The following is a 144179-nucleotide window of genomic DNA, read 5'->3' on the forward strand; positions in this document are numbered from 1 at the left end:
TCATAAAAATTAATAAAAAGCGGATAAGATTGAAAATGCACATACGTTTGAACATGTACTAAAATCAGATAATTAAGCCGAATATAACAGTTGAGCGACCGTGCTAGAACCACGGAACTCGTGAATGCCTAACATCTTCTCCCGGGTTAACAGAATTCCTTACTCGGATTTCTGGTTCGCGGACTGTATTACAGAGTCATATTTTCCTCTATTCGGGATTCAACCGGTGACTTGGGACACCTTAAATCTCCCAAGTGGCGACTCTAAATCTTTTAAATAAATCCCGTTTCGATTGTCCTTTAATTGGAAAAACTCCTTTACACCCTTTACGGGGTTTAGATCAAAAGAAGGTGTGACACCCCAAAACCAAATTGAATCAAACTTTGAACTTCAAGTTCTCCAATTTACTTCCAATGCGCCGAAACATACTTATACCACTCGGAATGATACCAAATTTTGTGTGCAAGTCTTAAATGACATTACGTAACTATTCCTGATCTCAAAATTTAATTTGGGCCTCGATATCACCAAAATCCGCTCCAAACCAAATTTAAAGAACTTCAAAGTTATTCAAGAACCGACTTTCACTATTAGGAGCCAAAACGCTCCTGGATCATCCAAAATCCGATCCGAACATATGCCCAAATCTGAAATCATCATACGAACCTATTGGAACCGTCAAATCTCGATTCCGTGGTCATTTACTCAAAATGTTGACCGAAGTCAAACTTGACCTTTTAAGCTAACCTTAAGGAACGAAGTGGTCCGATTTCAACCCAAACTCTTCCAAATCTCGAACCAATCATCCCCGCAAGTCATAAATCAGTAAAAGCAAGTACAAAAAGTTTTATTTAGAAAGACGGGGTTCTAAAAAATAAAACAACCGGTCGGATCATTACAGGCCCCCTGCCCTAGGCCTAAGTATATAGGCTACCAGCCAAATAGGTGTCATCTGGTCCTCGATTCAATCGAGCAAAGTGGTTCTCTTGATTCTCGAAAATCTAATGATAATCAAGGGTCGTTATAGTATGCTCAAGATTCCTCAAATCAACAAGCAAAAAAAATAGTAACTTGGAGCCAGAAATGAAGATAGGGGTAGGATGCTTTCAACATGATGAAGAAACAACATACTTGGACTAAAGAAATGGTTATGTCTCTCACTTGATATTCCGTACCATCAGCGAATTCACCCTCATATACCCCATTAACTAGATTAATATTCTTTGGGCAGTCATCCTACAGAAAAAATACAAAATGAAAAGAAATAGAGTAGGCTATTAGAACTAAGGTTTTTTAGGCTCGTAAAGATATTGTCGGGCAGTCGGGCTAATAGAACTCAGGTTTTCCTGATTTGCAAAGAGGTTTCCTCTATCTCTCCATTGCTTCATACTTCAATGGAAAAAAAACTCCTATTTATATTTACGGCATAATCTGGATAAAAAAGGATTGGGTCCGATCCATCAAGTTTGGGCCTGTCTTAATCTGACTTCAAGGAGGCTGGTAGAGGGAGGGATGCTCGTGAAAATAGCATGGGCTGGCCAGTTTTCGGACTGGTAATTGAAAATAGCAAGCGTTTACAAAGTCATTGAAAAATAGCAACTATTTTGCTGTAATACGGAAAGTTCCAGCATACTAGGAAGGTGTTTGGATTGGCTTATAAAAAGTAGCTTTTAAGCCAAAAGCCATAAGTTGGTAATACCCAACTTTTAGTTTTTGGCTTATTTTTGTACTTTTTATGCCTAAAAGTAAGTGTTGTTAAACACTTTTTATCATTGTCAAACACCACACAAACTAAAAAATAAGCACTTAAAATAAGTCAATCCAAACACCCTCTAGATATTGGAGCACTATGTATGAACTTTCAGTACATTATGTTGGTCTAGTATATTATGCTGGAACTCCAGTATATTTTGCTGGAAGTTCACATGTAAAAAATTCGAACTCCAGTATATTATGCTGGAATATTTTTCGGATTTTGAACAGTGTTTTCGTTCAAATTTATCTTTACATGAAAAGTGGCTAAATTTTGTTCTATTGGGCTTTAACGTGCAATGGCCTCCAATGGAAGTTTTTTTAATTATTTTTGGCAAAGTGTCTTTGTTAGCTGTACTTATTTAAGATGCATCTCATTCTCATAGATAGCTATTTATGGAAGAAAGTCCTTAGTGTCCTCTGCACCCACTATATTTTTTCATGTATCACAATTATGAAAAGCAATTAACTATTCTCAAAGTGTTCATAATAGTATAAATCATTCACAAAATCCATCATGTATAACCTTCCATTACATTTAGGAAAAAGCTAGCATAAAGCTATTTGGGCCCACCAACCCAGCTTATTACCTATGACTATACTATCTAAAAATTGAAAATGCTCTTATACGTTTAATTGTTTTTCCGTTCCTTCGTTTGATAGGATGGAAAGATTATATTTTTTCAAACTCCAAGCGAGCCTACATAACATTGACCGGTTGGAGCCTCTAGATGGTCCAAATGACAAGACTGTTTCTTACTACTTTAAGGTATGACTTCATTCAATTTAGTTTAAGTATGCCAAACAACTTGGATGAACCCTTACATGGCACTAATTTTCATTTACACCGATAAGTGCTCAATAGGTTAGACATCAAGTTAAGATGTCTAACTGAAAATAAGTGCCAAGTTAAGTGTCGTTTATGTATTTGACGATTTAAGTATTCTTTTGAAAGTATGTACTTAATCATGATCTGTTTTGCAGGTACGCTACCAAAGTTGCAAAGAAGAGAGCAAGTTTGCTACGAAGCTAGGCTTAAAAGATCACAAGTTGCCCACAGGAGATTCCTGCAACATGGTGTACACAGTAAGTTTTCTGAAGCCCTGTTGCCTTAGTACATAAGAAATGAAGAGTTTTTAGCTTATTTTGATTTATATTTTTTACTTTTAATATTGTGCAAATTGTGTGGCATCAAGGGATGGGTGGATCTTGTTGGTCTTGGCAAGGTCCTTACCGCTGGTGACACTAATGTCACCCTGATGTGCATTCGCACATATGGTTTGACCTACTAGAGCCCTCTCTTAAAGGGGGGCTTCAGAATTTATAAGGTTAGTTCTTTTTTAAATTGGTGTGTTTCATATTTTCTTCACCCGCTAACTATAACTTCATTGCAAATCCACTATCTGTCATTTCCCTATCCAACCCGCTCAACATCCATGCAATGACCATATCATTGCTTCTAAACCAAAGCTCTAACAGAAATATTATGCAGGCTCGCTTGGAGTTTGAAAAAGTATAAGCATGCCAATGAAGAAATACTGAAACCATTAAACGTACCCCTCTCCAACTCCTTTACCACGTTCAATTTATGATGATAAATTAGCTTTCAATAAGCACGTGTTAAAGAAAGAAATATTTTTTAAAAAATACTATCGTCATAAAGTAATGTGTTTCCAAAATTTTATAAGTATTAGTATATTTGAAATATACTAAAATAAATATTTTCACATAGAATTGAAATAGTGGGAGTATATATTAAGTTAGCATTTCTTTTTTTTGTGTGAATGAGATGAGTTAAAATGTTTAAAAACCAATCATAAACATAAAAATTATGCAACAATAATTAGTTGGATTGAATATTTTATGAAGCCTAAAATTATTTTAAAGGTTTATCATTAGTAACATATCAAGAAGCGTAATTAATGGATATTTCTAATACTAATAAATTTATTATCAAAGTGCAGAGTGCGCACTAAAGACCTAAATTACGAAATAGCCTTTCTTGTGTTTCTAGTTATTTTCTTCTTCTGTATTTTCCCAATATGCTTACATTTATTTCCCGTGTCCTTCTTAGCTTGATTTAATTAAGTTAATGATTTTTTTATTCTATTTTTTATTCACTAAATCTACATTTGACCGGTTTTCTAGATGCTTCTTTTGCAAATTTACGTGCAGAAATCTGGTGGGGTGTGAGGTCTTTTTGACAAATACAATCATACCTCGTTATAACGGTATCCATATAGTAGCAATTTACTATAGAAGTCGAGTTTTTTTCGGAACCAATTATTATGTTAAGTTATAATATATGCAACACATTTACCGTTGAGACGAACATGGTGACACTGACACGCAATCTTATCTAGACCTCCCGTGAATTAGTTGAAATTAAAATTATTTTATGGCATTACCTTCCTTTACTTGCTTATTTGCATTTTCTGCAAAGATTATATGGTATTGAGTCATCATGATTAGTTTTTTTTTTTTTTTTTTTGCGAAATGAACCTCCTTAATTTCTGTGTTTAATTTAAGTTCCTTTCATTTAGCCAAAAAAATAGTAAAAATAGCACGTGCTAGCTAATTTTCGGACTGGTCATTCAAAAATAGTCAGCGTTTGCAAAGTCATTGAAAAATAGCCACTATTTTGCTGCAACACGGAAAGTTCCAGCATAATATACTGGAGATCGGTGTGCATGTGTATGAACTTCCAGCATATTATACTGGAACTCCAATACGCGGAAAGTTCCAGTATATTATACTGGAGTATTTTTCAGATTTTGAACAGTATTTTCGTTCAATTGGCTAAATTTGATTACTTTTGAAATTATGGCTAATTTTGAATGACCACTTATAAATCTGGCTATTTTTCAATTTCTCCCAAAAACCTAAAAAAAGGTTCCTATGCAGAAGCCCAACAATTGGGCCCAAAAGTCATCTAAGCTCCAATATCATGGAGGGATCTTTACACAAATAGCCGGCATATTAATTGTTTACTTTTTCTAGCCATGTATACAGATTATACATTGATTGTACACAATTATACACATGTAATATATAAACAATTATATTATACACATGTAATATATAAACTATATATATATATTCACCAACTATTTTTAGTTTAAAGGTAGGGTGGATGGCTATTTGAATTAATTTTTCTTTCCAACCAAAGAGGCCCACTTATCCAATAACCCAACAGGCCATGGTAAAGATGATAACTACTGCTTACCTTCCAGTATCTGATATTGACACACACGTTCAATCCTTAGAGTTGGGCAGAGGGGAGTTGGCCTACAAAATATAAGGAGTTTTTAAATAAATACCATTTAAAAAATATATATTTTATAAATACCTTTTAAGTTTTATAGCAAAATATTTAATTTTGGTTACTTTCTAGCCCTAAGTCACTAAATACACTAATCAGTATCCCTATTTTCTTTCTCTCTCTACTTTGATACATCTCATTCTCTTCCCCCATCCCATTAAAATTTCCGATCTGGCGACAAGGACTCTAAAGCAGGAACACAACCTGGAGAAGGGCAATACTTTGCCGATTTTTTCCAACGACAGAGGAGGCATATTACACCACAAAATACCAATTTTTAACCCTTATGTCCTTGTTCCTCATCGTCATCCTCGAAGCTAGAGCTAGGTAATGTCATTGAGTTTCTTTGTTTTTCTTATTCTTTATTTTCCTCTTTCTTATGGCTGATTTTTGGGCAGTTGAGGTTAGGGGACTTAGTTTATGCTTACGATTAGCTATTTATTGCAGTTGGAGAGGGTAATTTACTTTTTTATTTGCCTTCAGCTTTAGTTCTTAGGCATTGCCAAAAAGGCCCTAAAACTATTTTCTCCGACTTTGCAAGGATGCGCAAACAATTCTCAAGCGGGAGAGACAGAGGCACCTCTATACGACTCTGCCGAGTTCATGTGGACTGTAGGCCTTATTAATTTGGAATTTTCTCTCATCGCTGCTTATGGAATCATGATCGGAATCCGATGGGTCGTTGGAAAATTGTCGACTAAAATAGTTCGTCTGAAGTTTGGGGTTAAGCAATTTGAAGATTTTGTTACCTTTTTTAAAGAGCATTTCAATGTATCTCGCTATATTTCTATATATTTCATTGTATTCACTATCTTTTTCATTGTAATTCAATGTATCTCGTTGTATTTTATATATTTCATTATATCTAGTGTCTTTTTTCTCATTGTATTTCAATGTATCCCTCTGTATTCTATCTACTTCATTGTATTTTGCGGTTGAGAATCTTTTTTATAACTAAAAAATACAAAATTTGTGTGTTATAATTGAGTTTGTTGAGTCATATTAGGAGTGTATTATGTTAATTGATTCACTTTCCGTTTTAAAAACAGTGTAATCCCCTATTTCACGCTGTGAATACATTCGAATACAATAATCTGTTCAGCTGTAATCTCATATTTCACTCTATGAATACAGTGGAATACACTCGAATACAACAACTGATTAGCTGTACTTCCTTGATTCACGCCTATTTTTGCTACTGTATTCATGAATACAATAGCTTAAATACATCAAATACATCTTATAACCACAGAAAATGTATCTATATTCCGTAATATAGCAAATGGTATCTATAGACGACTAATTACTACTAAAAGATAGTGCTTTATGAAAATTTCTCTTTATATGAGCAAAATCAGAAATAGCCAGATTTACGATATTCTTAACTTTACAATATAATATACTGAAATTTTATACGCAAAAGTTTCATAATTCAGCATATTATGCTGAAACTTTTCGTGTTTCAGCTAGGGTACTTTTGTCCAAATTTTATTTTCGTCATAAATAATGACTACTTTTCAATAACTTCACAAGCCCTCGCTATTTTTCAGTAACCATTCATAAAAATGACTATCCCAAGTCTTTTTGACAATTTATATACATTTATATATACATAAAGCTTTAGAACTTCTATAGTTCCAGATAGGGGTGTTCAAACCGAACCGAAAAACCGCACCAAATCGAAAAACCAAACCAAATCGATTAAAAACCCCGACTAGGTTTGGTTTGACTTGATTTGGTATTGAGTTAAAAAATTTGAACCAAACCGACATATAAATATATAAATTTTATTTATATTTTTAAGACTTTATAGTGAATTTTCTTTAGAAAATGTAAAAATATTTGGGATCTTCTCATGTATTAACCTTGAAAGCGTAAATTAACGAAAAATTATTGTTAGACGACTAAAAAAATAACTATCATGTATTACTAAAATAATTCTCCAATTAGAATATTTTAATAGATCATATGTTTGTCAATTTTTTTCCATATTTACTAAACACATATTCACTTATCGAAGCTTTATCTATAATTTTAACAAAGTAAGATTGAAATAATATTCATGTAACAAAAGACCCGAAAACCCGACAAAACCGAACCAATCCAAATCGATATAATCGGTTTAACTTGGTTTTGATAAAAACCGAACCAACTCGATCTACGTACACCCCTAGTTCCGGACCGAAATTCACGTACAAGCTTAGTTACGATTTAGATTAAAGATTAATATATGAATGGTAAAGTTATAAGTGACGAAGTTTAGAATGCATTTTGTTTCGATTGGACCAAAAGAAGCAAATGAGAAATCATTGTTTTTTTTTAGGGACGAAATGAAGACTATTTGCATAATTTATGTTTGTTGAAACTTTAAGCATGAAAGGAACATTTCAACTAGAGCCGGTGCTTTTATTTATTCAAATTAAAGTTTAATGGCATGCACACGTGACCAACGTTGCGTCGTCTCTTTTCTCGTCTAATTGCTGAAATTGACACAATCAACCACACAAAAAAAATCTTCTATCACTTTTATTTTTATTACACTTATGTTCAATCTAGATATAGTGATTATTTTTCAATATACCCATGGTGTTTTTTTTTTTTTGAGTGTGTGGGCAGAGGCGGATCCAGAATTTAAAACTTATTGGTTCCTATAACGACCTTAAGTAAATATACAATAAGTAATTGGGTTCACAATCAAATATTTGTGAATATTTAATGAGTTTTTTAATACATATACATGATATATGCAAAAGCTACTGGGTTCACGAGAACCCACCTTCAATAGACTGGATCCGCCCATGTGGGGGTGGGGGTGGGGGTGGGGGGGGGGGTAGAAGGTGAATAAATGGTGGAGATAACATGTGAGATTTTGCAATCTACAGAGTTGCAGAAAATGTCTTGGCCTTTGATTATACCGAAATCAAAACATATTTGGGAATTTTATTTATTTATACTATATTAAAAATTTATTTACCTTTGGTTTTGTGTATTGTAGTTTTTAATAAGTATTTAGATTTTTCTTACAAATTGTATATATTTCTCTTTAAAAAAGACTCTCACCCCATTATTAGTGCCTTCAATTAAGAGATTCAATTACATTATTTTTTTCCTTTCCTTTTCTGTCTCTTTTTTTTTACATCAAAATCCCTTAATCTACGACAAGAATGTCCATCTTCTCTCTTCCCTCCATTCTTGACAACTTTATATTATTAAAAATCATCTATTATATCGTTCTTTTGCTGGAAGACTGGACAACGCTGAAAATGAAGAAATATTTAGGAATTGTATGATAAGTGTATCATAATTATATTTGAATTGTATCAAATACATCAATCTTAAAACAAAATTGTATCATACTTGTATCACAATTGTATCTAACTTGTATATGGTACAATAATACCCAAAATAATTTCTGATACAATTATCGTATATTTGTGATACAAACTATCAAATTCGTCACGAACTCACAACTGCTTGTAATAATATACAATGAATATACAATTATCATACATTTGTAATATAATTCCTACAACAATTATGATACATATACAAATACAATTGCAATACATTCCTGAAAAATTATGATATAATATAATTAAAATCTTCATCTTCTTCAAGTTTCAATCATAACTCTACAATACAATCTAATATAATCGTATTATTTGTATTAATATTGTATCGAGTATTGCTTTGGGTATTGATGTATCATATACAAATCACATACAATGAAGATTTTAGAAAGAAAGAAAACAATATTCAAAACTTACCCACGGCTTGATTCTAGAGCAATATTCCGAATTTCGTCTGTATTGTATCAATAAAAAATAGAGATTTTGGGTGATAAGTAAGAAAGAGAGAAAATCGGTTTGAAAATCTTTGGAAAGGGAAAATAATCGAAAATTTGGAGGGGAGGGGGTTTAAAAATAAAAGAGAGATTTTGGGTGATTATTAAGAAAGAGAGAAAAAAAATCTTAAACGTAGGGGAGGGTTATTGGAAATGGGCAGTGTGTGTCGTGTAACTGACACGCTAAAATTAAAGGATCTATAATTATTATTATTTTATGATTTTGTGCATAACTTGTAAATATAAATTTACAAAGTAATTTATAAGAAATCTAAATAAAAATTTCTATTACAGTACAGCTAGGTAAAAGATCTTCCACTACATAGTTACATTCATTTTCATTGATGGGAAAGATACTTAGAAATATATAATCTTTGTTTTGGTATAAGAAAAGCAGATATCGTAATTGCAGTGATTGGCGGAATGGGGTTGAGGTAATGAGCTAACGATCGATAACTTTTGTTGTCTATGGCTTTGACATGTAGAACTTATTTCCGATAATAAGTGTATTATTTAATTTATGAAAATAAGAAAGTGAAGATAATATGGGAGAAATTCAAAATTAACCAGATTTATAAGTGGTCATTCAAAAATAGTCACGTTTTCAAAAGTAATCGAAATTTAGCCACTTTTCATGTAAAGATAAATCTGAGCGGAAATATTGTTCAAAACCCGGAAAATACGCCAGTATATTATGCTGCAATTCCAGCATAAGTATATTTGAACTCCAGCATATTATACTGGAGTTCCAGGATAAGTATACTGGAACTCCAACATAATATAATGGAGTTCCAGCATAAGTACACTAGAACTCCAGCATAATATACTGGAGTTCCAGCAAAGTATATCGGTCCAGTATAATATACTAGAAGTTTATACACAAGTGCTCGAATCTCCAGTATATTATGCTGGAACTTTCCGTGTGTTGGAGCCAACATAATATGCTGGAAGTTCATACACAGGTGCACCAAACTCTAGTATTTTATGTTGGACCGGTCTTTGTTGCAGCAAAATATTGGCTATTTTTCAATAACTTGACAAACGCTGGCTATTTTTGAATGACCAATCCGAAAACTGACCACCCCGTGCTAATTTTATAAATAATTTGGATGTCTTTTAAATTCATTTGTTTGGGCTATCTATAATCTATTGTGAATCAATACTCAGGTTTCTTTTACTCAAATTCATATTTTAACTTTTCTTTAAATTTATAGCTTGATTCCGTTATATTTGTGGGCATGGGATTTTAACTTAGTTGAATCGAGCACCATTACAATTTTTTTTTTTGTACTAATGAGGTTGAATTTAGTAAAAATACACATGTTAAAGAATTTCAATTATACATATATAGTTTGAGTCAGAATGCAATGTATGATATGTCGATCAATTTCATCTACCTTCTATATTAACTTTTTTCTCCAATCATAAAAATATAATATTTTTTTAAGTGAAATGCATATCAAAACACAATTTCAAATTTCAAATATAATTTTTAAACTTAACTCCAAATACTATTTTTTTTAAATTATAATTTTTATATATCCAAACGTCTACTTAGATTTAAGGAAATTTTTTGCTAATGTGGTTTTCCACTGTGCCAACCATTGAAAAGCCAAAGTGTAGTTTGTTATGAAGTCAAAGGCTAGAAAAAGCTGGTGCGCATGTATAATTTAGTGGTTGTTTGCTTTTCTCCAAAAAGAAATCTACTCGTTAATTGATCATTTTTTTCGAAAAATTACACTATATGTATAGATAAAATGTGAGATTTTAGAGATACATAATATATACTACACCTTTTATCGGTGAATTTCTCATTTCTTTTAAGTTTGTAACCCTTGAGAAAATTTTTGGGTTCGCCATTGGACAGGACCATTTGGCTGATTGAGTTTCTGAACTTAGTCAATTTACATTATTCTTTTAATTTACAATGACAATTAAAGATCGATTTTTTAACGAAGTTGATAATACGTATTTATTAAATGTAAAACAGTACAGTAAATTACAACTAAAAGTATTTTTAAAAAAGGTTCTAAAAAAGCATACTATATTCTAGTATGATTCTTTCTCAGACTGAATGAATAGTTCTAGAACACGTATACAATCAGGCAGTTAAGCTCATCTTTTAGCTGTTAAAGAGTTAAGAAGAAGGCAAGCCTCGCGCTGTCGTCGTCGCTCGCTCGGCTCGGCTTCGACTTCGCCTTCGGTCAACGATTGATTGATTAATCTTTTTGGATAAAATTCTTTTCAAATATTTAATTAAATTAATTAACGAAAATTCAATCCGGAATAACCCATGACCCGCAACCCGGTCCGGTCAGGCCCGTTTTCTTTCCCGAATTATTTTAAATCCATTTTAAGTTTTCCGCAATATTTCAACAGCTATGGCTGTTCTGAAACATTGTCAAACCTGTTCCAACAGCTATGGTTGTTCTGAAAGGTTGCAAACCTTTCCAGAAACAGTACCAAATTAGCTATAAATATTCTTTCAAATCCCAGAATATTTACTCACGAGATTTTCTAATTATCTTCTTCTTCTTCTGCACAAAAATTCCCCTGTGTTTTACAGCCTTCGAGTGCTTCGCTGTTCATCTGCGTTTTGGTACCGATATGCTGGTGAGTTAAATCGTTTTATACTAGGAGGATATATTCCAAAATCTCGGGTACTTGATGGGAAAAATTTCCTTAAGGACACACTGTGTATTCAGTGGACTCGATTTGTTCCTATACTATTTTTCAGAAAACGTTTTGAAGATACTATACTGTTTTCAGAATTATTTCTACTAACTTTCTGTTTCTGTTTTTCCAGAAAGTTTATTGTTTTATTAATTTTACAGCAATACAGATGTCAATAACAATATTAAGGAAATTATTTTATTATATTCTGTATTCTGTTTGTGGAGATTAAAACCTTTGTGGTTTTCTACTCCGTCTGAATTTTACTATTCTGAATTGAAAATATAAAAACTTCATCAGAATATTGAAATTCAAAAAACGATTTGAAGAACATAAAAGCTTCATAGTTTTCTGTGTAATAGTATATAAAAACTTCAATTTTTACGTACTGCTTACTGATTATAGTATTGTTTACCATTCTTATTTTTGCCATTAATTGAACTCTTCTATTGTTGACAGTGAGAAATGATAATTGATAACGAAAATTCTTCTGCGATTGTTGCTGCAACAACGATAGCCTCGTCAAGTCGCACTGTTGTTCCTCCGGCCGAGAAACCGAGGAAATTTTCTGGAGTCAACTTCAAAGGATGACAGCAAAGGGTGTTCTTCTGGCTTACCACACTTGGTATGCAGAAATTAACTAGTGAAGAGCCTCCAGTACCTATTGCGAACATGCCAGACAATGAGAAGTTCATGATAGTTGAGGCATGGAAGCATGCAAATTTTCTTTGCAAAGGCTATATCTTAAGCGCTTTAGAGGATGACTTGTACAATGTGTACAGTGCGATGAATACTTCGAAAGAATTATGGGATGCACTTGAGAAAAGGTACAAGATGGAAGATGCATTCTTGAAGAAATTCGTGGTTGCCAAGGTTCTAGACTATAAAATGATAGACAACAAAACTGTGGGAACCCAAGTTCAGGAGCTTCAACTTATTTTTCACGACCTTATTGCTGAAGGTATGGTCGTGAATGAAGCATTTCAAGTAGCTGCAATGATTGAAAAATTGCCTCATTCGTGAAAAGATTTCAAGAACTATCTTAAGCACAAACGCAAAGAAATGAAGTTGGAAGATCTTGTGATACGTCTAAAGATTGAGGAAGACAACAAAACAGCCGAGAAAAAGTCTCGTAGAAATTCAACGATCATAGTAGCTAATATCGTTGAGGAGACTGCTCCAAAAAGTAAGAAGAGGAAGAGGTCTTCTGGATAGACTAAGGAGCAGAACAAAAAGAAATTCAAGGACAACTATTACAATTGTGGAAAAGTTGGTCACAAAAGCTTTGATTGTCGTCTCCCGAAAAGGGATAGAAAGAAGGGACAAGCCAACATATTGGAGAAGAATAATGACATTGATGATCTCTGTGCAATGCTTTCGGAATGCAACCTAGTTGGAAATCCGAAGGAGTGGTGGATTGACTCTGGAGCCACTCGACATGTTTGTACTGTCAAAGAAGCATTTGTGACTTACTCTACTGTTGGTCCCGAAGAAGAGATTTCCATGGGAAATAATGCAATAGCCAAGATTGAAGGTTATGGGAAGATATTCCTGAAGATGACTTCCGGCAAGGTGTTACCGCTCAACAACGTTCTTCATGTTCCTACTATTAGGAAGAATTTAGTTTCTACTTCTTTACCCGTAAATAATGGATTCAAATGTGTATGTGTTTTTGATAAAGTTGTTGTAAGAAAGAATGAAATGTATGTTGGAAAAGGCTACCCCATGGAGGGCTTTTTCAAACTCAATGTAATGGTTGTTGACAGTATAAATAAAATTTCAGCTTCTTCTTATTTATTGGAGTCAAATGATTTATGGTACATTCGTTTAGGACATGTCATTATAAAACCTTGCGAAAGTTAATTAATTTAGAAGTATTGCCTAAATTAGAGTGTAATAAATTGAAATGTCAAATATGTGTTGAATCTAAGTTTGTAAAACATCCTTATAAGTCTGTTGAAAGGAATTCAAATCCTTTAGACTTAATTCATACTAAAATTTGCAATATGAAGTCGACACCATCTCGAGGTGGGAAAAAGTATTTTATTACTTTTATTGATGATTGCACTCGATATTGTTATGTTTATTTGCTTAATAGTAAGGATGAAGCAATTGAACCATTTAATCAATACAAGAATGAAGTAGAGAATCAATTGAATAAAAAGATCAAAATGATTAGAAGTGGTAGATATGGAGAATATGAATCTCCATTTGTAGAAATATGTTCGGAATATGGAATTATTCATCAAACTACTGCACCTTACACACCTCAACCCAACGTAATTGAGGAAAGAAAAAATCGGACACTAAAAGAAATGATGAATTCTTTATTAATAAGTTCTTGATTACCGCAGAGTTTGTGGGGGGAAGCTATCCTTTCAGCTAACCGAATACTCAACAGAGTACCCCACAACAAAACACAATCTATTACATATAAAAAATGGAAAGGAAGAAAACCCAATTTGAAATATTTCAAAGAGTGAGGGTGTCTAGCAAAGGTACAAGTTTCTTTACCTAAAAGGGTTAAAATCGGACCAAAAACAGTAGATTGCGTTTTCATTGGATGTGCTATAAACAGTAAAGCATGTAGGTTTTTGGTTCATAAATCCGATAATCCCGAGATTCATGTTAATACGGTTATAGAATCAGATAATGCTGAATTCTTTGAAAGCATCTATCCGTATAAAACTGAATGTGAGTCGTTAAGTGAAAGACCTAAAAGACCTCGGGAAAAACCAAAGTAAAATACTCCAAGTATAGAAAATCCAAGGCGTAGTAAACATCAAAGAACATCTACTTCTTTTGGACGAGATTTTGTGACATTTTTGCTTGAAAATGAGCCTCAAACTTTTAAAGCAGCTATGTCGTCTTCTGATTCAGCGTTTTGGAAAGAGGCAGTCAATAGTGATCTTCAATCAATTTTGGATAACCATACATGAGAATTGGTTGATCTTCCTCCGGGAAATAAGCCTTTAGGTTCGAAATGAATCTTTAAACGAAAAATTAAAGTTGACGGCACTATTGACAAATATAATACAAGACTTGTTGTCCAAGATTATAGACAAAAGGAAGGTCTATATTACTTTGACACTTACTCGCTAGTAACAAGGATAACATCTATTAGGGTGTTAGTGGCATTAGTGGCCGTGTATGATCTTGAAATCCATCAAATAGATGTTAAAACAGCTTTCTTAAATGGAAAATTGGAAGAAGAGATTTACATGGAACAACCTGAGGGTTTTGTGGATCCTGTTAAAAAAAAGTGTGCAAACTTGTTAAGTCGCTTTATGGACTTAAACAAACACTCAAACAATGGCATGCAAAATTTGACCAAACAATGTTGGCATATGGATTTAAAATCAACGAGTGTGACAAATGTGTTTACATTAAAAACACTCCAGGTCGTGAAGTCATTGTTTGTTTATATGTTGATGACATGTTGATAATGAGCAAAAGTATGACAGATATAAATGCTACAAAACGCATGTTGGCTAGCAAATTCGACATGAAAGAATTAGGAGTTGCTGATGTGATCTTAGGAATCGGAATTCACAAGACTCCACAAGGTCTAGCATTATCACAGTCTCACTATATTGAAAAGGTACTTGAGAGGTTCAAGTATTTGTATTTCAAAATTGCCAAGACTCCAATTGACGTGAGTTATGTACTTCAAAAGAATGAAGGTGAAAGTGATTCACAACTGGATTATGCAAGAGTATTGGGAAGTTTGATGTATACCATGAATTGTACGCGACCAGATATAGCATGTGCTATTAGCAAACTGAGTCGGTTTACAAGTAATCCCAATCAAATACATTGGATGGCAATGAAACGAGTTTTGGGATATTTGAAACATACCCAAAATTATGTTTTGCATTATAACAAATATCCTTCCGTGATCGAGGGATATAGTAATGCAAATTGGATCATCGGATCATCTGAAGTTAAATCCACAAATGGATATATTTTCACAATTGGAGGTGGAGAAGTGTATTGGAAATCATCCAAACAAACGTGTATTGCCCGTTCTACAATGGACTCTGAATTCATAGCTTTAGATAAGGCCGATGAAGAAGTTGAATGGCTCCGAAATTTCTTGGAAGATATTCCATTTTGGCCCAAACCTTTGGCACCTATTTGTATACATTGTGATAGTCAAGCGGCAATAGGTAGGGCAGGGAGCGTTATGTATAACAGAAAATCTCATCATATTAGACGGAGACACAATACCATTAGGAAATTACTCTCTAGTGGTGTTATCACAATTGACTACGTAAAGTCAAGAGATAACGTGTCGGATCCACTTACAAAAGGCATATCTAGAGAGGCAGTTGAAAGATCATCAAAGGGAATGGGATTAAAGACCTAAGACAAGTCATCATAGCGATAACTCTACCTAGTAGACTGGAGATCCCAAGAGCTAGGTTCAAATAGATCAAACAAAGTTATGAATGACGGTTCAGCATTGTCAAATAACTCAACCCATTCTCGTGATGAAGACAATGTTCAAAAACGAGGTAAAGCATTAAGGATTTTTGATGAGTCAATAAAGCTTAAAGCTTTTTAATGATTTGCTAAGTTTGGCAAGATATGATCAGATAGGTGTGTCTTTAGGATTACACGTTTAGGAATCACCTATGTGAGTGTGAAGTGTAAGCCGCTTCAAGGGGAATGAAAGTAAAGGTCCATTCTCTAAGAATTCATGAAACCAGAGCAGTGTTCATGGCCGAAACGAACACAACCCTGAGAACCATAGATGGTTAAGGATTGATTGTGTGACTTATGTTGTCTAGGTTTACAACAAAGCTCGACGGTTCAAAGATATCAAATCTACCGATTGACCGAGTATATCCGATATAAGTTCACTACGGAAAGTTCAAAGGGAAACCTACTTGTCTAGATGCAATTAATTCTTGCATGTAAAACACACACACGTCTGTGCATTCCTTTAAGTTTATAGCCATTCCCCATTCATATGGGGGATTGTTAAATTTTGTTATTAATAACAAAAGAGGTGTGAATGAAAAATGATGGGAAAAGAAATGGAGGGAAGTGAAATTTTTGAATGAGTTCACTTTACTAACGCACTTTGTCCCTCATTGGTAGAAGGAAAGAAAATCTTTGTGTATATATAGAGAAGCTCATCTTTTAGCTCTTAAAGAGTTAAGAAGAAGGCAAGCCTCGTGCCGCCGCCGTCGTCGCTCGCTCGGCTTCGGCTTCGGATTTGGTCAAAGATTGATTAATCTTTTTGGACAATTTTTTTTTCAAATAATTAATTAATTAATTAACGTAAATTCAATCCGGAATAACCCACGACTCGCGGCCCGGTCCGGTTCGGCTCGTTTTCTTTCCCGGATTATTTTAAATTCCGTTTTAATTTTCCCGCAATATTTTCAATAGCTATGGCTGTTTTGAAACAGTGTCAAACCTGTTCCAACAGCTATGGCTGTTATGAAAGGTTGCAAACCTTTTCAGAAATAGTACCAAATTGGCTATAACTATTCCTTCAAATCCCAGAATATTTACTCACAAATTTTTCTGATTATCTTCTTCTTCTTCTTCTGCACAAAAATTCCAGTGTATTTTACAGCCTTTGAGTGGTTCGTTGTTCATCTGCATTTTTGGTACTGATACGCTGGTGAGTTAAATCGTTCTATCCTGGGAAGATATATTCCAGAACCTCGGGTACTTGAGGGGAATATTTCCTTAAGGACACACTGTGTATTCAGTGAGCTCGATTTGTTCCTATACTATTTTTCAAAAAACGTTTTGAAGATACCATACTGTTTTCAGAATTATTTCTACTAACTTTCAATTTCTGTTTTTCCAGAAAGTTTATTATTTTATTAATTTTACAGCAATACAGATGTCAATAACAAAATTGCATAACTGAACAATAAATTAAAATGGAAATATTGACAAAAAAACAATAAAATGTGATTATTATTTTGTGAATGGTGCCACATGGTCTCATCTTCGTTACCTGTATGTCAGTTGTTTATATGAATTTTATAGCTTTTCTTCGTTCAATTAAGTTGACTCATACTTGTTCGCATGGCTAATTAGAAGCATGCAGACGAAAAATTATAATACTAACATTTTGACCAACCACTTTGGACAATCTGTCAATCTGATTGACGCCTAGCTCTCAGAAGCTACATGAAAATATTTTTAATTCACATGATCCGACCAAATAACGGATACTATAATATTATTGTCATTGTTAATTTTATTAGGCAAAATACATAAATAACCTCTTTAAGTTGTCCTCAACGATCAACTGCATGCTATAAATAACCCCTTTAAGTTTCTTTATGGGTTTCTATGAAACAAAGAAAAGTAAAAAAAAAAAATGCCTTAACTGTATAATTCCGAAAATGGTTCGAGTGATAAGCCCGCCGACGGCGATACCTGGTGGCTTTATGGCATGAAAGGGGAAGGTGGAGAGAAAGGTCTGGTGCTCATCGAATGGTGGAGGAAAAAATTGGAGAAGAAGGAGGTGGGGTCTACATTAATTTTCGGGAAAAAAATGGATAAACATAATTTTAAAGAGTTTCACGCGCTCCAATCCGAGTGTAACACACAAATTTTGCCATATCAGCATAAGGGGTTTAAGAGACGTGTTTCTACTTGGCAAAAAGTGTCTCTTTGGTCATTAACATTTTTGAGGTGTTCAGTTGGTCGTTGAGAACAACTCAAAGGAGTTGTTTATGTATTTTGCCATATTATTATTATTATTATTATTATTATTATTATTATTATTATTATTATTATTATTATTATTGTTGTTGTTGTTGTTGTTGTTGTTGTTATTAATAATTCATTTTTCGTCTCAATCTTCAAGTGAACAAATCATTTCTTCCCCAGGAATTGCTGGGAAACATATAATATGTTGAAGAAAATAAATTCAGTATTATACAAGGTGAGTTGGTGGTAATATACTGTATATGTAAACTAATTCTGGAGAAAGAAAAATAATGTATAAACAGAAACATAGAAGAAACAGAATTTAATTTGAGTATATTGAATTCGAAGTGTTTCCTTAAGGAACGTAATCCCCTTTTATTACCCGAGTTTATGGATTATTTCCTTCCAGGATAGAACGGATTACACACTAGTGTAGTGGTACTTCAAATCTCAGTGTTTTAACGAACACAAATGGCGACAACAAATCACACTTACGTTGTTTGTTTTGTAAGAAAACAATGCAGAAAGAAAGAAGAGAATTCAGAGATTTCGTATGGAAAATCTAAGGGAATTGTCTGCTATTTATATCCAACATGTTGCAACTCTTCAGAAGGTCTCATGATTGTTCACATAAAACGGCTATTGCGTAAATGGCTATTTACGCAAAATAAAACGGAAATTCAAAAAGCGGAGGAAAATTAATTTTTCGTTACAAAAATGGCTAATTTGGATTAAATAATATTACGTTAATCTTAATATTAACAAATAAATTTGGTTCTAAAAATTAATCAATCAATTATTTGACCGAAGCTAAAGCCGAGCCGAGCGATGACAGCGAGAGACTTGCCTTCTTCTCAACTCTTTAAGAGCTAGAAAAAGGGCAATTGTATATATACCCATCAAAAAAAATTTATTCCTCTTATATGGGACAATATACTTTTGTCAAGAAGAGAAACTCAAATATTTTATTTTCCCTTCGTTTTTCATTCACCTCTTTTAAACTAAAATAAGCTTAAAAAGCCCAACAGTTGGTTCGGGGAAGGAGAGGAGGATGGGAGTTAACTGAGAATTTATGGTACTACGTACATAAATTTTGATCCCGTGTATGAATTTATAAATTTACTAAACAAATAAAAATATTTTTCAAACCCCATAAATCAAATAGATTAGTATAAAATTCCATCTCTAACACATAAAGTTCAATCTGCTACTACACGTTTGGCCGCGCGCGCACATAGAAATGGTCTCTCTCCCCACCCCACTTTTCATAATTAACATAATTATATAACAACTAATAGTATTTTTACGTTTATCTAATTCGAATTTTTTAAAGTTGTATAACGGTCGAAATTGGGCTCGTCTATTGCATGACAGATCGGATTGAAACGTGATGGGTTGAAGATCGACCCCGGATTTCACCGAACCAAGATACGAGATCAGAATGTCCGTCCTTGAGAATATCGAGTCCATGACCCCGGAATCGACCCTGGCCCCGAATGAGCTCGAGGGAAACATTGCCAGACCGAATAACGAAAGGCGCAATATCTATAACCGGTCGGGTATCACGGCAGGAATCGCGACATGTATCAATGAGAAACCGACTAATTAGCAAATCATGGGACTTTTACCTTTTATAGAATTGTGCCTAACAACTTGTTTGGATGACTGTTTCCCATTGTATTGTATCGTATTGTTATCCCAAAATAATGTTTGTTTTGATTGTTTAGTTAAAATTGGTTGTATTGTATTGTTAAATCTATTATCCCGGAACAATGAAAAGTTCCATTTTTAAAACAACCGATTTGATGTGGTGGGATTGTTTCCTATTTTTCTTTTCAATCATATCCTAACTTATTACTTTATAATTCTATTTTAGTATTTACTTTTTTGTTATTTTAATCCAAATCTCCTAACCTATAACCTACATCTTCATTCCGTTTTTCCTTCTGCCTCTTCCAACTCCAACATCAAGTATAGGTTTTGCCTTCTTTTTGTTTTGTTCTTTCTTCTGCTTTGATTTTTAACTCCAATTCTAATTACTTTATCTCCAATTAGCTATATAATATTGAGTTTTAATTCCAATTCTAATTGCTTTACGTGTAATTCTTGATAATATTTAAAACAATTGAGAGTATTTTAGTAAACTTATTTGTTACAGTACAGTACGATACAGTGAAATCAAACAACAAAATGTTATTTGACAACAGCAAACAATACAATCTATCCAAACGTTGTATTCATAAAATGATAAAATATAATACCATACAATACAGTACGATACATTATAAAACGATGGGTAACAATGATCCAAACATAGCGTAAAGTAGGACTCTCCTACTATATAATGGAGGTCTGATTATTTGTAAGAGACATCGTTACACGCATCCCAAATCAATATAATATTATGTTCTTTCTGTAAGCTATTGTTCTTCTGTGTCTGTCCGGTTCAAGTGAGACTCAATTTTCAAGGCTATAATTGTTCAAGTCGCACGGTTTGAATTTATTTTATCATTGTTTGCTTTAATTACAATTCAATTTATCGCTTTGTGTCAAATTAATCTACGTATCGTTATATAAAGTTTTGAACGACGTTGTTTAATGCATAATAAACTAAATTTGGTTGGGTTTGAATTCAAAGGAGTAATACTAGATTAATTAATTGTTGTGTTTGAATTCAAAGGGATAATGCTAGATTGTAGAAAAATAAATACTTTTACTTCGAGAATGAAAAAGTGACCGATTGCTACTTGCATCAAAACGTCAATTTAACTAATACATTAAAATTTATTACTATCTTTTAAAGGCTATTTTTCCAATTCAAGATAGCACAGTACAATTGACGATAGTTAGTTTAGCAGATTGAGAAAGAGATGAACGTTATAACTGGAAGGCTATTTAATTTAGTTTGTGATTAAGTACGACGGAAAAGGGCCAAATATACCTTTGTACTATCAAAAAAGGTTTAAATGTACATCTCGTTATACTTTGAGTCCAAATGTACTCCTATCGCTATACTATTAGTTCAAATATACCCCTTTTTTAAGTTTGTCCAAAGTGAAGATTCAATCATACGTGGCACGGACATTTGATAAGGTGGATGCTACATGACTTGTCACCTAAGTGTCCCTAACCCGTTTTACCCCTCCCTTCTATTTTTTTTTTCCACTACTAATATTTTCTTCCCCTCCACCAATATTGTCACTATTACTGCTACCATGAAAAATACTTCAAATTTTAGTTTTTTATATATGGATTAGGGGCACTAAGATAGGTGGCATGCTAGGTTGCATTCACCTCATCAAATATCAGTGTTACGTAGGATTGGATATCCACCTTAGACAAACTTAACAGAAGAGAGATATATATGAACCAATAGTATTACGGTAGGGGTATAATTGGACCGAAAGCATAACGAAAAGGTATATCTAAATCTTTTCTCGATTCTCATAGTACAGGGGTATATTTTGCTCTTTGCCGTTAGTACTATATTTGGAGGTTTCTAATTCCATAAATCATGTACTTCCCCACAATAAGCTGACATACAAATTTTTTTAGGGGAACCATTAACCTGAAAATGTGGGAATTAATTGAAAACACTGCCTATAGTTAAAGATGTGTATGTCCATTATATTGCCTATAAATAGTTAGTTGGCAATACCATAAGATTTTGAAAGTTAAATACATTAATCCGAAAACTGAAAAAAATAGTCCACATTTTCAGGTTTTCTGTTACAAATTAGTAAATGCTGCTATTATAAAATATTCATCAATTTGATACTATTACACCATTCAAAGTTCAAACATGTAATAAAACAGTAAAAGTAGAAGAAGAATATTGCAAAGAAAGAGATAGAATTCTTATTGAATTTTGAGATGATTTACAATGGGGTAAGACCCCTCTATTTATAGGGGGAAAATGACTTAGCCACAAAGTAAAACTCTCTACAAGATAGACATTCACTCTAAATAGAATTCTATTCATAACACTCTCCCTTGAATGTCTACTCGATAAGTAATGTGCCTCGTTAAAACCTTAACTAAAATAAAACCCAATGGGAAAAATAATTCTACAAAAGGAAAAAGAGTACACATGTTTAATAATACGCCTTCTGGTTGCTTCGTTAAAAACTTTGCAAGGAAAACCCAGTAGGACAAAACCTTGTAAGGGAAAAAGGGTGCAACGTGCATTAAACTCCCCTTGATGAGAGCATCATTTCACATCCTTGAGCCTTCGCATACCGATCTTGTACACTAGCTTCTTGAAGGTTGACGTCGGTAGAGATTTTGTGAACAAATAAGCCATATTATCACTTGAACGAATCTGTTGCACATTGATATCACCATTCTTTTGAAGATCATGTGTGAAAAATAACTTTGGTGAAATGTGTTTTGTCCTATCTCCTTTTATGAATCCTCCCTTCAATTGAGCTATGCATGTTGCATTATCTTCATACAAAATTGTGGGTAACTTGTCACATTTCAAACCACATTTGTCTCGAATAAGATGTATTATAGACCTCAACCACACACACTCTCGACTTGCTTCATGAATAACAATTATCTCAGCATGATTAGATGAAGTAGCAAAATTGATTGCTTAGTCGATCACCAAGATATGATAGTGCCTCAACATGTAAATACATAACCTGTTTGAGACCGAGCCTTGTGTGGGTCAGATAAATACTCAGCATCAGCATAACCAACCAGATCGGGACTGCAAATGTTGCCATAAAATAAGCCCATATCGGTAGTCCCTTTTAGATACCGCTATATGTGTTTGATTCCATTCCAATGTCTCTTTGTAGGAGCAGAGCTATATCTTGCTAAGACATTAACTGAAAAAGTTATGTCAGACCTTGTAGTATTAGCAAGATACATTAGTGCACCAATTACACTAAGATATGGTACTTCACGACCAAGTAGCTCTTCATTCTCTTCTTAGGGTCGGAATGGATCCTTATTCACATCAAGTGATTGAACAATCATCGGAGTATTTAATGGATGTGCTCCATCCATGTAAAACCGTTTCAATACATTTTCTATGCAGCCAGATTGATGAACAAAAATTCCGTTAGCCAAATGTTCAATTTGCAAACCAAGACATAATTTTGTCTTTTCGAGATCTTTCATCTCGAATTCCTTCTTTAAATAATCAAGATATAGCTCTGCTCCTACTAGGAGACATTGGAATGGAATCAAACACATATTGCGGTATCTAAAAGGAACTACCGATATGGGCTTATTTTATGACAATAATTGCAATTCCGATCTTGTTGGTTATGCTGATGCTGGGTATTTATCTGATCCACACAAGGCTCGATCTCAAACAGGCTATGCGTTTACATGTGGAGGCACTATCATATCTTGGCGATCGACTAAGCAATCAATTATAGCTACTTCATCTAATCATGCTGAGATAATTGCTATTCATGAAGCAAGTCGAGAGTGTGTATGGTTGAGGTCTATAATACATCTTATTCGAGACAAATGTGGTTTGAAATGTGACAAACTACCCACGATTTTGTATGAAGACAATGCAACATGCATAGCTCAATTGAAGGGAGGATTCATAAAAGGAGATAGGACAAAGCACATTTCACCAAAGTTATTTTTCACGCATGATCTTCAAAAGAATGGTGATATCAATGTGACACAGATTCGTTCAAGTAATAATATGACTGATTTGTTCACAAAATCTCTACCGACGTCAACCTTCAAGAAGCTAATACACAAGATTGGGATGCGAATGCTCAAGGATGTGAAATGATGCTCTCATTAGGGGGAGTTAATGCGCGTTGCACTCTTTTTCTCTTACAAGGTTTTGTTCCACTGAGTTTTCCTTGCAAGGTTTTTTTAACGAGGCAACCAAAAGGCGTATTGTTAGATATGTGTACTCTTTTTCCTTTTCTAGAATTATTTTTCCCATTGAGTTTTACTTTAGTTAAGGTTTTAATGAGGCACATTACTTATTGAGTAGACATTCAATGGGGAGTGTTATGAATTGAATTTTATTTAAAGTGAATGTCTATCTTGTTGAGAGTTTTACTTTGTGGCTAAGTTATTTTTTCCCTATAAATAAAGGGGTCTTACCCCATTATAAATCATCCAAAATTCAATAAGAATTCTCTTTCTCTTTCTCTACAATATTACTCTTGTTCTCTTTATAGTTTTATAACAATCTTTTATTTTTATTATACTTAGAATTTTTAGCCAAACCATGCACACGACAGGCCAATTACACAAACTACAGCGTATTTTTCTAGGAGAATTTCTATCATACGCTTTAACCTATACGTGAAGCACACTGTCCAATTACATGAGGCCATTTGTACAGAGACAGTTGTACTTGCGTTTTAAGCGATTGAGAAAGCCGCCCCGAGAACAAACATAAAGCTCCGGCCAATAAGGTCGGAACAGTTGAGAATCTTTGTACATCTGCTTGAAACACCGTGTTAAAATTCGCTTTTTCTAACTGAGCCAAACAAAAAAGAGTGTAAAAAAGAAAAAGAAAAAGAAAATAACAGAGTCAAACAGCTGTTAATGTGTAATTAATTTACGGGTGCGTTAGATATCACCGAAAATATTGTTAGAAAAATGCTTTTAAGAAACAAGGGAAAAATAATTTTCTTTCTAAATATCCAACACTATTTTCATATCACAACTCGAGTCAATATTTATATATTTTTATAATTTTTTAGACTTTTTTCTCAAAAATTTCGTTAAAACTCTATCTGATTTGCTAACATTATCATAACTCTGATAAAATTCTTTTAAGAAAAACTTTTCCCTTACAATTAAAAAAAATAACCTATTTTGTAAAAAATATATACTTGAAAATGACTTTGGTACTAAATACATATTTACTCATTATTTGCCAAATTTGCAAGCAGAGGTTACTTTCAGCCTGACAAAAAACTGTTCTATATATAAGTGTTATCATTTAATTATAACTAATCAATTACTCCTAATAAATATCTTTAAGTCAATTCATCAGAATAATAGTATAGTATATGATTTTCTATATATATATATATATCATCAGAATTCAGATCTATAATAAATTTGTTGCAGTGAAGAGCTTTAAGCCAAATATGGGGCCCATTTTCGTGGTACAGTTAAAAAATGGTCCCACTTTCACTTTCAAACTAATCCGTACTTCTGTTGTCTATAAACAGCTGCAAAAAGCACAAATTTTTGCTAAGTCCCAAGTCCTCATTTCATCACACACTCTCTGAACTTTTCTTCTCTTAACGCTGTCAAGAAAGGAAAAAGAAATTTTTTTTTGACTAATTAAACACAGCTGTTTTCGTTAGTTATAGAATAAAGTGTAGCAAGAAAAGAAGGGATAAGGTTGGGAATAAAGGTCATTTCTTGAAAAGGTACAAGCTTGAGATTTGGGACTGAGTTCTTGATTCAAATGAACATGATTTTAAGGTTAGTAATGTCGAATGTGTTGCTGATGCTGTTAACATTATTGGGTTCTTGGGTTTTTTCTGGATTAGCTTCTGTATCATATGACCGCAACTCTATCATTGTAAATGGCCAAAAGAGAATTCTTATTTCTGGATCTATTCACTACCCAAGAAGCACTCCTGAGGTATTACAATGCACTTTGTTTGTATTAGTCATGTCCCATTTTTTGTTCAAGATTTTCTTTTGGCAAGTAAAGTTGCTGCCTTATAATTAGTAGGTCACGGTTTGAGCTGCGGAAATAGCCTCTTACAGAAATGCCGGTTAAGGCAGTAAATAATAGACTCTTGTAGTCCGCCTTTACCGAAACCTCGTACGTAGCGGAAGCTTAGTGCACCGGAGTGACCTTTTATTTTCTTTTGGCAAAATGGTGTCTTTAAATTCCTTGTTTGGTATTGCACAGATGTGGCCGGATTTAATTCAGAAGGCGAAAAAAGGAGGCATAGATGTGATTCAGACCTATGTTTTCTGGAATGGGCATGAGCCTGAACAAGGCAAAGTGAGTAAAAGTTGAGACCTTTACTGTAATTTTCATGATTTACTTGTACTGATATGCAATTTTCTGTCCTTTTTCTTTCATTTTCCAGTATTATTTTGAAGAAAGATATGATCTTGTGAAGTTTATTAAGCTAGTACACCAAGCAGGACTTTATGTGCATCTCAGGGTTGGACCTTATGCTTGTGCTGAATGGAATTTTGGGTATATATGGCTCAAACTTCTTATACTATCTGCTAAAATTGTAATTACCCATTTTGGCATAAAGTTAAGTTCTTGATTTCCTTTATTTGTTTCAATTTTTTAGGGGTTTTCCTGTTTGGCTCAAGTATGTTCCAGGTATCAGTTTTAGAACAGATAATGGGCCTTTCAAGGTAATTAGATTTTAAAAAAATACTTATAAATTTGTAATTATTACTTTGATTGTCATTGGTTTCTAATTTTGACTCTATTTCTTTTCATGCCTAAATTACTACTATAAAAAGGCTGCAATGCAAAAGTTCACTACCAAGATTGTTAATATGATGAAAGCAGAAAGGCTATATGAATCTCAAGGTGGCCCTATAATACTATCACAGGTTGTTAAAAAAGTTCTTAATCCCTTTCTATTTTCCTTAATTCCAGTACAATTTGTTTCCTATAGCTAAAAGTGAGAGGTAAATTGATGAAAGTAATCTTCTTTCTTTGATTTAACTTAGAGCCCGTTTGGACATAAGAAAAATTTTCCTTTTTCCCGAATTTTTTTTACTTTTTTTCGAAATCAGCGTTTGTTCATACAATTTTCAATTTTCACTTGAAGATCCAATTTGTAATTTTTCGAAAATTTTGAAAAACTCCAAAAAGCATTTTTTCAAAATTTTCACTCAGATCACTCACAATACTTCAAAAACAACAACAACAACGACCCAGTATAATCCCACAAGTGGGGTCTGGGGAGGGTAATATGTACGCCGACCTTACCTCTACCCGAAGGGTAGAGAGGCTGTTTCCAGGAGACCCTCGGCTCAAAAAAGCAACATACTTCAAAAACAACCCGAAATTATATTCAATGTCTAAACACAAATCTAATTTTCAAATACTATTTTCACTTGAAAAAAAATTTCACTTTTTTTTTGGAATTTTACAATTCTTATGTCCAAACGCCCACTTAGGGTCCGTTTGGCCCCAAAAAGATCATTTTTTCCAGATTTTTTTAAATTTTTTTTGGAATCTGTGTTTGCCCATGCAAATTTTAAATTTTATTTGAAGTTGTAGTTTCGGAATTTTTTTGAATTTAAAATATCCAAAAAGCCGTTTCTTAAAATTTTCACTTCAAAGCACTCATAAAACTTCATGTCCAAGCACAACTCTAATTCTTGTGCCAAGAGTCTATCGGAAACAACCTCTCTATTCCCAGGATAGGGGTAAAGTTTACTTACACACTACCCCAAACCCCACTTGAATAATTTATACTTGGTTTTTGTTGTTGTATTTTCATTTGAAATTTTTTTAAAATTCTTTTTTTCCCCGGAATTTCACAATTCTTATTTACAAATGGCCATTTAATTGGCAGATTGAGAATGAATATGGACCAATGGAGTTAAGACTAGGTGAAGCAGGTAAATCTTACTCAGAATGGGCAGCAAAAATGGCGTTGGATCTTGGGACAGGTGTCCCATGGGTCATGTGCAAGCAAGATGATGCTCCAGATCCTGTCGTAAGTTTTGCCCCTATAATAACTCATTAATTTGCTCTTTCTTGTTTGTCGTTTTTATTATTTTTTTCTCATTGTTGATAATTTAATTCCTGCACATGGTGTGTCTTTTGTTTACAAAAAAATACCTGTCTGTTCTCCTGTCGTTTCATCACCGACTTGAGACCATGTTAGTTTGTAGTATCTGATTTCTACTTTATTTTGTGTAAATTTAAAAATATTTAGGGAATAAGTTCTATAATACTTCTTTGTTTTCTTTTTTTTTATTTGTTAATTTTTTTTTTTTATATTGGTGACATACCTTTTGTTCTGCATCTAATTAGTAAAAAATAAAATGAATAAACAAGTGTGAGTCAGAGGCGGATTTATGATTTCTAAAATATGGGTGCACTATAAAAGAAGTACTAAGTGAGAAACGATCCATGTTCCTTTGGATAAATAACTCAACGTTCAACCAAGTGCATCATTTATTTTTTTCTGAATCATGAGGGCCCGCGGTAGGGGTAAGGTCTGCGTACACACTACCAATACTGGGTATGTTGTTATTGTAGTTGTTGTTGAAGCATGAGGACCCGACCAACAGATAATAAAATATATAAATAAAATACCTAGTTTGGCACCGTAAAAACGGCCTAAATCTAATGCTTGTAAAAACTATCGGTTTACATGCACACGGCCTAAATCCTGTGAGGCAGGGCAAATGCATGTAATTTTTTGTGAGAGTTTGGACATCTAAATAGAAAATTTATATATAACTACTTTAAATTACAACCATTTAATTAAGAAATTAAAAATTCTTGAAAAAATCATGGTTAAAGAAATTTGTTTGATTTTCAAATGCTAATAATGTCATTTTTTTGGTTATGTTAGTACTGTTTCTAATATTTCTTCCTTAATTATCTTACTCAAAATGTATCTCTTTCCCATGTTTAGATTAATACTTGCAATGGTTTCTACTGTGATACCTTCTCACCAAACAAGGATTATAAACCCAAGATGTGGACAGAAGCCTGGACTGCCTGGTAAATTTGCAAATACATATTTCAGAAGCAATAAATGATCAGTTTCTTATTTTACATCTTAGCAACTGTCCATGTTGGAAATAATTTTATATTATTAATTTTTGTAGGTTCACTGAATTTGGAGGTCCAGTTCCTTATCGTCCTGTTGAGGATTTAGCATTTGGGGTTGCTAAATTTATACAAACTGGGGGCTCATTCATCAATTACTACATGGTATATTGAGTGCTCTTTTTATAATTAATTTTCAAAGAGTTAGAAGGGGAGCCTTGGCGTATAAAGTTGCCGCCATGTGACCAGAAGGTCATGGTTCAAGGCATGGAAGCAGCCTCTTGCAGAAATGCAGGGTAATGCTGCCTACAATAGACCCTTGTGGTCCGGTCCTTCCACGGACCCCGCGCATAGCGGTAACTTAATGCATCGGGCTGTCCTTTTAATTTTCAAGAGTTATTATTGCTTATGAATCAAAGAACACTGCTTTATGATGTTTATTTCTTTCTTGGTTTAGTATCATGGAGGAACAAACTTTGGCAGGACTGCTGGTGGCCCATTTATTGCTACTAGTTATGATTATGATGCCCCACTTGATGAATTTGGTATGCACTTCTCCTTTAAATTTGAGTCTGTGCTAAATATCTTCATTTAAAGAGGAGCTAAGATCAGAATTCTATCATTTCATAACCATGGAAAAGTGGACTCTTTGACCAAATTGTTTTGTTTGAATAGAGTAACAATTTAGGCTGAATGCTTTGAGGTTACCACCTGTTATTAATCTAATAGAAAAGCCAACCAATAGATATATGATGGTGTAGTAAGTCATGTTAGCCAGAGGAAGATCCAGGATTTAAGTTTTATGAGTTCAAACTTTAATGTTCTCGACATTGAACTTATTTTATTTTTAAAATTCTGGGTTCAGATCTATTATTTTATACAATTTTAGTGAATTATTTCATGCAAATTTATGTTCCACGTAGAAAATACATGAATCTGGTGGTCCTACGCTGCATCCGCCCCTGATGCTAGTTGCATTTGAAGCAAAAGCCGGTGACAAAAGTATCTATTTGCTTCTTTGAAAAGCCTCCTGATTTCCCAAGCTTGAATTTTCAGTAACTTTTGATGGCTTAGCTGATGTTGATTATATCATCTAATGTGATTGGTTTGATGAGTCCTGTTCTGCGACGAATATGATATCACACTTTCAAGTTTGGTTACTGCTGTGAAAAGATAACTTCTTGCTGATGAGGTTTCTTATGTTCATGGTTTACCACTTGAAATAAGAAGCGAAAGAGCAAAGAAAAAAGAAGCCGAAGAAGAACTAGATTGTTTAGCCAACTAAAGTTTTTTTCCCTTTTGATCGTTAGGATTATTACGACAACCTAAGTGGGGTCATCTGAAAGATCTGCATAGAGCAATAAAGCTTTGTGAACCAGCTTTAGTATCTGGTGATCCAACTGTGACATCCCTTGGACACTATCAAGAGGTAAGATTTGTTTCAATTCTTGAACAGTCGACGTATATATGACTAAATCTGAAGTCAAATTAACTGCAATTTTTTCTGCAGGCCCGTGTTTTTAGGTCGAAGTCTGGGGCATGTGCTGCATTCCTTGCAAATTACAACCAACATTCTTTTGCTACAGTGGCCTTTGCGAACAGGCATTATAACTTACCACCCTGGTCTATCAGCATTCTACCTGACTGCAGGAACACCGTATATAATACTGCAAGGGTGAGAACTGGACTCTCTCCATTAAGCATTTATGCTATTTGATGCATAACAATGAAATTGCATCTCAAAGTCTAAGTAAACATTAATGAGTTATACAAAAACAACATATCCAGCATATTCCCACATGTGGGGTCTGGGGAGAGTAGTGTGTACGCAGACCTTACCCCTACCTAGTGAACATATAGAGGCTATTTCCACATTAATGAGTTATGAAATAGAGAATTCCTTGCCTCACACTCCTTACTGCGACTGACGGCTCTCTTTATTCCATGTGAAGGTTGGTGCTCAAAGTGCTCTGATGAAGATGACTCCAGCAAATAGGGGATTTTCTTGGCAGTCATACAATGATGAGCCAGCATCTTATGAAGACAATACTTTCACGGTTGTTGGGTTGCTGGAGCAGATAAATACCACTAGAGATGTGTCGGATTATTTGTGGTATATGACCGAGTAAGTGCTTGTGTAACTTCTGATAAGTTTCTGATTGCTGCTTCGTATGTCAAAATTAGGAAAATTAACAACATTTTAATTACTTTAGCTTCTGCACAAGTTTAAGTTCATTTATGTCTATCTTCAGTGTCAAGATTGATCCAAGAGAAGGGTTTTTGAGTAGTGGAAAATGGCCTTGGCTTAGAGTCTCTTCAGCTGGTCCTGCTTTGCATGTTTTCGTGAATGATCAATTAGCAGGTGCGTCACATGATCGTTTGTTTTTCATGAGCTTTACACTTGCATCTTTAGTTCTGCACTGATCCTTCAAATTTTAAGGAAAAACGAAAAACTATGAAACAGTAATTAAAAAAAATCTTTTTGTAATGAAATTGTTCTTTAAACATTTGAAAGGTGAGAACCAGTGGCCCAACCAAGAATTTCAGTAAGGGGTTCAAAATATAAAGAAGCAAACATACGAATAAGTCAAGAGGAATCAATATCTACTATATATGTATAATAAATAAATTTGACCTAGTATATATAGTGTAATTTTCAGTGCACCCCTTTCCTGCCCCTGGCTCCGCCCATGGTGAGAACCTTTTTGGTGTCATCAGAAATCCCCAAGCGACTCGATAATTTATGTGATAATAAAAAATAAGCCATCTACACTTCCACTGTATAACCACAAGTTAGTTATATAACATCTTGGTTGGTTAAATCATTTTTTTTTTTGCAGGAACTGTATATGGAAGTCTAAAAAGCCAGAAACTCACTTTCAATAAAGCAGTAAATCTGAGAGCTGGTGTAAACAAGATTTCTCTGCTCAGCATTGCTGTTGGTCTTCCGGTTTGTCCTCTATCCATCTTTCCCCTCTTTATCCTCATAGGCAGTTGCATGGCTCTAAAGACTGCGCACACACACACAAAACTAATCTTCAGAGTCACACTTTGGTACTTCAAGTACACATGTTAACTTGGCTTGCTTTTGCTTGTGCTTGAGCTCAGAATATTGGCCCACATTTTGAGACATGGAACACTGGTGTTCTTGGGCCAGTTTCACTCAGTGGTCTTGACGAGGGCAAAAGAGATTTAACATGGCAGAAATGGTCCTACAAGGTTTGTCTTTTTGAAACATTCGACAGACAATTTAGTTGTTTTAACTGCCAGTTTATTTGACTTTTAACTTTCTTGACCAGGTTGGTCTAAAAGGAGAAGCCTTGAATCTTCATTCGCTCAGTGGCAGCTCGTCTGTTGAGTGGGTTGAAGGCTCTTTGGTGGCTCAGAGACAGCCTCTCACGTGGTTTAAGGTGCATAACTCATATCTATGCCTTCTTCATTAATGAACATTTGCGAGTAATCTGTTGTGGCGAAGTGCTTTATTTTATCATAACAATTTTCATATCAAGCTCTTCATATTTTCAGACCACCTTCAATGCTCCAGCTGGAAATGAGCCTTTGGCTTTAGATATGAATGCCATGGGCAAAGGTCAAGTGTGGATAAACGGACAAAGCATTGGACGATACTGGCCTGGATATAAAGCATCTGGTACTTGTGGTGCTTGTAACTATGCAGGCTACTTTAATGAGGATAAGTGCCAAAGTAACTGTGGAGAGGCCTCACAAAGATGGTAAGTAATGACAAACCTTTTGGTGCATTTTCCTCTGATGTAACAAGAAGCTCGCTATTAACTGAAAATCATGATATTCAGGTATCACGTGCCTCGTTCTTGGCTGCATCCTACTGGAAACTTGTTAGTTGTATTTGAGGAATGGGGAGGGGATCCCAATGCAATCTCTTTGATCAAGAGAGAATTAGCAAGTGTCTGCGCAGATATAAATGAATGGCAACCACAGTTAGTGAATTGGCAGATGCAAGCATCTGGGAAAGTTGATAAACCACTCAGGCCTAGAGCGCACCTCAGTTGTGCTCCTGGTCAAAAGATTACTTCAATCAAATTCGCAAGCTTTGGAACACCACAGGGGGTTTGTGGAAGTTTCAGGGAAGGAAGTTGTCATGCCCACCACTCATACGATGCTTTTGAGAAGGTATTAAATCTTGCTGTTGATTTTGCTGCTATGTTTCCAGTAGAACAACTTGGTGAAAATTCACAATTATAACTAGTTGTAGCTGTCAAAATTGAATTTTTATACTGTTTTTTCCTAGAAAAAAATATCCTACTGCATTGTTCCTTGGACCTAATCGCGCTAAGTTTTTCCTCTTATTTATGCAAGCAGTTGCAGGATGTTATTTTCTGACTGAGCTAATTGCATTTTCCCCCCTGTTTTTTGCAGTATTGCATCGGGCAAGAGTCGTGTACAGTACCTGTGACACCAGAAATTTTTGGTGGTGATCCATGTCCAGGTGTTATGAAAAAACTCTCAGTTGAAGCTATCTGCAGTTGATGATACTGAGGATAAACAAACAAGGTTTCAGCTAGTACTACTATACACAATAGCAATATTTAAGTATTCTTTTTCTAAATTATTTGAAGAAGCTACTTCACATCCAAGAATCGCCACAATCATTTTTTGGCTTCACTGAGGGTGAAGTTGTACAGATATGCAACACATCCAAAAGATCAAAGCTCAAATTTATTGGAAAAACGACGGGCAAAAAAGATTCTGTACATTGTATAAGTTACTGTCAGATTGGTGTACGTCTGCATCTGTAAAACAAGAGTTTGAGGAGTTGGTCTAAGTGCACATCTACATGATTCTTGATGAGGCAGTGTGCAGTATTTTTAGTGGTAGAATCTATAAGCCTTTTCAGTTGAAGGATTTTAACATTGTATTTATCTATGTAAGAAAGCAATTGTTCATTGCTTTGCACTAGTAGTAATGTTACTGTGACATTGCAATAATAACATCAAGCTCTCTTTTAAGATGTTTTCTCAATCTTGTACTTCAACTTGTGCTGCCTGCTTTATGTACCGGCATTGCATTCTTTGCATGCTGAATTCATTATTAAAAATTCCTTTTTTAAAGTTTAGCCATCTAATATCTGAAATTCATTGGCCCGACTAATCTGAATTTGTTGCCTCCACTTAAGATCCATTTAAATGGAAAGCGTTTCGTACCAGTTTGAGACCTTTGATTAAGGGAAAAGGAATTTCTTCTATCCAATCACATCTGTAATATTAAAAGCTTTAATGCATTAAGAATCGCTTCAGCACCTTTGCATTCATTAAACGAAGGGCTACTGGAAAGAAGGAAATGTATAAGTTATATGTCCAAAATGAAACAATGGGCTGGCAGTTAGACGGCAGCCGATGGTGTTTAACATAATTTGATCTGTCGCTGTAGTTTGCCAATGACAGAGGTAACAGACAACCTTTTTTTCCCTTTCTTATCCTAAAATAAATGTCAGGCTTATTTGACTTGCAAACAAAAGTAAATGGGTGATAAAGATTTGGTTGGGAGCATATCCTGCATTTGTCATGGTAACAAGGCATGAAGGAAAGACAAAATGGTAGGCAACTTTAATTAGTTGGTCTGTCAAATCCCATTTATTTTAATTTGTTAAATGGCAGAAATACATACAGAAACACTTATAGTTGTCACAATTTTTCATTTTGACACTTTAATTAGGCCTTGTTCCGATTGAATATTTGTAGTAGATCCAAATTTACCAGACACATTGGCTTCTTAAGCTCCTATCAGCAAGCGTTTCTTATGTAGAATAATTAGCCAATTAAATCAATTTGGAGTTTACCGTGAAAGGTGAACCTAAGAACAAGTATGGAAAGTTGTCCAAAAAAGATGTGAAAATGACATATTCCAAGCGTAATCAACGATTTAATTGGCTAATTATTCCAATTAAGGAGTGCTTACCAACATATGTTTGAGGTATTTCCAAGCCAATGCGAAATGTATCTTATTGATACACTTTGGGTCTACTATAGATGACCAATCAAAACAAGGCCTAGTTAACGTGTCTAAATGAAAAATTGTGACAACTTTACATATCATATGTATTAAGCCTTGTTAAATGATATACTGCTTAACCTTTTACCTCCATGTTAGGCCTTCACTCTTTGTTACTCCACTAACCATTATGAGTCAACTCACTGCACATACATTTGAAGATCTTTGGATTCCTATCCCAAATTTCTGGCAATTTAAGTCTGCTAACTTACCAATTTAAGAAAAAGACTGCTTGTCTACTACACATTTGGTCTAATTTTGGAAAAGCAGCCAACTTCTAGATACAAGGCTGCAGAAGTGGCTACCTGATGTAAATAACACAGGAAAGTCACCAAGTATTCCCATTACAAATTCATTTACAACAAGTAATGACTCCAGAGGCTTAAAGAACCTCAGATTTGTTTGGGTCGCAAGCACATAGCGCTAGATAGATCTCCAGTAAAACTTCTTGTTATATGTTCCACTGTTTTATATATAAAGAGACTTCACCAAAAAGGCTCCAATCTCAATTAGAGCCCCTATATTCCAAATTAAGACAAGCTCTCACTAATTCATATATCCAACATCATCATAAGATTTCCAGCCGAACAAAATTTTATCAAATTTCACCGAATCATAAAGCTAGATAGTACAATCAAGAATGCAGGGCATCCGTTTAAATGAAAAATATGATGACAAGATACAGACTAAACCTATGCTAGTACCAGAAAACTGAATTGTCATTAGCCTGGGAACTTCCTCTCTTTAGCCCTTGAGTCTTAGCACATAAGAACCTAGATCATTTCACTACAATAACAACATATTATGAGGCTCCCTTGTGATCAGTCGATCTTCACCGAGGAGTAGATCTTACGAACAAACCAGAAGCAAGCATAGAATCCAATTGTTCCTGTTAACACAAAGAAGGCATATGATGCAATCAACATATAGCCAAAATACAAGATTGCTGAAACCAACTTTGTGATTTCCAACTTGGTGAAGAAATAGAAGATGGAGTAGAGGAACAGGTATAAAGCAGAGGATCCAGCAGTCAGATAAGCTCTCCACCACCAATGATAGTCTTCACTGCACAACTGGAAGTAACAGAGCACGACGGCTATCTCCGCACATGTGATTATCAAGATCAGAAAAACGATGAAAAGGAAACCAAAGATGTAGTAGTACTGGTTCAGCCATATGGAGGTCAAGATGAAGAACAGCTCAATGAAAACAGCTCCAAATGGGAGAATACCCCCAATAAGTATAGAAAAAGCTGGTCTCATGTACCATGCTTGCTCTGGTATTTGCCTAGGGATTTTGTTCGTCTTAATAGGGTCTTCAATGGCTGGCTTTTTATATCCAAGGTAGCTTCCGACAAACACTAAGGGGACCGAGATTCCAAACCATAAGCACACAAGAGCAAACATGGTTCCAAATGGCACTGCTCCAGAAGATCGCTCTTCCCATATGAGAGCATTCAATACGAAGAAGATAGCAAAAAGTATACCAGGGAACATGAAAGCAGTTTTCAAGGTAATCCTTTTCCACTCAGTTCCCTTGAACATTTTGTATAGACGTGCAGAAGTATACCCAGCCAACAAGCCCATAAAAACCCATAACAGAACCGTGGCAGTCATTAGTCCACCACGGTTGGAAGGTGACAAGAAACCTAGCAGAGCAAAGATCATTGTGACCAGTGTCATTGCAAGTATTTGAACACCAGTCCCGACATAAACACACAGTAATCCAGAATTAATTGGAGGACGGAAAACATCGCCATGAACAAGCTTCCATCCTGTTTCTTCCTGAGCTTCATCTTGTGTTTCCAATTGATTATAGTTCGCAATATCTCTGTACAAAGTTCTCATCATGATCATGGCAACCATACCAGACAGGAAGAGGACAATCATAAGAGAATTTATGATGGAAAACCAGTGAATCTGATCATCATTCATGAGAAGGTATGTATCCCAACGAGAAGCCCACTTTACATCGCTTTCCTGGAGAAAGATAGATAATAGTGAATAAGATATCCAGAATCAACGAAGAATATCTTGAAACCTGAAGCAGGAAGGAGAAGGAATTACGGATTCAATAAGAGAATACCTTGAAAGAAACATCATATGTGAATACAACCTCCTTATCTGTATCTACTTCCTGGGGAATAGTGCTACCTTGTATCAATTTTTTTGTATTCTCGTTGCATGTTGACACTTGAGGGTTCTTGTCATTCCACTCCTTGTATTCGTGATTAATGCTGTTAATAAAATTATCAGAAGATAACAGATAGGCTAGATTTAAAAACCCCTGCCCCCTGGGGTCAGAAGAATTAAAATAGATTCAGAAGTCATAGGTGTTAAGCATTTAAACCTGTTTGGAGTGACTTCAAATCCAACAATACGAGCAGTATCAGTTTCAGGATCCTTGTGGTACATGACTTGAAAGCTTAAGTGGTTGTTTATAAAATATCTCTCCTCTTTGCTCTGACAGAAGCAAGTGGAATGCATAAACATTTATATTAATTTGAGAAGATTAAGCTATCATATCTGACAATTCAGAGACAGCACTAACCCCATCATAATTCCCCTTGAAACCAACGCGGAAACCATGCTCATAAGTAGTTGACTGAATTCCATCCCGCCTTTGTCTACGAACAGCAACAGGAAGGTTATCCAAAATCCTGCAACACCATGTGATTAATATTAACTTTTCATTTCACTCAAAAAACATGAACAGAAGTATCACACACGGCAGGAGCGAACAAAATATAAAGGGAACAATGCTGAAAAGTTTTTACTCTTACATATTGACTCTGTATTCATCATCAATTTTTTCCTTGAAGTTCTTTGCAGATTCAGCATCAAGTTTTTTCCGACACACCACTTGGCATGACTGTTCTTGTCTCATTTGGAACTGTGAACAGATGATTAAAATATAGATCCAGTTAGCGAGTGCACACATAAGTACATAAAACCATCATTAGACTATAAAAGCATATATCCTTACAGTATAAACTGAATTCTCTATACGGTCCCCTCGAAGAACCTCCCCCAAATTCTCCGCACTATTCAAAATTTTTGTAGGTTTGCAGTACTTCAAGTAGTAATAGTCATAGGGAAGTTGTGTCTTGGTAGATGACAGCTTGTTCACTTTAACAGAAAGTGGATCACCCTGTTAAAGAAGAAGAGGAACACAGAAAAGGAAGCTTTGTTAGAAACAATTACACTACAGAGGAAGCTCTAGGGAACACAATCTTTTTTAATAAAGGGGAACAATCAAAAGCAACAGATATAAAGATATATAGCAAAACGTGACACCCAAACACCGATTTATTCAACTGATTCTCTTTTCTAAAGGATTTTATCCAGCAACAAGTCCAAGACGTCAGGTTAGCCCAATAGACAAATATCTGGTGACTTCAAGTAAATCAAGTTCAGTTGGAAAAGCAACACTAAGCAACACTTCGAGTTATCTCTTAAACATGAAGACCTTTATGGTTTCTTTCTCTTTGAAATAAGTTTTTGGAGCTTTGACATATACTTCCTCTATCCCAATTTGTTTGGTACTACTATTATTTGGAAATCAACAAAAAAATTTGACCCTCCAACTCCAAATTGTGTCATTCTTTTAGCTAGGGTGGAGGTACCCTTGTCCAAGGAAAGTCAATTGACACCACTTCGACGGAAAAGTACACTATGTATATAGGTCAATTTTTTTTTATGTATATATATATATACACTATATGTAGAATCCACTTAGCTTCTTCCTGCATTTACTCCTTTATATTTTGAATTACATAAAAATCCTGGCTGCGTTAGGGACAGACAGAGTACTACATTTCTCTGGTGAGTCTACCTCAGTTGACTAAGTTAGACTTTGTCTATCAACAAAGAGCGAAAAGTGATCATATCCATTAAGCAAATCAAACATTTTTTATAGGTACTAAACAAAGCAAACATTTTTATTCCCCTAAAAATCAGATCAAACAGGTAACAGCAACCCATTTCACAAAACTTCAACACTCAGTCAAAGACCATAGATCCAATCATTTATCAGTCACATGAACTCAAAAATTACTTAATACCGAAAACTAAAATATGCTTAAATTATTTAAGAAACGGTCAATCATATAACTATTTGATCCAAAAGATCCTATCTTGATATAAATACCGTTGGAAAAAAAAAACTCAGGATAGAAGTAGTTTTGAGCGTACAGTTTGAAAATCGCGAGGAGCAACACCGGGGAGATAGAAGGAGTGTGTTGACGAGATGAAGAAGAGAATAGAGAGGCAGATGGCGGTGAGCCGGCAGGATACTCGGCGACCCATTTTCAACTTCGTACCTTTCTGCAGTCGGAGCCAAATGGTTGACGAGTCAGTAATTTGAGACAAAGTTCTGTATATAGCACAGGGATTTGCGGTTTGTTTGTAAGTCGCAAAGAGCAATGCGATTTATAATTAGAAGAATGGGATTTATAAATTAATAAAATGCATTAGAAGAATACGATTTATATAATGCATTTAAAGAATGCAATTTATAAAATGCATTGGAAATGGATTTGTGTGTAATTACACATTTTGTCATGTTTGTTTGGCCAAACCTCAAGGGGGAGGGGAGGGAGGGGAGGTGAGAATCGGTGGTAATTAGAACGTTGTTTTTTAGTTTCTTTCTTTTTTGTTTTTATTTTAACTTTATTTTCTTTATAACTTTTTATTTCTATTATTTTAATTTTTTAATTTTATTTTTACTTTTTAATTTCTTTTGAAATTTCAAAATATAATTTTCTTTGTACATTATTTATCTTTTATTTCTCTACTTTTATTTCTTGCGATTCCATGTAATTGCTTATATTTTATTTTTTATTCATTTATTATTCTACTTTTTGAAATTACACCTTCTAATATTAAAAATAATGAGTCATTAACAAACTTAACATATAATGAGTAATGCAATTAAAGTGAAATTTCGTTGTTGAATGTGGTTATAAACTTATTAGTAGTATTGTCTCACATTACATGTTGTTCATTGTTCAATTAGAATTGATAGATTAGTTTTGTCAAACATTTGAATAATGTTATGACATTATATTTATAAATATTAGTAATTTATTTTATCAAACAAGAAATCCATAACGTTCTTACAAAACGTATATTTTTAGTTTTTGTAAGTATCTAAACTAAATATTATCAATTTGAAATATATATATATATAAATTGTCTTTAGGCATAACTTTTAAGTTTTGATAATTACTTCATTTAAAATTTAATCTTATTGTATAATTACACTTGTGCAACCAAATAGTAAACTTGTAATTATACTATGACAAACAAACAAGTCGTTGTAATTATACAACTTGGTGGCTATCTATAAAAATCATTTATAAGGCCGTTTACAAGGCATAAGGAATTGTTAACTTATAAAATGCATTACAAAGAATGCGATTTATAAAAATCATTTATAAGGCAGTTTACAAGGCATAAGGAATTCTTAACTTATAAAATGCATTACAAAGAATGCGATTTATAAAAATCATTTGCAACAAGTTTAAGTCGCACTCGAGGAACGCGATTTATAATTAAAGAACGCTAGTTGCTATAAGTATCAATGCAATTTATGAGTCGCAGCTTTCGATAAATACAATTATGGCGTTACTTCACAATTTATAGCAAAAATTGCGAAAAAAGCTAAATGACATCTTCCACGCCGTGTGTTACCTCTGCTAATTTCTTTTATACAACAATTTTTTTTTAATGAATTAATAAATTTATAAGCAATTTAGAAGTATGTGATTTATAAGTCGTATTGAAAGAATGCGGATTATAAGTCGCATTAATACAGTGTGATTTACAAGTTTTTTTGTAAATCGTACTTAAAGCAAACTTATAATCGGTTTAGGAGTACGATTTATAAGTTGCATTGAAAGAATGCGAGTTATAAGTCATATCTTTTCGGTGCGGATTTATAAGTCGTTGCATTCAATAAATGCGATTATAGTGTTACTTCACAATTTATTTAAAAAATTGCGATTTAAGCTGATGACATCTTTCATACCATGTGTTACATTTGTTAACTTAGAAATTAGAATATATGTAATCGCATTTCACATATATGTTTTGTATATTTTTTGAAATTCTTACAATAATTATACATTTAGTAAAAAAATTCAGCCAACATGCACATTTGCATAAAAACAATTCGAATGTTAATGTTAGGGACATCTTACTTTACAAGTTATACAGTGACACTTGTGTGATTTTATTAATTACCCGTGTTGAGATGCAGCCATGGAAGTTTCTAGATTGAAAGAGAAGAAGAGAATGGAGAAGAAGCAGAGCAATTCTGTTATTTCCACTAATTGTTATGAGTTGTACAACTGTATTTATAGAACTATCCTCTACTAACTAACAATTAGCTACATAATTAATTGTAATTATCACTAACTAATTTCCTAACTAATCCACGTCATCATTCCTCTTAACATTTCCCCTCAAGCTGTATAGTGAGAAAAGATTGAACACTCCCAGCTTGGACAATAAGAAATCATGTTGTGATTTACCAAGTCCTTTTGTAAGAATATCAGCTAGATGCAGATTTGATGGAACATAAACTGTTTGAACAAGGCATTCCTGCACCTTTTCTCTGATGAAATGGCAATCAATCTCTATGTGTTTAGTGCGCTCATGATACATGGGATTTGCTGCAATTTGAATTGATGCCTTGCTGTCGCAGAATAGCTTCACTGGCACTTCAACATTAAAATTCAACTCCTTGAACAATCTTACTAACCAGACTATCTCTGCCAGTGCATTTGCCATACTTCTGTATTCTGCCTCTGCTGAACTCCTTGAAATGGTGTTCTGCTTCTCTAATTTCCAAGAGATCAAAGAATCTCCCAGCTTGACTACAAAACCACTGACTGACTTCCTTGTCATTGGACAAGTTGCCCAATCTGCATCACAATACACTGTGAGTTGTGATGAGAAGTCCGCTGATAACAATATTCCTAGCCCTGGTCCATTCTTCAGATACCTTACCACTCTTAGAGCTCCTTCCATGTGAGATTTCGTTGGCTTGTGCATGAATTGACTCAGATTCTGCACAACATAGGCTATGACGGGTCTGGTCATTATGAGATACAACAACTTTTCTACCAGCTGCTGATAACCGGTAGGATCAGGTAATAACTAATCCTGATATGTACTACAGGTTCCTCCTTCGTCAAACGCCACACTAGTAAACCTTTGATTCACCTCCAATGGTGTGCCTGCTGTCTTAGAACCAGCAAGACCAAGATTACTGATCAGGTCAAGAGCAAATTTCCTTTGACAGACTAGAATTCCCTGCTTACTTCTAGCAATTCCAAGACCAAGAAAGTACTTCATCTCTCTGAGGTCCTTGATCTTGAAATGTTGTTGTAGCATGCATTTAGTATCCTTTATCATGGTGGGATTGGATCCAGTGATCATAAGATCATCTACATATACTAGCACTAGGACCTGATCTTGACCATAATGCTTAGTAAAGAGGGAATAATCACGAAGGCTTCGAGCAAATCCAGATGCAGTTAATGCTTCACATAGTTTGAGATTCCACTGCCTAAAGGCCTGCTTGAGGCCATAGAGTGACTTTTGAAGCTTGCAAACTTGAGAGGACTCCCTCTGGCTAACAAGGCCAGGTGGTGGAATCATATAGACATCTTCCACCAAATCTCCTTGCAAGAAAGCGTTGAATATATCCATCTGATGGAGCTTCCGTCCATACATGGTAGCTAGAGATAAAACTGCTCGTACAGTCACCATCTTAGCCACAGGAGAGAAAGTTTCCTAATAATCTAGGCCTTCTTGTTGTGTGTACGCCTTGGACACTAGCCTTGCCTTATATCTTTCCACCTCTCCCTGTGCATCATACTTGACCCTAAAGACCCATTTGTAACATATTGCCCTTTTTCCTGCTAGATCTACCAAACACCAAGTGTTGTTGTCATTGAGGGCCTTCAATTCTTGGTCCGTAGCCTCAATCCACTTAAGATCATGCGTGGCCTCAGCATAAGAGGTTGACTCTTTAACAGCTGAGAAATTACACACTGACTTGAAATATGAATCTGACAAAGAAGCATAGGACATATAAGAGGAAATAGGATACATGAAGACTGAGCTTGCAGTAGAGGTTCCAGAAGACTTTCCTGGAGGCATTTGATGCACAAAACCATGAAGCCAACCTGGTGTTTTGGAAGGCTTGGATGATCTCCTGACCACAACAGGTGGTGCATTATTGTTTGTAGTACTTGTTATAGCTGGTGATTCTGTAGGATCTGTTGGCTCATTATGTATTGAAGGTGAGCAATCAACTGAACTTTCAACTGATTCAAACATGTTGGGAGGACTAGCACTATGAGCAACCTGTGCATTATCTATGACAGGAATGGACACAAAAAATTCTTCTGCATCTGATGTTTGAAGTGAAGTAACTGGTTCAAACGTGCCCCTCGTAGCAAGGGGAGCTAAAAGAAAATACATTCTCCCAGAACACTACATCCCTGCTAACAAACATGTTATGATTAGTTAGGCTATAAAGTTTGTAGCCCTTTTGAGTAGAAGAACACCCCAAGTGGACAACCTTTTATGCTCTGACATCAAATTTATCTGTACTATCACCTGTTCTAGTAGCATAACATAAGCATCCAAGAACTCTTAGGTGTTGAAGATTAGATTTATTGCCATAGAACACTTCAAACGGAGATTTTCCAGACAATGCAGTGGATGGAACTCTGTTAACAAGATATACAACACTCTGCACACATAGCCCCCCGAATATTAAGAGAATGCTACCTTGAAATCTAATTGACCTGGCAACTTCTAATATTTGCCTATGTTTTCCCTCCACCACTCCATTCTGCTGGGAAGTATGTACACAAGAACTTTGGTGAATAATCCATGCTGAACTAAAAATATCATGACAATGAGTATTAAAAAACTTTGTACCATTGTCACTCCTGAAGACCTTCACAATTTTACCAAACTGAGTTTTTATTAAGATCAGAAAATCCTTCATTACAATAGAAACATCACTTTTGAGCTTTAACAGAAAAATCCAAACCAATCTACTATGATCATCTACTAGAGTTAGAAAATATCTATTTCCATCATAAGTAGGGACTCTATAGGGTCCCCATACATCACCATGTACTAAATCAAAAGAACATGTTACTCTACTAGTACTTTGTGGAAATGGTAGCCTAGTCTGTTTGGCAAGAGGACAAATAGAGCATGGGCTGCTACCAGCTTTATTATACTGCTTCACTAGATCCATCTGCTTCAATATTTTGTGAGGTATATGTCCTAATCTTCTGCGCCATGTCTCCTCATCACTCCTTACTTATAACACTACTGAATGAGCCATCTTGTTACTATGTTTGTGATCCCAGTAATAAAGTTCATTAAGAAGTTTACCAGTCCTCTTCACCTTCCCAATGTGAAGGTCTTGCATGAGACAAAAATCAGGAAAAAATGCCATACAACAATTCAGTTCTTTAGTAAGATTAGAGACTGAAAGAAGGTTGTATTTAAAACCAGGCACACAAAGGACCCCTGAGATTTCCCCTTGGTTCAGTGTACATTACCAACAGCTATTGGGAGCTGAGATCCATTTGGCAAGTGTACTGTATTTGAGTGATTTTCAGGTGTATGCTTTTCAGACATTATCTTAGAGTTAGAACCATATGATCAGTGGCTCCTGTATCAACTATCCATTCGGGATTAACACAAGTAGCCATAAAAGACCTAATGAAACCTGCTATGTTAGTTGTTGGAGTTGAAGGATTATTATCTTTGGTTAGCATTATGAGCAACTGGTTGTATTGTTCTAGTGTAAAAGACATAGGTCCTGCTCCCTCTACCCCTGCATCTGGTCCAGCATGGTTTCCTTTAGAGTTATTGTTGAGTCCTCCTATTATCACACTATAAGCATCATTGTGGCCTTGAGGCTGTGTAGGGCAGGGTGCTGCAGAACCAACTGTATTATTAGCTCCACCAAAGCGATTTGTCTCCTTAAGTCCACCATAATTTGCAGCATTGGATCCACCATAACTCACAGCATTAGCTCCTTGCTTTCTTCTCCCCTTGAAGACAGGTGGATAGCCAATGAGCTGATAACAATTTTCCTTGTTGTGGCCCTTCATCTTACAATGCTCACACTGAACAGTGTTGTAGTTCCTGTCATTGTAACCTCTTTTGGGCTTCTGCTATGAAGTTTTAGCAGTCCATAAGGCAGTGATATCGTTTCCCTCTCCAGAACTGACGAGACTTTGGGGAGAACCTGATCTCTGAGTCTCTTCCTCCATGATCAAAGCATAAGCATGGTTCAGAGTAGGCTCAGTGGTCTTCATCAATATCTGTCTCCTAGCTTGAGCATAGGAATCATTTAATCCTCCTAGAAATTGAAGCAATCTCTGTTGGTGAAGATGTTCAACATAGTATTTAGATTTCTCACACTCACAACTAGGAATAGGAGCCATAACATCAAATTCATCCCAAAGTTCCTTCAATTTTGTGAAGTAAACTGAAACAGAATCGGTTTCATGCGAGATCGTTGCAATCGCACGATGCAACTGATAGATTCTCATACGATTGACCTTATCAAATTGCTCTTGTAAATCCTTCCAAACTAGATGTGCATTTGAAGCATAAACAACTCCACTCAACAGACATAGAGATATTGTGTTCATGATCTAAGAGAGAACATTTGCATTGCATGTCTCCCAATCCTCGTGCAATGCAACAGGAAATGACTCCTTAACACATGCACCAGTAACAAATCCTAGATTTCGCTTGGCTTGAAGCGCAATTCTCATCGATCTTCTCCACAACCCATAATTCTCGGATCCTTTGAGATGAACCAGAATTAAAACAAAGCTTGGAGTGTCCGATGGATGTACAAACAAAGGATGGGTATGATCTATCTTAATAGCCGCTATTGTTGTCGATGAAGAATCCCCCATTGTTCGAGCTAACTGAATGAGGATTAGAAATCGACCTAACAACTACAAAGAAATAGAGACAGTTGACTTACAGTCACGAGAATGTGATGTGCGCGATCAATTTGCTGCCATAGCTCTGATACCATGTTGAGATGCTGCCATGGAAGTTTCTAGATTGAAAGAGAAGAAGAGAATGGAGAAGAAGCAGAGCAGTTCTGTTATTTCCACTAACTGTTATGAGCTGTACAACTGTATTTATAGACACTATCCTCTACTAACTAACAATTAACACATAATTAACTGTAATTATCACTAACTAATTTCCTAACTAATCCACGTCATCATTCCTCTTAACAACCCGGATCTTTGGCATTGTCTAAGATAATTTACATAAGACTGTTTTCAATTTTTTTTTTGTTTTCGCAAAAAATAATTTTTCAAGGAACACATTTTCTTAAACTAAAATATGACCTTTTATTCTTCGCATAATTTTTTTTGCCGACCAAATGCAAGAAAGTTTATTTATTTTGGAAATAAGACTACTAAAAAGAATTTATCTTGACATTTGTTCTAAATCGAAATCAGTTTTGAACATAATAATAAACCCATTAGTCTGCCCCTAATCATCTCTAATGCCTCAAAATGCTACTTTCTTACCAATGCATCCCAACCAAAGTATACAAAAATTTCGCTGCATATTAAATGGCATCTACCGCACATAGAATTCTATAAACTTAATCTGGATGGATCTTACGCTCGCAACCAAAGTGGGGTAGGCGTAGTTTTTAGAAATCACTTGGGGCTTTGGAAATTGGGTTTCTCCAAACATATCCATGCTACTTCTTCCATCGACACTGAATTACATGCCTTACTGATAGAGCTACAATTAGCATATCAACACCAACTTCTACCTCTCCACATCGAGGTGGACGCATCATATGTAATTATCATCCTTACACATGACCACCTCAATTATATTAATATACTTGATGATTGCAGGCCAATGATCTCACAACTGGATGATCCAGTCATCAAACACGCATACATGGAGCAAAATTATGTAGCAGATAATCTAGCCAAATATGCATCAAGGCAACAAAATGGAAGCAACTTGGAGATTTTTTCAATACTACCGTCTTTTGTCGCCCACAACTATCAAGCTGACTGCATGGGAGTTGTCTCTAAAAGACTTGTAAATGCCTGTATTTTTGAAGCAACGACCTCTCACTCTGTAAATCCACCATAGGCAGTAGTATCTCATTATAGTATCACTACTACTTTTTGTCATGATATCCCCACTAGGGGCGTAGAAGCCAGTTATATATCTACTACTATTTATAACAACTCTTGTACCGGGAGACTATTGAGCCCCTTGCCCACTGTATGCTTCCTACTTAATGTAAAAGTTTCTCTTTTTCACAAAAAGAAAGAAAGAAAGAAAGAAAAACTTTTGCTAAAATTAGAAAAATCTATGCAAGACTTTTCTTCTATTATAAGAAGAAGACAAAAGAATATTGCAGAGAAAAATAGAGAGAAAATTCTTACTGATTTGAAATGAATTACAATATGATAAAAATTCCTCTATTTATATGAAAAGGTGACTTAGCCACAAAGTAACAAGATACCTAGAATACAATTCTATTTATAACATCTTCAAATTTGTTTAGTTAATTAAGCTTTATCATAAAAGGAAAAGAAAAGAAGATTAAAGAAGCTGAAATGATTGAAGGACAATTCTTGCTAAAAATTGAAAAACTCTTTTAAAAAATTTAACTTCAAATGTATATATTGAAAATATGCGCACAATATCAATTTCATTTGTCTAAATGTTTATTCACATAGTAAATACAAATGAAATTGATACTGTGCTCCTATTTTCAAAATAGAAAGAATTACAAGAAAATACACATGACTTTACACCATAACAAAAAATAGCTCATATTTTTAAGTTTTACCCGACTTAGCACATATTGTATATATTTTGAAAGCACTAGTAAATTCAAAACTTGTGTTCTTACGACCATTGCTTCTAAAAATTTTGGAGTTAAATATGTGTTCTCACAACCATTGCTTTCACTCTCTCTTATTCTCACGTCTTCTACATATGTTTCAAGGGGTCGTGTATTTTCTGCTTCTCCCCCAGTATCACTTGGTTGCAATGTAAGAATTGAAGAGTAGAAATCCACCATAGAAGGTCATTCAAAGCTTTGCTTTTGAAAACAAGATTTTTTGAGTTTGTTAATTGTTTGGATTTGGTGTTGTTCTAATTGATTGAAAATATCAAAAGGAGTTCAAAATTTAAATTAGAAGTAATTTGGAATAGATTTGAGTAATATTTGAGTTAAATTTTAAAAAAAACTCAAGGAAAAAGACGAAGTTAGTTTTTTGTATAATTATGTATAGAAGTGTATATGAGTGTATAAACACATCTTTTACACTATTATACACTTTTATACACCTTTATATAGGTGTCTATAGACAAACTTCTTCCACGATTTTCAGTTGCAATTCTTGTTCAAAACCAGTCCAAATCTCCATTAAATGACTTCAATTTTATATACAACCTCCTTATACTATTTCTAACAAGTCTAAATAACACCTACTCCAAATTTCTCACAAAATCAAATTTCGAATTTAAACTCACATATTTAAGCTTGTTAAAAATTTAATTTTCACCACCCAAATAGATTTGGTTTGTTGAACTAATATTTGAGTAACAGTTATTGATTCGAAAATTAATTTAAAAGTTTGAGCAATCTTTTTTAAAAATTAAATAGTAATTTCGAGAACAGAGTTGGACGTTGAATCTTAGATTATTATTTTTGGGTTAGTTGATTATAAATTGAAAATTTCCCTTAACTCTATTCTCTAGATTCTCTCCCCTCTCAAAAGGGAGACATATTTAATTAGATATTACAAATTTGTGTATTTCACCTTACAAGGTGTCCGGCGTGTTCATAAAATTTGCTTACCCGGTGCATTAACCTAATTATTATTGTAATTACTCTCACTAATTACTAGTAGTAGGAGTAGTATTCTTCCTTTTTGATTTTGATTGCGAGATTACAATTGTTGGGAGACTATTCGCATGTGATAATCGAATACGAGGCGCACTTTTTAAGACAGATGAAACCATATTTCTATTCAAAGATCGAACTTTGGTACTTCCTCCTCGAATTCACAAGCATTGATCGAGCTTTGAGCTTTGTCATATGGGTATGTCTTTTATCTTTCTGATGCTCCAATCCACTTCCATAGTTCCCAATTCATACTCTAAATGATCTGTTTTTAATTTCCCTCCTATTAATTTCGTGCTCCGTATTTATAAACCAAATGCAATGTAATAGGTCTTCAGTTTACCGTCTTTCTCACGGTTTAACTATATGGTTTTTTTTCTGGCTACTGGGTTTCAGTTGTTAAGTAGTACTAACTTATTTCAAATTACGTTGATTTCTTAGAGTGGATAGATTTCCTTTAGTTGTTTGTTTACCTGGCATAGTGTAAATGAGCTTAAATTGAATTCTCTTCGACAAATGGAAAAAATTGCTGAATGTTTTACAGTTAGAATAGATTTTCTATGCCATTTTCGAAAGCGCATGCATCTATGGTTGGTGCTTGTGGTTGAGGGGGTGGTTTTGAACTTATAAAGAAAAGGGCAGCCTGCTGCGCGAAACATCCTTGAACATGGTCCGGGAAGGGACCCTCCTTTTTATTGTATAGCAAAAAGTAATATTTTCCTTTTTTTTTGGGGTATTCATAAGTTGATTTACTTTTATCTAATCAAGCAACGACAGATAGACGTTATGTATTATGGGTGCTAAAGCACCCATCGCTTTTGAAACAAACACTATTATTTGGATAGAAAAACTAGTAATTTACACAAATATATTAACCGAGCGCCCAGTCTAAGTAGCAATTTCCAAATTAAAATCAGTTGAGCACCCATGGTTTAGAAATCCTGGATTAGCCACTATAATTAAGAGTGTAGCCCTTTGACTGTTAGCTTCAGATCATATGTGGGGTTTTCTGACTTTATATCTGTGTTCTTTCAGATAAAAGTGATGAATGTTGTTCAACTCACCTCATTGATAGGGATGGGGTATTCAATGTTGCTGGACTTGAAAACTTCTACAAGGAAGTTAAACTGGCAGAATGCAGTCTTTCATATGCTGTAGTATCCATTATGGGCCCACAAAGTAGTGGTATGAACAATTTCTTGGAAATGTGAACACTTATCGCTCATTTTGCTCTTTGGAATCCATTGACTTCAATTTCACTTGAAAACTTGAAACCCAAATGTCTTCAGAATCTATTTAGTTGGAGTAATCTATCCCCCGTAAATTGTAACGACCCGACTGGTCGTTTTGCTTTCTAGAACCCTGTTCCCCTAAATAAGACTTCCCGTACTTGCCTTAACTGATTTATGACTTGTGAGGATGGTTGATTCGAGATTTGGAAGAGTTTGGGTTGAAATCGGAACACTTGGTTCCTTAAGATTGGCTTAAAAGGTCAAGTTTGACTTCGATCAACATTTTGAGTAAACGACCTCGGAATAGGGATTTGACGGTTCCAATAGGTTTGTATGATGATTTCGGACTTGGGCGTATGTCCGGATCGGGTTTTGGACGACCCGGGAGCGTTTTAGCGCATAAAAGTGAAAGTTGGTTCTTGAAGATTTTTGAAGTTCTTTAAATTTGGTTTGGAGCGGGTTTTTTCTGATATCGAGGTTCAAACAGAATTTCAAGATCGAGAATAGTTCCGTAATGTCATTTAAGACTTGCACGCAAAATTTGGTGGCAATCCGAGTAGTATAAGTATGTTTCGTCACATTGGAAGTAAGTTGAAGAACTTGAAGTTCATAAGTTTGAATCAATTGAAGTTCATAAGTTTGAAGAACATGGGTTTAGCAACTCCTAATTACTCCTTGAAAGCTAATTGTATAGTTTTGTTATATAGCTGGAGTAACCTCTCCCCTATTGGCTCCCACGAATTATTTTTGGATTTTGTTAGCTCCCTAACACTAGCATAGGACCATCTGTACCGAGCTAACATATCATCTTTTGTATTAGCACCTGGACAATGCTCTTTTGCATCTTCTTGATGCTTTTTATAATCTCTTACTTCATAAAAAAAAAAAAAAAGTTTGAATCAATTATCGGACGAGGCTTGAGCTTAGTTGAAAATGTGGGAAGGAGCTGAAGCTCCAGGCTTCTGTCATAACCGCACCTGCGGTTGGCCAGCCGCAGGTACGAGCCCGCAGATGCGGCCATGGATGGCCAGCCCAGGAACCGCAGAAGCGGCCTCTTTTCCGCAGAAGCCGAGCCGCATGAGCGGTTGTCTTCCCACAGAAGCGGCCGAGGGGAATTCCGCAGAAGCGGACACTTTTCCGCAGATGCGGTGGGCGCAGGTGCGGCCCAGGACCGCAGATGCGGAAATCACTGAAGGAAGTGACCTTCATTTATTGCGGGAGTTAGCCATTTTTGGCTCATTTCCACTCAAAGGTTGGGCGATTTTGGAGTTCTTGAGAGAGGATGTTCACCAAGCTTTTAGAGGTAAGTAATTCCTACTATATGTGAGTTAAATACTTGAATTTTGGGTAGATTAACATGTAGAGATTAGTGAAAATCATGGAATTAGAGTAAAACCTAGGGTTTTGATAAAAACAAGATTTAACCACGAAATTCTTCATGGAATGAAGTAAAAATCATATATTCTTGATCCTTAGGTTATGGGTAAAAACTCCCTTCGAAAATTTTCGGAATTCGGGCACGTGGGCCCGGGGTTGAATTTTAGGAACCTTGCCTTTGGGGTTGGATAATCGCTTTAATAGCTAGAATATGAATTTGTAAACCTATAATGATGGACTTTTACACTATTTGAATAGTTTCGGATTGTGCGGATTCGATTTGAGAGTTTGAACGCATTCTTGAGTGGGAAGAAGGCTCGAAACGAGGTAAGTCTCTTTTCTAACTTTGTAAGAGGAAAATTTTCCTATATGTGAACTTAATCAATATATATATGAATAATTGTGGGGGCTGCGTACACACGAAGTGACGAGAGTCCGTACGTAGCTACTATTCCTGTTATGTCTGGGTAGTTCTAGGCTTACACCATACTTTGTGTGTACCGTTATTTGGTTATAATTGTTGATTTGCATTGAATGGGATTAAGCTGAAGATGTTACGATTTCAAGTTTTCAACTAAATATTTATTTTGATAAGAATTGAGGAAAACATTAAGTTATATTTATACTTAACCGCGTCGCAAGTATATTCCGCGAGCGGAGTGATTATTTCCACTACTCTCATAGAGTGGGCCGTTCGCCTCGGTAGGACAGTAAATGTATATATGGTTCGGGCCGTTCGACCCTCGGCGGTGCACAATTACTTTTATGTTGGATCAGGCCGAACGTCCTCGGTGGTATTTGTGTGTAATAATAGAACCGGAACCCTTATAATTCGTATGATTTATTGCTTGAAAGATCGCTTATTTTAAATGAGGAAAGTGCATAGTTTTATTAATTGGATGAAAGGATTTTCAATAATTATTCTTGTTCGAGCTTGTTGTCTACATACCTTGTGAATTAAATATATTAAACTTCATATTGTTATATTTGCTGGCCCTAGTAAGTGTCGGAGTCGACCCCTTATCACTACTTCTGCGAGGTTAGACGAAATACTTATTGGGCACATATTTCTATGTACTCATGCTACATTTCTGTACTTGATTGTACAGGCTTTGAGGCAGGTGCATCTGGCCATCAGCCCGACGCATAGAGTGGACTCCTCAGCTCGAGACTTTCCGTGAGCTGCCCTTTTGAGCCGACCTGCAGCAGCGGGAGTCTCTCTTATGTCTTTATGTTCCTGTCTATCTCTTTTCCAGACAGTAGGATAGTATGGTTTTTGTATATTCTACTAGATTGCCCACACACTTGTGATACCAGGCCTTGGCACACACACATTAGTAGACTTATGATGTTTTGGCTTGTCTTCATGATTGAGATTCACATTTATTATTTCCATTTAAATATGCTTAAAGTTTTAAACTATAAATTTCTTAAATCTATAACGGAAGTCATCACGTACTAACTACACAAATTAGAATTTATTAATTGATTAGTGTTGGCTTGCCTAACAGTGGTGTTGGGCGCCATCACGGCCTAACATGGAATTTGGGTCGTGACATAAATGATGTTATCCCATTTCAAGATTTCAATAGCTCTCTAATTTTGACTCGACAGCCAACCTTTTAGGTTTTTGGTTCTTTTGGTTAGCTCACTGCCCTGGATAATGTACTTCTTGTAGAGGCTAAACCCATCTTCTTTTGTACTTTTTGCATCTTCTTGATGCCTGTTATATAACACCTTACATACAAGAATGTAACTTGGAAACATTGATCCTTAGTGAACAAAAGCTCAAAAGCATTCTAAAGCTGATTCAGATCTTCCTGTGCATGTTTTGGAAGGGCTCAATTTTTAGACCTCTCCTTAAACAGGATACCTTTCAGCTCTACTGACTACGGGTCATTTTGATTAACTCTTCGTCATTGTTTTTTTATTTATTTGAGTTGACGCTATTCCACAAATGCCAATTTTGACAAACTTTAACCATGATTATGACAGGGAAGAGTACGCTGTTAAATCATCTTTTCTTTACCAACTTCAGAGAGATGGATGCTTACAAGGGAAGGTAAAATTTTGGAAGTTATGTTATTAATGCTAATTCTCTGATGTTCTATTGAAGTGAGCTGAAAGGATTTACTTCATTTCAGGTCACAAACCACGAAAGGTATTTGGATGGCTCGATGTGCTGGAATTGAGCCTTGCACCCTTGCTATGGATTTAGAGGGCACTGATGGAAGAGAGCGAGGAGAGGTGTGGCTGTAAATGCTTAAAAAATGATTACTGACTTCCTCTTTGTTGCTCCATTTAATGCAATTCTTGTGACCAGACACATTACTCTCAATTCATATCTGCATGTACTGCTGTATGATATATTTGTATTCATTGTTACCGCTAATATGAATCAGCTGTTTGTTACTAATTAAAGAGGACACCAACCAATTATTTGCTTGATTCTTTATTGACCTTGTTGTCTCGTATTGCTTTTAGAATTTAATGTACCCGGCTCCTTGACTAGTAGCTTTCTCTGGGCCATTATCAGGGACAATGTTCCTGACATAATGCTGGAAAAGTTCTCACTAATTGGCTTGTGTATGAGACATTTGATTTTGCTTCCCGTATTGTCTGTGTCAATGTTGTAATATCCATCTTCAATCATGTATATGAAAGAGATAAATTTGGAGCCGCCAAAATTCCAGCTACCAATGCTCATTGAATGCTCCCTGCCCATCATTTGTCATGGAGTGTTATAACTGGGCATAGAGCTTATTGTTTTCTCATTCACACTTTATTTTCTTTTTAGGATGACACTGCGTTTGAAAAACAGAGTGCCCTGTTTACACTTGCTGTTTCCGATATAGTGCTAATCAACATGTAAGCTTCCTTTAGTGTATGAAGTACATAGACGTGACATAAAACAATACCAGCAAAAATTGAAATAGACAAGTTGATCAAATGTTTCTAACATTCAGGTGGTGTCACGACATTGGCCATGAGCAAGCTGCAAATAAACCTCTTTTGAAGACTGTTTTCCCGGTAAAAGTTTTGTATATCCTGGACCAATTTACCGATTTCTTTATGTTAAACAGGTCATGATGCGGTTATTTAGTCCTCGTAAAACGACATTGATGTTTGTTATACGTGATAGAACAAGGGTAGGTTCCTTCCTCTCTAATAAATGGAGTGTTCACATTTAACTGCAAATTGTATAAAGACTTCAATAAGCCAGTTAATTTTCCCATTGAATTTTGTAGACTTCACTTGAGAATTTGGAGCCTGTACTATGGGAAGATATTCAAAAGGTACTATATGCACAATTCTTCTTATTATGTCTCGTCTTACAAAATCAAATATTATTTTTTGTTCACTTCTCTTGGATATAGATTTGGGATTCCGTCCCAAAGCCGCAAGCTCACAAGGAAACACCTTTAAGCGACTTCTTTAATGTAAGTGTCATTACGATCTGTCCTAACCTTCTTACTGTCTCTTTTATGTCTATGCATGTTCATGTAATGAAATCAATTGACATTCCAGGTCGAGGTTGTGGCTCTTTCTAGTTATGAAGAAAAGGAAGAACAATTCAAAGAACATGTACTTTAAAGTAAATTAGTGGAAACAATGATCATTTTTATCTTTCTTTTTCTCTTTTAAAAAGTTTAATTTCTTAGAAGTGGTTGCTTTGCCAATATGGTTTTTCTTTTTCCAGTTTAATGGGCTTTGAGTTGCTTATTTCTGTTCATTCTTGTTTTCTTCATAAAGTGGCTAGTCTAAGACACCGATTTTTTCATTCTATTGCACCTGGTGGGCTTGCTGGAGATCGTCGGGCAGTTGTTCCTGCTTCGGGCTTTTCATTTAGTGATCAAGAAATGTGGAAGATTATAAAGGAGAACAAGGACCTTGACCTTCCTGGTTAACATTTGATTCTCTTTGAAGTTCCCGGTTATGTTTCCATAGTTATTGTGTTTGATTCTTATCTAGTTACAGGTTATGGCAGCTACTGTACGCTGTGAAGAAATTGCCCATGAAAAATATGCTTCTTTTACAGAAAATGAGGTATTGAATTGTTTTGAAGGTTAACTTAATGTGTTGTACATTCTTATATTTATTGACAATGTCGGATAAAATTGCCCATAAATATGTGCTTTTTTCAATACAAATGAGGTGTATTGACGTGATTGATCTTTGTTCTAGGAATGATGTCAATTAAAAGAGGCCGTGCAATCTCATCCAGTCCAGGGCTTTGGAAGGAAGCTTACCTCAATCTTAAACACTTGTCTGTCAGAGTAGGGACATACTTTCATGCAGCGCAGCATGAACTTTTCTATAGCTGTGTGCTTGTATTTTTTCCTTCGTCTACCAAATTTTGCGACCAAATTTCTATCATTTCTTATACACTCTCTGGTGACAAAGTCTAAAACTGCATCTATGATACCAAAGAATGTAGGAAGCCTGTAACTTTGTCTGAAGAGAAGCTACTACACTAAAACTACAAAGTTGCACTTCTACAGTGATGTAGATCTGTACAGAATTCTCTTTTTCCTATTGATGTAATTTGATGTTTTTTGTGTTCTTGATACATGTTATATCAGTTGTGGTGTACGTATTTCATTAATAAGGACATGTGCACTTGGTCAGTAACATTCTTTCTTTTCAGGTATGATGGTGACACTACTTTCTTTGATGATGGAGTAAGATCTACAAAACGGAAAGCAGTTGGAAGAGAAATTGCTGCAGGTAATGGTGGAAAAAATTAAAAAAGAAAAAAAGAAGAAAAAGAAGTATTATTATTTTTTCATTTATAATATTAAGCTAGATAATGTAACCAATTGGAAGAGAAACTGCTGGAGGTAATGGAAAGCCAGTGCTGGGCATTTTCTAAGCTTTTTAACCTTTGAAGGTACATTTTCTGATTGCTTTATCTAGTTACTTATCCTTTCTCCTATTGCAGCTTGTCCAAGAAGCGTACCAATCTACGCTGGGACACGTAAGATCTCGTACTTTGGAAAGATTCAAAGAAGCATTTAATAAGGCACTAAAGGGAGGTAACGGGTTTGCTGTGGCTGCTCAGGAGTGCACTGAGTTTTTTATGTCCCACTTCAATGAAGAATGTGCAGGTACAAGATATAGCCTGCTATTGCTGTACTGCATGATATATCATATACGGAAAAGGGCCAAAATTACCCTTCAACTATGGGAAATAGACCACTTTTGCCCTTCGTTATCCTTTGGTATCGAAATTACCCTTGCTGTTAGTAAAGTGGACCACTTTTACCCCTTAAAACTAACCGCTGTCCATGTCAGCATGTATAGGTGGAAAAAACACCCACTACCCCTTTAACCCGTCCCATTTATCCATTAACCCGTATCTTATCCCGCGGCCCGTCCCTTTATCCCCTCTCCTTCAACGCTGTAAGTAGAGGACTATGTTAGACGGGGAAGGCTAGGGAAGGCTTCGCCTGTAAATAACTGATATTATGCAGGGATTAAATATTGAGCTCAGTCACAGCGGATTATTTTTGAAATTTGACTACTAGTACTGTTTTGCAGATGCTGTTATTGGGCAAGCAAATTGGGATCCCTCTAGAATAAGGGATAAGCTCAAGCGTGATGTAGATGCTCATACTGCTGAAGTTCGTAGTGCCAAGCTGGCTGAAGTTACAATCCTCTATGAGGTATGAAGTTTGAGAACCTGTATATTTTAATCATTGTAGTTAATCCTTTGGTAGTGCTTTCCTGTTGCATTTTGACATCCAATTAATTTGTCGTTGGTCTATCCCTCAATCAATCTAGGAAAAAAAGGAATGTTTGGGTTTCCCCTTTCTTATGTGGGGAGTTTGTCATCGGCCAGTTGCAGCTGAGAGCTGGATTGCTGCATTCATTCATGAAATAAATTGAAATGTTGATTGTTTTTAAAGAATCGTAGATGATAACAAGCAACATTGAGAACTATATTTTTAGATTTAACTTTTCTTTCTAATTTCCCTCACTTATAGTACTAATGATATTCTTGTATTTCCCATTCTTAGATGTTACTATTACCTGTTGTTTATTTTGCTTCGGTTGTCTTATTTTGCTGGCTGCTGTTACTGTTTCTCTTTCTAAAGCTTCTCCACCTCCATATTTCTTTGTCGCCTGCTGTGACCATGCTTTCTTTGAGCCGAGGGTCTATCAAAAATAGTCTCTCTACCTTCACAAGGTAGGGGTAAGGTCTGCGTACACACTACCCTCCCCATACCCCACTTGTGGGATTACACTGGGTATGCTGTTGTTGTTATTGCAACTGTTCTATCTAATGTAATTATACTGGCACTAATGGGAAATTTTAATCCTTCAGACAAAATTGAACGAGGCATTAACTGGACCTGTTGAGGCTCTTTTAGATGGAGCTGGTGATGATACATGGCCAGCGATAAGAAAGCTGCTTCAGCGTGAGACTGAAACAGGAGTCTTGGGTTTCTCTACGGCACTTTCTGATTTGAAATGGATGAACAAGCTAGGGATAATATGGTTTCAAGACTGAAGGATTATGCACGGGAAGTAGTTGAAGCAAAGGCAAAGGAAGAAGCTGGAAGGGTTTTGATTCGCATGAAGGATAGGTACAGACATGAGTTACTCAATTCTCACTTTTCTTGACAGAAAAGTTGATGAAGAAGAGTTACTGACCTGAAAATTGACAGGTTTTCAACATTATTTAGTCATGATTCTGATTCAATGCCACGAGTCTGGACTGGAAAAGAAGATATCCGAGCAATTACCAAAACTGCTAGATCAGCTGTATGACTGACTAGATTAAGCTTCCTCATTTGGATGTGATTTCAGGTTTGAGTATTACATTTCAGTCTGCGTTGACTCCTTCAAATGTTCTCCCAGTCTCTGAAGCTCCTGTCAGTTATGGCTGCGATTCGCTTGGAAGATGAAGGTGATAGTATAGAGAAGACACTAGCCCTTGCTCTTGTGGATGGAAAATCAGGTGCTTCCACCTCAGGGAGCTCCACATCTGTTGATCCTCTAGCATCTAGCACTTGGGATCAGGTAATTAGCTTAATAGATGATGTGGTTTGTCTTAGAAGTTTTTGCAAGCAGAAAAAGTAACCAAAGCGGGGGGGGGGGGGGGGGGAGAACAAGATCCCCGAAAGTCTGGTATGCCCAACAAGATGTCATAAAATGTGAATGTTTGCTTGGAATCTTCCCAATCATGCCCATTAACTATGTTATGTAATTTTTTTTTATATATAAGCGTGAAATCCCTGTGAGTTAGCTAGCCCAACCCCAATTGTAAGAACAGGTTTGAAACTTGATGGAGTATGGTCCCGCACCTCTACGCTGCTCCCATTTAAATTCCAGATTTTGTGTCAGTGCCAGGAGTCGAACTTGTGACATGCGCCCAATTCATACAGCCTGCGCTGCGTCCTTAGAACTGAACCAAAGTTCTGGGGCCTAAAGTATGTTATGTTAAAATCTGGATTGGGTTTTCTCAGTCCAATACTTTACGTGTATATGATAAGCTCACGAGTCACCACTTAGTTTCAGCTTTAGAAACTGTACCTCTGACATTTTTTGGTTGATTTTGCTTGCTATCTTTCAAGCTGTCAAGTTGATCATCTTTAAGCCAAATTTTATTGCAGGTCCCCGCATTGAAAACTTTGATCACACCTGTCCAGTGCAAGTCTTTGTGGGGGCAATTTAAATCTGAGACTGAATATACTGTTACACAAGCCATTGCTGCTCAGGCATGATCTTTTGGCTGCTATTGCATCGCTTCAGTCTTCTTTTGAAAGTGAAGTCCTTTTATACTTGTTTTGGTTGGCATTAAGGTGGATTAGCAATGTTGAATAATATGTAGAATAATGGCTGGGTAATTATAACTGGTTCTTGGAAGTTGATTTTGAACAAAACCTACCCCCTTCAGTCGATGTTGGGGTTTCAGAGCAACTGTTTGAATGTAACTGTTTAAGCAGTTTAATCATTTAGTGTAAGAATGTGCGGATTCTCACTCGCGTTACTTGTGCTTGTCACTTTGATTCTAACTATTATGAGCTGTTATAAATATGTGCAACATTTACTGTACATTGTTGGTCTTACCATGTTGACTTTCTATTTGGAATATTTCTTGAGAAATTCTTAGTTTTCTGATTGACATTTGAATATTTGTGGTTTCCCCTGATGCTGTATCTTTCTGAGTTTCTGGTACTTTATCCTGCAGGAGGCTAGCAGGAGAAGTAACAATTGGTTACCACCTCCTTGGGCAGTTTGTTGCCTTGGTTGTTTATGAATTCATGACACTTTTAAGGTGCCTTTTCTGCTAATAAATCAGAAAGCACCGTAATTTTGAAACATTCATGTCTTTGTACCCACTGACAGGGTGTATCCATCGTTGATTGCATAACTTATGTTGACATTTACTTTTTCTCCAGAAATCCTTTGTATTTGGGAGTTATATTTGTTTCTTTTCTACTACTGAAAGCCGTTTGGGGGCAATTGGACATCTCCGGTGAATTCCGCAATGGTGCTGTAAGTATCAGATCTGAATTCCTATTATTTCAGTTTCTATGTTTTAAAAGCAATTTGACCAATTAACTCTTACATGCAATTTCTGTGGCAGCTGACTTTCTAGACTTCTGTTTTGATAAGGCTAACCGAACCAACATAGTTAAACTTTCCTAAATTTAATGGTGCTTGATCAAAAATAGGTTCATTGTTTTCCTGTGGATTTTTTAGACGGACATATGGATTCCACCTTCATGTTTCGCGTGGGCTTTCAGGAGTTATTATTTAATCTAATCTAGTCTCTGGTGGTGAAACATTCTTAGACTAGAAGTTGAAAGCAAGTGTGATTTGGCGAATTTCATTACTTGCAATATGGAGAACTTCCTTCAAAATTATAGGGAACTGATCTTCAATGTATGTGTTTCAGATTCCCGGACTTCTCTCTTTATCCACAAAGTTCCTTCCTACTGTCATGAACCTTCTCAGACGACTAGCAGAAGAAGGACAAAGGCAGGCAAATGGTGAACCTCAACGAAATCCTGCCCCTGCATCACAGTTTCAGCGGTAGCCCTAATGATCATAGTGCCGTATCATCAAGTGCTTCCTCTGACGTGACTTCTTCAGAAAATGGAGCAGAATACTCTAGCCCCTCTGTACATAGTAAAACGAAGTAAGTATAGAGCAGTCTTCTTCTATTTCACGAGAACAAGCTTTCATGCTCACGCGGATGTGGTATCATGTACAATTCTGCTCCTGGCTTCCACCTTAGAGGCAAGCATGTAAAGATTCAGAGACTGAAGCCACTGGTTCTTGTGTAGGACATGTATACTGGGCAGCGACTTGAGGTGAATGAGGTCCCCTCTTAAAGTAGATTTTCTTTCTCTCTTTTTTCTTTTCCCTTCTTCTGCCCCCTGCTATAGCTTCCTTTTTATATATCGTTTACCTTTCTTATCTGGTTTTGAATATTAACCTTTCCCTGGTTTTGCCGTAAATTTTATCTTATGAGAAGCCTAATATCATGTCTACCTGAAGGATTAGCAACAACTGTGTCGTAATGAAATATGACAATCTCAAGATTAAAGAGACGATACTGAAACGTTTCGTTTCCTTTTTTTTTTTTTTTTTTTTTGTGAAGTAGAAGCTACTGTCATGTTTTATTGACCTTCACCCCTGTACATGTTAAGTTTCTGTTTGAGCATTACATCGACTCAACAAAGAAAACTGAATAGAGGGTGGTGTAATTTTCATTTCTTCTTGTTAATATTATTTCTGTTGCTATAATATTGTATTTTTGCAACTGCTAGAGCAAAGGTAATTCCTTGCTAAAGGCTAGGTTGGTAGGATCTGATTGTACAGAAAATCAGAGTTTCCAGCCTTTGCCTTTTGTATTATCGTCTCAAACTAAGTCAATAGAGTGATGGCAATACTATTGAAATAGATTTTACACCTTTCTGGTTTCTTATGTGAAAAGGAAGAGGGGACTACTGGCACTTATATTACATTGAGCTTTTTACTTTTTAGTTTTTACTTCTTATTGTGGAATGTAGAGTGAATTCTTGATGAAAGTCGAGTTTGAAACGAAGGGAAAGGATCAGTGAGGAGAGGGAAGAGAGGTAGGATCTTTGGTCTATTTTCAGTTATCTTCAAGAGCAATCACGTTGCCATTGTTAGGCTCTGATATTGGTACTAATATCCTTCATATCTGTTTGCTTAATTAACTTTTTCTGCCTTTTCTTTTTGTGAAATTTTCCTTGAAATTTTAGCTTCTTTATTTTGCAGTTGTGGCTATGAATGAAGGGGAGGGAAGTTAGGAAAAGGGAGTACCTTTTGTTGTATCAAAAGGTGACATTCATTAAGAAGCCTCTGAAAAAGGCTAAATGGTGAGTAAATTGATAGTTGAGTTCAATTTTGTTCAGGCTCTTTGACAATGGTGGTGCCATTTTATTTTTTTAATTTTTTTTTTGGATACAAATTCTGAGAATTGGTTGTGCATGTTCAAAACTCAATAGATTATGGGTCATCTCTACCCTTCTCCATTTAAATATCTGATTTTTGTTGGCGGCATTTGTGATGTGCCCCTAACCCACTGAACTAACTTGGGTTAATTTTGTTTTCATATCATAATTTTAAAAAGAATTTTACATCGCAAATACACACATAGGGGTGGCAAAATGGTTAAAAGAAAACAATTAACCATTCCATTAAAAAATGGGTTGTATAATAAACTTTTTATAAATGGATCAAATATGGATAAGAACCATATTATCCATTTAGAAAATGGATAAATGGGTAACCAATGGGTCTAACTTTTACAATTATAAAACCTCAAATTGGAGGCTAAGAATTCTCCAAAAAGTGATCATATGCAAGAACCTATATTATTCGCAAGGTTAATCCGTTTTTTATTCGTATTAAATATGGGTCGAATCGGATAATTTATCCGTTTTTCATTACTCGTTTTTTACCAGAACCACATCCGACCTGACCTGACTTGCCCGTTTGGCACTCCTATACACACGCTACGCATTCAACAAATGAACCACAGAAGTAGAGAAGGCATCTATGGTCTAAAATTGGCAAATGACAGCCTGAGAAAACATTTAACAAGTCCGAGTTGGCGCTCAACCGTCAAACTACGACATATTCAATACACATGCACATTTCCATTTATTTTGATTTTTCTATTTTTGCAGTTATTTCATTTTCATTACAAAGAAGATATTCTTAGTAATGATTGTACAACTGTGTTTTTCTGACTCCTCCTAACTAACAAATATTACATAATTCATATCCAACCTTAAGTGGAGGGTGGGAAGAGGATGTTTTCCTAAAGTTGTGAACCTGAAAAAAACATAATTAATCTGGCTATGCTCATATGCACATGACATGTTCCAACTGTATGAACGTTAATGAATGTTACTCTATTGGCTTGAAATTAATTTCTTAGACTCACCACAGATACAAACTTGATTAGGACATATATCTGTTATAGAAAGTCAACCCCTAAATCATAATGTATTTGTTGTCCTCTTTATGTGGCAGCTTTACGAACCCAGGATTTCACTCTCTCGTAATTTTTTACAATATTAAAGTAAATTAAAGGACTAATTAACTTGAAATTGAGCATTTTTGTTTTTTTTGTTCCTTCAATTCTATCATTTTTTATTGAAATTAAACTAAAGAAAACACGGACCTAAACCTCGTTAAACCAACATTCATCGATAAGCAGGGTTTAGATTGAGATTTGAGAGTAACCTTGATATTAGTTGGTGAATTTACTGCCAGTATTTGGTCCAAATATTAGTCATTTTGAAAAAAGAAGCATAATAATTAAACGACTTCTTCCTCATTTTTTTTTCCTACTAAATTGTCAACTATTTCAAAAAAATAAAAAAAATTGCGAGTAATTTATTACTCTTTTTTCAAACTTGTTGTAACTATTTTTATTAGACAATTAATTAATTAGAGATGTTTAAAGGTTGATAAATGTACTTTAGACAAATACTTTTATGATAAAGGCTATATATCATTCTTAAGGAGTGTAAAAAATGTTAAAAGACAAATAATATAGAGTGGAGAAGTAGTATAAAGTTTGTGTTAAAAGTCAATGTTTAATTGTTTATTTGGTACTCCCTACGTCTCATATTATCAGTCGTGATTACTAAAAATAGTTGTTTCAAATTATTTGTCATTTTAGAAGTCCAAGACAAAATTGATTATCTTTTTCCTTTTTTACCCTTAGTAATAATTATCCTTGAAGACGACAAACACCTCAATAATGAATAACGTTGTTCAATATCAATAAAGAAAGATTAAATATTAAGATATGAATAAGAATAAAGTAGTAAAACATTTATATGTTTGTCTCTTGCGACGACATGCATTTCTCTGGATCCAACTCCCCTCCATTTCCTAATTTCTCCATTTCTCCAAGTTCCTACTTGGATTGGAAACACTTGACATGGTTAAAAATCAACGGATGAGATTTAATTGAATAAAATAAAACCCTAACCATAGTTAAAATATTTAATTCCTTCTTTTATTCATTCTCAAATATTATCTTTTGCAATCCCATAATTATAGCTACACATTATCTAGGATTCCTTCTCTCTTTCTTGTAATAATTTTTTTTCTTCTGTGAATAATTTTTTTTTTCAATTCTACAAAATCATCCATTCTCATTAAAATTAAAAAAATATTAAAAGTAAGTTCCGATGTTAACAAGCTATGTGGATTTTCTAAAATCTTGGTACATTTTGATTGCGTGAAGAACATGTTTGGCTCCTGAATGAAAATCTTGATCAAAAGAAAAAAAAATTATGATGCTTTTCGGTTTACACGGCTAAAGCATCATTTTTAATAATTCTTATTAAAGTTGAAGAAAGTTTGAACATTTTATTAAAGCTCCAATCTTGAACATTTTTAATAATTCTTATTAAAAATTATGATGCTTTTACACGGCTAAAGTTGAAGAAAGTTTGATCTAAAATTGGTGCAAGATTGGAGTTTACTTCTTATATTTATATCGTTCTTTAATTATTATCAAAGTTGGAACTTACTTCTAATACTTCTTATTTTTAATAAGAATGGAAGATTTTGTAGAATTGAAAAAAAAAAATTAACTCAGAGAAAGAAAATCACTACAAGAAAGAGAAAAAGAATTTTAGTTAATGTTAGCTATAATTGTGGGATTGCAAAAATATTATTTGAAAATGAATAAAAGAAGTAATTAAATAATTTAACTATGGTTAGGACTTTATTTTATTCAATTAAACCTTATCCATTAATTTTTAATCATGTTAAATGTCTCCCGTCCAAATAGGAACTTGGAGAAATGGAGAGATTAGGAAATAGAGGGGAGTTGAATCCAAATATAACATAACCTCCCATGCGAAAGAGAATAAAACTATATCGAGTTCTTAATTACACGATTTTTTATAAATAACAAATTTATTAGTTACTACTTATTCCCTTCTGTCCACAATAAGTGACCAATTTGTTTTTGGCACGCCCATTAAGAAAATACTAAATTCTATACAAAAATACCTAGTATGACTAAACTACCTTTAATTAAATATTTAATGTGAGGAGTAAGAATTTTTTTTAAGGATATATAGATAAGGGTAATCTTATAAAAACAAATTAAATTCTTTCTTGATTATATAAATGAACACTTATTTTGAACCAAAATAAAAAAACAAATTTATCACTTATTGTGGACCGGAAGGAGTACTACTAACAGTTTTGGGGGTTAAGTTCCTCTGCTAGTAGCTATTGTTGGTGGTGCATGGTGGTTAAGTAATAGTATGGTAATAGAAGAATCAACTTATATAGCCGCTCATACGATCTCTTAAACTAAAATTAGCTGGCGAATGTATTATATATATACAATTCATATATAATATATGTATAATTATATATAATTAACATATAATCTATGTATATTCGGTAGCAAGTAAACATTAAATATGGCCGGCTAATTATTTAACAATCCCGTAGTAATATATATATATATATATATGCAGGCTTTGTCTTTATCAGTGAGCTGTCAAAATTAAAGTACGTTAGAGGCTATATAGACAAAAGATGAAGATGAGAAACTTAGAGATTGATAAACTTGAAATTAATCGGATGGCCATGCATTGATGATAGGATTCCAACTGTAGGCATTCATTTCTCCATTAAATGACTCTCCTAGTTGGAGGTATCCTCACCTTTAACTTATATTAATGTTTAAATAATGTTGCTAGTATTTGCTAACTAAATAGCAACATTATTTAAACCTTTTACTAATATATATAAACTAGATTGTTTACATGTGATGTACACTAGTTAAATTACAGTGATGCTACCAAATTTATTTGCTAATGTTGACGGTGTATAATTAGGGGTGGGCGTTCGGTCGGTTCGGTTTGGTTATTCGGTTTTGTAAAAGTAGTAACCGAAATTGAACTGAAATAAGTTCGGTTTTTCTAATTTCAGTTCGGTTATTCGGTTTTCGGTTTGAACATTATCATATTGGGCTCCTTCTATGTAATAATGGACCGACAAATTTGTTGTTTTTTCCCAAAAATTCGAAATTGTTGAAAATATTGTGTTTATAAAAAAAAAAATAGACTAAACTTTGCACACTATTATGAATCATAAAATTCAAACATATGTATCTATCATATATGCTATGGAAGTTTTAATAGAGTGAAAGTCTTTAAGATTGGAAAATTGATGAATTTACTTAATTAGGTTGAGTCTTTTGATAGATTGGACGTAATAGTATTAATTTATTACCTGTGTGCTTAACCTATATATAACTTAAAGAACCTACTATATGCTAATAATTCGGTTTTTCGGTTAACTGAACTAAATAACTTAATAACCGAAAATCGAACCGAAAAATTGATTTAAAACTTTAAACCGAAATCGAACAAACCAAATAATCGAAATCGAAATAAAAAAAATTTCGATTCGGTCCGTTTATTCGGTTCCGACCGAAATATGCCCACCCCTAGTCCTAGTGTATATAACTTAAATTAGTGTACTACTAAAAATTTTATGCTCCATATCATGTCCTAATTTTTTACTAACAATTAATGTAGTAGTTGCGGAATTCTATAAGATTTAAGCGAATCAAATGCAAGTATATATATGTAGATAGTTCTATATATACATAATATATAGTACTCTATAGATGCACAAAGAACAAGGCCAACCAAAGAAAGCCACATCAAACTGAGCTAGTAGTTTGAGGTGGAAGAATTCAGTTCTCCTGCTGTGAGTTTCTTTTAGTAATTTTTTTTTTACCTCTTTGGTTTGTGTCTGAGCTCAATGGCTGTGGTTGGTCCTGTGATTGTGAAGCTCCTTCTACCCTTAATACTTCTATGGCTCAACTTTAACTCTTCTCTCAGTCTTACTCAAGGTACTAATTTTGCTTTCAGTATTTCTCTACACTTACTTTTCACTATATTGGAATATAATTCTGGTGAAAACAGAAAGAAATGAAAGAGGAAGAGTGAAAGTTTTGCTCTCAATTTCTATTTCTTGTTTCTTGATGGGCAAAATGTCCATGTTTTGTCCTTAACATTTCTTTTTCCGCTTAAATTTACGTGAACCTGTTTGATTGAGCACGGAGTTTAAAAAAAACGAAGACTTTTGGAATTTGTAGTCCTAAACAAGTTAAAATAGGGTAAGAGTATTTGTGTAGTTATAAAAACTGCTCGTTAAAGATAGAAATGGAAGTTTAAGCTAAATTATTTTTTTTGGAACGCACCGAAAAGGAGGTAGGTTAGGGAGCAGTAACTTCTGTTTTCTTGTTTATTGAGCCTACACATTTACTGCAAGTATACCTTTTTATCACAATCAGTCCTAGTTGCAGTCAGATGCTAGAATTCAGAAAATAAAAATAAAATAAGAAAAAAGGAAAAAAAAAAAAAAGAGTAAGTAGCTAATAACTAGAACTGGATTAGATTTTTCAGAGCTAATTAACCAACAATATAAAGTAATTTTTATACTATCATATTACCTGCAATAATTTTTACAGGTCATCTAAAAAATAACTATACGTGACTGACCATATAAAAAAGTGAGATTAGTAACACGAGAAAATACGATACGCAAGTTACTTGATATAACATGTTAAAATATAATGATAGTGTAAAATTTATTATACTATCATTAAATCCTACACTTTATAATTTCTAACAGTGGGAGTCTTTAATTTTGTGTAAAGCAGCAAGAAAATGGGAATCATGGAAAGATAGATATCCATTTATAAAAGCTGCAAGCTCATTCTCATCATCATCTTCATCTTCATCAAATGTTGGGAGCCAAAAGGCAAATTATTATGACTATATAATAGTGGGAGGAGGCACAGCTGGTTGTCCTTTGGCAGCAACTTTGTCACAGAAATTCAGTGTATTATTACTGGAAAGAGGAGGAGTTCCATTTGCAAATGTAAATGTGTCATTCATGCAAAACTTTCATATCTCTTTGGCTGACACTTCACCATCTTCTGCTTCCCAAATTTTTGTCTCAACTGATGGAGTCTTTAATTCAAGAGCTAAAATCTTGGGCGGAGGCAGTTGCATCAATGCTGGTTTCTACAGTCGTGCTAGCTCAAGGTTTGTAATTTAACTCTCATCTGATCTGCTTGCGCCCTTCATATGTACATTTCTTGTTGCTAACGTTGCGGGGTGCGGCCGTTCCTCGGACCCTTTGTGAATGCGGATTGCACCGGGCTGTTCTTTTTTAATGTTATGTTCTCTCGGCTTTGAATTTGAATCTAACTTCTATGTACTAATTACGGTCAGGGATGGATGTAGTATGTTATCAACGGGTTCAGTTGAATTCATAACTTCCGACGCAAAGTAAAAATTTATATGTAAAAATTCAATAAAATTGTTAAAATAATAGATATGAACCCATAATTTTAAAAATATAATGAGTTCAATACTAAAATCATTAAAAGTTGAACCCATAAAATTTAAATACTGAATTAGCTTCTAGTTGTGTTTTTTTTTTTTTTACATCATTTACATGTACTCTCTCTTTCCGAATTTAATTTAAGTGACAGTGTTTGATGGATAGGAAGTGTAACAACTAAAGATTTTTTTTTAAATCTTTGTGATCTAAAACAAAACTTAGTAATTTATGCCACTATAAATTATTTCATTAAGAATTAAGAATAAAACAGAAAGTTTAAAGGTAAATCATTTTTAAATATAGAAACATGTAATTTTTATTTTATTTGTTGGGATAGATTAAAAATGAAAGAGTATTATATAAATTGGGATAGGGGTAATTTCTTGTAATTATTCTAATTGAATAATCTAAAAGTCCAATTACGTAAAAAGTCCTTTACATTATCAATATAATATAAATTTTATCCTTGAGTTCTATTACTGTATGGTGAAGATACTATTAGGTTTTAATAAATTAAGAAAAGCCAAACTGAAGGTTGGTCAATGAATTAATAATGTCTCCCAACTAGAAAAGTTAAACCAGCTCATAGCTTTCAATGGTATTAGATTTTTTTCAAGTCATATTTAATTGACCTTGCTTTATGCAATTAAATCATTGGGAGACCTCACATGGTCTTCAAATTCCTAAAATGGAAGAGGTATTTTCTATCGAAAACAACGTCTCTATCTAAGCACTATCTTCTTCAGACCTTCTTGCGGGATTATATTGAATATATTGTTGGAAGATGTATTTTCTCTCGCTCTTATTATTGGTTGATTCAACTTTTGATAAACGAAAAAGGATTGTCATCATCACTGCACGTAAAAGAGTATCTATAACAACAACAAAAAACCTAGTAGTTTCCCATAAGTGAGATCTGGGAAGAGTAAACTGTTTCCGATAGATCCTCGGCCTCTATCTTAAAAGAGTATCTATAAGTAGACACTAAAATCACCAAAAAACTTTAGGATTCAATTTAGTGAAGCCATTGTGTGTGACTGTTGATGTCTTTTGGCAGTCTAGCTACGTACACCCCGGGGCAGATTTAGGGGGCGGGAGGACTTGAATTCTATTTTTTACCTCTATATATTATATTTTGAATTAACTAAGTACAATTCAAAAGCATAACTTAGTGGTTAAGGGGTTTCAAAACTTTTATGAGGTTATTGGTTCAATTCCCACTAGCTACAATTTCTTTTAATTTTTTAACTTATTTCTTTTTTGAACCCCCTTAGCAAAAAATTCTGTCTCCGCCACAGCGTATATTACCTTTCTAAATCAATAGGATTGTGTTATTTTCAGAGTTGATTAGTTGCCAAGAGGGACAATAAATTTGTGGCGATGCTCATATGGTTAGACCCCCTTATTGATCTTGATATATGTTACTCTCTTTAGTAAATGAATGTCGTTTTAGACAAACCAGTTTGGTCCAAAATAAGTGTCGTTAGACATATAAAGAGTAATTAGTAAAATAGTAACCCTTATGATTAATATTATTAAATAATTTTTTTAATTGATAGTGTCAAGACCTTAGACGGCACTTATTTTAGATCGGAGGGAGTAATTATAAAATGTTTATAAATTCTTTTATTGTTTCCTGAACATGAAGCTGAAGTGTATGTCCTTGGTTTTTAATTCAATATGTGCTTTTTGCCTAGCTTGAAATAAAGATTTGGTAGGAAATGCACAATAATTTAAAGACAAACCAGACATGTGGTTGGTTGTAAAGCCATCTATACCCACAAATCCAGCCCATTTCCTACTTAAAACATCCCCAACTACCAGGTTTCTATCCTCATTTATTGTATTTACTGTACTCCCTCCGGTCCAAAATAAGTGATTTTTTAGTTGTTTTCACACATATTAAGAAATCCACCTTTTAACATTAATTAGCAATGAAATTGACCATATTAACCTTTACTATCTCTTCACATAAATACTCCTAACACATACTCCAACACTTTTTACTCCAAGGGCAATATAGGGAAAAAATAATTAATTCATTCTTGAAATCTGAAAAAATCACTTATTTTGGACCACAAAAATAGGCTAAAAAATCACTTATTTTGGACCGGAGGGAGTATACTGTTTAAGGCCAACAATTTAAGTTTCCTCTTTATGATAGTTGCCATTGTGCTTAAACTTTATATCATTGTCCTATTTAGCATAATGGTTGTTGAAATAAATATACAACAACAACAACATGCCCAGTAAAATCTCACTAGTGGGGTCTTGGAAGAGTAGAGTGTACGCAGACCTTACCCCTATCCCGAAAAGGGTAGAAAGGCTGTTTCCAGAAGACTCGTTGTTGAAATAAATATATGAAACAGAAATGTACGTACATAAGTAATTAATGACTTTTCTTCTCCTAACATGCATGTAAACTTTGTAGTAATTTGTAATTTTAAGAGTTTAACCTCTGTACACTAACAACGTAAACTTTCTTTTACACTATTAGATCACCTTAGAGGTATTTTAAAAGTAAGTATAGTAACCTGAAAAATATAAAAAGGGCAGCATAGAGCACTAAGCTCTCGCACAAGGTCCGGGGAAGGGCCGGACCACAAGGGTCTATTGTAACTTGAAAAAATATGACAGTAACATTCTATTGTAGGTTAAGTTCTATTGATTATTGCGTAAATATTTTCATTTACATTGTCACCGAATATAAGATAAATCTTTACTGGAATATGGCTTGCGTGGCCGTGGCCGTGGCCGTGGCCTACGTCTGACTAGAAAATTCCAGCTTTTGATTGATGTATTGATCATGCTATGATCCTTTGAACTTGTAGTTATATCAAGAAAGCAGGGTGGGATTCTAAACTGGTGAATGAATCATACCCTTGGATTGAGAAGCAAATTGTTCATAAACCAAACTTGGCACCATGGCAAAGAGCTGTAAGGGACGGTCTTTTAGAAGTTGGTATCTCACCTTTTAATGGATTCACGTATGATCATGTATATGGAACCAAATTTGGAGGAACCATTTTCGACAGAATTGGTCGTCGTAAATCTGCAGCTGAACTACTCGCCTCAGCTAACCCTGAGAAGCTTCATGTTTTGGTCCATGCAACAGTTCAAAAGATTGAGTTTGACACATCAGGTATTACATGTCAAATTAATCTAATACATTTAGTCCAAGATATGGTAAACTAGTACTAGTAAAAATCAGTCTTCAATGAGATGATGATCATAAAATTGTGTAGGAAAGAAGCCAAGAGCAGTAGGAGTGATATTCAAAGATGAAAATGGGAACAAACACAAGGCCTTTCTTTCAAAGAGAAGGGGAAGTGAAATTATAGTGTCATCTGGTGCAATTGGGAGCCCTCAGATTCTGATGCTCAGTGGAATAGGACCAAAGAAAGAATTGGAAAAATTGAACATCCCGGTGGTACTTGACAATAAATTCGTAGGTAAAGGCATGTCAGACAACCCCTTAAACACCATATTTGTTCCCACAAATAGGCCTGTTGAGCAGTCGCTGATCCAGACGGTAGGAATTACCAAGATGGGGGTCTATATTGAAGCTAGTAGTGGATATGGACAAACCGAAGACAGCATTCATTGCAATCATGGTGTCGTTTCAGCTGAGGTTAGTCATAAAACTTCCAACTTCTTTCAAGTTAAAGTTAGAGTAACTTTTATCTTGAGCTTATATATATATATCGCTGGTTAAGGAACGCCTAATACCTGCAATCAGTTCTTGTCTTGCTAGAGACATCCTCATTAGTCATTAGTTTACATACTAAAACAAGCTGACAACTTATAGTGGCAGGAGCCAGAACTTGGCTTATGAGGCATAGAATATACCTTTAAAACTCCTTGCGACTTCATAATAGAAGGCGCTAGGGCCTTCAATCCTTTTTCTGACATACGTTGCACGTTTTGGAATGACCAGATAGGGCAACTCTCCACCGTTCCTCCGAAGCAGAGAGCACAAGAAGCGATTGAAGTGTACAAAAGAAACAAGAAAAATGTTCCACAAGAAGCATTCAGAGGAGGTTTCATATTAGCAAAGATAGCTACACCTTTATCAACAGGGAAGATTAGCCTAAAGAGTACCAACATTGATGACATTCCTTCTGTCACCTTCAACTACTTCAGCCATCCACGCGATCTAAAGCGATGTGTAAATGGCATACGCATTATGGAGAAGCTTGTGAAGTCAAAACATTTCACCAACTACACACAGTGCGACAAGGAGACATTGGACAAGTTGCTTAACATCAGTGTCCAAGCTAATATTAATCTTATACCGAAACACACCAATGATACAGAGTCACTTGAACAGTTCTGCAAAGACACTGTGATCACAATATGGCACTATCACGGGGGTTGCCATGTCGGCAAGGTGGTAACCTCTGATTACAAGGTTATTAATGTCCACAGGCTCCGTGTAATTGATGGTTCGACATTCACTGAGTCGCCAGGCACCAATCCTCAAGCCACACTTATGATGATGGGCAGGTAAAATCATACTTTACAAGTTTCCTGTAGAGGAATGGCTAGTTCATTGGACTAATTGATTTCTTTGATGCAGGTATATGGGAGTACAGATTTTAAGAGAAAGATTAGGAAGAGCAGCTGGTTTATAAAGACCCTATAAATCCATTTCTTAGTTTCTTTTGGCTATGGACAACTGAGTGATAGTAGGTGGCTGAAGTGGTTCTTTTGACATAAGTACAAGTTTTGTCATTTTAATTCTTTGGCAAACATTTATGTGGAGTCTGTATAGTTTGGCTTGTCATAAAGAAGAAGGCTACATAGAATGAAAAAACTTACTCATACCCGGTGTAACTACATTAGTTTATCCTGGTTAAATGGTAGATTGAGGTGATTATATACATTAATTAACCATGATTATTGAGCGTACATGAAAGACAAATGTCATTTATGTAAACGCATGATGCGAGTAAGTTTTTTATTTATTTTTGTGTGTGCCCACCATAGATAATGTATATGAAGTGCTTGTTATATAATAGGCATCTGTACTCTAAACTTCACCTCTCTGAATGTCACTCTTCTTTTTGCTTCCTTTTAAGGTAAAGGCGTAAAGCTTGTTTCTTGAATTTGATTCAATTTGTAAAATATATCCATAAGTCCAATGTGAGTTTTTCTAGTTAGATTTGTTCCCCGTCGGCCGCCGTTCAATGAGAATGGATAAGAGGCTCGTGGGATTGACGTGAAGGAGAAGGAACGGCTATATTTTGGAAGCGAACTCTGGGCGAATATGAAACACATGGATACAAGTTATTAGGGGTGTTCATGGTTCGGTTTGGATCGGTTTTTCCCTAAAAATAAACCAAACCAAGTAAGTCGGTTTTTCAAATATTAGAACCAAACCAAACCAATTAAGTCGGTTTTTTCTCGATTCGGTTTATGTCGGGTTTTCGGTTTTTTCAGTTATTTGTCGGTTTTTTCTTAAATATAAGACATACACTACCAAACACATATTTCGGCGACCACATTTTCAACGTAACACTATCAAATCAATTGCCCTTTGAGAAATCTATTATTCACTGAAATACATTGATGATAATGGAATCAAATAGTGATGAATAATTTAAGGACTCAATTAAAAATATATTTTTTTAAACATGAAATGGATTCTTACACTTAACAAAAGAAAATTACCAATCAAACTAGAATATAAAGGTAAAGAAGTGTACTAAAAGTGCAAACGATTAACATTCACCATAAAAATTTTAAAACTTTGTATAAAAATATACATATATATATAGGTGTAATAATAAATTTGAAATAGCTACTCCTATAGTCGGTTTGGTTCGGTTTTTTTCCGCTTATTTTTTGATTAAAACCAAAGCCAAACCAAATTTGATCGGTTTTTAAAATTCAAAACCAAAACCAAACCAAAAGTATTGATTTTTTTGGTCGGTTTGGTTTGATTTTCGGTTTGGTTCGATTTTTCGGATTTTTATGAACACCCGAGCAAGTTATGCCTCCGAATCCAAAATTGAAGTCACAACAAAAGAATACACGGTCGATCACATTGAATAATTTTTCGTCCAATTTAGCCATTGCACAAGCTGCTGTACATATATAATAGTGTGTATTCTCTATAAAGAAACAATTTTTCGACGAGGAGGATATGCTCCACTGCCGTTGGCCAAGGCGTCTCACTTCCCTCCCTCCATTTTCAGTTTCCCCTACAATTTTCAACCATTTTCATTCTCTTTCTTCAGCCAATCAATCTCACAACACCCAAAATCATCAGCTTGACTTGTTGGACCATCTACTTCAACAATGTAGCCTTTATAATCTTAAACAACTGAAGCAAATTCATGCAAAGTTCATAAGTATTGGTTCGTCAAACTCTTCTTTTGTAGCTGCCAGACTTATATCCGTTTACGCTAAATTTGAGCTTCTCAATGAAGCCCAAAAAGTATTTGAAACCTGCCCAAATGAGTGCTTTTCGAATTTATTTTTGTGGAATTCGATCTTGAGGGCTAACGTTTCTCATGGAAAATGTGAAGAGGCTGTAAAGCTTTATATTAAAATGCGTGAATTTGGAAGTTTGGCTGATGGGTTTGGTTTTCCTTTAATTATAAAGGCATGTGGTATGTTGGGTGACTATAATCTGTGTAGCATAGTGCATTGTCATGTTGTACAAATGGGTTTTCGAGATCATCTTCATGTTGGAAATGAATTGATGAACATGTATGGGAAAATTGGGCGAATGGAAATTGCACATAAAGTGCTTGATAGAATGACCGTGAGAACTCAAATATCATGGAACATTATTGTTTCGGGTTTTGCGCAGAACTTTGACTGTGATGCTGCATACGAGACGTTTTTACAGATGGAACTTGAGGGGTTTGTACCAAATTCTGTGACTTGGACGTCCTTATTATCTAGTTTTGCTAGGTGTAGACGTCACGAGGATACGTGGAAACTTTATGTTTTGATGAGAAAGAAAGAAGTTGAAGCCACTGCTGAGGCACTTGCTGTTGTAATATCAGTTTGTGTTGGTGACGATGCGATTCGTAAGTGTGAGACAGTGCACGGATATGTTATTAAGGGGGGCTTTGAGAATAATTCTATTGTGATAAACTCATTATTGTGCACGTATGGGAAACGTGGTGCTGTGAAACAGGCTGAATGTCTGTTCTCTGGATTGCAATTAAAGACTATAGTGACCTGGAATTCTTTAGTATCTTGTTACGCAGAATCAGGGCTATGTAACGAGGCCTATTCTTTATTTTTGCAGTTACAAGAGTTAGATGATCCAATGATGAAACCTAACGTCATAAGTTGGAGTGCTGTTATAGGGGCTTTTGCTATGGCTGAGAGGCACGAGGAGTCTTTAGAAATCTTTCGACGTATGCAAGTTGCTAGAGTTGTGGCCAATGATGTTACAATTTCAAGTGTTTTATCAGTTTGTGCAGAGCTTTCAAACTTCCGTCTTGGTATGGAAGTCCATGGTTATTCAGTACGGTTTCTAGTGGACAAAAATACTTTGATGGGGAATGGGTTGGTTAATATGTACATGAAGTGTGGTAGTCTGCAGAAAGGGAACATAATATTTGAGGGCATAGGAAAAAAAGATTTAATTTCATGGAACACAATGATTTCTGGATTTGGAATGCATGGACTTGGTGTTAATGCCCTAGAAACATTTGAACAGATGATTAATGCTGGAACGAAGCCAGATGAAGTTACTTTTGTTGCAGTTCTTTCTGCATGTGGTCATGCAGGCCTTGTTGACGAGGGGAATAAAGTTTTCGATCAGATGAAGCGTGTGTTTGGAATTGAACCACAAATGGAGCATTATGCTTGTATGGTAGATCTTTTTGGCCGTGCTGGGCTATTGCAGAGGGCTAGTGAAATGGTGCAAAACATGCCAATGAGGCCCAATCCCTGTGTCTGGGGAGCACTGCTTAACTCTTGTAAAATGCATAAAAACACGGAAGTCGCAGAAGAAACCGCTGCTCAGATTTTCAACCTCGAGTCTGAGATGACGGGGAGCTACATGTTGCTCTGTAATCTATATGCTGGAAATGGAAGGTGGAAGGATTCAGCAAATGTGAGGATATCAGCAAAGACACAGGGTTTGAAAAAAGCTCCAGGACAAAGCTGGATTGAGGTGAAAAAGAAGGTTTATATGTTCTTAGCAGGGAAACCTATGGACTCGGGGATGGAAGATGTTCATATAATGCTTAATATTCTAAGCCTTCATATGGCTAAGGAAGAAATCATGCCCCAAAAGAGCACTGCTTTACAATGTGCAGAAGAACAAGAAGACTATCTGTATTTGGCATCATGAAGAATTCTGTGTCTATGCTTAATGCTGGAAAACCCGTTCAAAGCCATTTGCAGAACTTATTTAAACAGCTGACCTCCTTTCCCGTCTTTGTATCTATATATTTCATGGGCCAACCATATACGAGTTTGCTGTGCAGCCGCTTCATTGCTCATGTATGTACGATTTCACTTCCCAGGAAAAAGGTGTCGCATCTTGATATATTTTTCTTACTACAATTTCGTTTATGCTATTGTGAAGTCTCAATACATGTCTTAAAGTAATAAATGTTCACTAATCTGCTGTATGAGCTCATGATAATTTGGGTCCAAATCTGATGAGCCTACATGATGGATGTGGTTCGGTTGTACTTTAGTACAACAACAACAACAACAACCCAGTATAATCCCACTTAGTGGGGTCTGGGGAGGGTAGTGTCTTCGCAGACCTTATCCCTACCCTGAGGTAGAGAGGCTGTTTCCAAAATAGACCCCCGGCATCCTTCCCTCCAAGAACTTTCCACCTTACAAAAAGGACTAATTAGATTGAACAGATACATTTATTATTTACTGTTTGATTTCTCAGGCTTGAATTGCCATGTCGCAAGGAGCTGATGAGCTTGCAGAAACTGGAAAATTATAAGGAGCAATGGCAAAACTTTGGCAGAGAGCCATTTATGGTTGCTGTAAGTATACCGATTTCTTAGTTTCTTATACAAACTGGTAATTGGATGTGTCGAAACTGAAGTCTCATTTATTTTAAGCTGCATATAAAGGAATGGTGTTTTTCATGAGCTGGAAATGGTGAAAAATGATGAAGCTTGGCCTTCTTTGTACCTCGGTTTTTCACAGACATGGAAGAATGTGAAATTTGTATCAAAGGCAGTTGCTTCAGAATAGTGAATATACAGTACCACTAGCATTTGACTCATGAAACCTCAATTCTATCTGCAAGTAATTCTTGGTTTGCGAATTTATCATCACATGCCTAAACTCATGCAACCTTTCTTTTCCAGTTTTTGTATCAAGGAATCAGAATAGTGAATGTACACCACCACTATCATTTGACTCATGAAATCAGAAGTAAATAAGCAAATCTAATCTCTTGTAATGCCAATTTATTGTTAAATGTCTAAACTTATGAGCCTTTGCTTTTCAGTAAAACCATATGGATTCCAGCTGCATGAACTTTACGATGAGTGAAGACCCCTGCAAACCAATTGGTAGCTAGTTTTGCATACCGATTGATTGTTTGGCACTTAAAAGAAAGGAAGAACAAAATATACACTGCACATTGGGAGTTCGGGCAAAATTGTGAAGTCAGTCGACTCAAAAGAAATTTCCTCTTGCGGATCTCTCTACTACAAAAATTCAGCGAAGTGTAGTTTGTGAAGGTAAACAGAGTAGCAGCACCTTTAGATCTTGTTCTTCGAGCATGTGGAAAGGATTCACCCTCTTCCTTCGATGGGACTATGTTCCCTTGTTGAATAGCTTCATTATTGAGCAATGAACAAGTGTCAAAATTATGTTCCAAATATAGAAAGAATTAAAGATAAAGGAGAGCAACTCTTAATATGACATAACCCTGTTCTCCTCTTGTTTTATTGTCTTTTCTTCTAAATGGCTGCACTAGGGTTAATCAGGGATCAAATGTTGAGTTGTTTTGAGTTTAAAATGGTTAACAAACAAAAAATTGAGATCAGCATTTACGTTCTAGATCCTATAATTGTAAATAACATTTAGATATTGTGGACTATATTACAATGTGCAAAAACTACTGTAGAAATGCATGAAGATCCATTCAGTAAAAACCATAATAATCTACTCTTTTTCCCTAAAACTGATCAAGCTATAATAACCGACAAATAAAATCAACGATTTTTATGTTATCCAAATTCATCATTTGATCTTTGAGCTCCTTTAAATGCTTAAACTCAAGATAAAATAATCAAACCACAGATGTTCTTAGAAACATCAACATACATACTTCTGAAGGGGAAAAAATGAAAAAACAAGGTGCATGTAATTACTAACCTGTGTTGATCAAAGGCTTGGTCATGTTCGAAACTTAGGCCTTCTTCTCCAAAACCTGTAATTCCCTCCAGAATCGGCTTGATATTGTCACATTGTTCATGAACAGAAAGTTGCTTCATCAAAGAATTAGGTGTCGATGTAGACGTGGATTCTTGTTCATGCAAGCTCCAAGGGAAGTTAATATCTGCTAAATCTAATTGGCCATCTTGAATTTCATCATATTGCTGATCATCTTCACCTTGCTGACAACTAGTATGATTGTAATAACTATGAGGATGGTAGTCTATAGTCTGTTGATCATATGAAGATGCATTATTATTCACCAAAGGATCTGCCTGATTCACAACGCCATCACAATTATTTTCATTGAATGATTCCTCCGTTGCATGATGATCTGCTAATATCTGTTGTTCTGAGGCAGCAGCAGCAGCAGCAACAGCCTGTGCTCTGCAGTAAGCGAGTTGATGAAGAACGATATCTAACTCCGCCTTGCAATAATCAATGTGGCGTTGCAGGTCTCGGATGATACGATAACAACCACCAACAGGGTCATTGGCACGAACGTCAGATTGGAAGATGATGGTGCGCATGGCTTCGTCTTTTAGAGGTTGATCTAAGTGTCGAATAATCTTGGTAATGTTGCTGACCCCAAACAATTTATGCGCGTTGAGGAATTGGCGTTGGCGATCATGAGGAAAGTAAGGGGCAAGAACGCAGTCAGGGGCACACTTCCGACGTTGATATTTGCATGCAGCACAAGCTTGGCCTGTACCGTTGACACGAAGAAGAACGTTCTTGTTATTGTTGTTGTTGTTGTTGTTGTTGTTATTGTTTACGCGCTTAGTACTATAGTTATGATTGAGATTATTAGCAGTGGCGAATGTTGTATGAGTAGTGTGGTGGTGATTAGGAATGGAGGTGCTAATGGTGGTAATTTGATTCTGCATTTTGTAATTATTATAAGTTATTGATTTGTTTTGCAGGGAGATTTGTGCTGCGTCTCCGGCGGGGATGGAGAAAGAGGATTAGATAGAGAGCTTTCATTTGAGTTCCTCCCTTCTTTTCTCCTTGCTAATGTAACCAACTTACACCAAATGAGAGGCTCACAATGCTTCTTTATACTGACATAAACAAACACGATATTGTAATTTAGTATCCTTTAATAATGGTTAAAATGCTTTGATAAATAATGAAAGGTTAAAGTGGTTGTGGTTTTTTCTTAATTAACAAAATGAAGAAAAAAACTAAGTGAAATTATATCAGGTGACTCTATTATATATAGTGTATAAGTGGAAATGTGAATATCTATATAATAGATATTTCTTCCGACTTCCAAGAGCAATTTATTATGGTACCTGAGGTCATGTAATTTTTTGTCCCTATTTTTATTAAATATGCATATAATACCCTAATTCTAATAAACAATATTCACAAGTAGAATTTTCTCTTAACACCGTGAAGTTATGTGTGGCTTTATTGAAGGTTAGATGACTATGCTCATTTCTTCTTCAACTTTGAAAGGAAAAAATTCATATTACATTGATGTAAAAATTGCCTCCCCCCCCCCACCACCAAATTCCAGTCTTTATATGCATATGAAGTTAGTCTTTTTTAATTAAAAGAGTTGGTTATACTTCATTTCAATTATTTCCTTTTGATAGTTGTTATCTAAACTGGAGCTATCTTGATTAGTTAAAAAGAATATTCATTGAATACTAAACGCTCAAGAAACAATAAACGTTCCTACCTTATCATTTGTAAAACTTTTGTTTTGATGCTTAAACTAGTTATATTCATGAGAGATAGTCGAAATAGTTAAAACTAACAAAATATTGAACTTAATATAAACAAGAAATACATACAATGTATAGCGACGCTACGTATTGTATGAGTTGGTGTTCTGCCATGTTGACTTTCTTTTTGTAAAGGTATTCATCTTTTATATTGCTGGAGACTCTAGGATTACATCGGATTGATATAGGACAAAAAATGCTAACTGTGGATAGACAATTGTAAATGGTAATTGTCTATCCACAATTAGCATTTTGTGTCATATATCTATAAAGATATATTTGACTGTAAACCCAATCAATTATACTAAGGTATTCATTTTTTTGTTTGTGATAGGTAATTGATTGACATTAGTGAGACCATTTGTTAATAGAATAAAGAATATGTATGTGTTACGTGGTTAAATATTTTTTAAAAAATATCAAAAACACTTAATGGTATGACATCTGAATTATCCGTACTCCAACCATCATTAAAGTACAAACAAATGAGGGTTTACACCAATTTCAATTAGACACTTGGGGAAGTTTACGACCAGGTGTGACATTTATATGTACTCATGAGTCATGAATAGACAACTAGAGAGAAATATATATATATTTTTTTAATATAATATTTTTTCATACTGATTACATTAAAGAGAAATGCTACACTGCGTATAAGAAAGGTTAAAATTTAGTGTGTCCACAGCCACAAGGGAAAGAGAGGCGCTGAGCGAGGCGTTCGTAAGACGTTTTACACTAGTGGTTTTGCATTCAATTTATGGTCTCCCCAATTCCCAAACTCCCCAAAAGACCAAAGTATACACAATTAATTGGTCATTACACATAACTAAGATTTTGGCCGAAGAAAAAAGGAGGTGTAATCTTTGAGAGTTCGAAGATTCTTCAATATTGGAGACTTAGGTTTGTATCATTTCTCAACTGCTCTATTTACATAAAAATCAATATTACCTATCTTTATGATCTATGGTCAAGCAAAATATACTTATATTCTCAAGAAAATGATATTCTTGAGTAGCTTTTGCAAGTATTCACGTTCATGTTGAATTGTTATTCCATCCCATGGCATCTGGCAAGTGTCATTTCATATATGAAATTGGATACTTCATGTAGTAGAGGGAAAGAAAAAAAAATACTAATCTTACAAAAACTAAGCACAATATTATTACGTGCAAATATTTCTGGGAATGTCTTTTAACTTTCTTTGTTACTTTAACAAGATCAATGTTTTGTTTATCGACCTTGAGCTTTAATAGTCTGCCCTGTTTCATATAGGAAGACAAATAAATATGGAGGTAAAACCAGCAGTTGCCGTGAGGGCCATCCTTGTTGGAGGAATTGCTGCATTTGCTAAAATCGGCGGTGCTGTTAAAGCTGCAGGAGGCATAAAAATAGGTGCAGCTGCTGCTGCTATGACTGCTGCAGCAACTGCTGCCATTTCAGGATCCAAACAAGAAGCAAAAACTGCTTCTCAGCACTCATCAAAATGATTCAATACATTATAAGTTATAGAATAGTGGTGTTGCTAGTTGGATAGTATACATAATTGATCAAGTAGCTCACATATGAGTCTTGGATTGTTCTGTACAAATAAATGTATGAAGTTTTGTAGCGAAGTTTTTGTCATCACTTTGTTCTATAGTATACTGGGAATGTACTCTGGCGTAGGAATAAAGATTATTTGTGGCTTTACTGCTGCTATCTGGTTCTATAAATTATGATGGTGCACCCAGAATATGTAAGTTAAGGATGAAACTCTACGCGCTGCCTGAGTTATTCATCAAACATTTTTGACCAAAAGCCAAGGTGCTAACAATTTTCTTTTCTTAAAAAAGAGGGCAGCCCAGTGCATTAAGCTCCCGCTATGCACAAGGTACGGGGAAGGGCCGAACCATAAGGGTCTATAGCACGCAGCCTTACGCTGCATTTCTGCAAGAGGTTGTTTCCTTAGAACAAGTAATTTCTAAGGGGTGAAGAACTCAAACAGGGTCTGATCAATATTGTAACCAGACACATTATTCTTTACTCACGAAGATTCAACATCTCAACACATTCAATCTCTACCCACATTTTGGCAAAGAAGGTTGTGTTTCTCCACGGTAAAATAATTACTGCGTGGAAGTTAAGAGTTACAAACTATTCACATACATGATACAACACTCAATAACCAAAATATGCTTGGTCCAAACTCAGGTGCTCCAACTTTCCATTGTTTCCACTTTCCAGTACACATCCTCGTGCTGTTTTGGAACCGGTGCATGGACACAGTATTAGCTAATAAGATGAAGATAATCAAACATCCCAGGTTTGGCAAAGACATGATGATGTCAGATTTGATGCACTTTTGAATTTGCGGAACCACATGTGAAATCCGGTTGGTCAACTGAGGTCACAAACAACTCAGCATTTGGAACCTCTAACTCAAGAATGACCTAGATGTAAGACAAGAAATGTAATTGCATGAGAACTATTCGAGGTTTATTCATCTAACAACATCTAAAAGATAGAGGACCCTGAAGAAATTAGTGTAATTAGTCTAATATAGTAATGTCAGAAAACCACCCAGGTTCAATCTGGAAATTCAATTTGCTTCCCGCAGAAAAAATCCAATAATAAACTACTATCTACCACCAAGTTCTTCCTTTAATATGAGATAGAAAGAAGAAACGCACGATAAATACCATAACTTCTCGATGACATACCAAAAGGTTTTTCCCTTTGTGCAGGAACGGAGCGGGAACATAAAGGTTACACTGTGGCCCAAAGGACTGCAAAGAGCCAAATAGAAAATTCCGTTTTGAGAAATGAAAGAATTTCAGGATTTTATTATCTGACCACTAAAAAGAAATACCTACAGAAATAAAAAGGCAAATTTTACCGGCCAAAATCTTCCTATATTATATCCATTGATAAATGCAACCCCTTTACTCCAGCCACGAAATGACAAAAAAGTGTCTTTCACTTCATCAACTGTAAGATGACCAGCATAGAAAGCTGGCTCTGGATGATAATCTGCGAAAGAATGAATAGTGTCACTATCCCCTGTACTCTTGCACTCTGATGAATCAACCAACTGTATGACCACTTGCACACAAAGTTTTATTACTGAATCCAAACTTACTTATTCTATTTTTCAGATTCTTCCGCACAGAATTTCCAAGGTTGGTGTATGCATCTGAAATAACAGAATTAATCTGTTGATCCTCATTCAGATTGTGAAAAGGAATAGGCAACATTTTCCACTTATGCAGCGGCTCGCCATCTAAATAAACAGGAGACAGTATACCCTGCAAAGCAAGTACACAGTTTACACCATTGTGATTGAGGAAGAAGGCAGAAAAGAGGAGGGGAAACCAAAAAAGGAGAAGGGAAAAAACAATTTTAACTTGCTAAAACTAATGAATGACAGGAAAATGTGCTGAGGTAGATCAAGTGAACCTATAGAGGAATGGCAAAAACACTACATTATTCTTGTAAAGTATATGGTTTTATATAGTCTCACATTAGTTGAGAGTATGAACTGTAATATCCTTATATGATCTTGGACAATTCTCGCCTCACGATCTACCCCTTAGGGGTTGAGTTATACTTATACCCAGGTCCATTTTCTTAACATGGTTCCAAAGCCAGGACCATTCCTAACAATGGGTTACTCAATGTTGAGCTCCTATGTTATGTCATCCACACTCTAGATGTCCAACTTGGACGTACAGGGGGTGTTAAGAGTCCAACATTTGTTGAGGTATGGGTTATAATCTCATTATATGGTCTTGGACAATTCTCACCTCATGAGTTAGATTTTTGAGTCAAGTTAAATCCAAGGTCAATTTTTCCAAGATTCTATTAGTTCGAGATCAAATTCTTGCTAGTCTAACTAATCTTACCTTTGAAGAAGTATCTACCAGACTTTTATCCATCTTTTCTCTACCTGAGGTAACATCTCACAAGACTTTTATGATGACTATTCTGTCTAAAGACTTTCATTTATGCAGACGTACAAGTTTAGAACTGCTTCCCAGAATTCATGTGTAAAATGTGCCCTCAATACCTCAGACGACAACAGAAGTTAATGCAGATCAACTCTTAACTTACCTTCTTGTCAAAGATATATTGCCCATAGTTTATACGCCCCATATTTTCTACCTGTAAAACAAAAATATTCATAAGTTAGAAAGATGAGATTTACTTTCATCATTCATGAGTAGCAAACTGAAAAGTGAACAAACTACTGGATAGGGCAATTCCTATCGAGAATGATACGGTTAGTGCATTTTCTTTTTTCCTTTTCGGAGAAATGCCGTCACAGAAACTATGCAGTTGCTCCTTTTCGTTTGAGTTTTCTTACTGTATAGTTGAACAGTAAAGGTATGGACCAAACATTTCCTCTTTTCTCATTCCCCAACTCCTACACCCAGCCTCTACTCTCTCTTGTTTCTTCTTGTTCTTTTCATTGCTTCATCTCCCCTTCCCCGCTTCCTCCTTTCCCCAATACTGTGCTCCTCCCCCCCCCCCAAACCCCTCTTTTAGATTCCTTTCTTTCTGTTTTCCTTTATTTTCTTCTTTTTCCATAAATCCTTCTCAAACCCCGCCCCGACTCCCCGCCCTGGCTGGAATCTCCTTCCACAAACAATTAGTGGATTTTGTTTGTTCATCCATTCCCCTTTTTCTTCCTTTCTTTTTGCTTCACAATCACTAAACATAAGGAACAAATGTGTAGAAAGCAGGAAAGCAATAAATAGGGAAATTTGGGAATGAAAGAAAATACTACTAAAAAAAACTCCTGGAAGTAGGATCCCTCATATTAATTTATCTTACAAGTTCCAACAAAGACAACGGAATTTTTTGAAAATAGATCCTTTTCCTTTTTGTTGTTCTGTTAGTAGAATACATTAGGGAACACACTGAGGACAACAAGAAGGAGAAGAGATAGAAATGAAAAGGACTTTCTTCTGTCAACCACTTGGCTGAAAACTTAAGGAGAGCTGTGCAAAAGCTGGTTTTTAAGAGTTTAGGGGTAAATTGATTCAAGAAAACGTTTAACGAGAAAGGTTCTAGGATGAGGAATGTCGGGAAGTAATAAAGTATTTCACCCTATTTTATTCCTCATATATCTTCATAATATGGGAATATCAAAGCAGAAGAGCACAAGTTGGCAATAAAAAGGAAATACCGAATATGTACATAAAAGGCATTCTTACGAGTCCTGTGGACCGTGTTGTTGTTCTGTTTTATATTAGGAGCACATAAGAATATGCATTTAGTGATTGAACAAAAACTATATATATGAAGTGCTCTTTGTAACTTCTTTTTTATGTATACCATTTCTAAACAGGAACACCCTATTTTCGTTGCAACCCTCTCAAAAAGAGAAGTAGAAGCAGTAATTGTGATCCATGCCCTTAATTTTCAGAAAGAAGTTGCTTAAAATTTTATCAAAATCAACGAAAACTTCCATCTTCGGAATTCATAGTAAGGTGTATCTCCCGAAAGGATCACAGCATAACTCAAAAGCATTGCTAGACATGACGAAAAGCAAGTACTACGTACCAGTATATAAATTTTGCTACCAGAAGAACATTGAGTATGAGGAAGCCTGATTGGAGTATTTGACCATCTAGCTATAGTGCCTACATATTTTGGAATTTCTTCATTGCTGTTTGAAGGGCATGAAATGAATACTTGCCCCCTGTCACGCACCTGCAAAATTATATTAAGACACTCCTTTGTACAATAATAGTGACATAAGCGCCAAAAAAAAAACATAGCAGTAAATCAAATTTCATTTCCTTTCAAAAGAAAAAATTGACAAGCTCAGACCAAAACCCAAAGAGGTTCACACAAGGGTAAGCCCCAGCAATCGGCTAGGCTGAGCTAGTTGGCATATTACACGATGGCCAAAGTATATTGAAGATATTATTCAATTGCACAGAGATACAGCTTCTTAGTAAGGAGATGAAATTCAGTAAATACCTGCACCAATGAGACACAAAGGGATAGTTCTATTCACAAGTGAATCTCCAAAGTGGAAGTAGAAAAGAACTACGGTTGTTTAACTGAAAACCTTTTACCAGTACTAATTAAATGAAATAAGGAAACAGACAGACATAACGGAAACTTTCCAGTTATATGACAAAACCACTTACCTTTGGTATGAACAACAAACTTCCATTAGCTTTTGCTTTGTAATCAGAAACATAAAACATGAAGCCAAACATCTGAACAAGAAAAAACATTAAAATAGGTGGATCATATCAATCAGGCATTTTAATAACTCAGAACTATGAAACATGCATCTATGATAAGAGTATGTTATACCTGGCCCAAAGACTCCATTGCAAGTGGGTCTTCAGATTCAGTGACACCATCAAAGTATTTAGTATCAATTATGTTGAACAGAGATTTAGTCTTCTGCAACTTAATAAGGCCATATGCTTTCTTTTCATTATTGGGAGGAACTGAGGCAAGAGGCGCTGCAGTATATTTTGCAATCACCCTCCGAAGAGCTGAAAGTTGATTAATGAAAGATAATGAGGTAGCTAACAAAAGTATCTTTAACCAATTAGTTGGAGATGAAAAATATTCGCATAAGGTTAGAAAATGATTAAAGCTTACAACATTTGCATTTCATTAAAGTGATATGGTTTTGATCACTTAAATAAGACAGAAAACTGGTTCTTACTTCAGATTTATGGACAAAAGTTGAAGCTGCAACGAGCCCAAAAAATCTTTTTATTTTTATTTTATGTCCTGCCCACAGGTGGGAATATACTGGATATGTTGTTGTATAACAATGGTGTCCTGACCAATTTATGTGCATTTAGACTATTCCACCAGTTACCTATTAACTCCCACCAGCATGGTGCCTGGTAACTCTGCCCGTCAAGACTTAAGCAGATGGAAATTAATCACCTAACAATTGTTGCCTTGCTGGGATTTGAACCGCAGCTCCGATGGTTCTCATCCCACTTCATTGACGGCTAGGCCACATAGGTGGGTGTCAATGAGCCCAAATATTCTAAAGAGACATCTACTATTTTTTCCATCTTTGCTCCAAACAATGTTCTAAGGAAGTTCTGGTTTGGACCTTTTGAGTCCTCTCATAAGTGACGTACTCTAGTAAAGCCAATAATGTGAGGCACATATGCCATATTTCTCTTGCAAGTTCATAGTGTAGCATTACATGATGGACTGATTCTTAATCTTTCTCACATACGTAAGATATGTCACACAATTTACCGGGAGTGCACTGAACAAGGGAATGGAATGCAAAGAAAAACTTCTGTCAAGTCCTCTGAGCTTTGGTTACACTACTAAGAGGAAACACTTGATGAGATATAAAACAATTTGATCATTTGAGAGAGCAAAAGTAGTCATCATTCACTTTCCAGGACTTTTTCTTTGTCGATGGAACTAAAAGTGTTTCGTCCTTCTATTTAACGACAATACACCCTCCCCCCTCCCAAGGAAAAAGTAAAGAAGAAAAGAAAAACAGGAAAAAGTGTCCAGACTGAAAAGAAAAAGGTCTTACACCCCCTCAATCCTCTAATCTTGAAAATTTTTGACCTTCCACCAGTAGGAAGTTCCATGGAAAGGGACAAACAAAAGATAAACAAAAACTTCAAAGAAAAGGTTCCATAATAAGATAACAGATGGCAAAGGAAAAGCTTTGCCATGATAAAATTACAACAAGAGAACAGGTATATATTCAGATTAGTACACCTTGGTATTTTGGATTGTCAATGTCGCCAGATTCTTTGATAGGTGCATCCTGGACAAGGTCTTTAGTTTCATTACTATGATAGAGCAAGAAACTTTAATGAAAATTTTCAGAAATTTCTCACATAATCATAGGATGTAAGATCAGGCTTGTAATCAGACTCGTCTGCACCAGTATTTGCACCATTATAAAACCCAAAATTTGTTCCACCATGCGCCATCTAGGAGAAAAGAGTATATATCAGCTTGGTATCAAGTAATGATATGTTACTATAAACAGCAGAATTGGAACTCACGTAGAGCACAGCTGATCCATTTCTTGACAAGATCCGTTCTAAGTAAGTTGCTGTAACAGTTGCATCAGTATTTGCAATATGCTCTCCCCAGTGCGTGAGCCAGCCAGTGTAGAACTCCCTAAATACCAAAACCTATCAACATCACCTATAGCAGCTGATGGCTTGATAAGAAAGGAGCAAACAAAAAGACACTAACGTAGAAAGAGGTGGTGATTTCCCTGGTGCATTGAACTCTTTTTGCAACTTAAAATTGGGCCATGGATCGTCTCCAGTTGTAAAATCGACAGCTAAAGTAGAGAATCCATGATTAGAATCAAGCTGACAAGAACTTCCAAAGACAAATATAACAGAATATAAGGCAGCCAAATTCTCTACTATATGTTTAAAAAACAACTTTTTGAGGAGGCTACATAACGTCCTATTTTATTATTCAATTTGATTATTATCATCTGCACTAGCCACATTGACAGAGACAACAGCATTTTTACTTGTTTCGAGTTGGTAAGTTTTACGGGTTGGTATTAACTGCTACCTGAAAAGACAGTATCCCCAGGAATAGTCCCTTTGTTAAGATTTTCTCTTGAACCTCCATCTGTAGTATATCTGTTAACCATCAGGTAGTCAATGATACATAACAGTAAACTCCAAAATGAAAAACAGAGCAAAGCATAATAGACTGAAACCCAACCTTAAAAGATAATTGATATTTAATTCAGGGAAAATACAGTCACACAGACACACGCACGCGGAAAGAAAATATCGAAAGGCTAGCAATCAAGCAACCGTATTACAGTTTTGAGAAGGTTTAAGTCAAGCGAGAGGATCAAACAAGATCATAAGAGCAACTTACAGAATAACATCATCTCCAAGGTGTCTGCGGGCTATCCTTGCTAAATGATGCAGGTAGGCCTTGTCATCTCCATATGAACCAAATTCATTTTCTATCTGTCCCATTTTCACCATTCAGTGTAATCTACATCTATTGGCTTATACAAAAGCTGAAACACGGTAAAAAGAAAATCATGGAATGCCAAGTATTTCATCATGTATAAAATAGAACTTCTGTCATAATCGTATTTGACTTCCAGGTAGATGAAAAAGTCTATGGACTGGGTATTTATGATGATAATTGTAATTTTAATGGAACAGCAGTAAGTTTTTTGAAAGATGTCATCTCAAAGCCAAATATAACATTAGGTAAAGTTCTATATATGTTACTGTTGAAGACATAATTAAGGATGTTGAGTTGTAGTTACAGAATTCAACATGATATCAAAGCCAACCTTTGACAAGCCCGTTTTAGCACCCATAAGTTTGCATTGAAGCTCATGTATGAATTGCAAAGGGTTACACGTGAGGGAGGATGTTGAGTTATGTTATCTTGGCAACCTTTGGCAAGCCCGTTTTAGCACCCCATAAGTTTGCATTGAAGTTCATGTATGAATTGCAAAGGGTTACACGTGAGAGAGGATGTTGAGTTATGTTATCTTGCCACACAGGATGACAGTTGCCTAACGTCTTCCAAAGGAGTTTATAAGATCTTGGGCCACTCCAATCATAACCTTAAGGTTTGAGTTGTAAAGATCGGATCAGGTAAGGCCTTGAGTTCCACATGCAGGAAAAGAATCAAACCCCATGTAAAGGGGCGGACGAGTTGGGAACACAATTAAGTAAATAAGAATGTACCCTATCTGAAAGATAAGCTTTTAGATGAGGCAGTCACACAATTTAATTGTAATCTTAAAATCTTGGAGAAAGTCTGTAGTGCAATTTATTAGAAAGGGTCTGGGACAGAGAAAAAGATATCAAGTAAATAGGGGTAAATGCAGGCTCCTATTCTTACTAAGTTACTTTTCACGAGCATTTGAGTAATAAGTAGGAGCTCACAGTTTAAGCAAAGGGCATTTAAGTTATCTGATTATTCTAGCGCATTAAATGGAACTTCATATAAACCTTAAGAAGGCATTTTATATAAACTTACCACAATAACAGCTAAAAGAAGTACTATCTTTGATTAAATATAACGTTCACATATGTAAAATAGGTCACCCTAAATTTGTACCATTTTTTGATATGTTGCCATTTGTTTTTGTTTCAGAAAAAAAAAACAATGAGAGATGTCACGACTTTAATTGCATCTAATATCTCTGTAACCAAATACTGGAGTCAAGTATCAGCGAACATTAAAGACATACCCTTCATATCTCCTTAGTGGGATGGATAAAATATAACTTAAACTTATCAGTTACTCATCCTGTTACTCACAATTTAGGTACAATGTTACGAAGGGTTATCAATCTACCACATTACTAAGACAAGCGACAGGATTTCAGATATTTGCCAGAAGACATCTCATACTCATACTTTAGCTCTGCAGACCAAAATGTTTCATTATAGGAAACTAAGAAGCACACTTCCAACAGTATAAAAGATATTCCATATCCGTTTAGGTTTGAGTATTAACATATCCACGCTCTGATGATCCTTCATTAAAGTTTTAGTGAAGTATTTCCTGGGCAGATCATAGAATTTGCAGGTGACACATCATATTTGTTCAGAACTTACAGCGCCTAGCTTTGCTGCTGCATTTTGCTGTAACTATTATTCTAGATGTGGAGTTGTATTTATCTGGATTAATAGCTATGCTATTTTAATGAAGCCAGCTTTGCGAAGTTCAATTCACCTGAACCATCATTATAGGGCCGCCATTTTTGTATGCATAAGAGACTATCTTCGGCAGCAAAATTCCCCACCATATCTCAACCTGTAATCATTTTTAAGATTACATACAATACCACTAAATCAAGCAAATGATGCCAAAAAGGCTAAAAAAAAAAGTTGCTCCATCAATGTTGAGTGGAATAGGCTCGCAAGACTACCATTAACTTTTCCTTTAAAGGAAAAAACAAAGGATGAAACAAAAAGACAGAGATCAGTTGTGCGATCGACAATTTCTTAAAGTTTCAGTCACAAACTCATAGAAAGAAAATATGTTGTTAAAACTGCTATTTTCTTCCCATCTCTCCTGCACATGGGAGAGGCACTACTTTCTATTCATCGCATCAAAAAAAGAGTTTGTTAGCGGAAACGTAAAAGAAAGAACACAAGATTTAACGTGGTTCGGATCAAAATAATCCTACGTCCACCAGAGAACAATTGCCTTTTTAATATTAACAAAGGAAGGGGAGAGTTCCCAATTACACTTAAGAGAATTTCTCTCTTAACTCTCTACTCACTACAATGTGTTGTATTATTTTTGGGATGGTTTCTACAAATGAAGGAGTGCATCTATTTATAGAGGTAAAGACCTCCTCTTGATGTCATTGGTGACATCAAACTACCTCCTCTTGATGTCATGGGTGACATCAAAGGAGGAAGCTTCCTCCTAGCATCCACACCAACTCTTTCCACCAACTCTTCCAATTGGCATGCCATTGTTGACTAAACATAAACCAACACCTTCAATCTCCACCTTGGTTTGCGTTTCGAGCGTGCGTGTGAACAACTCTGGCCAAAACTTCTAAGCTTACTGGGCAACCCCGTTGTAAGAAACAAGAAGAATCAAACCATTGTTGAACATACCACCTCCACCTAACAACTGTTCTCTTCGGAGTTGCATCAGTTGATGCACACCCCCGCCAAGTCCTTGCAGTGTGCAAACTTAGCGAGTGGGACTATCTTGGTCAACATATCTGCAGCATTATCGTCTGTGATAACCTTCACGACCTTGATAGTTCCCTCTTCAACAACATCTCGAATAAAATGAAATCTGACATCAATGTGTTTAGTGCGCTCATGAAATCTCTGATTTTTCATTAGATGAATAGCACTCTGACTATCACATCTAAGAGTTGATTCCAGCTGAACCAAACTCAATTCCGCTACTAAACCTTTCAACCAGATAGCTTCCTTCACCGCCTCCGCTGCTGCCATGTATTCTGCTTCTGTCGTAGACAAAGCGGCAATCGACTGCAGAGTCAACTTCCAACTAACGGCACTGCCAACGAGGGTAAAGATGTATCCAGTTGTGGACCTTCTTCTGTCAAGATCTCCTGCATAGTCAGAATCTACATAACCGAGAATTGAAATACCTCCACCACTTTTTCGAAAGGTCAGACCAACACCAGAAGCTCCTTTGAGATATCTCAATATCCACTTGACAGCTTCCCAATGCCTCTTTCCTGGGCTGGACATGTATCTACTTACCACACTTACAGATTGAGCAATATCTGGACGTGTGCATACCATAGCATACATAATGCTACCAACTGCACTGGCATAAGGAATCTTTGACATATGCTCCACCTCATCCTCGGACTGAGGCATTTGTAACTCTGAAAGTTTAAAATGAGGAGCTAATGGTGTACTTACAGGCTTGCACGTATGCATATTGAATCTCTTGAGAACCCTTTCAATATACCTCTTCTGAGAAAGATGTACAACACCGTCTTCTCTTGAAATCTCCATACCAAGGATTTTCTTTGCAGCTCCTAAATCCTTCATGTCAAATTCCTTACTCAACAGTTTCTTCAAAGCATTTATCTCTGTAATGTTGTTAGCAGCAATAAGCATATCATCAACATACAACAGTAAATAAATCATTGAGTTACCAGACATCTTCTTGTGATACACACAGCTATCAAATGCACTCCTTGAGAATTCATGTGTAGTCATGAATGCATCAAACCTCTTGTACCACTGTCTAGGGGATTGCTTCAAACCATACAAAGACTTCTTTAGTTGGCATACGTGATCTTCTTTTCCCTCAGCTAGGAAACCTTCAGGTTGATCCATATAGATTGTCTCTTCTAGATCACCGTGTAAGAAAGCAGTTTTGACATCAAGCTGTTGAAGCTCCAAGTCAAATTGTGCAACCAATGCTAGTAGCACGCGAATTGAGCTATGCTTCACGACCGGAGAGAAAATCTCATTGTAGTCAATTCCCTCCTTTTGGCTGAAACCTTTTGCAACCAATCTCGCCTTGAACCTAGCATCTTCCACTTCAGGAATTCCCTCTTTCTTTCGGTAGACCCACTTGCATCCAACTGTCCTCTTCCTCTTTTGTCTTTTCACTAAGACCCATGTCTGATTCTTGTGAAGAGACTCCATCTCTTCAGTCATGGCTAACTGCCATTGTACAGCATCCTTGCAAGAAGTTGCTTCAATATACGAGGAGGGCTCTAGATCCTTAATCTCTTCTTGTGCAGCTACGAACGCATATGCAATCAAGTTTGCTTGATCTATAAGGCGTTCCGGTTCTCGTGTTTGCCTCTTCTCCCTCCCCTTTGCAATTGTGTATGGTCCATTGACAACAAGTTCTTCAAGGTCTACATCTTCTGACTCATCTTTAACCTGAGTCTCTTGATCCTTTTCCTTGGCAAGCTCCACCGGAAGCTCCACCTGCTCGTCGTTCTTGTTTCCTGAAAACTCCACGGAAACTTTACGGGGATCAAGTATAGAGGATTCATCAAAGGTGACATCTCTACTAACTATAAATTTGAGTAAAGACAAACACCAAAGTTTGTACCCTTTTACTCCATCCACATACCCTACGAATATGGCCTTCTTAGCCCTTGGTTCAAGCTTTCCTTCATTAACGTGATAATAAGCTGGACACCCAAATACTCGTAAGTATGAATAGTTAGAGGGTTCACCTGACCATACCTCATTCGGAGTCTTAAAGTCAATTGCCGATGCTGGAGATCGATTGACAATATGAGCAGCAGTGTGAACTGCTTCAGCCCAAAATACTTTGGACATTTTGGCTTGTAGGAGCATACAACGAGCCTTTTCAAGAAGAGTTCTGTTCATTCTCTCGGCAACTCCATTCTGCTGTGGGGTATGCCTGACAGTCCTATGTCTTGAGATCCCATGAACCTTGCAGAATTCATTAAACTCTTCATTGCAAAACTCCAAGCCATTGTCTGTGCGAAGATACTTGATTTTCCGCTCCATTTGATTTTCAACCAAAATCTTCCACTCTTTAAATGCTTCAAAAGCATCACTTTTTGCCTTCAAAAAATACACCCAAACCTTTCGTGAGAAATCATCAATAAAAATGAGAAGATACCTCTTTCCGCCCTTCGATGGAAGTTTAGAAGGACAGTGCTCACAGAAGTCAAGTGTGCTGATCTTTTCACCTTCCAAAGGTTACGATTGCTCAACATCTCCAGTCCACGTGCGCTCATATGACCCAGTCTCATGTGCCATAGTCTTGCCTTGTCATCATTAGATAACTGCACTGTAGATGCATTTGCAGAGCCAACAATGGTGCTTCCGGCCAATGTGTAAAGGCCGTTCTCCAGCTTGCCTTTCAGCATGACTAAAGAACCTTTAGTCACCTTTATAGTTCCTGCTTCGCTCATGTACCTGTAGCCTTGTTCATCCAGAGTACTCAGGGAGATCAAATTCTTCTTCAGATCAGGAACATGACGGACTTGTGTAATAGTCCTCACGACTCCATCATGGCAGCGAACCCGAACTGAGCCAATGCCAACTATTGCACAAGTTGCATTATTGCCCATTACTACGGTTCCTCCACTTTTCTCATAGCTGCTAAACCAGTCTTTTCGGAACGTCATATGCAGAGTGCAAGCAGAGTCTAACACCCATTTGTTTCCATAACTACTATTATTATTACACGATGTTGTTAGTACATAATCATTATCAAAATCATGTACCTGTTCAACTGTGGATGCACTCGCCTTTTCCTTGGACTTTGACATTGGGCAGTCTCGTTCAAAGTGCCCCTTCTTGCCACAACCCCAACACTCTGTATTCTTCTTGTTCACACGAGACTTTGATCTGTGCTTTGATTTGGTCTTTCCCTGTTGGCTAGTCCGGCCTCTTACAAAGAGGCCACTTGCCTGGTCATCTCTATCTCCTTCAATGTGCCTCCGCACATCACTAGAGTTAAGTGCCTGCCGCACTTGCTCAAGCTTGATAGGCTCCTTGCTATACATCATTGAATTCTCAATATCACGATATCCTGAAGTCAATGAAAATAGCAAAGCACATGCAAGCGTCTCCTCCTCCTTTTTAATTCCTGCAATCTGTAAGTCCATGACAAGTTTATTGAACGCATCTAAATGATCTTGTAACGAAGTACCTGACCCCATCTTAAATGTGTGAAGACGCCGTTGTAACAACATCCTTGTTGTCACTGATCGGTCTTGGTATAGCCCTTCTAGCTTTTCCCATAACTGTTTGGCCGTCTCTTCGGTACCCGTACTCACTTCACAAAGCACGTTAGGTGCAAGGGATAGTTGGATTGCACTCAATGCATCCCCTTCAATCTTCTCCTTGTCGGGAGCTGATATATCCTTAGGATACTTTCCGTCAATAGCATGGATTGAACCTTCCTTCCGCAGTAACGCCATTATCTGGATCTTCCAGATATTGAAGTTGTTGCGTCCACTGAATCTATCAATTTCAAACTTCATGGAACTCATCTTTGCTTGTTCTTCCTTCTTGGATCGTTAAAGAATCCTGTTGCTCTGATACCAATTGTTAGCGGAAACGTAAAAGAAAGAATACAAGATTTAACGTGGTTCGGATCAAAATAATCCTACGTCCACCAGAGAACAGTTGCCTTTTTAATGTTAACAAAGGAAGGGGAGAGTTCCCAATTACACTTAAGAGAATTTCTCTCTTAACTCTCTACTCACTACAATGTGTTGTATTGTTTTTGGGATAGTTTCTACAAATGAAGGAGTGCATCTATTTATAAAGGTAAAGACCTCCTCTTGATGTCATTGGTGACATCAAACTACCTCCTCTTGATGTCATGGGTGACATCAAAGGAGGAAGCTTCCTCCTAGCATTCACACCAACTCTTTCCACCAACTCTTCCAATTGGCATGCCATTGTTGACTAAACATAAACCAACACCTTCAGAGTTGATGTGATGACTACCAGAAATCCAGAAGACAAGCATTCGGCATTACTTCTTGAAAAGTTATAACTATAACCTATAGAGAGTCAAGAAGAGCACATTAGATTGCTAATTATCTGCAATGGTGATCGACAGGATATGAGGAGTTCTTAATGAAGTGATATAGCACACATCCATGTGTAATGCATCTTCAGTTAGGCCTACTTAACTTAGGAAATTAAGTCCGCACTTTTACTAGGCAGGCTTCACATTTATTTCTAGCTTCTTGTCATTCACATCATGTTGCTTGTGTAAGAAAACCTATATAAAATGATTAGAGTGCAGTCCTGGATCTAGTTGAGTGATTGTTTACTTGAAAATGAATATCAATCTTGTTTGATGTTCTTTTTCCTTTCCTTTTCTTATGGTAGAGATTAATCATATTATCTCTAGCAGCAATTGAGAAATCACTATATTTAATATTTGACAACTAAAGAAATAGACTACCTTCCTACCGGGTGGTCTGTAGGATCAACATGTTACGGCCTAGTTTACTCTTTTTTGTTTACTTCTCTTTCTCTAAGAAAGGTAAGATGCAAGCACGTAGCCTAGCTTAAAGTTGCTTGGTAACCCATTTCTACACTTGGATTCCCTTGGACCATGCCTAGTGCATCCCAAAAAGATTGTGAACTCCTATGTAAGCTTAATCTGGTCAGCAACTGACTTGTGGATGTGGGATGTTCTAGGTCTTGTGCAGCATTTATGACCACAAAGAAAACCATAAGTAACTAGAACAATTGGAATACATACCAAGTCAATGAAAGCAGGATCTGACGATCTAAGTCTTACAGCAGGTTCAATGGCAAGTAACCAAGCAGGGAAACCCCCAAAATCCCACTCTGCAGCAAGGAGTAAAGAAAACGTCAATAAACATTTCCAGAACATCTGCTGATAAGCTTATACAGCAAAAGATGGACTAAATAAAACAGTAAAATTCAATCATTCCCTAGCATATTCATATAAGTACAAATGGAGCTGAAATTTATACATGAAAAAATGCAAAATTTTGACTTTAAAAGTATAGTAGAGATGCTAGTGATGTGATAACCAATTTGACCAATTGATGCCTCAGAGGTGAGAGAGAAACTCCAACTTCTCACTAAAATTCACTACCTCTCTCTCTTCTAACTCCTTGAAACTATCGAAACAATGACTAACAATCCTCCAATTCCCAACACTGATCCACCTAACCTGAGTTCATGAATATTGATGAACCAATCACTACCCAACAAACTCCATCTTTCTTCAAACATTACTAAACAATAATGATACTTCAATTCCAACCATCTCCAACACCCAATACCATCTTGACATGTCGGCTGAAACATTGGAAGACCAATTTCCAGATAATTTCATTCCACTCTCCACAGAAGACAAAGCAAGGCTTTACTCTCCTTGGGAATACTCAATTAATTAAAGTTTTTGGCCGGAAAGTGGGCACTTAGCCCTCAAACAAAAATTGCAAAACCTCTAGAAACCAACGGAATCTCTATCCCTCATTGATCTAGGAAACGAGTTCTTCCTCATCAAATATCAAAAGGAAGAAAATATGAATAAGGCATTACATGAGGGTCTGTGGTTTGTGTTAAACCATTTCCTATCAGTTAGACAATGGGAACCTAAGTTTCTAGCCTCTAATGCGAAACTTACTTACACTGTCATTTGGTCTAGACTACCGGAGCTACCCACTGAATTCTATGATGTAGATATCCTACAACAAGTGGGAAATAAACTGGGTAAACTACTAAAAATCGACACATGCACGTCATCTACAACTAGAGGACGATATGCTCAACTATGTATCGAAGTACCTATTGAAAGCCCCCTCTAAAGTCTCATGTTTTCGTAGGGAACCATCGCCAGCAAATCCTTTATGAAGGACTTAATATGTTATGTATCCGCTGTGGTAGAATTGGCCATATTACGACCAATTGCCCCACGAAACTCACCTCATCAGCTACAACACCACAATCCAACAACAATTCCTAATCTAAGGAAAGTGAAAGAAAGGAGCTACAAGAACCAGATTCCGAATGGAAGACAGCTACATTTCCCAAACGGCCTCCCAAATCTATGATGCACAAACCTACATCAGTTCCAAGCACCAAGGACATAATTCCTTCAACTTCAGCGACTTCCTCAAAAGGACATCTACTACGCAACTCATCTATACAGAGGACTATCGAAGATCATAAAGGTACGAACTCGCCCAGTACTCTTACTAATCAATTAATTACTGTTTTACCTCAGCAAGTAACTACTAAAAACCTACTAGCAATAAAAAATAGTTTTGAACTATTAACAAATTCTAATGACCTAGTGGATCAAACTACAAGCCCAAACCTAGTAGACCAAACTACAAGCCCAACATTAGAGCTAGTGGCCCAACCTCAGGAAATGGATACATCCGCCGGGTCTATCCAGTTACCACCCTACTTACCTGCTCCACCTCTAGAAAATAACCTTCGTAATTACCCTATATCACTAGAGTGATATAGGGTATATAGTAACCCTAGTGACATGCATCTTACAACTACATGTGCCACGTTGGCAGCACTTGGTATCTCTGCCAATCAAGCAACAACTAACATGCAATCTCCAAACTTTGTTATGAGCCCACACACTACTACCAAACGCCATCATGACCCCTTTCCTAAGCCCAACTCAATACACAACACTGCCATCCATCTACCCATGTAAACCACAAAACTGATCCTGGCAGCACTTGGTATCTCTGCCAATCAAGCAACAACTAACATGCAATCTCCAAACTTTGTTATGAGCCCACACACTACTACCAAACGCCATCATGACCCCTTTCCTAAGCCCAACTCAATACACAACACTGCCATCCATCTACCCATGTAAACCACAAAACTGATCCATAGCCCACGTGACCAACCCAATATACACGAAACCCCTTCTCCCACACAAACACAACCGCCTCAATTAACCAATCCAACTAATACATATAATGCCAAACCATCATTAACAAATCTAATTCATACACAACTTTCCCTACATCAACTTATAACCATGCAAAGACACCATGCACCAACATTTCCACTAAGAATTCACCACCAACGACCATCTCAACTACCCTTCTGGCCACTCAACATCCAATTCCTCAACCCAGCGACCATGCAACAAAACACACCACCACCCACAACTAACCCAGTGATTTACACATCACAAGCACCCAATCCATTCCAACCACCACAATCATGACTGGAGATGGGTTTACAAAACCATGCACTCACATTCTCTATGATAGTGAACAACCAAAAGTGATAGTTCGCCTCCAAAACCCACAGGAGTTGGCACAGATAGTAACCGAAGGAATGACAGCAGCTATGACATACTACGGTCAGTACAACTGGACGACAACACCCATGAATACCACCAACACATGGTGGAACCCTTTCCCTCAGTACCAGCACCGCTACCCCCCCCTCCCACCTATGCGGAACTACCCTTTTACCCACAAGTACAATCCCAGGTCTCTTGGATCCACGAATACATACACATACCTCCAACAATGCCAATGTCACCAATGAGCCCCTTCGAACCACTAACTCCATCATCAACTTCCATGAGCCCACAGCCCCAAGCCCAAGAGATTAAGAAATACTAACTCCACAGGAAATAGCAGCAATCATGGAAGAAATGAGGGAAACACGAACGGAACCAGTGTGGCTAGGAGCATGCCATATCTCTGTCCTCAAGGAGCAATACGAAAAAAAAATACTACTCAATTGTCCACCAGAAGTGACCAAGTGCCTGATCAAATTGAGGCCACCAGTGAACCCAAAAGCAGGGAAATTTGTTGTGGTGATCACACCAACTCTCAAGGAGGTGAATCAGCAAGCCAACCAGGAGAATCAAGTACAGGTGGAGCAGGACACAACACCACCATAACCACCTCATCGTAGTAGATCCATGAATTTTGTCATGTGGAACAGTAGAGGTGCATAATCACCAAAATTTCGAAGGAACTTTCGTTCCATGCTAAATTATTACCAACCATCATTAGTCTTGCTCCTAGAAACACACCTACTGGACCATCACCTGCTTAAGAAAGATTTTGATTTCTCCAACCTCTCACAAGCACTAGCTGAGGGGTAGGCAGGGGGTATAGTGGTTCTATGGAATGACAATCTAATTCATGTAACTGAAATTATCGTCACAAATCAGGAAATACATGCATGGTCCACAAGGTCCACCTTTTTTATTTTCGGCTATCTGTGCAAGCACTTTACTATCATCAAGGAAAATTTTATGGCAAAATTTAATGCATATAGCTAATACTTACCAAGGTCCATGAATCGTAAGGGGTGATTTCAACGATATTATCTACTCGACTGAAAAATTTGAAGGTTGTGCATTAAACAACACTAGAGCAGATTTGATGCTTAATTGTTTTAACTAATGTAATCTAATAGACTTAGGATTTAGGGGAAACAAATATACTTGGACGAATGAACGAAACCATGATACTGGAAAGATTAGATCGTATTGTAGCAAATTATGAATGGTTAAATATCTATCCTGAAGCTCATGTTCATCACCTACCCAAAACTCATTCGGACCATTGTCCTTTATTGTTAACCCTTAATAAAAATACATATCCAAAAAGTAATATATTCATATTCGAAACAATGCAGTTGTCATACCAAGAGTTTCCCAAATTAGTTCATCAATATCACAGGCTATTAATAATTTTACTACCCTAGTCAAAACGTGGAACAAAGAATCTTTTAGAAATATCTTTTATAAAAAAATAATATCAAAGCAAGGCTAGCAGGTATTCAAAAATCTCCAAATTACCCCACTAGCAATTTCTTACAAAATTTGGAAAGGGACCTTATATCCAAATATAATCAAATTCTCGCCCTTGAAGAAGAGTTTTGGAAATTAAAATCTCGTGTCAATTGGCTTAACCAAGGGGACGCCAATACAAGATTTTTCCATCTGTCTACCCTAAAGAGAAGGCGCCGTAACTGAATAATTGCTTTAAAAGATTCTATGGGAAATTGGATTTCTAATAATAACCAACTCCAGCAACTAATTATTAACTATTATCACACTCTTTATACAACCTCTCATACAAATTCCTTTAAGACCTACACTCCTACTACTTACAATACACTTTTACAAGCTGAAGCTACTACTTTATCGATGCCAGTGACTGATCAAGAAATTTTCCAAGTTGTGCATTCTTTTCAACCTCTTAAATCTCCTGGACCTGACGGACTCCATCCGTTATTTTATCAGAAATTTTGGCCTCAAATAAAACACTCTCTAATTCAATTCTGTAAAAATATTTTCCAACAAGGGCATATACCCCTAGAATTAAACAAGACGTATATTTGTTTGATCCCTAAAATAAAGAGCCCTTCCACTCCGAACCATTTTAGACCGATTAGTTTATGTAACAATCTTTACAAAATAATCACTAAAATTATTGTTAATCGTATTAAACCTTTTCTTCATACACTTATTCACCCTACTCAGTCTGCTTTCCATAAAGATAGAAGGGCAGCAGCTAATGCTATAATTGTTCAAGAATTACTGAATCATTTTAGGACTTATAGATCAAAGTGCTCAAGCATGCTTCTAAAAATAGACCTTGAAAAGCTGTCGACCGAATGGAATGGAGTTTTATATGCCATTCTTTAACATTCTTCAATTTCCCTGCAAAGTTAGTATCTCTCATTATGTCATGTGTTTCCACAGCCTCTCTGCAATCCTTTTTAATGGATCCCCCACAAAGTTCTTCACACCATCTAGAGGTATTAGGCAAGGTGACCCGATCTACCTTACATTTTTATTATCTGCATGGAAATTGTTAAGTAGTTAGTCATTTTTAGTGTCCCACATCGGGAAGTTGATACTTATTATTATGTAATTACTGTATATAAATAGGGTTGTATAACACTTTAATCAATAATAAGATTTTTTTCTTCCGTGCATTCTCACATGGTATCAGAGCAACCGTGAGAAATTTATCGCTGTGCATAAATTCCAGCGACTCCGGGAAGAGAAAACAGTCAACCGGAAGCCCTTTTTCCGGGAAAAACAGGTCTGTCCGCAAGAATCATACTATCTGTCAATGTTGTGCAAAAATCAACACCACCGGGAAGTAGATCAGAGCTCCGCGACCAATCCATTAAAAAATCTTCCGCAGAAAAGGCTGCACGCGCCCCCACGCGCCTCCGGCGAAGTTCCGACGCCCACACGTCGGGGCGCGAGGCAGTTTCCGGCTAGAATTTGGTAAAATTTCTTCAGGGCAGTGTCTTCTCCTTGCAAATCCGAGCATACCCATCCAATTTAAATCAAACTAAGACCACTTTTATATTTTTCCGGCGTGAACAGCGATTTCCAGAAAATTTCTGCTTTTTCGACGCAACATTATAATAGCATTCGTATCAGAAGCCGTTAACTCACAATCCGTTGGATCCAATTCGTTGAATCCAAACAGATAATAGCGTGACTTGTGTCTCCCAAGCTTCAACCTCTGAGTCTTGGGTCATTGATTCAGGTGCATCTGATCATATTTCTGGTGACAAATCTCTTTTCACTAGTATTTCATATTGTCAATCTCTTCCAACAGTCACAATCGCCAATGGGTCTCAAACCATGGCAACTGCAATAGGTCAAGCAAGCCCACTTCATTCCTTACCTTTAGACACAGTCCTTTATATTCCCAATAGTCCTTTTAATCTCATAGATGTTAGTCGCTTAGCCAAATCACTTAAATGCGCTGTTTTATTTCTTGATGACCTTGTTTTTATACAGGAACGCAGTACGGGGCGGGTCATTGGTACCGGACGTGAATCAGATGGACTTTATTACCTTATGCTTGCAAAATCACATAGACTCGCATCTTGTCTTCCTTCAATAACTTGTTGTGTTGCCGATTCACCAGATTTATTACATAAACGGTTGGGACATCCCAGTTTGTCAAAACTTCAGAAAATGGTACCTGGTTTATCTCACTTGTCCACTCTAGAGTGTGAGTCATGTCAGCTCGGTAAGCATATGCTCTCCCATTTCCCTCGGCGTCTTGATAATAGTGTAGAGTCACCTTTTACTTTAGTCCATTCAGATGTTTGGGGTCCTAGTCGGGTCAGTTCTACCTTGGGATTCCGCTACTTTGCCAGTTTCATCGATGATTATTCCAGGTGCACTTGAATATTTTTGATGAAAAATCGATCTGAGTTGTTTTCTATTTTCCAGACCTTCCACGCTGAAATTCAAAATCAATTTGGAGTTTCTATCCGCACATTTCGTAGTGATAATGCCCTACAGTATTTGTTTTCCCCATTTCAACAGTTTATGAACTCTCATGGGATTATTCATCAAACATCTTGTTCGTACACATCTCCAACAAAATGGGATAGCTGAAAGAAAGAATAGACATCTTATTGAAACTGCTCGTACCCTACTCATACAATCTCATGCTCCGTTGCGTTTTTGGGGGGATGCAGTTCTTACATCTTGCTATCTTATTAATCGTATGCCATCTTCAGCTATCCAGAATCAAGTTCCATTCTCTGTCCTGTTTCCCCACTTACCTTTGTTCTCTCTTCCACCCCGTGTCTTTGGAAGCACATGTTTTGTTCATAACCTTACTCCAGGAAAAGATAAGTTAGATCCTCGTGCTCTTAAGTGTGTATTTCTAGGTTACTCGAGAAAGCAAAAGGGGTATCAATGCTATTCTCCTGACCTCCAGCGATACCTTATGTCTGTTGATGTTACCTTCTTTGAAACTCAATCATATTTCACAGGTCCAGGTAATCACTTAGATATTTCTGAGGTGCGACCAGTTTCATCTTTTGGAGATTCAGTCACTATCTCCCATTCATCTTCCTCTACAACTCCAGTTCCACCACCTACTGCTCCAGTTGCAGCTCCACCACCTATAGCTCCAGTTCCATTACATATAGCTCCAGTTCCACCACCTAGTCCAGTTCAACCTTCTGTAGCTCCACCACTCTTGACTTATCATCGTCCTCCACGTCCAGCATCAGACCCAGGTGATTAACGTCCTGCATCAGATTCTGCACCTACTGCGGACTTGTCTCCTCTAAGTCAACCAATTGCACTCCGCAAAGGTGTACGATCCACTCTTAATCCTAATCCCCATTATGTCAGTTTAAGTTATCATTGTCTGTCATCACCTCATTATGCTTTAATATCATCTTTGTCCACTTTTTCTATCCCAAAGTCTACAGGTAAGGCACTATCTCATCCAGGATGGCGACAGGCTATGATTGAGGAGATATCTGCTTTACATGCGAGTGGCACTTGGGAGCTTGTTCCTCTTCCTTCAGGTAAGTCTAGTGTTGGTTGTCGTTGGGTTTATGCAGTCAAAGTCGGCCCGAATGGCCAGGTTGATCGTCTTAAGGCTCGTCTTGTTGCAAAAGGATACACTCAGATTTTTGGGCTTAATTATAGTGACACTTTCTCTCCTGTGGCTAAAGTAGCATCTGTTCGTCTCTTCTTGTCCATGGTTGTTGTACGTCATTGGCCTCTTTATTAGTTAAACATTAAGAATGCTTTCCTCCACAGTGATCTTGAGGAAGAAGTTTATATAAAGCAACCACCTGATTTTGTTGCTCGGGGGAGTCTAGTGGTCTTGTATGCCGATTACGCAAGTCACTATATGGTTTGAAACAATTCCCTCGAGCTTGGTTTGGTAAGTTCAGCACATTTATTCAGGAGTTCGGCATGACTTGTAGTGAAGATGATCACTCTGTGTTTTATCTGCATTCTGCTCCTAATCTGTCTATTTATCTGGTGGTTTATGTTGATGATATTGTTATTACTGGCAATGATCAGGATGGTATTACTAATCTGAAGCAGCATCTCTTTCAGCACTTCCACACTAAGGATCTGGGCAGATTAAAGTATTTTCTAAGTATTGAGGTCGCTCAGTCTAGCTCAGGTATTGTTATTTCACAGCTGAAGTATGCCTTACACATTCTTAAGGAGACTGGAATAATGGGTTGTAGACCTGTTGACACTCCTATGGATTCGAATCCTAAGCTTCTGCCTGGACAGGGGAGCCTCTTAGAGATCCTACGAGATATAGGAGGTTGGTTGGCAAATTGAATTACTTCATAGTGACTAGACCTGACATTTCTTTTCCGGTGAGTGTTGTAAGTCAGTTTATGGATTCTCCCTATGATAGTCACTGGGATGCAGTTATTCGCATTCTTCGATATATAAAGTCAGCTCTAGGCAAAGGGTTACTATTCGAGGATCAAGGCCACGAGTAGATTGTTGGATACATATGCTGATTGGGCAGGATCACCTTCTGATATACATTCTACGTCTGGATGTTCTAGTATGAGGTAATTTGGTCTCTTGGAAGAGCAAGAAATAGAATGTAGTTGCTCGATCTAGTGCCGAAGCCAAATATCGAGTCATGGTTATGGCAACGTGTGAGCTAGTATGGATCAAGCAGTTGCTCAAGGAGTTGAAGTTCGGAGAAATCAGCAAGATGGAACTGTTGTGTGATAATCACGCTGCTCTTCATATTGCATCAAATCCGGTGTCCCATGAGAGGACTAAACACATTGAGATCGCCTGTCACTTTGTCAGAGAAAAGATACTCTCAGAAAATATGGTTATAAAGTTTATAAAGTCGAATGATCAGCTAGCAGATATTTTTACTAAGACTCTTACTGGTTCTCGTATTAGTTACATCTGTAACAAGCTCGGTACATATGATTTATATACACCGGCTTGAGGGGGAATGTTAAGTAGTTAGTCATGTTTAGTGTCCCACATCGGGAAGTAGATACCTATTATTATGTAATTACTGTATATAAATAGGGTTGTACAACACTTTAATCAATAATAAGATTTTTCTCCCGTGCATTCTCACAGAAATGTTGTCTCGGAGGATAAACAATGCAGTGGATTACAATCAATGGAAACCTATTACCTTGAATGCTAAAGCACCTCAAGTATCTCATTTATTCTTTGCAGATGACAATATATTGACATCCAAAATAACAACGTCCAATTGTCATAAAATTATTGATTTACTGGACCAATTCACTCAGCACTTTGGTCAAAAAGTTATTTTTGAAAAATCAAGGGTTTACTTCTCTAAATATTGTTCAGCAAATGACAAGAATTTCATCCTCTCCTCCTTCAATATGGTGGAAGGGAAATCATTTGGCACATATCTGGGTTTTCCTACTTTCACTTCAAATCCCAACAAAAGAAATTTTTAATTCTTAATTGACAATTTCAAAAATAGGTTAGCAGGCTGGAAAACGAACCACCTCACAATGGCCGGACGTACAACTTTAATCAAAGCAACTCTAAATATCATTCCCGATCATATAATGCAAATTATGCCTATCCTAACTCATGTAATTACCAAACTAGAAAGCTATCAAAAGAACTTCTTTGGGGTTCTACCTCCCAGAAAAAAAGGCTACACCTAATTAACTGGAAAACAATAACTACTCCAAAGGATCAAGGTGGACTGGGTATTCAACGACTAAGAGATAAAAATGATGCCATATTAGCAGTACGACTTGGAGGCTTTTTCATCAACCTCACACGCCTTGGGCATCCTTTCTAATCTCTAAATACATTAACCCCCCCCCCCCAAGCTCCCTATTAAATGAACTATTATGGAAACAACTTATAAATGGATGGAAGATTTGTCAAATTGGATTACAATGGCATGTCACGAGAGGTACCCATGTACGCTTTTGGACTGACAATTGGATTGCTCCAAACACCAATATTAGAAGCCTTATCCATGGGCCTTTAAATCATAACGAAGTTAATCTATTTGTAGCTAATGTGCTCCAACTCAATAGCTGCCCAGCAATCAATCTATTATTCGAATTACCTCAACATATAACTCACAAAATTAATAGTACTTACATTCCTACGTATGGAACAAACCCTGATCATATCGTCTGGGGTCTAACTACCACGGGCAGCTTCTCTGTTAGCTCATACTATAAAGCTATCACTAAGTCTACACAAAATGTTAATAATCACGACTGGATTTGGCGATAAAATTGCTATAAAAAATTAAGCACTTCTTATGGTTAATTAGCCACAATCGATTGCCTACCAAGGCATACCTACATAAGTTGGGAATTACTTCATCTAACGTGTGCACAATCTGCCAAGCCGGAGAAGAGACTATCAGCCACATACTACTACATTGTGTACATGCAAATCACTGTTGGAAAGACCTCAATCTAGAACACCTTACACATTCTTTAATCACTTATCGCATTCCAAATCATGTGTGGCTCAAACAACTCATTCTTCATAATGGCACATTTCATACAAATGCCCTCTCTTTAAAACAGGTGATTCCTTTCACGTTATGGCACCTATGGAATATTCGAAACAAAAATTGTTTTGAAAATGTGCAACTTAAGCCTTCTATCAACACAATTATGCAATTAACTACTGAACATCTTTTTTTAACTAACTTCTCCACCCATAAACGTATTAAAGTGCCTGTGTATGTCAAATGGAACCCACCACCATTAGGAATCATTAGACTAAATATGGATGAGGCAGTCAGTTCCAACAAATCACAAGCGGGCTTTGGAGGAGTATTCAGAAATCACGAAGGTAACTGGGTATGGGCTATGCTGGACATCACCAACTGTCCAATGTTATAGATATCGAACTAATGGCATTACTACGTGGTTTGCAAATAGCGTTCATGCACAACCTAACTCCACTGGAGATTCACATGGTCGCAAGAGGTAATAACTATGTTGCAATCCCCTGCCATAAAGTACTCACCTTTGTTAAATGATTGCAGACTATTGATTCAGCAATTGAGTAATCCACTAGTAAGTCACACCTATAGGGAGAAAAATATGGTAGCAGACCAACTCGCACATTTTGGAATGGACTTATCGGGCAGCAACATCACCTTTTTGGCAAATCATCCTCAATTCATCATCCAGCACCTTATGGAAGATAAGAAAGGACATAGGAAACCTAGAATGGGTAGCACAACAAATACCACTATGTATGGATCAACGCACACTTTTTGTACTATGTTGGACGTGCGTTCCACAAGCACTGCCTCCAACATAAGCTTCCATCATCAACCCCTCCATAATATTAGTAATACTACTAGACATAGTGTAGCAAGGCAAAATAGTGTAGTTACTTATATTCCTAGCACTTTTTGTAATGCTGGAGTAAACCATGGTTGCCCTAGCATTGAAAGGGTTTCAGTATGAACAGATCTTGAAAGAGCATTTCCTGAAAACATTCGTCTAGAAACTGATGGACACCTTTAACCAATATACTTACCTTTGAACACTAGATGATATAGTGGATGGCTATAGTTTCAGAAAGTGTTGGCTGCTTGTGACCCTCCGGTAAATCAGATTGATGCAACAGGTCCTATGGAATTTGAGGAAGATTGGAAGTAGTGGAGGCTACAAAATGGTTCTTTACAGAACAAAACTCCAGAATCGATCTTGAATATTCATCTTTTCAAAGTTAATCAGCATCAAGATGGTAATGGAACTCATATTTCCTTTTGGATTGACGCATATGGAAATTCAGCCTCAATGATGCTCAGATTAGCCGTTCTTGTCTCTACAATAAAAGGAGGTTTCATTTACTAATGTTGTTGTTCTGGCCCTTGTGAAGCAGGTAGGATATGGTTTTTCATGTGCACCGATACAAAGGAGGACTATCTTAGTGCCCTTTTTTTTAGAAGGTAACATATTTATATATTCATTGTTCCTTGAGCCGAGGATCTATTGGAAACAACCTCTCTATCTCTATGAGGTAGGGGTAAGGTCTGCGTACACACTACCCTCCCCAGATCCCATTTATGAGATCAAACTGGGTTTTTTTTTTTTTTTTTTTTGTTGTTGTTGTTGTAACATATTTTTGTATATTAAAATATAGACTGCACAAAAATGTGAAGTCCCCCGTATTTACAATATGGAATGTAACAACAGATAATCCTACTCATTAGTCTTCTAAAAGGAGTCTAAACTTAATGCCTTTTAAGGTCTATATGAATTGAAGAAATTGGAGGCCCTTTGATGGATTAGAGAATCCTTTCCGGGTGATCTAGAGTTCATCCTTTCGTTTTCTTGTCCATCCAGGTTTTGGTATTTTTCAAGCTGTAAAGATAGACGTACTAAACAATATTGCTACTTGGTCAGAATACTCACAAACTTTGAGCCACACATAGCTATGCAATATATGTTGACTTGCTGCACCATAATTTTTACGTTTTTCCTGCGCAATTAGATATAAAATGGTAGATAGAACTCCCTAGACCTGCTGCAGCAGTAAATAGAGAAGATTTTACACTTCCTCGATGCATAAGCAAATTTGGAAGTAAGTGTTGTAATGGCTAAAATATCTGATTTTAATACATGTTCAAAAAAAAACTATAGTGCAATTTTAACTTTTATTCGTGGATGCATTTTATGTAACGCAATCCAAAGACATGTTTTTAGTAAGTACTAAAAATAATGAGACATTCTATGAATTTATTAGATTTACTTATATATTCACTCTTAGTCAAAGGAGTTGTTCATTTTTTCCCGATGAACTTCATGGATCTTGTTCCTTCCTCCAACATTTCACACGAACAATTCAATTAGTCACAATTGAGATTTTATTAGATCAATTGAAGGAGGATTGAACTTGAGGAAAATTATACTTCACGAATGACGAAAAATCTGCGAAGTTGTACAAGAGAAAGCTCATGTCTGACCTGCACAAATATAAGGCCCAACTCGAAGCATCACCAGGAGATCCAATTTCTGACAAAGATTAAGAAAAGAAAAAATATCTGCTATTCCTTCAAAAACCAGTTGGCCTTCTCTTGGTTCATGCAAATTCCATGGGACATATGTTTGAATGGTATTCAAGCCCAATGCCTTTGCTCTCAGCAGTCTATCTTCCCAATACTAAAGCGAGTATTTATATATCAATACCTCAATTCAAATTGGTATTACCGAACAACATAAGAAGAAAATAACTCCGTTTACAGAGAAAGAAACAAATCAAAAACAAAAAAGAAATGTATACCTTCACCACTCCATGAAGGACTTAAAAAATGAAGGTTTTGACTTTCAACTAAATGTGCGCAAGTGAACTATCACTAACTTATTTTGACATGTTTGACACCAACAACGAAAACAACTCAAAAATTCATTTCTGATGATTTTACAGGTAACTTGTACAACACTATAACGGATTTCAAAGAACAGTTGAATGAAAAAACAAAACTCCTTTTAAATTTCACGTAGGAGAAATTCTGTATGGGTGACATCGATATGATATATGCAGAATCTGCACCAAATGTAAGTTTTTATGCTAGACTGATTACTTCAGCATTAGTTTTACCTTTTAATCATCATTTTCCTAACACGGAGTTCATCAAAAGAGCATATGAAGTTAACTATCAAACAAGTTTGCTTCACTTTAAAGGATCACCCTCACTGTGTGTGTTTGAACAAGATTATATACTAATACTATGATCAGAAGTATTTAGCTATCCATAGGAAACCCATAAAGTACCTCTGGAAGAACCCGAAAATAATGGACGTCGCCGCCTATAATCTGAAAAGGCTTTCCATCTTTCCAGAACATGTCATCCGCAATCTCAAATTTTCTCTCATTTCCCTGCCAATTTAAGAATCAAACAACTTCTGAATGAAAACATATGAACGAATTAAGTGCAGTCGATCAATCAGCTACACCTCTAAATTCTAATCACAAACTAATCCGTATAAAGCTTGTATTTTATTCTACTCTATGAAATTCATCATAATGAGACTATTTTTGTGCTGATCCTTAACCTGCCGTTTCACTGAATACTCGAATTAAGTGCAACTTTTTCTTAAAAAGCTTGAATTAGGTACTAAAAACATAAAATTTCAAACTCGTACCACAGAGTTAAGTGTTGAGAGGTCGGAATGAGAAGAAGAGAAAGAAGGAAGAGGAGCAAAGGCAGGTGCGAAAGATCCGAAAGCTAAGAGAGCTAAGAGGAGCATGAAGATCGTCGTTTCCAAACGTCGCTTTTTCGCCATTGCTCCGAGACTGGAAATGCCGCTTTTCTTCACTGTTGTAGTCATTGAAAGTTGAAAGAGTAAATTCGCTCGCTCCTTCGTTAGGTAATAAGAATGCCACCGTAATTTCTCCATTTAATTTTGCTGCAGCGGTTTCCAAAATTAATTGTACCAAAATATTTGTCATTTTAGAAGTTAAAAACTAAATTAATTTATTTTTTCTTATTTTACCTTTAATATTAATTACTTTTAATGACTACAAATACCTTAATTATAAGTAAATAAAAAGAGTTTACTGTCTCCGATCCACTTTAATTGATTGTTTGATCATTTTCATAAGCATTAAGGAATTCACCTTTTAGCATTAATTAATAACAAAATTGATCATATTAACCTTAATTTATTCGTTAAAACTATAACAAATACTTCAAGGCTCTTTAATCCAAAGGCAACTTGAAAGAAAAAAAGTTAATTTCTTCTTGCTGTCTGAAAAAATCAAATATTATAGATCACAAAGAAAAGCCAAAAATCAATTAAAATGGACCAAGGGAGTATATCTTAAGACATAAATAAAGGTGAAATAGTCAAAAAAAAAAATTATGTTCAATATTATTTTAAGGGATATGTAAAAAAAATACGACTAATAATCTGAGACACGAGTAGTCAAATAAATAAGTTCCTCCACTAACATTACATATTGGCCAAGAATAGAATGAGTCACCGGAAAAATTCACACCTATTAATTGAGTGGCTCTTATATTTCTTTTTTGTTTTTTAATTTTCACGTGTTTGATACCATGACTTAAGAATACAAGTAGCATTCATATGCTAGTGGGCATTTGGACATGAGAATTGTAAAATTTCAAAATATGGTGAAAAAAAATTTCAAGTGAAAATGATATTTGAAATTTTAGAGTTGTGTTTGAAAATAATATAATTTTGGGTTGTTTTTGAAGTTTTGTGAGTGATTTGAGTGAAAATTTTGAAAAACAGTTTTTTGGAGTTTTTCAAATTTTCGAAAATTTTCAAAATGCATCTGCAAGTGAAAATTGAAAATTTTATGAACAAACGTTGATTCCAAAATACATCTTCAAGTGAAACTTTTTTGAAAAAAAAAATTTATGTCCAAATGGGCTCTTAATTTACATCGGCAATAGTAAAAATTAATGGATATTCGTGAATTGGAGGGAAAAAAATTAAATACTTATAATATAAAAGAGTAATGGCAAAGATATTTTTGTTGCCAACTTTGAAGGGTATATTTTGTAGATTTTGAAATACTTGATATCTTCATTTTCAGTTGTAGAACATCTAACTAGCATTCGTGTATGATCTGAACCTGTGCTAGCCATGTGTTCTACACTGAACCTTGAAGTCTTTGATATCCACTCATGGTTCAGAAATACTCCATCTAACCTCTTTTATATTCTATTTCATTTGTCTCTAGTATTATACTATGTGAATCTAGGCCCGATATAACCAGCATCTACCATTCTTCACTCCTCCATGCATTTAATGAAGTCTCAGCTTTTCTGTGGGGTCCCTGTTGCAATAATTAAAATAAGAAAGAAACAAGTTGCAATGACAACTTGTTCAATAATGGCAGAAACAAAAAAAAAATTAAGTTGCAAGTTGCAACAAGTTAGTGAAACCAAAACAAAGTTTGGGCGGTGACATTTTGCTTAGCAAATTGCAATAAAATTGAGCCTTCTGATTGGTTCAAATTTTGGCAATTCCTCTTATAAATAGGAGCTCAATTCTTCTTGTTTGGACACACCAAAACGAGAAAGAAACAACTGAAGTTAGAGAGAGTAATTCACATATTGTAGTGTGAGATAAATAGTGAGTGTGAGTAATATTGTAGTAAGGTATTTAAAATAAAGAGTATTATTTCTTTCGAAGTTGTAGTAGTCTCTTGGAATTACTAAGTTGTAATATTATAGTGGTAATATTGCTCCACTCGGATATTATATTTTACCCCGTTAAAAAAATTCAGTATTTTTGTTACTCTCTTGTGTTATTGTTATTTATTATTGATAATTCTTGGGTGGGATATTATTTTTTCCCAACAACATGGTATCAGAGTCATGGAGAGTAATGGTCCGATGTCTTTTTAATACCCGTCTCACAAAAGATAATTATGAGAAATGATGTCTATACATGAAATCCATTCTTAGCTCCCAGGATGTCACGATCCAAATTTTCCTCCGTTGGATATCATGATGACACCTAGTCTTAGGGACTAGGTAAGCCTAACATTAAATGAAACAACAAAAATGTTTAAATAATATCTAATAATTTGAAATAGAAATCTCTTTAAAATTTACAACCCCAAAACCGGTAGTACAAGTCATAAGCTCTAAAGAGTTTGCTAGAAAACCTTTAAAATACAACTATCTCGAAATAAAAGTGAATAGTGTAAATACAAAATAAGAAGGTGACTCTGAAGCTTGTGAACGTGGCAGCAGGTTTTCCTTGATTCTCCACAACAACGATCCACGCAGCTACTAACGATCAAATACCTGGATCTGCACAAAAATTGCAAAACCGTAGTATGAGTACACCACAGCCGTAATTAGTAAGTATCAAGACTAATATCGGAGGAGTAGTGACGAGGAACAGTCAAGACACATACTAAACTAAATAACCTCACAAGTATAGGTACATAACAACAGAATACAATATCTATATAAAACCTATGCATAATGACAAAACTATACGGTAATTGTAGTAAAAAAGGAAAGCAACAACTAACGGGCTCTTAGTTTACATTGGCAATAGTAAAAATTAATGGATATCCGTGAATTGGAGGGAAAAAAATTAAATACTTATAATATAAAAGAGTAATGGCAAAGATATTTTTGTTGCCAACTTTGAAGGGTAGATTTTGAAATACTTGATATCCTCATTTTTAGTTGTAGAACATCCTACTAGCATTCGTGTATGATCTGAACTTGTGCTAGCCATGTGTTCTACACTAAACCTTGAAGTCTTTGATGTCCACTCATAGTTCAGAAATACTCTACATAACCTCTTTCATATTCTGTTCCATTTGTCTCTAGCATTACACCATGTGAATCTAGGCCCGCTATAACCATCATCTACCATTCCTCACTCCTCCATGCATTTAATAAAGTCCCGACTTTTCTGTGGGGTTCCTGTTGCAATATTTAAAATAAGAAAGAAACAAGTTGCAATGACAACTTGTTCAATAATGGCAGAAACAAAAAAGTTTTAAGTTGCAACAAGTTAGTGAAACCAAAATAAAATTTGGCGATGGAAAATTGAGCCTTCTGATTGGTCCAAATTTTGGCAATTCCTCTAATAAATAGGAGCTCAATTTTTCTTGTTTGGACATACCAAAATGAGAAAGAAGCAACTAAAGTTAGAGAGAGTAATTCACAGATTGTAGTCCGTGAGATAAATAGTGAGTATGAGTAATATTGTAGTAAGGTGTTTCAAATAAAGAGTATTATTTCTTTCGAAGTTGTAGTAGTCTCTTGGCACTACTAAGTAGTAATATTATAGTGATAATATTGCTCCGCTCGGATATTGTATTTTACCCCGTTAAAAAAATTTAGTGTCTTTGTTACTCTCTTGTGTTATTGATATTTATCATGGATATTATTCTTAGGTGGGATATTATTTTTTCCCAACAACGTGGTATCAGAGCCATGGCGAGTAATGGTCCGATGTCTTTTCAATACATGTCTCACAAAAGATAATTATGAGAAATGGTGTCTATGCATGAAAGCCATTCTTGGCTCCTAGGATGTCACGACCCAAATTTTCCTCTGTTGGGTATCGTTATGGCACCTAGTCTTAGGGACTAGGTAAGCCTAACATTAAATGAAACAACAACAGTGTTTAAATAACATCTTACAATTTGAAATAGAAATCTCTTTAAAATTTACAACCCCAAAATTGGTAGAACAAGTCATAAGCTCTATAGAGTTTGTTAGAAAACCTTTAAAATATAACTGTCTCAAAATAAGAGTGAACAGTGTAAATACAAAATAAGAATGTGACTCTGAAGCCTGCGAACGCAGCAACAGGTTTACCTTGATTTTCCGTAGCAACGATCCGCACAGCTACTAACGATCAAATACCTGGATCTGCATAAAAATTGCAGAAACATAGTATGAGTACACCACAACCGTAACCAGTAAGTATCAAAACTAATCTCAGAGGAGTAGTGACGAGGAACAGTCAAGACACCTACTAAACTAAATAACCTGACAAGTATAGGTACAGAACAACAGGGTATAATATCTATATAAAGAATATGCATAATGACAAAATGATATGGTAATTGCAGTAAGAAAAGAAAAGCAGCAACTAACAGTGAAACATCATGATAATAACAGAGTAGGATGAGCAGAACATAATTTAAATCTGGTGATCACAGATAAAGGACACTCAAATAATAACTTAACAAAAACGTTTGCTTTTACACCAGGTTTTAGCTGATAACCATCACGAGGTACCGAACCTCAAAGTATTCACAATTCACAAGTCCAAATTCCGGAACTCTAACCACCTGGCATCGTGTGCCCTCATTATACATTTATATCCACACTAGCGACTCACATACCAAGAGAGTCATTCTCACATAGAAGGCAAGTAACAAAGGTGTTCATCAATACTCAACAATATAAAGATCCATCCTCTTTACCGATAGGAGTGCTTAACTATGTGTATGCTTGTGCAAGTGTTATAACATAGTTCATGCCAGCTAGTAAATATAAAAAAAGAAATGGATAGTACGTAGAATGTTTTTCCACAATTTCCACAAAAAATAGAACTCACACAAGTAAGTTCATCACTACACAAATATCAACAACACGAATGCCCCCAAGCCATCACAAGTCATCACAAATCAATCCTCGATATAGCCCATATTGTCTCGCCACGTGTGCAATAATAAAGTAATGCCCGTCTTATCTCGCCACACGTGCAATATAATATTCACACCTTGTCTCGCCACATGCGCAACCCATATATATCCCGCCTTATCACGCCGCATGTGCAAATATCAACAGTAACAATAGCACAACAGAAATCTCGTGCAATCTAATAACACTCGCACGACAGAAACCTCGTACATTACAATAACAACTGCACAGCAGAAACCTCGTGCATCACAATAGCAATCGCACGGCAGAAACCTCGTGCATCACAATAACAAGTACAACAACAACAATGGTAATAAATGCAAGAGTATGGCAAACAAATCAACTCAAGAACTTTCGATCACAAAGAAATGGTAGAACTAGTTCATAAGGAATAACCACAATAGAGAATACTAGGCGTAATAAGAACAACTCAACAAGGGAGAAAATAATATGTAACAACGATCCCTCAATATGCAGTTCAACAACAAGGGAGCTAACACGAGTTAACTAATTCCAAATAAGGACATGCCAACTAAGATATAGGATATCTAAACTTCTTTTAAGCTTGGGTGATGTATGGCTATAACTTCATAGTTTTGTACATTATGTGCCTTGCATTTTACGTGATTTAATGATACATTACACTTTATTTGTACGTAATGGAGTTTATTTTATATGTAGGTAAATTGGAGATGAAGGTAGAGTAAAAGATATACTTAAACGTTGCACGAGAACAGTGAAAAGGAGAGGCTAGGCAAAAGCCAGCTCAACCAGGTTTTAGCCTGGCGAGGCCAGCCTAAGGCCAGGTCCAGTCTGAGTTTTGAAGACCTTATTCGTCTCCTGGTTTGACTAGGACTTGGCTTACATGTTTAGGTCTTTTCCTACACATATAAATAGACCTAAAAGCGCCACTCTTGAGGGGGAGATCGAGTTTGGACACACTTGAGACTTACGAAGGCAAGAACACACTAGGAGCAAGGCGGAGAATTCTTTTGCGGGTTTTTCACGTCCTTCTTCCTATTTCATTATTGATTATGAATTCTAGTATTGTAATTATGCATACTATTATGAATAGCTAATTTGTTACCTAGGGTTTTGATGGAACCTCTTGAAGGATGATTTTCCTGTTACGTTAATATAGATTTGTTGTAGTATTTTCTCTATTTGTTAAACTACGTTATTATAGTGTGTAGTACTCGGGAGAGAGTGCATATTTAGGTTGTTGTTACAATATCACTCCAAACGTATAGGAGAGATCAATACAGAGGGTTTAAAGTAGGGATTAGGGATAACGAGACCTTGGTGCAATCCGAGTGAGCCGTACTTAATGTCAGCTAGCGTAATTTAGGAGAATATGTCTAATAAAATATGGTAATTGCTCGGGAGAGAGTTACGACAGTCAGAGTGCTCATGATCAGTAGAGAAGACTTAGGCAAATTTATAGAAAATGTGACGGAAAGGATTCTGACAATAGGGGAAATCATAACTCTAGACCTCATTAATCTTGTCTCCAATTCTTATCCTTGTTAATTGATAGTTTTACTGCGTTCTAGTATTTGTTAGTTAATTAGATAAAAATAAATATTATAATCTTTATAATTAGGAAATTATTTGGATTTTTGTTTCTTAGCGATATTGAACAATTGTAGCTAAGCCTTAGTTCTCTGTGGGATTCGACTCCGGACTTGTAAACTAGATTATATTTGCAACGACCGCTTAGTCCTTTTTATAAGGCATAGTTGGGCGTGATCATTGCGCAATTACGAAGAAGATACAACAAATTCAATTAAGGCTAAGCAGCAGAAAGATAATCATAGGATCAACTAAGATTAAACAATTAAAGGATGAGATAATAATAATTTCAAATAAAGATTAGCAGTTATGAAAAGATAGCATGACAATAGAAGAGATAAAAATCTTCAGTTATGTTAAATAAGAGTCAAATAGGCAATAAGAGTGAATCATAAAGAAATTAATTCCAATTAAAGCATGTAGAGGTGAAACTAGTAAATATGAAACTCAATCATATCAAGAACAACTTCATACTCAGTGAATATAAGAACCTAAGAACCCTAAAAGACCAACTTTCCACAAATAAGTCCGAGCACGCACTCATCACCTCATGTATGAGGACTACAATTAGCATATGAGACTCAAATCCTAAGAGGTAGTTCCCCACAAGGTTAGGCAAGATACTTGCCTCGAACCAAGCTCAATCAATCAGTAAGAATGCTTCTTCCACGATTTTCTTACTCTGAATGGCCCAAATCTAACCACAAACGATTTGATATAATCAACACGAGCTAAAATAATCAATTCCATAAGAAAATACTAAGCTTTAAGTCAAAAGTCAACACAAAAGCCGGGCCCCGGGCCCATATCTCAAAATCGGGTAAAAGTCACAAAATCTGAATACCCAATCAACCACGAGTCCAACCATACCAAAATTAACCAATTCTGATCACAACTCGACCTTCAAATCCCCAATTTATAGTTTATGAAGTTTCTACAATTTTTCCCAAATTCCCATTTCAAAGTACTAATTAAATGATGAAATCAGTAATATATTCATGTATATTAACCTAATCCGACTTAGAATCACTTACCCCGATGAATTTCTTAAAAACCCCATGAAAAATCGTCTCAAACCGAGCTCCCAAAGTTCAAAAAGAAATAATACCTAAACCTCGGTTATATAGTACCCAACCTGACCTCCCAATGTGTGTTCCGCACAATTCCAAGTGTGGTCGCACATCCTAGCTTCTGCGGCCGCGATTTAAAATTGTGCGGCCCCACTTATGCAACTTGTGCATACCAAACTTCAGTATTTTGACCATAACTTTCTGTACAAATGTCCAAATGATTATTTCTTTATTTTTCTGAAAACTAGATACGAAGAGATACAACTTTTTTTTGTGAATCATCTCCAAATTCCTTATCTATCAAAAGATATAAGCTTCCGAAGTCGGACTATCGAACCTGCGAAATCACCAGAAGTGCAGCCGCAAACAAAATTATTGCGGTCCGCACTTTTCCTCTATGGTCCACAATTTTTCATCTGCTGCAACACTTTTACATCTGTTACAACACTCAAAAATGTGCCTCAGCACATGGAATTGTGCAATCCGCACTTCCAACATTCCAGAACAACATCAGAGTGCCGAAATGCCTGGACTCACTCAAAACTCACCTCGAAACACACCCGAGGCCCCCGGGACCTCAACCAAACATACCAACAAGTCCTAAAATATTGTACGAACTTAGTCGAGCCTTCAAATCACATCAAAGACCGTTAAAAACATGAATCGTCCTCCAATTCAAACTTAATGAACTTGAAACTTCAAATTTCTACAACTGATGCTGAAACCTATCAAACCACGTCCAATTGACCCCAAATTTTGTACACAAGTCATATTCAACATTACAGACCTATTCCCGCTTTCGGAATATGAATCCAACCCCGATATTAAAAAGTCCACTTCTAGTCAAAATCTTCAAAAATTAGACTTTCGCCATTTCAAGCCTAAATCGGCTACAGACCTCCAAAACACAATCCAGACGCGCCCTTAAATTCAAAATCACCCAACGGAGCTGTTGAAATCATCCAAAACCCACTCTGTAGCGGTTCACACAAAGTCAAAATCCTGGTCAACTCTTGATCACGCCCAACTATGCCGTATTAAAAAGGACTAAGCGGACGTTGCAAATATAATCTAAGTATTTAGCCCAAAGTTGAATCCACAGGAAATTTACCTATCAATTACTCTTGTTAGACTCACAAAATTCTACGTAATCAACTTCCTAAATATTTTGACTAATAATTAATGATATTTTTACTAACTATAATTGAATGCAATTAAGTAAACTAAAGACTAACTATGATTGAGTTGTAAGCAATTAAGAGAAGGATCTAAGGTTGTGATTTCCCCTATTGATAGAATCCCTTCATATGATGTTTCATACAGATTTGCATAATCATCTCTATCGATCATGAGCACTCTTACTACCGTAAATCTCTCCCGAGTAATTACGATAATTTACTAGACGCACTCTCCCTAGTTACGCTAGTTGGCCTTTATTACAGCTCACTGTAGATCACACCCAAGGCTTCATTATCCCTAATCCCGCCTTTAAACCCTCGGTTATTGATTCCTCATATACTTTGGGAGTGGTGTTGTTCAACAATTACCTAAATATGCACCTTCTCCCGAGTAATACATACTAAATAGGCACAACTAATTGAGGATCCTATCAATTAACTACAACAAGAACGTAGTTGAACAAATAGAGATTTAACCGGACAAACTATATTAACATAACACGAAGTTCATCCTTCAATAGGTTCCATCAAAACCCTAGACTAAATAATTAGCTACTCATAGCAAAGCAAGATAAAACTACAAAAGTATTCATAATGTGCAATTAAAAATAACAAAGAGAAGATTGAAAAACTCTATTGTTTGATTGCTATTCTCATACTTGTTCTTGCCTCCAATTTAGTCTAAAAACAAGTTTAACCTTTGCTTGGGCGAGTTTGTTGAGTTTATAAAGGGTTAGGATAAGTTTTCCCCGATTTACACTTTAGTTCCAAAATTTTTGGGCGATTACACAGTCAACCGCGGTCGTGGCAGAACACGGCGCGACCGCGGTGAATCGAAACTATTTTGCCTCAATCTTTTGGCCTACCGCGTTCCAACCGCGGTCGCGGTGGCCTCTTATCTAGTCCTCCTTTGCCTCTTTCTTGCTTATTTTCGTTTGAGTTCTTCTTGATTGGCCTTATATCCACATTATTGACTCCAAAACACTTCATAGTCTCTTCCTAACTTGGATTAGTCCCTGCAAAGCAAAAGAACACCAATTAGAGCATTTTATTATCATTTAGCCTTTAAAACAACAATAAAATATGGTACATTTAGAGTGTAAATAGCGTCTATATAGCCTACTATCAACACTCCACACTTAAATCGTTGCTAGTCCTCTATCAATAAACCACACTCTAGAGGCCGTCATTGGGTCACTTCCCTACTCCCTATACCAAGAATAGTTCACATTGATAGACTACTTCAGCGCAACCTCCTCCCCTCAAAAAGTGGACTCCTTTCTAGCCACGCAATACCCCTAAACAGCTCTCCTACTCTTAGTCAGAGGTCTAGACTTACCTTCTCTTCATGAATCATGTGCCTACTCACTACAAAAGAGACTTATATCATTTACAAACCACACACTTAGGAATTCGAATACAACATTTCACTCACCCTCAGAACAAATTCTTATTCCACAAACAACACACCATAGGCTTTCCCGTAGTGTAATACTCGACTAATCGAGCTCATTCGGTCTAGAATCAAATAGGACTTTATTTAGTTGTAATGTTGGATGTGAGATGGGTAGGATACATCTGGGTATAGTGACTACAACTCCCTAAGCACTCCACTTCATTGTGTACTTTTAAGCTCTTAACTTTGTCACACCTTCCTTCCACCATTACATTATTGTGTTAACCCCTTATTTTTTTCTTTTTCTTTAAGCACACTTTTTCTTTTAATAGCTGCCACCACTTTGAGCCTTTTTTTCTTCTTCTTGTCCCCTTAATTCCACTTAAAAGCCCAACCAACCACCCCGCACTTATAGTTTTCCGTATCCGTTACACTTTGAGTGCTTCTAAGAGGTGATAGGGTTTAACAAGATAAGCTATTTAAACTCGGGTTAGGCTTGTAATGTGGTTGCCAAGGAAAATAGGCTTACATGCTCAACGGGGTTGACTAGGGTATACACATTTAGGTGGGAACAAGCATACATAGAAGGGTTAAGCAAAGAAACGCCTATATCACTTTACAGACCAAAAAAGGCTACCATTTCGCTTTGCACACACACAGGGCAAGTTCTAGGCATTGAATGTTAACACATAATACATAAAGCCTCACTCACACACGGCACATGACTCAATTCAGTTAGGATCATCAGACACTCTGTTCTAAGTACTTGAGCCATTCAGGAACACGCAATTTAAGGTCTTCTTTGAGTCAACTAAAGCAGTCTTTATTCAAGGTACCATAAAGTTAAGGGTCCTATTTCCATTTTTGTTTCTCGCCCAAGACTTTCTAAACTAAAAAGAAAAACTAACTACACCCAGTTCAAATAGAAACCCTAGGAAAAGAACCGTGGTTTAAAGAAAAACCAAGGGGGAGTTGATACACTACCTAATCAAACAAAAATATTTTTTTTATTTTTTTTGTTCGACTTATATCCCTCAAGAGACCCGTCGAGAGGTGTCCGTCTTTGGGCCAAGTCAAAGTTAACTAACATAAAACAACAATACCAAACAAAAAAAAACACCATACAAAGTTATACAATTTTACAATAACAACAACCATCCCCCACCCCACACTTAAAGCTTTGGCATGTCCCCATGTCAACGAATATAAAGCAAAGTAAGGTAAGGGGAATTCCCTGATGCTCAATCCTGATCAGATACGATGTTAGGATTGAGGTGACATGCTCGTCCTAGTGCCCGGAGCCAGCCCATGATCTTTTTCTCCAACTTGGCATGTTGAGTAGTCAAATTGTCAACTCTGGTGCCCAGGTTAGTGACCGAAGTGCGGAGGCCAGCCATTTTTTGCTCCAAGGCTGTCATGCGGGTACTTCGGCGGGCCTGTGATGGGCCCGCCTCATCAGCTCTCGACTATGGTGGGGTGGCAAGCGTCCTCAACATCCTCATCAGCATTATCATCATCATCAACCATCACTACCATCTCTCTCCCAACTGTGATTTTGCTAGCCCCGAATGGGGCTTTCAATGGCAATTTCCCATATACTCTGGGATTTTTAGGAACTCATGCAGCATGGCACAGCTTGGTAACCAGAGAGGGGAAGTAAAACCCTTTGAGTACTTCTGGGGAGTGAATGAACATCTTATCATGAAGGAGCTTGGCAACATCAAAATCATGGTGGGTCATAAAACAGTAGATAGCTGCTGCTCGTGGCCCATTAACATCAGTAGTGTTGCTGGATAGCAACAAACAACTGTGTGAGCCAACACTTAGCCTCCCAATTGAGAGACTGGGAGTTCAATGTGATCCAGTGCTTTATCCATATATGCTCTCTGTCAGGCACACATATTGCTTCTAGAATCGGTGCCCACCAGACAGGTGGGCAGTGATAAGCAAGATAATGATCTCTATCCCCAGTGAATACTGGCAGCCGATACACTCGGCGGATGGCCTCAAGGAACGCATTTACCTGGGTGTTTCGTACTGTGACCACCCCATTAACATGCTTCGGGTAGTTTGCATAAAACTCCCTTACTATCAGTACATTCACCTCCTCCGGTTTATCAAAGAAGATGTCCAGCTGACACCTCCCCAACTCTGCAAAGATACTTGGGCATTCCACTTGCAAGGCTTGCCGATCAATATATACTTCAGGTAACAATTTCTTAGACACCTTGGCGTTATACCTATCCTCAGCTGGTTTGGAGACAAACCTAGCGTGGTCAAACTGTTCTGCACTAGCTTGACCCCGAGCTTTAGAAGAACTACCCAGTCTACTAGCGGAGGACCTTGTGGTACGTCGCTTCCTGGATTGATGCATTGTACCTACCAAAAATAGAGGCTCCCATTAGTGAGCGTTTAAGTTGTATGAACCCCGGGTGGTTACTCAGACTTCACCACCACCATGGTCACATTAGCCATTACAACTCCATCGGGGCAATTTTATAAACACATTGTGAGCATGGTCTCTATTCTAACACACCTAACCCCATGGAAGCATGACTGATCCCTCAAATCAACCATTCTCACTTACCATTCCACCCAACTACAATTAATTTTACACAACAAAACCATACTCTTCTCTACAACATTGTGCACATAACCTACTAAAAGTAAAAAAGAAAATAAAAAAGAAAAAAAATCTACTAAAAATCCTACAAAAATTAAAGCATTAAACTTGCAAAATACTAAAAAAAAATACAAAAGAAGAGATATGGAAGCTTGACATACCTGGTTCTAGTAGAGGGTGAGAAGAATTGAAGTTGGGGAAGAGAGAGTGGGAAGTGTGTGGTGTGGGGGGGGGGAGTATAAGAGATGTGAAGAAGAAGGAGAAGAGGAGAGAGAGGCTTGGTTAGGGTTGATCGAGTGAGAGGAGATGGGGGAAAATAAGGGTGGGGAGGGTGTGTTATAATTTTATTGGGGGGGGGGGAATTAGAAAAGAAAATATATAAAAAAAATTAAGTCACAACTTACCTGGGCGACAATAATGTTGCGAATCACCGCGGTCCCACCGTGGCTGCGGTAAGTGAAGGGGCATGAAACAAAATGATCTTGTTTCACCGTGGTCCCATCGCGTTCGTGGTGGATCGAGAATCCCTAATACAGTATACTCATCATTTACTGCGGTCTCACCGCAGTCGTAGTCACGAGAATTTTTTTAAAGGAAGTTAGTTTCCTATACATTTGGTACAACATCAAACAAAACAAAAGAAAAACAATAAAAATCATGGGTTGCCTCCCATGTAGCACCTGATTTAACGTCGCGGCTCGACTCAGATAAGCACATTTAAGGCTCGTTCGACCTTTGAGGTTCAGTCAGATGGATCTAGAGTGCATCATCCAGCTTTTTCGCCCAATTAGTTCTTGTGGCGTTCACAGTCTTGGTCAGTACACTCTTTATCTCTCTATTAGACACTTAGACCTGTCCACTGGTCTGAGGATGATATGGTGTTGCCACCTTGTGGCACACATCATACTTTGCTAGCAACTTCTCGAAGGCTCAATTGCAAAAGCGAGTGCCCCCATTACTGATAATAGTTTTTGGGGTCCTGAAACGGGTGAATATATTCTTCTTCAAAAGCCCCACCACCACTCTTGCATCATTGGTGGGAAGTGCTACAGCTTCCACCTATTTGGACACGTAATCTACAGCAACAAGTATGTACTTATTGCCAAAGGAGCTGACGAAGGGGCCCATGAAGTCTATCCCCCAGACATCAAACACTTCAACCTATTGAATTGGGTTCATGGGCATCTCATGGCGATAGAAAATGTTCCCAATTCGCTGACATTCATTACAACTCTTCACCTATTTATGTGCATCCTTAAACACTATTGGCCAGTAGAACCCTGCTTTTAGCACTTTCGCTGCCGTCCTGACTCCTCCAAAATGCCCGCCATATGCCGATGTGTGACATGCCTGTAAAATAGAAGATTGTTCTGTCTCGGGGACACACCTCCGGATCATATTGTTAACACATATTAAATAGATAAGGTTCATCCCAGTAATACATGTGGTAGTCACGATAAAACATTTTCTTTTGCACAGAGGAAAGGTCATAGGGAACTATACCGCTTGCTAGATAATTTGCAAAGTTTGCATACCATGGCACTTCCTCAAGGCTTGTAGCAAGTAGCTGCTCGTCTAGAAAGGTTTCTAGAATATCCTCAACCTCAACTGAATTTTCAGCTCCTTCAGGTCGTGATAAATGATCGGCGACTTGGTGTTCTATGCCCTTACGATCACGAATCTCAAGGTCAAACTCTTGCAGTAACATCACCCAACAAATCAGGCGGCGATTTGAACTCTTTCTTCTCAATCAAGTACCTGAGAGCTGTATGATCAGTATATATAATTACCTTAGAGCCAGTCAGGTATGATCTGAACTTGTCAAATGCAAACACCACAGCCAGTATCTCCTTTTCAGTCAGAGTGTAGTTCATATGGGCTCCACTCAACATTCTACTAGCATAGTAAATTGGGTGTATTATCTTGTCTTTCCGCTATCCCAGCACTGCCCCACTGCATAGTCACTGGCGTCACACATGAGTTCGAATGGTTGCTCCCAGTCGGGGGCAACAATGATAGGTGTTGTGACTAGCCTCTTTTTCAACCCTCGAATGCTACCCTGCACTCATCAGAAAACAAAAAAGGGTGATCTTTTACTAACAACTTACAGAGAGGGTTGGCAATTTTTGAGGTCTTTTATGAATCTCCGGTAGAAATCGGCATGCCCGAGGAAGCTCCGCCTTGACTGAGGTGGGGGTAGCAGCTTTGCTATCACATCAACTTTAGCATGATCCACCTCAATTCCCTTGCTTGATACCCGGTACCCCAAGACTATTCCCTCTTGTACCATGAAATGACTTTTTTCCCAATTAAGTACTAGGTTAGTTTCAATACATCTTTTCAACATTCGGGTCAGATTAATAAGGCACTCGTTGAACGAGTTTCCCACCACTGAGAAATTATCCATGAACACCTCCATTATATCTTCAACCATGTTAGTTAATATGGCCATCATGCACCTTTAGAATGTGGCGGGTGCATTGCATAGGCCAAAAGGCATCCTCCGAAAAGCATAAATGCCATATGGGCAAGTGAAGGAGGTCTTATCTCTGTCCTCTGGTGTAATGGAGATTTGATTGTACCCTGAGTACCCATCTAGAAAACAGAAGTGGGACCTCCCTGCCAATCTTTCAAGCATCTGATCCATGAAGGGAAGTGGTCTTTCTGAGTGGCCAGGTTTAATTTTCTATAGTCCATGCAAATTCTCTAGCCTGTGATGGTTCTTGTAGAGATCATCTCATTGTTATCATTTTTGACCACCGTCATGCCACCCTTCTTAGGAACACATTGTACCGGGCTAACCCAATTGTTGTCAGAGATTGGGAAAATGATTCCTGCATCCAACCACTTAATCACCTCTTTCTTCACCACTTTCTTCATGTTGGGGTTTAGCCTTCTTTGGTGATCCCTGGAAGGTTTGTGTCCCTCTTCCAGTAGAATTTTATGCATACAATATGCTAGGCTGATCCCCTTAATGTCTGCCATGGTCCACCCAATGACAGTCTTGCACTCCTTGAGTACCTGCAAAAGTTGTTGTGACTGCACATCTAACAAACTAGATGAGATAATAACAGGTAATGTGGAGTTAGGTCATAGGAACTCATTCCTGAGATGGACGGGAAATGGCTTCAATTCTACCTTTGGTGGTTCTTCTATGGATGGCTTGGCTGGAAGAGTTTCTCTGTTTTCTAAGTGTAGGGGCTCGAATTCAAGAGTTCTATCCCAAAACCCTCTGCCCTCTAAAACCAACACCTATTCTGCCAATTCTTCCCCATTCACCTCATCTAAATTTACCAGACATGCGCGCCCTCAATAGTTAACGTCTTATCATCTGCTTCTACGATTACATCCACGGCATCAATAAGAGAACAATTGGCGAATTCACTTGGTCGCCTCATAGATTTATGCATATTGAATGTTATTTCCTCATTGTTCAACCTCATCTTGAGCTACCTAGTTTCACAATCAATGAGAGCTCTCCCCATGGCCAAGAATGGCCTTCCCAAAATTATGGGAATTTATTCATCCACCTTGCAATCTAGAATCACAAAATCTGCAAGGAACACAAATTTCCCTACCTGAATCAACACATCATCCAAGATACCAAAGGGTCTTTTCATGGTCCTGTCAGCCAGCTGCAATAACATAGAAGGGGGTCTAGGTCTTCCAATCCCCAACCTCTTATAGATCACCAGTGGCATAAGATTTATGCTAGCCCCCAAATCACAAAGTGCTTTAGCAAAAGCAAAGTTACTAATGGTGCAGGGAATTGTGAAACTCCCTGGGTCAAACAGCTTCTCAGCAACTGGTCTAGTCACCACTGCACTGCAGATTTGAGTAAGAGTCATTGTGGCCAAGTCTTGGAAATCGAATTTTCAAGACATCAAGTCCTTCATCATTCTTGCATAACCAGGCATCTCCTTCAATGCATCGATCAATGGAAGATTTACCTAGATTTGTTTCAGCATCTCCAAGAATTTCTTGTATTGTTCCTCTTTTTGGTACTTGGCCAGCTTCTGTGAGAATGGTGCTGAGGGTCTCTTCTTCCCAATGATTTAGGTATTTTCTTTGTCATGCACCACCTCAACTACCGGTTCCTGGGCTATCTCAGCCTCAATCTCTGTGTTGGTTTCTTCCTGGGCAGGCTGTACTGTCACCTCTGTCAGTTTCCTTGCATCATCTAGCTCAATAGGCACTGGTACAAGTGTCTCAGCTTGTCTGCTTTCTCGAGCTCTATCTTGCTCAAAGTCTAAGTCTTTGCCATTCCGTAGACTCACTACCATCAGCTGCTTCGGGCCTTGATCTTTTGGATTTATTTGAGTGTCTGTAGGTAATGTCCCATGAGGACGATTATTCAGAGACATCAAAATTTGGCTCATCTGTACTTCAATATTCTTTATAGCTGACTCATGTGCATCTACCCTTTCACTCATTTTTGTATTTGACCCAATAACCTGCTACATCATTGCCTTGAGTCTGGCAAACCCATCTTCCTGTCTTCCACCATGCTGTTGTTGAGAAGGATCATAACCTTGCTGCTGATTTTGATTGTTATATCCCTGTGGCCTTTGGTAAAGCGCCATATTATTGTGAGGTCGCATACCTCCTATATTTCCATTGTTGAGTTGTGGCTGGACTGGCCTGTATGGCTGATTTTATTGGCCCCAATTCTGACCATCCTATCTGTGGCCCTCATAATCAGACACATAATTCATGTCCTCAAGGTAACGATGATGCTCACTTTCTGTATTCCACTGGTTACCAATTGGCTGACTAATGCAATATGTGCATAAGCCCCCATTGGTAGTATCAACAATGTGTACCTGCTACTTCTTCCCTGACTCTTCCACCTTTTTGGTAAGTAAACTCATCTGTGTCATTAATGTGGCCATATTTTCAGAAAAAGTGTTGGATGGATCTAAGGGCACTGAGTGAGCTACTGGAGTGATAGGTGCATTCCTGGTTGTCCACCCCGAATTCTGTGCCATCTTGTCAAGCAGGCTCTGGCTTTCTCTCCATGTTTTGCTCAAGAATGCTTCACCAGTTGAAGCATCAACATTAGCTTTCACGCTATCTGTCAAACCCATATAAAACTGCTGCCCCAACATCTGATCTGGAATACCGTGGTGCGAACATATAACCAACGTCTCTTTGAATCGTTCCCACGTTTCTTGTAGTGTCTCTATTGATTTCTGTTTGAAGCTCAAAATTTCATCAATTTGCTTAGCAATCTTGTTGGGTGGATGAAACTTATTCACAAATTGCTTGACTAACTCCTCCCAAGTCGTGATGGAATTAATGGGGAGTGAGTTTAACCAGGTCTGGGCAGCTCCTGTCACTGAGAATGGAAACAATAATAGCTTTATTGCTTCTTGGGTTACGTTTGGCTGCCTCTGAGTTTTGCAGATTGACAGGAAATTCTTCAAGTGTTGTTGCGGATCCTCAATGTATGACCCCAAAAATAGTCCCTTGTTTTGAAACAAGTGCATCATGTTGTTCGTGATTTGAAACGACTCGGCCTGAATCTGCGGGACTAATATTGTTGTGGCCAAGTTCTCAGTTGTGGGTTGTGCCCAGTCATATAGAGCAGCCTCTGGCACAAGAGGTGCCGCTGGCACTAACGACGCATCTAGGTCTACCGCGTTATCCCCCATGTCTGGTTCGAGTTGTTCAGTTACTTGTTGTTTGTTTTTCTGGTTGGCCCGATTCAAGGCCTTGAAAACTTTCTCAAGATCTGATAATGATTCAAATACTTCACCAGTTCTCGATGAGTTTCTAAGCATGCACCTATACAACCAAGTCAACAAACGTTAAAATTTCAATGTACCGATTGAAAATAAAGAAAACCGACTATACTAAGAATTTTTGTATTTCTTTCAACTGTAATTGATAACGCCATTAATTCCCCGGCAACGGCGCCAAAATTTGATCACGCCCAACTATGCCTTATTAAAAAGGACTAAGCGGACGTTGCAAATATAATCTGATTATTTAACCCAGAGTCGAATCCACATGGAATTAACCTATCAATTATTCTTGTTAGACTCACTAAATTCTATGTAATCAACTTCCCAAATATTTTGACTAACAATTGATGATATTTTTACTAACTATTACTAAATGCCATTAAGTAAACTAAAGACTAGCTATGATTGAGTTGTAAACAATTAAGAGAAGGATCTAATGTTGTGATTTCCCCTATTGATAGAATCCCTTCCTGTGATGTTTCATACAGATTTGCATAATCATCTCTATCGATCATGAGCACTCTTACTACCGTAAATCTCTCCCGAGTAATTACGACAATTTACTAGACGCACTCTCCCGAGTTACGCTAGCTGGCCTTTATTACAGCTCACTTTAGATCACACCCAAGGCTTTGTTATCCCTAATCCCGCCTTTAAACCCTTGATTATTGATTCCTCATATATTTGAGAGGGGTGTTGTTCAACAATTACCTAAATATGCACCCTCTCCCGAGTAATACATACTAAATAGGCACAACTAATTGAGGATCCTATCAATTAACTACAACAAGAACGTAGTTGAACAAGTAGAGATTTAACCGGGTAAACTATATTAACATAACACGAAGTTCATCCTTCAATAGGTTCCATCAAAACCCTAGACTAAATAATTAGCTACTCATAGTAAAGCAAGATAAAACTACAAAAGTATTCATAAAGTGCAATTAAAAATAACAAAGAGAAGATTGAAAAACTCTAATGGTTGATTGCTCTTCTCACACTTATTCTTGCCTCCAATTTAGTCTAAAAACAAGATTAACCTTTGCTTGGGCGAGTTGTTGAGTTTATAAAGGGTTAGGATAAGTTTTCCTCGATTTACACTTTAGTTCCAAAATTTCTGGGTGATTACACAGTCGACTGCGGCCGCGGAAGAATGCGGTGCGACCGCAGTGAATCACAACTATTCTGCCTCAATATTTTGGCCTACCGCGTTCCAGCCGCGGTCGACCGCGGTCACGGTGGCCTCTTGTCTAGTCCTCCTTTGCCTCTTTCTTGCTTATTTTCGTTTGGGTTCTTCTTGATTGGCCTTATATCCACATTATTGACTCCAAAACACTCCATAGTCTCTTTCTAACTTAGATTAGTCCCTGCAAAGCAAAAGCAAACCAATTAGAGTATTTTGTTATCATTTAGCCTTTAAAACAACAATAAAATATGGTACATTTAGAGTGTAAATATCGTCTATATAGCCTACTATCAACTCTCACTGCTTAAGCTTCCAAAACTAGAATCCTTATTCCAATTTGACTTTGAATCATCTGGTAACTGAACTCGACCACGCACGCAAGTCATAACACATAATACGAAGCAACTCAAGACCTTATGCCACTGAACGGAGCTTAAATTCTCAAAACAACTGGCCGGGTCATTACACAGGTTGTGTGGGAAATCATAGAGAAAGGGTATGCAAAATCCGATATTGAGGAAGCTCTGTCTTAAAATGAAAAAGATGTCTTAGAAAAGACAAGGAAGAAGGATCAACAAGCCCTCACGCTCATTCACCAATGTCTAGATGATGCCATATTTAAAAAGGTGGCAGATCATATCACCTCAAAGGAAGCATGAGAGATTTTACAAGGAGTTGACAAGGTAAGGAAGGTAAAACTTCAAACTCTATGGGCTGATTTTGAAGTTTTAAAATTGAAAGAATCCGAATGCATTTCAGATAATTGTTCAAAACTGAAGGCAGTTGTGAATCAATTAAGAAGATACGGGGATGACATAGAAGATGTCCGTATGGTAGAAAAGATCCTTCGCACTTTAATACCTAAATTTGATTTTATGGTATGTGCTATTGAGGAGTCTAAAAATTAAGACTCTATAATGGTGGAGCAACTGGAGGGTTCTTTATAGTCCCATGAAGAAAAGATCAAAAGGAGACAAGAAGTGTCATTGGAGCAACTTCTCATAACTCAGGCATCCTTCAAGTATTATGGATGTGAAAAGAGCTATCGAGGGAATGGACGGGGACAAGGCCATGGAGGTCATGGAAGAGGAAGAAGTAATGGTAGCAACTTAAACAATGAAGTTGAAATCCACCAAACATTTAGAGGTCGAAGCCGTAGACAAAGAGGAGGAAGAAGACGTGGCTACTACCAAGAAAATAATGGACAAAGGTATGAAAAATAAAAAATTGAATGTTATAATTGTCATAAATTTGGAAATTACTCTTGGGAGTGTCATAGCAATATTGAAGAAAAAGCCAACCTTATTGACGACAAGAAAGAAGAAGTTGAGTCAACATTGTTGATGGCACTCAAAGAAGAGGACAGGGATGATTGTAGCTCATGGTATTTGGACAATGGAGCAAGCAATCATATGTGTGGATGCACAGAAATGTTTGTGGAGAGAAATAAAATGGTGAGAGGTAATGTGTCCTTTGGAGATACCTCAAAGATTCAAATCGAAGGGACAAGTACGATTCCGATCTCTTGTAAAGATGGTAGTCACAAATTAATTCAAGATGTTTATTATGTGCCAAAATTAAAAAGTAATATTTTGAGTATGAGACAACTTCTTTAAAGGGAATATGATATCCACACGAAAAATATGCATCTTTGGCTTAGAGATTCAAATGGTATTCTAATAGCTAAAGTGCATATGGCAAAGAATAGATTATTTTCTCTGGATCTTAAAGTAATTAATGCAAAGTGTTTGAAGGATAATGTGCAAGATGAATCATGGTGTTAACACATGCGATTTGGGCACTTGAATTTTGAAGCGCTAAAATCAACGGGAGAAAAAAAAACCATGGTGCATGGGATACCATCAATCAACCATCCCAATCAATTGTGTGAAGCTTGTCTTCTTGAAAAACATACAAGGAGGAGTTTTCCAAAGGAGGCTATGTCAAGATCAACCAAACCACTCCAGCTTGTTCACACTGATATATGTGGACCAATCAATCCACATTCCTTTGGTAAAAGTAAATACTTTCTGCTTTTCATTAGAAAGACTTAGGTTTATTTCTTGAACCAAAAATCTGAAGCTTTTGCTACTTTTAAAAATTTTAAAGTACTTGTGGAGAAAGAAAGTGGCTATGAAATTAAAGTTTTAAGGTCCTATAGAGGAGGCAAATTCCCTTCAAAAGAATTTAATAACTTCTATTAGTCTCATGGAATTCATCGCCCTCTAACGATACCTTATTCACCCCAACAATATGGAGTTTGATCGGCTCCAACCCTACACCATTATATAATGGCAAGGAGTAGTCGATGCAGCTTTTACCCGAAAGGTCGGGATCGATTTCCACAGGGAGTTAACATTGGTTAGGAGTTGAGTTTCTATCTAATCTAGCTATGCGTGTTACTTTTAATTGCACTTCTAACCATGTTTGGATTTATTAATATTCTACTTTTAATGCTATTGATTGCTGAAAATAAACTAAGTACAATATTTTTGTAAAGCTTTCTCAAGTGATAAAAAGCACTAGGGAAGTGACTTACACCTAGGCGAGTATCTAATGAGATCTAAAATTTAAGACAAGATTGTTATATTTGGGGTCATGATATAACCTTTACACATAGTTATGCACTCTATACCTCTCGGTAGTTTGAGTGACTTTGTCCTAATTGTTTTTTTCAAGCCCAATTGGGTGTTCAAATAATGCAAGTAAAATTGGTTCAAGTCGGGCATTACTATCTCTAAGTTTAATCCTTTAATTGGGGCTATCAATCTCTTGAATGCACCCCAATTCCTTGTTAGCCTAATTTTCCTAGACTTAGTCATAAAGGCATGAATCAGTGTTTGCAACCACCAATTCTACAATTAAAGCATGAATCAAGCTAAATATCACTAGCCCATAAACAATTAAGCCCTAAAATAGAATACCCATCAAATACCCACACTAGGGTTGGGTCACAACCCTAGATAATGGATTTAGCTACTCATAATAAAAGTAGAAATCAAAGATGAAGATAAAATGTAAGCCATAAAAGTTAACTAAAAGTACAATCTAAGGTTAATAACTAAAGCTGTTCTAAAATTACTCTAAATAGTAAAATACGACTGTTCACGAGCTCCTTAATACAAAAGATACCCTAAAAATATGAAAAAGATCTATTTATATACAACTGAAATTACTGGACAAAAATACCCCTACGGAAGTTCCACTGTCAGCGCAATACTGAGCGCCTCAGAGCTTGGACTTTCACGGCCATGCAAAAGCAGGCACGGACCGCGTTTCTTCCGTTTTGGACTGGGACTGGTATTGATTTCACTGGGAGCGTAAAAGAGACCGCCTCAACATTGTCTTCATTTGAGCTCAGATTTTCAGGCCTCTGAATCTCCATTTTGCCCTCAGCAGAATTTGCATCGTGGCCGCGTCAAGTATTCCGCTGCTGCGCTATTTCACCGTGGTCAGCGATATTTGTTGTACCCAAAAATGCCTTCTCTGAATCTCAATTCCGCGGACAACGTAATTCTGGCTGCCCCAGTGTTGGACCTTCCGCGGCCGCTCTTTTCTTTCGCGGTCAGCGCTTTTATCTCAGCTTTGAGCTTGTGTAGTTTTAACTCCTTCATGAGTTGGTTATGGCTTTCTTGCCTCATTTTGACCAAATCCTGCAATCAAGCATAATAAATCAGTTTTCGAAAATATTTTTACACATTTTTTATCCAAAACCTAAGCAAAAGAGAGCATAAGATAGTTATCAACTCCCCCAAACTTAAGCTTTTGCTTGTCTTCAAGCAAACAAAGTAATTCCCACCTCCACAAGGTAAAAGAAAGAAAAATTCAGTTGTTCTAAGGTGACTTCAGCAGGCATCAATTGGGACTAATATTTACCCTCAACACAAATACATTATCAATAACACACAACCTTTTTAGCACCATGGCTCTAGTGCGACACAAGAGCACCAAGAGTTGGCTTAACTCATCAAGGGAGCTTTCTCTACTATGTAGGTCGCTGTGAAACCCAAACTCTTTCTCCTCTGCTCTCCATAAGAAAATCTCACTTTAGATTATAGCACTCAGAACATGGATTGTGGAAAAATATACTCATCTCTCTCAAGGGAATGTCACAAGCCCTGCTCTAAGTACCATAAGCTTGACCCTCTTGTGAATCAACACTAATGTAAGCTCACTCAACTCGAAATCATATAGGGCTTTTTCGGGAATGTAATGAAGGCTTTTGATTCAAGGTAGGATATATCGGTCTATGTAAGTTTCATCTTTCCTTAAGCACTTTATTTTCTCATTTCGGCTCACACTTTCTTGACTCTTTAAGTCATTTTCTTCTTTCTTAAGGACTAGAGAGACACACTGTCGCTCTTTCTTGTTCATGTCAATTATTTTTCTCCTTTCTAATCATTCCAAGCCTTTCACCATTGCTTTTATTGAATCCTTTCTTTTTTCTACATTATTCACTTTCTTTTTGACTTTTTGGCTTTTCTTTCTTTTTCTTTTGCCTTCCCTTTTCTTCATTTTGTACCTTTTATCACTTTTTCTTTCCTCGTGTCTCCCCTCAAACTTATGCTTTTTCCAATTATGCTAAGGAAAGATCGGGTGTCAAGAGAGGGTCATTTTAGAACGGATAAAGGCTTGTATCATGGTTATTGAAAGAACAAGGGCTATGGATCAACATGGTTAACTAGGGATATCATATTTGGTGGGCAATGGATTCTTTCAAGTTTCAATTTGGATCAATGAGATCCTATAATCATTTCTCAAGTCGAGCTACACTTAGAATTTCACCTAGACAAACATTCAGGGCAAGTTCTAGACTTATTGGTACGGGACTTGGACTTGCAAATCAATACCTCACCTCACAAGCTATTGGATTGCTAAAGAGAACAGAGTCGAGGGCCCACAACAACCTTAGCTAAGATTGAGCAACACAAATGGTCCCGAAAAAATACTCGATGATTGTTTAGTCAACACAAGAGTCTAAAGTCAAAACTAGCACCATTATTTTCAAATCAACTTGTTTCTAACCATAAGGTCAAAGGTAAATGTGTTAGGCCCAAGTGAAGCTTTGTCCGAGACACTTTTATTCTTTAATAATATTTACACAAAACATAAAAAAACGGACTCAAACCCTTAAGAAGGTTGTCATGCCATCCATCATGGGGAAGAGCCACCCGGTTCACACAAATTCCACATTTGAAAAGAACCGTGGCATTAAAAAAACCAAAGGCTTATTGATCACGAGAACTTGTAAAAGTAAAAAACTACAAATTGAAAAAGAAACTACTAAATAAAATAAGAAGCTATGCTATTAAGGAAAATTTCAAAAGAAGTTATAAAGTAAAATACGGAAAGTACACTGAATATGTACAATAGGGGATTGAGACGAATATACATAAAAAGGGAATGAATATATACATGGAGAGGTAACTTTATATACATACCGAAATTGAAAAATAACGAAAAGTGAAAAATAAATGGTAAAGTTATATACATACCAAAAGTGAAAAATAATGATAAAGAAAAATAAGTATCATAATTACATTCTAGTAACCAAATAAAAATAGGACCACCCCCCAAATAAACACTAAGCATTGTCCCCAATGCTAAAAGCAAAAATAAGATCGAAGAGGGGTTAGAGAGTAAATAAAACACCCTATGTTTCCTCTGTCTGCATGGGGTCACTGGCTGGGTCATGTGGTTGGCCTGAGGCACCTCCCTCGGGATCCTCCAGCTCAATCTCCAAGTCATCAGTATGGGGAATCACCCCTCTCCTCATGGCTCTGTATCAGCCTTCTGCTCTGGTGCCTGTGCTGCCTCAGCTGCTGGGACTTACTCCTCCAATATTAGGTCCAACGGGATGTCTCCAGCTGATCTAATCTTTTCCACCTCCTTCCTCGGCAGCTTTACCGACTTCTTTGAAGCCTGAATCTTCTTCATTTTCTTTGTCTGTTTGCTCAGGTCCATGATAACTTTTCCGTATGCTTCCAAAGTGGCCATAATCAGCTTCTGGTTGTCCAGTAGCTTCTTCTGGTTGTCCAGAAGCTCCTTAAGTGATTCCTCTATTGAAGTAGGCAATCTGAGGCTGTGCTAGAGCTGGCTGAGCTGCCATTGTGCTGGATAGGACAAACAACTTTGATGTAGCTACCTGCTTTCAGTTGTTGATACTGGATAGAGTCTGGTTAACCCTCAGTGCAGCGAGAGGATAAGATGATGAAGAAGGCATCAAATAAGGCATTGAAGTAGATGGTCCGGAGGGAGGATGTAGTATGGCAGTGGGAGACTAGGAACCAGTGGCCACCACCTCTGGCTCTTCAGAGTGGCCAATGGAAGTGGAGGCTTTGCCCTTGGACTTGGGGTTGTCTAAACCCTAAAGTTTGTACCAGGAGAATGGCCTCTTGGGTTTCACCTTGGTGTCAAAGTCCCTTCCCTCGACTTCCTGATCCTCCAGGTACATGGTGAGGAAGTTCGGGAAAGGGTAGGAGCTATCATTCTTGTTGACCACTCTGGTGATCACCCTAGACATAATATTCCCGATGTTGATCGGGTACCCTACCATGATGGACCCCATAATAATAGCTTGGGATACCGGCATATCACCGTCATGTGTAATGGGGTCTAACCGGCTGCACACAAATATTTCCCAACCCTTCGCCTCAAAGCTCAATGTGTTCTTATAGATTGGGGCCCCTAGTGTCAGCCAGGCTGGAGTAGTCCCCGGGAGAGCAATCACTAATGCCAGCCACGGGCGAGATAACTCATCCATCGCCACCTTCTCCAGATACAAGGACTCATCCTCGTTATTGAACCCAGCATAGTCATTCTACGTCTTGCCATCAAATCTGATCTTTCAGTTTCGCACCTTGGTCACACATGTTCCCCTTTTGATGTGGGCAACGTTGGCATAGAACTCTTTGACTAAATGCCCATTGGCCTCCGGCAGCTTGCTTGTGAAGAATTTCCACCCCAATCTTTCATCAAATTGCCTCTTTACATTGGGGTTGTGGGGTAGAAGATCCCTTTCTATGAATCGCCTCTCATGTGTGAGTGACCTCTGAGGCCACCATTCCCGAAACTTGTGGTAGGCTTTTTCACTCACAAATCTTTCTTTCCATACCACTGGGTTCCTTGTTCTCTCCAACCCTCCTGTTTGGGTGTCACCACCCCTTCCGTCGTCAGGGATCCAGCATCTACATCAATAGGGTTCTGTCTAGGTAGAGAAGCTGGAGGAGAGGCCAATGCTGAGGACTCACTACTTTCCTCTGAGCCATCAGACGACTCAGAAAAAGCAGGAGAAATAGGGGAAGCTGGGGGTGTAGGCTTGTCTCTCAACTAAAACCTCCCTTGGAAGTCTGTGGGAATGTGTGTTGGCACTGAGTCTCCTTCCGAAACTTCCTGGGAAGGGACATACTCACTACCCTCAGAATCGAATGCGGCTCTATCCGCAGCTTTGATTGTTTTCTGCAACTTCCCTATCAATTTTTGGACCGCTAATGGTAACTTGGTCCTTCCTTGACCTCCTCTTCCCCTGGCTGGGGAGGATTCAACCCTCCTTTTTTGTGCATCACCGGCACCTCTAGATCGTACCTTTGTCTGCATAGAAAATCAATGAAAGATCCTTAGTATTGGTGTTAAAAGAATCATCAAAGAAAAACAGATGAAAAGTTGACAGTGTTTCATAAGCAGAGGTCCGCTGACATTGGAAAAAGGAGAGCGACGCGGAATGGGTACCGCTGACAGTAGAAAAAGGGTCGTGGGCGCGAAAGACTGGGGATCAGACTACCCAGTCTCTGAATCTAAGGTATCACTGAGAGCAAAATTTTGGGCGTGGACGCGGAAGCTGCACCACTGTCCGCGAAAAAACAAACCCGACCGCGGACCCAATTTGACCATTCTCTAAACTTAGAATCCGCTGTTCGTGAAAAAGGAAGCGCGACCCCGTAAAGTAGGCTGCTGTCACCGGAATTTCTACTTCTAACCGCGAAAAACAAACCATGAAGCTCTTACACAGCATGAACGCAGACAATAAAATTTGGACCGTTGTCCGCGAAATTCTACGACCAGATGGGCATTTTTGATTTTCTTAGACCCAGGGTTTAACTTTTTTAGTTATTAACAAGTATCATGAACACCATTAACCCCTACTAGTCATGCACAACAAGTTTCATCATGAATTTTTAGCATCAACCAATTAACAACTACTTAACCCTGGTTAAAACTAAAAGAAAAAAGGAAGAAGTTAAAACTAAAAGAAAAGAAAAACAAAATTATAGAAGCAATGCTATGATTTGAACATACCAGTTGTTTGAATTTATGTTAGAAATTGACTTCTTATTAGTGTTATGCAAATGGGATCAGATTTAGGGCTGATGAAATAGTAGAAATTTTCTTTTGAGAGTTCAAAGTGCGAAAAGGGTAAAAGGAGGAGGGCCCTACTATTTATAATAAAATCATGAGGGCCCACACCAACCTACCTGACGTGGTCACGGAATTCCACCACGGTCCGCGCTTTGGCTGTTCTGGAGAATTGCAAGTTCAACACTACTGCTGAGAGCGAAAAAGTGGGCGTGGTTGCAGAACAAATCCGCTGACCGCAAAAAAGCCACCGCGAATGCGGTTGAAACTTCAGAGAGGTCACATTTTGGACTTTTCAAGGCCGCGTCCGCTACAAAAGTACGCCCCCGCGAAAAAGCTTCCGCTGATCATGGAATTTTGAGCGCGGTCAGCAGTCCCAATGCATACTTAGCCAAATTCTATTGTATTAGTCCTGCACTGCATCAAAAGTTCCTACACAAATCTTACAATCAGTTAGTCCAAAACAAATCCTACACTAAGAAGAAAATGAAAAACACATGGGTTGCCTCCCAAGAAGTGCCTGATTTAACGTCGTGGAACGACGCATGTTACCATCATCATTTGAAATTGATCAAGGCCACCACGGGGCTATCATCAAATTTTCCCAGGTAGTGTTTGACTCGGTGCCCATCAACTCTAAAAACTTCACCATTTTTATTCTTCAAATCAGGAGCACCAAATGGAGTCACATGTACCACTTCAAAAGGGCCACTCCAGTTTGACTTGAGCTTTCCTGAAAACAGTCGTAACCGAGAGTTGAATAAGAGAACCAAGTCACCCTCCTTGAATTACTTGCTCGGGGCATATTTGTCATGTAAGTATTCATCTTGTCCTTATACAAGGACGACCTGGAATAGGCATGAAACCAGAACTCATCTAGTTCATTGAGTTGCTCTACCTGGAGATTTGCTGCAACATCACACTCAAGATTTAACCTCCTCAATGCCCATATGGCCTTGTGCTCTAACTCAACCGAAAGATGGCACGCTTTTCCAAATACCATCCGGTACAGAAACATAACAATTGGAGTCTTATAAGCAGTCCTTTAAGCCCATAAAGCATCATCTGGTTTCGTTGACCAGTCAGTCCTATTTGCATTGTCAGTTTTTGACAATATGCTCTTTATCTCCCTGTTGGAGACATCAAACTTGTCCACTAGCCTGAGGATGATAAGGGGTTGATACCTTGTGATTGACACCATACTTTACAAGCAAAGTGTCAAATGCCCTATTGCAGAAATGAGAACCCCCATCACTGATGGTTGCTTGAGGAGTGCCAAACCGTGTGAAGATATTTTTCTTAAGAAATGCCACCACACTCCGGGCTTCATTGTTGGGAAAAGCCATGGCCTCAACCCACTTGGTAACATAATCAACGTCCACCAGAATATAAGTGTTTCCACATGAACTAACAAAAGGCCCCATGAAGTCTATGCCCCACACGTAAAAAATGTCAACCTCAAGAATAGTGGTGAGACACATTTCATCTTTCTTTGAAATTCCACCCGCTCTCTGACACTCATCACATCTCTTGACAAGCTCACCAACATCTTTATACAAAGTAGGCCAATAAAAAACACAGCTAAGAACATTTAAAGCAATTCTTACCCCACCATGATGACCACCGTAGGGCGAGGAATGGCAGGGATCGAGAATACTCATTTTCTCCTCCTTCGGAGCACATCTCTGAATCACACCATAATTACAAATCTTGAAGAGATACGGTTTGTCCCAGTAATAATCCAAGATGTCCTATTTAAGCTTCTTCATTTGGTTATAAGAGAACTCACTCGGAATAATGCGGGTCACAAGAAAATTGGCCATATCGTCGAACCAAGGCATACTATTCAAAGAGACTAAGAGGAGTTGTTCATCTGGGAATGCATCATTAATTTTGAGACCATCTTTGGGTCTCCCCTCCTCCTCCAAGTGGGACAAGTGGTCCGCCACTTGATTTTGACTTTCTGTCCGATCAATAATCTCTAGGTCAAATTCTTGAAGTAACAAAACTTATCTCATCAATCTATCTTTAGAGTCTTTTTTAGTCATCAAGTAACAGAGTTCTGCGTGATCAGTATGAACAATCACTTTGGCACCCATGAGATAAGGCCTAAACTTCTCCATTGCAAACACAATTGCTAGCAACTCTTTCTCTGTCACAGTATAATTAACTTGGGCATCATTCATAGTTTTGCTTGCATAGTACACCGGATGAAACATCTTGTTCACCCTTTGCCCTAAGACCTCTCCAACCGCAACATCACTAGCATCACACATGAGCTCAAATGGCAAGCTCCAATTGGGTGCGATGATAATGAGAGTGGTATTCAATCTATACTTGAGAAGCTCACAAGCTTTCATGCACTCGTCATTAAACATAAACTTTGCATCCTTTTCCAACAATTTGCACAAGGGATTCACCACCTTGGATAAGTCCTTGATGAACCTTCGGTAGAACCTTGCATGCCCAAGAAATCTCCTCACCCCTTTGATGGAAATAGGAGGAGGTAGTTTTGAAATTACTTCAATCTTCGCTTTGTCCACTTCTATACCATTTTTTGAGATCTTATGGCCGAGGACAATGCCCTCCTCGACCATAAGTGGCACTTTTCCCAAATAAGCACTATATTTGTCTCTTCACATCGGGCCAACACTTTGTCAAGATTACTCAAACATTCTTCAAAAGAGTCACTCACAACATTAAAATCATCCACGAACACTTCCAAAAAGTCCTCCACCATGTCAGTAAATGTAGCCATCATATACCGCTAAAAGGTAGCCGGTGCATTACACAAACAAAATGGCATTCGAGAAAATGCGAAAGTGCCATACGGACATGTAAAGGTGGTTTTCTCCTGGTCCTCTGGTGCAATCATAATCTGGTTGTAGCCTGAGTACCCATCCAAAAAGCAATAGTAGTAACGCCTAACAAGTCTATCCAGCATTTGGTCAAGAAAGGGCAATGAAAATGATCTTTGTGGGTCACTTTGTTCAGCTTCCGATAGTCCATGCATACCCTCCATCCGGTGATAGTTTGTAACGCCCCGACTGGTCGTTTTGAGCAATTGCATCCGGTTTGGCAGTTTGAGGTCACGAGTAGTTTTATATTATGTGTATCGACTTGCGTTCATGGTTGGATTTAGTTTCCGGATGAATCAAAGTCGAATTATAAGAAGGAATATAATTTTGGAAGCTTAAGCAGAGAGAATTTGACCGGAATTTGACTTTTGAGTATTTATAATTTTAAATAATGAATTAATTTCTTAAGCATTTAACTAGTTCTAATCATTGGTGAATGTGTAATCATTCTATAGGCTCGAAATTCGAAGACTGGTTCACATTTGAGAATAAATGATTATGCTATTTGTGAGCTAAAGTTAGATGAGCAAGTTGTAGGGTGTAGCATTTTGCTAAACAAAGGGGCAATTAATTAGTTTTGGCCTCCGAAATGAGTTTTGGATGTTGTCAATAGTTTCGTATGGTGATTATGGACTTGGGCGTGTGTTAGGATTTGGATTTGGAGGCCCATAGGGTAATTTGAGGCATTTCGGTAAAAGTTAGAAAATGTTGGAAAATGGAGAAATTTGACCTATAGTTGACTTTTGTGTTATTGAGGTCGGAATGCGATTTTGAAAGTTGGAACAACTCCGTTATGTCATTTTGGACTTTCTTGCAAAGTTTGGTGTCGTTTGGAGTTGATTTGATATGGTTTGGACGCGTGGTTGCAATTCTAGAATTTCTTGAAGTTCATAGTGTTTTTCATGCGTTTTGGCATTCGCTTCATGGTTTTAGATGTTATTTTGATGTTACAATTGCGTGAGCGAGTTCGTGTTGTTGTTCAGACTTGTGCAGGTATTTGGTTTGGAGCCCCGAGGGCTCGGGTGAGTATCAAATTAGATTGATACTCAATGGTTTTGGAATAGTTTCATAAAATTAGATTTTTCTGGTTCTGGTATCTTCGCATTTGCGATGTTCTGGTCGCAAATGCGGCCATCACAATTGCGAAGAACCATCGCATTTGTGATGCCTGGGTGGTTGGGCATTTTCTCGCATTTGCAATAAGGCTGCCGCATTTGCGAAAGCCGACCTTCGCATTTGCGCAGTTTCTGTCACAAATGCGACCTTAGCAGGGTAATTCCAGGCTTCACATTTGCGAAACTTTCTTCGCATTTGCGAATCCAGTGTCGCAAATGCGACATCTACAGCATGCTAAAAGCTGAGTATTCCGATGTTTTGCTCATTTTTCATATCTTTGAACCCTAACTCCGAGAGTGGGCGATTTTGAGAGAAGATTTTCACACCAAATCATTGGTTAAGTGTCTCTAACTAATTTCCAACTATATTTTGTGATTATATCTTAGATTTAACATCAAATTCATATTCATGAGAATCTAAAGGAAAATTTGGGGAAAATTGGGAAATCTTTCAAAAATGTAAAATGATGATTTGAAGGACCAAATGGTATCAGAATTGAATAATTTTTTTATGGGTGAACTCATATCGGAATGGGTATTCGGTTTTT

General features: G+C 36.7%; 8 protein-coding genes and 2 pseudogenes across 12 annotated transcripts; 5 read left to right on the forward strand and 5 right to left on the reverse strand.

Moving 5' to 3' along the window:
• The first annotated feature begins 12056 nt into the window (after window positions 1-12056).
• Window positions 12057-15960, forward strand: LOC138871995 (uncharacterized; annotated as a pseudogene).
• Window positions 15961-25474: 9514 nt separating this feature from the next.
• LOC104237338 (beta-galactosidase-like) lies at window positions 25475-34005 on the forward strand. Its single transcript, XM_009791471.2, has 19 exons — window positions 25475-25875; window positions 26152-26247; window positions 26336-26448; window positions 26552-26618; window positions 26730-26822; window positions 27797-27940; window positions 28871-28959; window positions 29067-29172; window positions 29465-29552; window positions 30318-30436; window positions 30518-30682; window positions 30960-31132; window positions 31260-31369; window positions 31848-31957; window positions 32116-32226; window positions 32307-32417; window positions 32533-32738; window positions 32820-33156; window positions 33403-34005. Exons 1-19 carry the CDS (start codon window positions 25696-25698, stop codon window positions 33511-33513), a joined length of 2529 nt encoding a protein of 842 aa, XP_009789773.1. The 5' UTR covers window positions 25475-25695; the 3' UTR covers window positions 33514-34005.
• A 1605-nt stretch (window positions 34006-35610) lies between these two features.
• On the reverse strand, window positions 35611-39430 carry LOC104237337 (transmembrane 9 superfamily member 7-like). The gene is made up of 7 exons (XM_009791470.2): window positions 39228-39430; window positions 38020-38184; window positions 37817-37926; window positions 37585-37693; window positions 37384-37496; window positions 37120-37270; window positions 35611-37013 (listed from the first exon to the last, which is right to left on the reverse strand). Exons 1-7 carry the CDS (start codon window positions 39339-39341, stop codon window positions 35856-35858), a joined length of 1920 nt encoding a protein of 639 aa, XP_009789772.1. The 5' UTR covers window positions 39342-39430; the 3' UTR covers window positions 35611-35855.
• Window positions 39431-45253: 5823 nt separating this feature from the next.
• On the reverse strand, window positions 45254-45736 carry LOC138871997 (uncharacterized). The gene has a single exon (XM_070149927.1). It carries the CDS (start codon window positions 45734-45736, stop codon window positions 45254-45256), a length of 483 nt encoding a protein of 160 aa, XP_070006028.1.
• A 3156-nt stretch (window positions 45737-48892) lies between these two features.
• LOC104237336 (protein ROOT HAIR DEFECTIVE 3 homolog 1-like) lies at window positions 48893-61376 on the forward strand (annotated as a pseudogene).
• Window positions 61377-66737: 5361 nt separating this feature from the next.
• LOC104237334 (protein HOTHEAD-like) lies at window positions 66738-73547 on the forward strand. Its single transcript, XM_009791468.2, has 6 exons — window positions 66738-67008; window positions 67822-68209; window positions 71342-71652; window positions 71756-72141; window positions 72448-73016; window positions 73090-73547. The coding sequence occupies exons 1-6, from the start codon at window positions 66918-66920 to the stop codon at window positions 73142-73144; spliced, it is 1800 nt and encodes a 599-aa protein (XP_009789770.1). The 5' UTR covers window positions 66738-66917; the 3' UTR covers window positions 73145-73547.
• Window positions 73548-74469: 922 nt separating this feature from the next.
• On the forward strand, window positions 74470-78524 carry LOC104237331 (putative pentatricopeptide repeat-containing protein At1g17630). 2 transcript variants are annotated; one of them, XM_009791463.2, is made up of 3 exons: window positions 74470-77015; window positions 77395-77494; window positions 77968-78524. In XM_009791463.2, exon 1 carries the CDS (start codon window positions 74659-74661, stop codon window positions 76831-76833), a length of 2175 nt encoding a protein of 724 aa, XP_009789765.1. In that variant the 5' UTR covers window positions 74470-74658; the 3' UTR covers window positions 76834-77015; window positions 77395-77494; window positions 77968-78524. The 2 variants fall into 2 exon arrangements, with proteins under 2 accessions (XP_009789765.1, XP_009789766.1); XM_009791464.2 differs by having other exon boundaries at window positions 74470-76985.
• On the reverse strand, window positions 78214-79972 carry LOC104237333 (LOB domain-containing protein 22-like). Its single transcript, XM_009791465.2, has 2 exons — window positions 78843-79972; window positions 78214-78299 (listed from the first exon to the last, which is right to left on the reverse strand). The coding sequence occupies exons 1-2, from the start codon at window positions 79787-79789 to the stop codon at window positions 78257-78259; spliced, it is 990 nt and encodes a 329-aa protein (XP_009789767.1). The 5' UTR covers window positions 79790-79972; the 3' UTR covers window positions 78214-78256.
• Window positions 79973-82633: 2661 nt separating this feature from the next.
• LOC104237330 (beta-galactosidase 17) lies at window positions 82634-111724 on the reverse strand. Of its 4 annotated transcripts, XM_070147844.1 has the most exons (20): window positions 111520-111666; window positions 111149-111253; window positions 110340-110535; window positions 97331-97419; window positions 95328-96135; window positions 91331-91411; window positions 89498-89592; window positions 89180-89250; window positions 88844-88934; window positions 88648-88765; window positions 88477-88572; window positions 88355-88403; window positions 86951-87138; window positions 86779-86850; window positions 86183-86332; window positions 84728-84778; window positions 83757-83922; window positions 83514-83647; window positions 83338-83403; window positions 82634-83067 (listed from the first exon to the last, which is right to left on the reverse strand). In XM_070147844.1, exons 5-20 carry the CDS (start codon window positions 96096-96098, stop codon window positions 82963-82965), a joined length of 2304 nt encoding a protein of 767 aa, XP_070003945.1. In that variant the 5' UTR covers window positions 96099-96135; window positions 97331-97419; window positions 110340-110535; window positions 111149-111253; window positions 111520-111666; the 3' UTR covers window positions 82634-82962. The 4 variants fall into 4 exon arrangements, with proteins under 4 accessions (XP_070003945.1, XP_070003948.1, XP_070003946.1 ...); XM_070147847.1 differs by lacking the exon at window positions 95328-96135 and having other exon boundaries at window positions 111520-111724; XM_070147845.1 differs by lacking the exons at window positions 110340-110535; window positions 111520-111666 and having other exon boundaries at window positions 95328-96143; window positions 111149-111237.
• A 16167-nt stretch (window positions 111725-127891) lies between these two features.
• On the reverse strand, window positions 127892-128221 carry LOC138871998 (uncharacterized). Its single transcript, XM_070149928.1, has one exon. The coding sequence runs from the start codon at window positions 128219-128221 to the stop codon at window positions 127892-127894; it is 330 nt and encodes a 109-aa protein (XP_070006029.1).
• Window positions 128222-144179: the final 15958 nt, after the last annotated feature.

The sequence above is a fragment of the Nicotiana sylvestris genome, chromosome 6 (assembly GCF_000393655.2).
Source record: "Nicotiana sylvestris chromosome 6, ASM39365v2, whole genome shotgun sequence".
NCBI lineage: Eukaryota > Viridiplantae > Streptophyta > Magnoliopsida > Solanales > Solanaceae > Nicotiana > Nicotiana sylvestris.

Bases quoted from the DNA above. Each gene is read 5' to 3' on its own strand.
- LOC104237338 (XM_009791471.2), top strand. From the start codon at position 25,696: ATGAACATGATTTTAAGGTTAGTAATGTCGAATGTGTTGCTGATGCTG. The intron at 26,823-27,796 runs GTTGTTAAAAAA...TTTAATTGGCAG, and splicing joins GCCCTATAATACTATCACAG to ATTGAGAATGAATATGGACC. The intron at 31,958-32,115 runs GTTTGTCCTCTA...GCTTGAGCTCAG, and splicing joins GCATTGCTGTTGGTCTTCCG to AATATTGGCCCACATTTTGA.
- LOC104237337 (XM_009791470.2), bottom strand. From the start codon at position 39,341: ATGGGTCGCCGAGTATCCTGCCGGCTCACCGCCATCTGCCTCTCTATT. The intron at 37,927-38,019 runs GTAAGGATATAT...ATCTGTTCACAG, and splicing joins TAGAGAATTCAGTTTATACT to TTCCAAATGAGACAAGAACA. The intron at 37,014-37,119 runs GTATTCTCTTAT...ATCTTTCTCCAG, and splicing joins CATATGATGTTTCTTTCAAG to GAAAGCGATGTAAAGTGGGC.
- LOC138871997 (XM_070149927.1), bottom strand. From the start codon at position 45,736: ATGAACACAATATCTCTATGTCTGTTGAGTGGAGTTGTTTATGCTTCA.
- LOC104237334 (XM_009791468.2), top strand. From the start codon at position 66,918: ATGGCTGTGGTTGGTCCTGTGATTGTGAAGCTCCTTCTACCCTTAATA. The intron at 67,009-67,821 runs GTACTAATTTTG...TGTGTAAAGCAG, and splicing joins TTCTCTCAGTCTTACTCAAG to CAAGAAAATGGGAATCATGG. The intron at 71,653-71,755 runs GTATTACATGTC...AAAATTGTGTAG, and splicing joins GATTGAGTTTGACACATCAG to GAAAGAAGCCAAGAGCAGTA.
- LOC104237331 (XM_009791463.2), top strand. From the start codon at position 74,659: ATGCTCCACTGCCGTTGGCCAAGGCGTCTCACTTCCCTCCCTCCATTT.
- LOC104237333 (XM_009791465.2), bottom strand. From the start codon at position 79,789: ATGCAGAATCAAATTACCACCATTAGCACCTCCATTCCTAATCACCAC. The intron at 78,300-78,842 runs GTTAGTAATTAC...TCAATAATGAAG, and splicing joins CAAGCCTTTGATCAACACAG to CTATTCAACAAGGGAACATA.
- LOC104237330 (XM_070147844.1), bottom strand. From the start codon at position 96,098: ATGAGTTCCATGAAGTTTGAAATTGATAGATTCAGTGGACGCAACAAC. The intron at 89,593-91,330 runs GTGAATTGAACT...AAAATGGGACAG, and splicing joins GCCCTATAATGATGGTTCAG to ATAGAAAATGAATTTGGTTC. The intron at 83,404-83,513 runs GTAAAATTTGCC...GGCTCTTTGCAG, and splicing joins ATATAGGAAGATTTTGGCCG to TCCTTTGGGCCACAGTGTAA.
- LOC138871998 (XM_070149928.1), bottom strand. From the start codon at position 128,221: ATGACTCTTACTCAAATCTGCAGTGCAGTGGTGACTAGACCAGTTGCT.